Below are 139564 nucleotides of genomic sequence, written 5' to 3' on the forward strand. Positions count from 1 at the left end.
CAGCCCCCCGGAGGGTTACTTTACTTGCTATGAGGCGTTCGTAGTGCGTTGTCGCCTATGGTTCCCCATACCCGAGATTCTCGTCCGAGTGTTGGACCGTTTCGAAGTTGCGGTAAGTCAGTTGACACCCCTTGCCATTCAGCATCTTATTGGGATCCTGATCCTAAGCTACGAGCATGTCCTTTCCCTTTCCGTCGATCATTATGAAGCACTTTTGAGGCTTCAACTTGTCAGGGGTACGGTTAAGCATAGGTTGGTCCCTCGGAAATTTATGTCAGTGGTTAAGAAGTTTATTTCGAACTTCAACTCGTGGAATAAGTTCTTTTTCTTTGTTCGTATAGACGCTGCATCTGTCGAAGAGAGTTGCATTCCACTGTTCCGGAGGTTGCCGAATGATCGTCCCTTCATCAACCCTCTTGCTCCGGTCCCCGAGGACATCATTTCGGTGAGGGATCTTCTCAGAAATGGTCCCTTCTTCTGGACTTCTTTTACACCGAAGAGGGTTCGGAAGGCACTGAGATTCGTGCAACCCGGTCCTGCTTTGGATGCGGACAAGGGAAGCGACTCCGAACCCGACGACCAGAATCCCGTCGAAGCTCCAACAGCTGTGCCGGAGTCGAGTTCTTGGAAGGGAAAAGATGTCGATCTTGGCGACATAGAGTTTTCGATGGATGACTCTATGCTTCCAGGATGGGATCCGAACCTTGCTTACGGCGACGGGAGCGGTTCGAGCAAGGCCCCTATTCAAGATTTCGATGATTTCTTTGCTGGACTGCCATCGGGTTTTGATGCTCCTCCTCCTACGAAAGAATCGGCGAGGCCGAGAGTCGTTGCGGAAGGATCTCGCATCATCAATGGGGTTAGTTTTTTGAGATTTTTTTGGTGATTGTCCTATGTATATATTTATAACATGTCAATCGATTTGCAGGGCCTGAGCTTGCTGGGCTCGGCCATTGAGGCGGGCCACAGAGAAGCCATGGTCTACCGTTTCAAAGCGGAGAAAGCGGAGCGAGATCTTGCTCGTGTTCAAGGCGAGATGTTGGATCGAGAAGCGCAACTTACTCGTGATCATGCACGGGCAATCCGCAAAGCGGAAAGGAAAGGCAAAAGGAAAATCGTCGAGGTGATGAAGACTCGCGCATCTCAATTCCAGGTTGAGTATGGGAACCTTAAGAATGCTTTTACCTCGGTGGGTGACTTTCCCGAGTGCCGCGGTTCGGTCGGAAGTCTTTGGAGGACGCGAGCCGATGACTATGTGTTTAAAGAGGAAATGAGCTTGATGAAGAGTGGGATGCGTGACCGTGCCCATGCTGAGGCGCTTATCCCTCCGATTGACGAGAGGATTCAAGGGTTCTGGGATTCCATCCCGGTTTCCCCTGATACCGAGGAGGTTCCGACCGGGTTTCCCGATGGTGGCGAGGAAGTGGATCGTCCCGCGGATGCGTTCGGTGCTTCGTTGTCCGGGGACTTTGACTTTAAATTATGAGGGATGGATCAGTTATCCTTTTATCTGTTTTCGGCCGAGTGTGGCCCTTTGAATTTGGATTTTGTTTAGGCCTAGATGGCCGTATTTGTATTTACCGGGACTGGCCGTTGGTGGCTTTGATTCCCTTTCTGCTTTACGCGGTTTATTTATATGACGAATGTTTTGTTTCGAGTTTTCCTAAGTTGGGTTGAAGTAAATACGAGTTGTCGACTCGTATTTAGTTCTGATTAGACGTTCAATCTGTTGGTTCGTTCGTGATTTTCGTAAAAATTTACTTATCTTTACGATTTTCGAGAACATTGAGATATGAACGGAGAGACATGGTTTAGGATCTCGTATCTTTTAGATATCATGCCTTGAGATGTTTGAGACCAGAGCGTTGGGTTTAGGGCAAGACCTATGTTTACTTTCGGTTAAGGTTTGTGCGGTGACTAGCCGGCTATCGTTTTTCCTGTTGCGATTTCTTCCTGACTCGCACCGATTTAAAAGTCCGCGATATGTTCTCGGCTTATATGACTTGTATGGTACGAATCGAGCATCTTCTCAGAATCAACTGGAAGTGCTAAACCAAAATTTCGGATTTTTGTTGTAGCGCGCTTTTGTCCTTGTCCCGGACGTTTTTAAAGATCAAAAGAGTGATCGGATTGCGTTTGTTTAAGACGGCTGGCGTGTTCGTCGGGGCCAATCGACGAACGGGGTGTAAGGTTTTGCGACGTCTCGCAGTTATTTCGAGGATTATACGTGTATTTTTGCGTGTTTGAAAGGCGATAATCTTTACGATTTTTGGGCTGGAAGGGGCCGCAGACAAGAGTCTTAACGTTTTCAGGCGTGTCTCGAAAGTTTCTTTTGTGTTTTACTGAAGCGTAAACGTTTTCGATAAAAAAGGACAACATATATTGTAGTAAAAGTTTTTGAAGTTTCTAAAAACTCGATTACAATAATGAAGATTTTTCTAAGTGGGAGTATACGAGTATACACACCCACTCCCCCCCCCCCCCCCCTCTTTTTAGAGAGGGGGATAGCTGAACTCGTCTTTTGACGAGCTGCCTACGTACCCCTTTCGAGGATCAAGCCATCTCGTAGTTCTGTTTCATGCCGCAAGTGTTCTTACTCGGCGGTAGATGTCGCGATGTCCGCCTTGACCGTGTCGATCGTGGCTGGGTCGACGCTATTTTCCGGATGTTCCGGTTGAGTTGTCGCGTGGGCTTCGGATTTATGTCGAGCTTCGACGTCCGATGCGTTTGCGTCGATAGACGATTTTACTTCGTCTTCTCCTGGGGCGCTTTTGGCTGAAGATCGATCTATCTTCGCGCGTTTGCCGTTTGCGGAAGCCGTGATTCGCCTTAACTTATGCTCCGCGAGAAAGCATAGTCGCGACTGTTTTTGGCATCCCCAGATGGCCGCGACTCCGCTCGGCGTTGGGAACTTGAGACCCAGGTGGTAAGTTGACGGAACTGCCTGCATGACGTTGAGCCATGGGGTTCCCATGATCACGTTGTAGATAGCGGGATGATCGACTACCGCGAATTCGATAATTTTCGTGATCTCCTTGGCCATGACTGGCAATTGGATTGATCCGAGAGTCATCGACACTTCGCCTGAAAAACCCGTGAGTGGTTTTGGCGTTGGAATTACTTCTCCGAGTTCGATACTCATCTGCTTGAGAGTGTCGCGGAAGATTACATTGACTGTGCTTCCCGTGTCGACGAGTACCCTTCCGACTTCTAAATCTCGTATGACGAGCGGGTCGCAGTGAGGTTGGTCGATACCGCCGGCTTCTTCCTCTGTGAAGGTGATCGAGCAACTTTGGCCGTCTCGAGGAGGAGACCATGTAGGCCAATTTGCACTTGATTCTGCCTTCCGTTGGTAAGCCTTGATGGCCGACACGGTATCGCCGCAGTATTGTGATCCTCCGATGATCATATTGACTCTGCGACGATTGTTATCGTTCCCTTTGTCATCCGGCCTCCTACCGCGTTTATCCCCAGGTTGGTTTCGTTGAGGGGATTTTTCAGCGGGCAGATTTCTATCCGTCTTTGGAGGCCGATCAGAATCGAGGATGAGATCCTTGACGCTAGTTACTTCCGAAAGCTCTCCAGCGAGTAGCTTCGCGGCCAGTCTTGCTCCCAAGACTTTGCAATTGGTCGTGGAGTGTCGTCGGGATTGGTGGAACTCGCAGAAGGTGTTTTCGTCATACCCTTGATTGCGAGTCCATGTGTTGCCCGTGGTCCGGCCTTGATCCGAATTGATCGCATAGTTATGTGCACCTTGGAGATCTTCCCCCTCGTGATGGACGTACTTGTCGTTACGAGAGTTCTTCTTTTTCCCCTTCGGATCTGCGTCTTTCGAGGATGGTCTTGCCGGCTTATGTTTTTGCGATAAGACTTTAGTTTCTTCCTCGACTATGATGTAATCCGTTGCTTTGTGGAGGGCGTCCTGGATCGTTCGCGGTTTGTCGAGAGTTATCCATTTTCTGAATTTTGACTTGTACCAGAGCGTCTTTCTCAGCGCGTCGATGGCCACTTTGTCGCTTATCCCGCTGACCCTGGACATTATCAGCTTGAACCAACTGATAAACTCGCGGAGGGGTTCGTCTTCCCTCTGGGAGAGACTCCGGAGGTCAACATCTGAGGTTTCTCTGTCTATGAATACAGAGTACTGTTTGAGGAATTCCGATGCGAGCTGTCGAAAACTCCCGGTGGTGTTGCGACGAAGGCGTGCGAACCATTCGAGCGCTGCTCCTTCGAGATTTTCGACGAACAGGCGGCAATAGCCGGCATCTTTTTCGCCGTCCTTCAGTCTTGCTCTTCCCATCGCGATGTGGAAAGCCTGAAGGTGCGCTTTTGGATCGGCCGTACCATCGTACTTTGGTACTTTGATCTTTCCCGGATCGGACACCCTCATGTCCGAAATGCGACTGGTAAAGGGGTCTTTCGAGCTCCTTCCAGCAGTCGATCGATCTCGGGGGCAGCACTAGTAGCATGATGGATTTGAGACTTTACGGCTCTTACTTCTGCCGCAGTCTTAGTGATGTAGTCGCGAAGATCGCGGATATCCGATGTCTCGTCAGTAGATTTCCGAGCCTGTCGGCGTTTACTGCGAGCGAGCTCGGTTTGCCTTTCGGCCAGCTCCTCTTGTTCGTTCCAATAGGCAACTTATTCTTCTTCCGTCATTGGTTTTTCGAACGGGGAGCCTTCCCGAGCGGATCGACTTCTGGTCCTTCTTGGATGTCTGTCAACATCCTCGTCGGTGTCGTTGGAGACATCGCTAGGATCCAGGTCAATGTGTTCGGCTTTGTTATCCTCCGAGTCCTTTGCAGGGGGCGGAAGATTTTCAGGGTTCCCCTTTTCGACGGGAGATTTCTCGCTAGGGTTTTGACCGGAAGGTCGTTCCCGCGCGAGTCCTGCATTATCGAGTGGGGTGGTGAAGTCGAGCCTCTTCCCGCGGATTTTGGTGGTTCCGCGGGGACGGATAGCTTGGGTCCTTGCCGTTAAGGTTTCAACCTGTTTGGTCAAGGTATTCACGAGCTTATCATGTTCTTCCGACCTTTTCTCATAGGTGGCGAACATCTTTTTGAACTCCTCGAGCGTTGCGGCGTTGGCTTGTGCGTTGACCGCGGATACGTCCGATACTGGAGTGTGAAGATCGGTGCCGCTGCCTCCATTAAGAGGAGTTTGCACGTTATCCGCGTCGTTGGTTGATATGTCAGATTGTGTGTGGCTTTTGCGGGTTAGATTGATCCGTAAGTCCTCCTCCTTCTAGCGCCAAACTGTGGGAACCGAAATTCCCACTGTCGATTTCCGTTTAAATAAGGAAACTAGGAAAACCCTAATTTCCCAGAGGACCCGGATATCTGTTAATTACCACACGTCAAGCAATCAGAACACGAGAATAACAACGATAAAAATAAGAAATCGAAAAGAGAGCAAAGTAGAATCTTATTCCGAATCTGCGTATGAGCGTTACAACAAGGTATAAGCCTGGGTTCGAGAGCTGTCGGCGAGATTCCTAGTTCTAGCAACCCTAAGACGGCTAAACCTAATTGAGTCGCAGCTCGAAATAACAAAAACGGAAAATTGCCTAAATTGCTCTAAGTGCTAAGTTTGCTCTCAAAAAGTTCTCTCCTCTTGCTACTCGCCTAGGACTCCTTATATACTAGCTCCTCGCCTAGGACTCCTTATATACTAGCTCCAAGGTCGGTTTACGCTTTTACTCTTCTGCCCTTAAGCCGTCATAGCATAAAAATGGAGATATTCCATTTTTCCCGATCTTCACAATTATCCTCAAAACTTCCGTATTTATCCGCGGAGACTTGACATTTATCCTTCCTCGTGGGCCAAGCGTGAAGCATGCTGTGGTTTACGGGCTTTTGGTTAGGAAAATCGTAGGATGGGCCTCGAGTCGTGTTTTAGGTCCCTTTGGGCCGTTTTTCGACTCGACACGTTTACTACGAGTTTTCCGCGGTTTCTAATTCGCGAAGTTTGATCGATGAATTAGAAAGGCAGGAAACATGGACTGGGCTTGCTACGGTCTTCGGGCGATAGCATTCGAAAGTTTAACGAGAAAGCAAGGACTGGTGTCGTATCGATGTTCGGAAAGGTTCAATCGCTACACAGCGACCGAACTTTGGCTCAAGCCTGGTCGCTACGTAGTGACCGAGCGAGACGAGTGCTCGGTCGCTACGTAGCGACCGAGCTTGGCTGAGCTCGTTCGCTACGTAGCGACTGAGCGGGACGATCGCTCGGTCGCTACGTAGCGACCGAGCTTTGGCTCGAGCTCGGTCGCTACGTTGCGACCGAGCGGGACGAGCGCTCGGTCGCTACGTAGCGACCGAGCGGGACGATCGCTCGGTCGCTACATAGCGACCGAGCTTTGGCTCGAGCTCGGTCGCTACGTAGCGACCGAGCGGGACGAGCGCTCGGTCGCTGCATAGCGACCGAGCTTGGCTCGGGTTTAGTTGCTGCATAGCGACCGGACGGCGTGTATGCGTGGTGACCGAGCTAGGTTTGTTTGGTTTGAATCCCAAAGGATACTTCTTCGTAAAAACTTCGTATTGGTTATTTTTACGAAAATTACATCTCTTCTTTTACTATCTCTTTCGGAAATACGATCTCCGAGGATTTTCGGGTGGTAATTCCGTCGTAACCGTTTTTGACCCCAACAGTTAGGCTCATCAAAAATCTAAACATAATTGCATCCATTACCGAGGAATACTTTTCCTCAAAATCAATTCCCGGTTTCTGAAAAAAATCTTGGGCAACTAATAAGGCTTTATATCGTGTTACTTTTCTCACGAATACCCACTTATACCCGGCAAGATTTATATTCTCAGGCATTATGACTATAGGTCCAAAGACATTCCTTTTATTTAGGGAGAATAATTCAATTCGAATGGCCTTCTACCACTCCTCCCAATCATCTCTTTTAACATTCCTAGATAGACCTTGGATCAGGATCATCATTTTTATGATCGATCTCTTTGGACACAGAAAAGGAGAACATTTCATCAACATCTTTTATCTTACAACTTTTCATCAAGGGTGTAGTTGATGGAAATCTCATACTTTTCTTTTCCCTTTACTTCATCTGGATCATCTTTATTTGGTTCATCTTGAACTTTTTCATCTATGCCTTCTTTCAGGCATTTTTCAGTATCAGGTTCTTCTGGAACCATTCCACTATGCCTTCTTTCAGACATCTTTCAATATCAGGTTCTTTTGGAACCTTTCCACTTATGCCTTCTTTCAGACATTTTATAATATCAGGTTCTTCTCGAACCTTTTTGTTTTCCTAAACAATTTTTTTTTCTTTCGGGGATTTTTATCTTTAGAACCCGCTAGTCTCCCCCTCTTTAACTGAACCCTAGGTTCATTTATTTTGTTACCATCAGTTTGTTCTTTAGGAACATCAACTTTGGATGAAACATTTTCAGCGGGTAGATCATGTCATATCTGTGAACACACTTAGTAACTGGTTTGTCAAATTATGCAAATGCATAATTTCCTGAATTTTCAGCCCTCTTTGATTCGTAGGGGACCAAAGTGTAATAACAACTGTGTACACTATGTAATCTCTGTAGGAATTTCTCAAATTCCTCCTCCAACGCTGGAAATTCATCCTCATTAAAATGGCAATCGGCAAATCGTGCCGTAAACATATCACCAGTTACCGGTTCAAGATACCTTATATACGGCTTGTTTTAACTCTTTCAGAGTTCGATACATTCACGAGAGCATCTTTCACTCTCCAGGGACTACTAAATATCAAGATGCAACTCAAGTCATTTTTGTCCTGTCAGACATTTCAATATATTATATCTATTTTAAATTTTCTCCAGTGACCTTGGAGCAAGCCGTTTTTCATACCTCAAGGTCATCTTTCATTTCATTCTCTGGAGAACTATACCTTGGACTTTTGGTCCAAAAATCTCTCATTTTTCTAACGAGCTTTATATCAAATTGATGGCCAATCAATTCACTCTACCCTCATACATAGAGGTAGATTCATAATCCTTATTTATATAGCGCTTTTTTTATTTTATTGTCGACAATCTATTTTTTCTTTGGTTCCACCTTTTTTACCCGTACTGATATGGTTAATTGAGATCTCTTTATCATCATTGATGATTTACTCAGGTACCTGACTGTAATATTAACCATATCAACGATCTCATCATGAGATTCATCCTCTATTCATATTTTTGCTCCTTTTTGAGGACTCTTTGGAACCAAAGTGGTCTATCACGTCTCCAGCGTGATATAGACTCATATATCGTCCTTTTAGGACACATTTTCTTATTGGAGCATTTTCAGCTGGAATATGAGATATCATTATTTCATCAAAATGTCTGGCATGTATTTTGTAAATGGATTATTCTACTTATCATTGTAATCCATTTCACATATCTCATTCCATCAGCTTATCATATGCTTCTAGCAAACTTTATCCATATACTTTATCCCTCTGGATTGTATATATCTTTATTAACACCCGATCATGGGGATCATCTTACTTGAATTTACTTTATCAAGTTCTTTTTCAAGTGCAAACATAATTTTTCAATGTTACACTCACTAGGATTCTTTAATTTTCTCCCTCAAGATGATGACACTCCATGTCTAAAATCTCGTACTGAATCCCACTCTAGAACCAATAACATATTAGTTTTCCCATTTTAGGATGAATTATGTTTCAAATCCTTTAGAGTGAGATCTTAATTTGGAGTCTACTTAAAGAAATCACATATAATGAACTTGTTTGATGATTCATCACCCATGATGGTTTCCTTTATTTTCTTGACATGCTATATGTGAAAAACTTCTGGTTTTTCAACATTTCACAATAATGTCGATAACATTATTGGAGATGACTATATATCAGTAAACTCCAGGTTTACCACTCATTTATAATTTTGCCATTTTTTCTTATGCATGTCTTTTCATAAGCTCCTCTAGAGCCAATAGTAATTTTTATATTACTAGATACTATACTTATTTATTTTTAGAGAAAAAAAAATATTTGTTACATTTAGTAGTCATGTACGATGACTCAATATCTGCCAGGTTTATCTATCTCCATCATGAATCTCAAAATCTTATTCAGGAAAATAATTCTCATGTCACATCGATATTTTATTTTTATTTTCTGGACCAACCAGAAAATCTGAATCATCGAGATGAGTATTCAAGCTATGAAAGATGGTTCGGGCTCATAAGATACGAAGTTTAATATACTTCCTTTCTCTTTTTCTTTTTGATTCTAAATATAGATCGGCTAAATATTTGGCGTACGACAACTACATACCAAATTTTCTTTCTGGCCGTATCTATAGCAAACCTTTTCTGTTGGCCTTTTGTTACCCAACCGCTTTCATTTTGTGGAAATTTTCATTATTCTCGTAGGGACGGAATCTTCTTCCTCGTCTTCTTTCACGACCACGATAGGGGGTTTCAACCGCATCTATACCCTCGTTCTTTTCTAGTAGGACCGACTTGATGGTTTAGTATCATGATTTCATTTTTTTTTCAGTTTTCAAGGAGGATTTACATCAACTCCAACTATTTATTGAATCATTTCTTTCAAGGATTTAATTATTCAAAGATCTTCCAAATCTTTTTTTTCATGATACACCTCATCTTATAAACCATCATTGAAGTGGTGTGAATTATCATGGCTTTATTCTTTTCTCATCCGATATTGTTTCAACTTATCGATGATTTCTCAAAGCTCATTTTCTCTCAGGTGCATCTTTGCACCCACTGCCCAAGTCTTATAATTATTTCTCGTAATAACAAGGACATTAATTTTGAGTTTTGTCAAATTTGACATGATAACCGTATTCATAGAATAATAATATATTGAAGACGGAAATTTAAATGCATAAATTAAAACCATAAAATAAATGCATAAATTAAATTTCAGAAATTTAAAGAGCAATAAATAAAATTGGAGGCTTAGCCTACCACATGATCCGAGGAGTCTTAGACTACCATATTGATCATTTTTCAAAGTCCGAGGAGACATGGTCTACCATTTTGACTTTTACTTATTTCAAGGTCCGAGGAGACTTACTCTACCATTTATGACATTTTCTTTTTTATTTACGAAGGCAAAGCCTTCCACGTAACCCTTTTTTTTTTTAATTCACGGAGGCAAAACCTACCACGTGTTTCTCTGATCGTGAAGGCATAGCCTACCATAACGATCAGTCGGGAAAGGCAGCGCCTATCATCCCAAACAGAGAAGGTCCAACCTCTCACTCCGAAACAATAATAAAATTTAAATAAATTAAATATATTGAAATACATAAATTTAAACATTACCTCGACTGGTTTAAGAACTTTCGGATTGATAAAACTTAGTTGGTTAGAGAGTCATGCTGATAACGTGTTGTGAAATAGAAAGTGAAGTAGTATTTTATTGTATTTAATAGATAGCTTTATAATTATAATAAAAACAACATATATATGGGAGATGGTGGAACGTGAGAGAGAGAGAGTGGAATTGTGTTTCTTGATTATTATTGTTTACGTTCATAATCGAAAGTACAAAGGGGAGATGAGGTATTTATACTACACAAAAATCAAGACACATATTTTCTCATTTCTTAGTGAAATGACATATGTACAAGTGACAAGAATAACTGACTTTCCAAGTGTTGAAAGCTGGATAATCATTATCTCCATCAGGTGTCACTTATTGTATAAATTAAATCAACCCTGGCCATTGGATTGTATAAATTAAATCAATCCTCACCATTAGATATAATAGTTGTATAGTGGGAAAACAATACTAACTTCAGTTTTATGAAAATGTACAACTCTTATAATGAGAAGATAACTCTTAAAACTAATAAATACATTTGTTAAGATATTATAACTACTTTTTTAAAAAGTTCTAATATATAGTTGCATGTTGAAAAAATGTAGGAATACACTTATTGAATTACTGTAACTACTTCTAAAAAGTTTTTCAATAGTTGCATGTTGGGAAAACAAAATTAATCTCAATTTTTTTAATGAAAAGACACAACTCTTACGTAGAAAAAATACAAATCTTAAAACAAATATTGTACAAATATACTTATTTAGATATTATAACTACTTTATAAAAATTATAATAATTACATGTTGGAAAAACAAAACTAATCAATTTTTTTTTGAAATTACAAAACTCATTAATAATAATCTTAATTAATGTCCAAAGATGCAATTTTCATTTTAACATTGTGTCTTTTGGTTTTACGAGTTGTATTGTTTTTTTTTTTAAGTTGTCAAAATGTAGAAATATGTATTTCTTCATCTTAATGATGCGTTTCTTCATCATAAAAGTTGCATTAATTTATTTATTTGTCAAAATGTCTACAATGTAACTTTCACTCTAACAATGTATCTTTTCATCTGAAGAGGTTGTATTGGTTTAAAATAAACTGTCAAAATGTATAGTATGTAGTTTTTCATATTAATAACTTTTTATCCTAAATTTGCATAAGTTTTTAATGAGTTATCTTTAGATTCATTTTTAGATATATTTAATATATATTTTAAAATATTAAAATTGATTACAAATATCATGTATTTTGATTTTTTGGTTAATTTAGTTATTTTATAATATTACTAGTGGTTGGCCCGCCCTACGGGCGGAGAAGTTTAAGCTAAAACTATTGTACATGAAAATATATATTAATTTTATAAAAAATTAAAAGTTTACTTTAAAATAAAATAAGAAAAATAATATTTTTAAAAAAAAATCAAATTGTATTTATTAATATTTTTTCGTTTGAGATGAAAAGACCTCTACCATTTTTTGGTTATAGAATACAAAATTATGAAATTAAAAAATTAAGAAAATGTAATGATTTATATTTTTTTTTATTTTATTTCTATTTCTCTTTGATATAGTTGAAGAAAATCTAAAGTAAGAATAACATTTTTTAAAAGAATTTCTAATAGTATAATTATAATACTATTACAATTAATTATTGTCTCCCGATTATAAATTAATCCACTTCCAAGCCAAAATCAATTGAAAATATAATGTAATGTAATAAAATTATAAAAAGTAATATTTTAATGTAATATATAAATAGTTTCAATAATTTCACAAATAACAATTAATCTATATTATTTAACAACAAAATGATGTTTTAAAACAAACCAAACCAGAACCAAAGTGGACCCAAAATTTATTAGTCAGTTTCTACTATTGTTGTCCAACAGGAACAAAAACATTAAGAGACAAACCGAAATTCATAAATAGTCAGTTTCATTGTTCATTGTCTAAACACAACATGAAACACTTTGGTTGCCTCTATACCATTTGGTTTTCGGTTTGATTCTGGTTTTTGTTGGTTTTCCGGTTCTAAAGATATAGGTTACCGTTCAGTTATTTATGAATTTCACTTTCGCAATTTTGGTTTTTGTTCCAGTTTGGATATCAATAGTAGAAACTGAGTAATAAATTTTGGGTCCACTTTGGTTCTGGTTTGGTTTTTTTTTTGGATAATTCTAGATAAATCGGGAAATTGGAGATCTTTGTATTTTTCAGATAAAATATCAGATAATTAAAAAATATTCTACATTAATTCTTTTGGGTTATTCAGATATTTTAATTATTTTGGATAAAAAATATTTGATTTTTTCAGAGTAGTTCGAAAAGCATTGGCAAAATGGCTCACCCTTCCTCCCAATCGTATTCATTGTTGTTGCTTTGATTTTTACGTTCGTTATTGCATTCTCTGTAGAAAAATCTGAAGCAAAATCACTATGGGATAAATGTCTTCTTAAAATCAGTCCAAAATGTGCGTTGGATATAATTGGTGTTGTCTTTGAAAATTAAACCATCACTGATGCATGTTGTCATGATCTTGTTCAAGAAGGAAAAATATGTCACGATGCTCTTATCAAATATATTGTTGAGAAGCCACGCTTAGTTGCCCAGAAAACAAACTATTTGAAGAAAAGTGATGATTTGTGGACTCATTATGTCTCAATTTCGCAAACTGCTTAAATATATGTTATGATTGTATTGTTCTGATTAACAATAATTGTATTCAACTATCGTTAAATTTTCTTTGATCAAAAATCGTGGATCAAACAATATACAATATAAACCGACTATCAAGTGAATCTCATTCTAAGTGAATCAATAAAAATATTAACTCAATTGAAAAACAATGCGCGATCCATACAAGATTGTTAAACTTATAACATGACATATATGAATAATTTCAAACAATATTGCTTAATTAGTTTGATTTAACGTATCTTTAATTTTTACAAACACTTAAAATTATCTTGATCATTTAAAACAAGAAGCTAAAAACAGCTAATATTTCACCTTGAAATCTTAGAGTTTAAGTACATGCTAAAATAATGACTTGGAAAAATAATATTTTGAATACTCATGTTCTCGACAATTTTTTAAATACGATCATTTATAAAGAAAATAATGAGACTGGATGTAATCACGCAAAATAACAATATCCTATGACTAGTAAGTAGATAATAACTTATGCCAATGATATTAGGATGGAGCGTATAGATTTGAGTTTTAGATCGATCACAAAAGTTTTGGAAAAAAATTGTGCATATTTTTTAATTTCATTTTTTACAATTTGTAGATTTGGCTTCGAAAAATTTAATAGATTACAACCCTTTAATTTTGGCAAATTAAATGTTTAACTCAAATATTATTTTTTCGTTAGTTCCAATTTCATTTCTATGAAATTATATATATTTAATCTATAAATTATTTTTGGTTCAGCAATTGAATTTTTTTAGTAGTAAATTCTTACAAAATAAGGATATGTGATATAGGCCAATCCATATTCAAATAAATTCACATTTTTAAACCCAAATTTCTGTAAAATGATCGAGCCTATTAGCATTTACAGAAAGTTGAGAATACGTATAAACAATGGTTAAATTCAATTGGCAGGTTATTTCATAACAACAACATAACTTAAAACATTAATAATTTAGAATTATGCTATTTTGATAGTACATATTTTAAACAAATAAGTATATTTATTTTTTCTAAATTTTCTAAATATGTTAGAGAAAACTCATACTAACAGTCACATTTTATTTAACATTAAACTGCATTAATTAATTTCTTATGTTCACTTGAAAATACGTTTAGTTTGGGTTTGAGTGTTTAATCTATTATAAATATGAGACAAAAATTTCATTCTAAAATACCAGATACAAACATTTTAATATATTATATTAATAACATTTGCCACTTATTTCGAAAACATTGGCACAATGGCTCACAGTTCTTCCCAAACTACTATCGTATTCGTTGTTGTTGCTTTGATTTGTGCGTTCGTTCCCTCATTCTCTGTTGAAGAAGCTGAAGCAAAATTACTATGGGATACATGTCTTCTTAAAATCAGTCCAAAATGTGCGTTGGATATAATTGGTGTTGTCTTTGAAAATTTAACCATCACTGATGCATGTTGTCATGATCTTGTTCAAGAAGGAAAAATGTGTCACGATACTCTTATCAAATATATTGCTGAGAAACCGCATTTAGTTGCCCACGAAACAGAGTATTTGAAGAAAAGTGATGATTTGTGGACTCATTGTGTCTCAATTTCGCAAACTGCTTAAAAATTTGTTATGCTTGTATTGATCTGATTAACAGAATTTTTATTTAACTATCGTTAAATTTTATTTGATCAAAAATTGTGGATCAAACAGTATGCAATATAAAGCGACCATCAAGTGAATCTCATTCTAAATGAATCAATACAAATATTAACTCAATTGACAAACAATGCGCTAACCGTACAAGATTGTTAAACTAATAACAAGACATATATGAATAATTTCAAACAATATTGCTTAATTAGTTTGATTTAACTTATCTTTAATTTTAAAAATTAATTTTCAACTACGATGTCAATAATTATTTTTACATAAACTGAAAGTTATCTTGGATAATTTAAAACAAGAAGCTAAGAAAATATCTAATGTTTCACCTTTGAAACCTTTGAGTTTAGTAGTACATGCTAATATAATGGCTTGGAAAAATAAACTATTTCGAATACTCATGTTGTAGACGATTTTGTAAATACGATCAGTTATAAAGAAAACAATGAGACTGGATCTAATCACGCAAAAGAACAATATCCTATGACTAGTAAGTAGATAATAACTTATGCCAATGATATTAGGATGGAGCGTATGGATTTGAATTTTAGATCCATCACAAAAAATGTGGAAACAAAGTTATGCAAATTTTTTGTTTCATTTATTACAATTTGTAGATTTGGCTTCAAGTTTTTTAATAGATTACAACCCTTTAATTTTTGCCCATTAATTGTTTAACTCAATTAGTGTTTTTTCGCCAGTTCCAGTTTCATTTCTATGAAATTATATCTACGTAATGTGTATACTAGTTATGGTTTAGCTATATAATTTATTCTAGTAGTAAATTCTTACAAAATAAAGATACGCGATATATGACAATCCGTACTCGATTAAATTCAAATTTTTAAACCCAAATTTCTGTAAAATGATGGAGCCTATTAGCATTTACAGAAAGTTGAGAATACGTATAAACAATGGTTAAATTCGATTGGCATGTTATTTCATAACAACAACATAACTTAATACATTAATAATTTAGAATTATGCTATTTTGATAGTATTTAGTTTAAACAAATAAGTATATTTATTTTTTCTAAATTTTCTAAATATGTTAGAGAAAACTCATATTAACAGTCATATTTTATTTAATGTTAAACTGCATTAATTAGTTTCTTATGTTCACTTGAAAATACGTTTAGTTTGGGTTTGAGTGTTTAATCTATTATAAATAGGAGACAAAAATTTCATTCTAAAATACCAGATACAAACATTTTAATATATTATATTAATATTATTTACCACTTATTTCGAAAACATTGGCACAATGGCTTACACTTCTTCCCGAACTACTATCATATTCGTTGTTGTTGCTTAGATTTGTGCGTTCGTTCCTGCATTCTCTGTTGAAGAAGCTGAAGCAAAATCACTATGGGATACATGTCTTCTTAAAATCAGTCCAAAATGTGCGTTGGATATAATTGGTGTTGTCTTTGAAAATTTAACCATCACTGATGCATGCTGTCATGATCTTGTTTAAGAAGGAAAAATGTGTCACGATACTCTTATCAAATATATTGCTGAGAAGCCGCATTTAGTTGCCCACGAAACAAAGTATTTGAAGAAAAGTGATGATTTGTGGACTCATTGTGTCTCAATTTCGCAAATTGCTTAAAAATATGTTTTGTATTGATCTGATTAACAGAATTTTTATTTAACTATCGTTAAATTTTATTTGATCAAAAATTGTGGATCAAACAATATGCAATATAAAGCGACCATCAAGTGAATCTCATTCTAAATGAATCAATACAAATATTAACTCAATTGACAAACAATGCGCTAACCATACAAGATTGTTATACTAATAACAAGACATATATGAATAATTTCAAGGAATATTGTTTAATTAGTTTTATTTAACCTATCTTTAATTTTAAAATTTAATTTTCAACTACGATGTCAATCATTATTTTTACATAAACTGAAAATTATCTTGGATAATTTAAAACAAGAAGCTAAGAAAATATCTAATGTTTCACCTTTGAAACCTTTGAGTTTAGTAGTACATGCTCTAATATAATGGCTTGGAAAAAAAAAACAATTTCGAATACTCATGTTGTAGACGATTTTGTAAATACGGTGAGTTATAAAGAAAACAATGAGACAGGATCTAATCACGCAAAAGAACAATATCCTATGACTAGTAAGTAGATAATAACTTATGCCAATGATATTAGGATGGAGCGTATGAATTTGAGTTTTAGATCCATCACAAAAAATTTGGAAACAAATTGTGCACATTTTTTGTTTCATTTATTACAATTTGTAAATTTGGCTTCAAGTTTTTTAATAGATTACAACCCTTTAATTTTTGCCAATTAATTGTTTAACTCAATTAGTGTTTTTCGCATGTTCCAGTTTCATTTTTATGAAATTATATCTACGTAATGTGTATACTAGTTATAGTTTAGGTATATAATTTATTCTAGTAGTAAATTCTTACAAAATAAAGATACGCGATATATGACAATCCGTACTCAATTAAATTCACATTTTTAAACCCAAATTTCTGTAAAATGATAGAGCCTATTAGCATTTACAGAAAGTTGAGAATACGTATAAACAATGGTTAAATTCGATTGACAGGTTATTTCTTAACAACAAAATAACTTAAAACATTAATAATTTAGAAATATGCTATTTTGATAGTATTTAGTTTAAAAAAAATAAGTATATTTATTTTTTTCTAAATTTTCTAAATATGTTAGAGAAAAATCATATTAACAGTCACATTTTATTTAACGTTAAACTGCATTAATTAATTTCTTATGTTCACTTGAAAATACGTTTAGTTTGGGTTTGAGTGTTTAATCTATTATAAATATGAGACAATATTTCATTCTAAAATACCAGATACAAACATTTTAATATATTATATTAATACATTTGCCACTTATTTCGAAAACATTGGCACAATGGCTCACACTTCTTCCCGAACTACTATCGTATTCATTGTTGCTGCTTTGATTTGTGCGTTCGTTCCTGCATTCTCTGTTGAAGAAGCTGAAGCAAAATCACTATGGGATACATGTCTTCTTAAAATCAGTCCAAAATGTGCGTTGGATATAATTGGTGTTGTCTTTGAAAATTTAACCATCACTGATGCATGTTGTCATGATCTTGTTCAAGAAGGAAAAATGTGTCACGATACTCTTATCAAATATATTGCTGAGAAGCCGCATTTAGTTGCCCACGAAACAGAGTATTTGAAGAAAAGTGATGATTTGTGGACTCATTGTGTCTCAAGTTCGCAAACTGCTTAAAAATATGTTATAATTGTATTGATCTGATTAACAGAATTTTTATTTAACTATCGTTAAATTTTATTTGATCAAAAATTGTGGATCAAACAGTATGCAATATAAAGCGACCATCAAGTGAATCTCATTCTAAATGAATCAATACAAATATTAACTCAATTGACAAACAATGCGCTAACCATACAAGATTGTTAAACTAATAACAAGACATATATGAATAATTTCAAACAATATTGCTTAATTAGTTTGATTTAACTATCTTTAATTTTAAAAATTAGTTTTCAACTATGATGTCAATCATTATTTTTACATAAACTGAAAATTATCTTGGATAATTTAAAACAAGAAGCTAAGAAAATATCTAATGTTTCACCTTTGAAACCTTTGAGTTTAGTATTACATGCTAATATAATGGCTTGGAAAAAAAAACTATTTCGAATACTCATGTTGTAGACGATTTTGTAAATACGATCATTTATAAAGAAAACAATGAGACTGGATGTAATCACGCAAAATAACAATATCCTATGACTAGTAAGTAGATAATAACTTTTGCCAATGATATTAGGATGGAGCGTATGGATTTGAGTTTTAGATCCATCACAAAAAATTTGGAAACAAAATTGTGCACATTTGTTTTTTCATTTATTACAATTTGTAGATTTGGCTTCAAGTTTTTTAATAGATTACAACCCTTTAATTTTTGACAATTAATTGTTTAACTCAATTAGTGTTTTTTCGCCAGTTCAAGTTTCATTTCTATGAAATTATATCTACGTAATGTGTATACTAGTTATGGTTTAGCTATATAATTTTTTCTAGTAGTAAATTCTTACAAAATAAAGATACGCGATATATGACAATCCGTATTCGATTAAATTCACATTTTTAAACCCAAATTTCTGTAAAATGATGGAACCTATTAGCATTTACAGAAAGTTGAGAATACGTATAAACAATGGATAAATTCGATTGGCAGGTTATTTCTAACAACAAATTAACTTAAAACATTAATAATTTAGAAATATGCTATTTTGATAGTATTTAGTTTAAAAAAATAAGTATATTTATTTTTTCTAAATTTTCTAAATATGTTAGAGAAAACTCATATTAACAGTCACATTTTATTTAACGTTAAACTGCATTAATTAATTTCTTATGTTCACTTGAAAATACGTTTAGTTTGGGTTTGAGTGTTTAATCTATTATAAATATGAGACAAAATTTCATTCTAAAATACCAGATACAAACATTTTAATATATTATATTAATACATTTGCCACTTATTTCGAAAACATTGGCACAATGGCTCACACTTCTTCCCGAAATACTATCTTATTCATTGTTGTTGCTTTGATTTGTGTGTTCGTTCCTGCATTCTCTGTTGAAGAAGCTGAAGCAAAATCACTATGGGATACATGTCTTCTTAAAATCAGTCCAAAATGTGCGTTGGATATAATTGGTGTTGTCTTTGAAAATCTAACCATCACTGATGCATGTTGTCATGATCTTGTTCAAGAAGGAAAAATGTGTCACGATACTCTTATCAAATATATTGCTGAGAAGCCGCATTTAGTTGCCCACGAAACAGAGTATTTGAAGAAAAGTGATGATTTGTGGAGTCATTGTGTCTCAATTTCGCAAACTGCTTAAAAATATATTATGCTTGTATTGATCTGATTAACAGAATTTTTATTTAACTATCGTTAAATTTTATTTGATCAAAAATTATGGATCAAACAGTGTGCAATATAAAGCGACCATCAAGTGAATCTCATTCTAAATGAATCAATACAAATATTAACTCAATTAACAAACATTGCGCTAACCATACAATAATAACAAGACATATATGAATAATTTCAAACAATATTGCTTAATTAGTTTAATTTAACTTATCTTTAATTTTAAAAATTAATTTTCAACTACGATGTCAATCATTATTTTAACATAAACTGAAAATTATGTTGGATAATTTAAAACAAGAAGCTAAAAAAATATCTAATGTGTCACCTTTGAAACCTTTGAGTTTAGTAGTACAGGCTAATATAATGGCTTGGAAAAAAAAACTATTTCGAATACTCATTTTGTAAATACGATGAGTTACAAAGAAAACAATGAGACTGGATCTAATCACGCAAAAGAACAATATCCTATGACTAGTAAGTAGATAATAACTTATGCCAATGATATTAGGATGGAGCGTATGGATTTGAGTTTTAGATCCACCACAAAAAATTTGGAAATGAAATTTTGCACATTTTTTTTTTCATTTATTACAATTTGTAGATTTGGCTTCAAGTTTTTTAATAGATTACAACCCTTTAATTTTTGCCAATTGATTGTTTAACTCAATTAGTGTTTTTTCGCCAGTTCCAGTTTCATTTCTATGAAATTATATCTACGTAATGTGTATACTAGTTATGGTTAGCTATATAATTTCTTCTAGTAGTAAACTCTTACAAAATAAAGATACGCGATATATGACAATCTGTACTCGATTAAATTCACATTTTAAACCCAAATTTCTGTAAAATGATGGAGCCTATTAGCATTTACAGAAAGTTGAGAATACGTATAAACAATGGTTAAATTCGATTGCCAGGTTATTTCTTAACAACAAAATAACTTAAAACATTAATAGTTTAGAAATATAATATTTTTATAGTATTTTAGTTTAAACAATAAGTATATTTCTTTTTCTAAATTTTCTAAATATGGTACAGAAAACTCATATTAACGATCACATTTTATTTAATGTTAAACTGCATTAATTAATTTGTTATGTTCACTTGACCCCTTATAAATATGAGACAAATTTTCATTTTAAAATACCAGATACAAACATTTTAATATATTATATTAATAACATTTGCCACTTATTTCGATCACAATGGCACAATGGCTCAAAGTTCTTCCCAAACTACAATCGTATTCGTTGTTGTTGCTTTGATTTGTGCGTTCGTTCCTGCATTCTCTGTTGAAGAAGCTGAAGCAAAATCACTATGGGATACATGTCTTCTTAAAATCAGTCCAAAATGTGCGTTGGATATAATTGGTGTTGTCTTTGAAAATTTAACCATCACTGATGCATGTTGTCATGATCTTGTTCAAGAAGGAAAAATGTGTCACGATACTCTTATCAAATATATTGCTGAGAAGACGCATTTAGTTGCCCACGAAACAGAGTATTTGAAGAAAAGTGATGATTTGTGGACTCATTGTGTCTCAATTTCGCAAACTGCTTAAAAACATGTTATGCTTGTGAATTTAACCGAGTATGGATTGTCCAATATCGCGTATCTTTATTTTGTAAGAATTTACCACTAGAAGAAATTATATAGCTAAACCATAACTAGTATACACATTATGTAGATATAATTTCATAGAAATGAAACTGGAACTGGCGAAAAAAAAAATATTTGAGTTAAACAATTAATTTGCAAAAATTAAAGGGTGGTAATCTATTAAAAATTTTGAAGCCAAATCTACAAATTGTAGTAAATGAAACAAAAAATGTGCACAATTTTGTTTCCAAAACTTTTAGGATGGATTTAAAACTCAAATCCATACGTTCCATCCTAATATCATTGGCATAAGTTATTATCTACTTACTAGTCATAGGATATTGTTCATTTTCGTGATTACATCCAGTCTCATTGTTTTCTTTGTAAATGATCGTATTTACAAAATCGTCGACAACATGAGTATTAAAATTTTTTTTTTCCAACCATTATATGAGCATGTCCTACAAAACTCAAAGGTGTCAAAAGTGAAACATTGGATATTTTCTTAGGTTGTTTTAAATTACACAAGATAATTTTCTGTGTATGTAAAAATAATGATTTAAATTGTAGATGAAAATTAATTTTTAAAATTAAAGATAAGTTAAGTCAAAGTAATTAAGCAATATTGTTTGAAATTATTCATATATGTCTTGTTATTAGTTTAACAATCTTGTATGGTTAGCACATTGTTTTTCAATTGAGTTAATATATGTATTGATTCATTTAGAATGAGATTCACTTGATGGTCTCTTTATATTGCATACTGTTTGATCCACGATTTTTGATCAAATAAAATTTAACGATAGTTAAATAAAAATTTTGTAGATCAATACAAGCATAACATATTTTTAAGCAGTTTGCGAAACTGAGACACAATGAGTCCACAAATCATCACTTTTCTTCAAATACTCTGTTTCGTGGGCAACTAAATGCGGCTTCTCAGCAATATATTTGATAAGAGTATCGTGACACATTTTTCCTTCTTGTACAAGATCATGACAACATGCATCAGTGATGGTTAAATTTTCAAAGACAACACCAATTATATCCAACGCACATTTTGGACTGATTTTAAGAAGACAGGTATCCCATAGTGATTTTGCTTCAGCTTCTTCAACAGAGAATGCAGGAACGAACGCACAAATCAAAGCAACAACAATGAATACGATAGTAGTTCGGGAAGAAGTGTGAGCCATTGTGCCAATGTTTTCGAAATAAGTGGCAAATGTTATTAATATAATATATTAAAATGTTTGTATCTGGTATTTTAGAATGAAATTTTGTCTCATATTTATAAGAGATTAAACACTCAAACACAAACATAAACGTATTTTCAAGTGAACATAAGAAATTAATTAATGCAGTTTAACGTTAAATAAAATGTGACCGTTAATATGAGTTTTCTCTAACATATTTAGAAAATTTAGAAAAAATAAATATACTTATTGTTTAAACTAAATACTATCAAAATAGAATATTTCTAAATTATTAATGTTTTAAGTTATTTTGTTGTTAAGAAATAACCTGCCAATCGAATTTAACCATTGTTTATACGTATTCTCAACTTTCTGTAAATGCTAATACGCTCCAACATTTACATAAATTTGGGCTTACAAATGTGAATTTAATCGAGTATGGATTGTCCATTATCGCGTATCTTTATTTTGTAAGAATTTACTACTAGAAGAAATTATATAGCTAAACCATAACTAGTATACACATTATGTAGATATAATTTCATAGAAAAGAAACTGGAACTTGCGAAAAACAATATTAGAGTTAAACAATTAATTTTCAAAAATTAAAGGGTTGTAATGTATTAAAAATTCTGAACCCAAATCTACAAATTGTAATAAATGAAACAAAAAATGTGTATAATTTTGTTTCCAAAACTTTTATGATGGATTTAAAACTCAAATCCATACGCTCCATCCTAATATCATTGGCATAAGTTATTATCTACTTACTAGTCATAGGATATTGTTATTTTTTGTGATTACATCCAGTCTCATTGTTTTCTTTGTAAATAATCGTATTTACAAAATCGTCGACAACATGAGTATTCAAAATAGTTTTTTTTTCCAAGCCATTATATAAGCATGTACTACTAAACTCTCAAGGTTTCAAAGGTGAAACATTAGATATTTTCTTAGCTTCTTGTTTTAAATTACCCAAGATAATTTTCAGTGTATGTAAAAATAATGATTGAAATCGTAGAGGAAAATTAATTTTTAAAATTAAAGATAAGTTAAGTCAAAGTAATTAAGCAATATTGTTTGAAATTATTCATATATGTCTTGTTATTAGTTTAACAATCTTGTATGGTTAGCACATTGTTTTTCAATGGAGTTAATATATGTATTGATTCATTTAGAATGAGATTCACTTGATGGTCGCTTTATATTGCATACTGTTTGATCCACGATTTTTGATCAAATAAAATTTAACGATAGTTAAATAAAATTTTTGTAGATCAATACAAGCATAACATATTTTTAAGCAGTTTGCGAAACTGAGACACAATGAGTCCACAAATCATCACTTTTCTTCAAATACTCTGTTTCGTGGGCAACTAAATGCGGCTTCTCAGCAATATATTTGATAAGAGTATCGTGACACATTTTTCCTTCTTGTACAAGATCATGACAACATGCATCAGTGATGGTTAAATTTTCAAAGACAACACCAATTATATCCAACGCACATTTTGGACTGATTTTAAGAAGACAGGTATCCCATAGTGATTTTGCTTCAGCTTCTTCAACAGAGAATGCAGGAACGAACGCACAAATCAAAGCAACAACAATGAATACGATAGTAGTTCGGGAAGAAGTGTGAGCCATTGTGCCAATGTTTTCGAAATAAGTGGCAAATGTTATTAATATAATATATTAAAATGTTTATATCTGGTATTTTAGAATGAAATTTTGTCTCATATTTATAAGAGATTAAACACTCAAACACAAACATAAACGTATTTTCAAGTGAACATAAGAAATTAATTAATGCAGTTTAACGTTAAATAAAATGTGACCGTTAATATGAGTTTTCTCTAACATATTTAGAAAATTTAGAAAAAATAAATATACTTATTGTTTAAACTAAATACTATCAAAATAGAATATTTCTAAATTATTAATGTTTTAAGTTATTTTGTTGTTAAGAAATAACCTGCCAATCGAATTTAACCATTGTTTATACGTATTCTCAACTTTCTGTAAATGCTAATACGCTCCAACATTTACATAAATTTGGGCTTACAAATGTGAATTTAATCGAGTATGGATTGTCCATTATCGCGTATCTTTATTTTGTAAGAATTTACTACTAGAAGAAATTATATAGCTAAACCATAACTAGTATACACATTATGTAGATATAATTTCATAGAAAAGAAACTGGAACTTGCGAAAAACAATATTAGAGTTAAACAATTAATTTGCAAAAATTAAAGGGTTGTAATGTATTAAAAATTCTGAACCCAAATCTACAAATTGTAATAAATGAAACAAAAAATGTGTATAATTTTGTTTCCAAAACTTTTATGATGGATTTAAAACTCAAATCCATACGCTCCATCCTAATATCATTGGCATAAGTTATTATCTACTTACTAGTCATAGGATATTGTTATTTTTTGTGATTACATCCAGTCTCATTGTTTTCTTTGTAAATAATCGTATTTACAAAATCGTCGACAACATGAGTATTCAAAATAGTTTTTTTTTCCAAGCCATTATATAAGCATGTACTACTAAACTCAAAGGTTTCAAAGGTGAAACATTAGATATTTTCTTAGCTTCTTGTTTTAAATTACCCAAGATAATTTTCAGTGTATGTAAAAATAATGATTGAAATCGTAGAGGAAAATTAATTTTTAAAATTAAAGATAAGTTAAGTCAAAGTAATTAAGCAATATTGTTTGAAATTATTCATATATGTCTTGTTATTAGTTTAACAATCTTGTATGGTTAGCACATTGTTTTTCAATTGAGTTAATATATGTATTGATTCATTTAGAATGAGATTCACTTGATGGTCGCTTTATATTGCATACTGTTTGATCCACGATTTTTGATCAAATAAAATTTAACGATAGTTAAATAAAAATTTTGTAGATCAATACAAGCATAACATATTTTTAAGCAGTTTGCGAAACTGAGACACAATGAGTCCACAAATCATCACTTTTCTTCAAATACTCTGTTTCGTGGGCAACTAAATGCGGCTTCTCAGCAATATATTTGATAAGAGTATCGTGACACATTTTTCCTTCTTGTACAAGATCATGACAACATGCATCAGTGATGGTTAAATTTTCAAAGACAACACCAATTATATCCAACGCACATTTTGGACTGATTTTAAGAAGACAGGTATCCCATAGTGATTTTGCTTCAGCTTCTTCAACAGAGAATGCAGGAACGAACGCACAAATCAAAGCAACAACAATGAATACGATAGTAGTTCGGGAAGAAGTGTGAGCCATTGTGCCAATGTTTTCGAAATAAGTGGCAAATGTTATTAATATAATATATTAAAATGTTTGTATCTGGTATTTTAGAATGAAATTTTGTCTCATATTTATAAGAGATTAAACACTCAAACACAAACATAAACGTATTTTCAAGTGAACATAAGAAATTAATTAATGCAGTTTAACGTTAAATAAAATGTGACCGTTAATATGAGTTTTCTCTAACATATTTAGAAAATTTAGAAAAAATAAATATACTTATTGTTTAAACTAAATACTATCAAAATAGAATATTTCTAAATTATTAATGTTTTAAGTTATTTTGTTGTTAAGAAATAACCTGCCAATCGAATTTAACCATTGTTTATACGTATTCTCAACTTTCTGTAAATGTTAATACGCTCGAACATTTACATAAATTTGGGCTTACAAATGTGAATTTAATCGAGTATGGATTGTCCATTATCGCGTATCTTTATTTTGTAAGAATTTACTACTAGAAGAAATTATATAGCTAAACCATAACTAGTATACACATTATGTAGATATAATTTCATAGAAAAGAAACTGGAACTGGCGAAAAACAATATTAGAGTTAAACAATTAATTTGCAAAAATTAAAGGGTTGTAATGTATTAAAAATTCTGAACCCAAATCTACAAATTGTAATAAATGAAACAAAAAATGTGTATAATTTTGTTTCCAAAACTTTTATGATGGATTTAAAACTCAAATCCATACGCTCCATCCTAATATCATTGGCATAAGTTATTATCTACTTACTAGTCATAGGATATTGTTATTTTTTGTGATTACATCCAGTCTCATTGTTTTCTTTGTAAAAAATCGTATTTACAAAATCGTCGACAACATGAGTATTCAAAATAGTTTTTTTTTCCAAGCCATTATATAAGCATGTACTACTAAACTCAAAGGTTTCAAAGGTGAAACATTAGATATTTTCTTAGCTTCTTGTTTTAAATTACCCAAGATAATTTTCAGTGTATGTAAAAATAATGATTGAAATCGTAGAGGAAAATTAATTTTTAAAATTAAAGATAAGTTAAGTCAAAGTAATTAAGCAATATTGTTTGAAATTATTCATATATGTCTTGTTATTAGTTTAACAATCTTGTATGGTTAGCACATTGTTTTTCAATTGAGTTAATATATGTATTGATTCATTTAGAATGAGATTCACTTGATGGTCGCTTTATATTGCATACTGTTTGATCCACGATTTTTGATCAAATAAAATTTAACGATAGTTAAATAAAAATTTTGTAGATCAATACAAGCATAACATATTTTTAAGCAGTTTGCGAAACTGAGACACAATGAGTCCACAAATCATCACTTTTCTTCAAATACTCTGTTTCGTGGGCAACTAAATGCGGCTTCTCAGCAATATATTTGATAAGAGTATCGTGACACATTTTTCCTTCTTGTACAAGATCATGACAACATGCATCAGTGATGGTTAAATTTTCAAAGACAACACCAATTATATCCAACGCACATTTTGGACTGATTTTAAGAAGACAGGTATCCCATAGTGATTTTGCTTCAGCTTCTTCAACAGAGAATGCAGGAACGAACGCACAAATCAAAGCAACAACAATGAATACGATAGTAGTTCGGGAAGAAGTGTGAGCCATTGTGCCAATGTTTTCGAAATAAGTGGCAAATGTTATTAATATAATATATTAAAATGTTTGTATCTGGTATTTTAGAATGAAATTTTGTCTCATATTTATAAGAGATTAAACACTCAAACACAAACATAAACGTATTTTCAAGTGAACATAAGAAATTAATTAATGCAGTTTAACGTTAAATAAAATGTGACCGTTAATATGAGTTTTCTCTAACATATTTAGAAAATTTAGAAAAAATAAATATACTTATTGTTTAAACTAAATACTATCAAAATAGAATATTTCTAAATTATTAATGTTTTAAGTTATTTTGTTGTTAAGAAATAACCTGCCAATCGAATTTAACCATTGTTTATACGTATTCTCAACTTTCTGTAAATGCTAATACGCTCCAACATTTACATAAATTTGGGCTTACAAATGTGAATTTAATCGAGTATGGATTGTCCATTATCGCGTATCTTTATTTTGTAAGAATTTACTACTAGAAGAAATTATATAGCTAAACCATAACTAGTATACACATTATGTAGATATAATTTCATAGAAGAGAAACTGGAACTTGCGAAAAACAATATTAGAGTTAAACAATTAATTTGCAAAAATTAAAGGGTTGTAATGTATTAAAAATTCTGAACCCAAATCTACAAATTGTAATAAATGAAACAAAAAATGTGTATAATTTTGTTTCCAAAACTTTTATGATGGATTTAAAACTCAAATCCATACGCTCCATCCTAATATCATTGGCATAAGTTATTATCTACTTACTAGTCATAGGATATTGTTATTTTTTGTGATTACATCCAGTCTCATTGTTTTCTTTGTAAATAATCGTATTTACAAAATCGTCGACAACATGAGTATTCAAAATAGTTTTTTTTCCAAGCCATTATATAAGCATGTACTACTAAACTCAAAGGTTTCAAAGGTGAAACATTAGATATTTTCTTAGCTTCTTGTTTTAAATTACCCAAGATAATTTTCAGTGTATGTAAAAATAATGATTGAAATCGTAGAGGAAAATTAATTTTTAAAATTAAAGATAAGTTAAGTCAAAGTAATTAAGCAATATTGTTTGAAATTATTCATATATGTCTTGTTATTAGTTTAACAATCTTGTATGGTTAGCACATTGTTTTTCAATTGAGTTAATATATGTATTGATTCATTTAGAATGAGATTCACTTGATGGTCGCTTTATATTGCATACTGTTTGATCCACGATTTTTGATCAAATAAAATTTAACGATAGTTAAATAAAATTTTTGTAGATCAATACAAGCATAACATATTTTTAAGCAGTTTGCGAAACTGAGACACAATGAGTCCACAAATCATCACTTTTCTTCAAATACTCTGTTTCGTGGGCAACTAAATGCGGCTTCTCAGCAATATATTTGATAAGAGTATCGTGACACATTTTTCCTTCTTGTACAAGATCATGACAACATGCATCAGTGATGGTTAAATTTTCAAAGACAACACCAATTATATCCAACGCACATTTTGGACTGATTTTAAGAAGACAGGTATCCCATAGTGATTTTGCTTCAGCTTCTTCAACAGAGAATGCAGGAACGAACGCACAAATCAAAGCAACAACAATGAATACGATAGTAGTTCGGGAAGAAGTGTGAGCCATTGTGCCAATGTTTTCGAAATAAGTGGCAAATGTTATTAATATAATATATTAAAATGTTTGTATCTGGTATTTTAGAATGAAATTTTGTCTCATATTTATAAGAGATTAAACACTCAAACACAAACATAAACGTATTTTCAAGTGAACATAAGAAATTAATTAATGCAGTTTAACGTTAAATAAAATGTGACCGTTAATATGAGTTTTCTCTAACATATTTAGAAAATTTAGAAAAAATAAATATACTTATTGTTTAAACTAAATACTATCAAAATAGAATATTTCTAAATTATTAATGTTTTAAGTTATTTTGTTGTTAAGAAATAACCTGCCAATCGAATTTAACCATTGTTTATACGTATTCTCAACTTTCTGTAAATGCTAATACGCTCCAACATTTACATAAATTTGGGCTTACAAATGTGAATTTAATCGAGTATGGATTGTCCATTATCGCGTATCTTTATTTTGTAAGAATTTACTACTAGAAGAAATTATATAGCTAAACCATAACTAGTATACACATTATGTAGATATAATTTCATAGAAAAGAAACTGGAACTTGCGAAAAACAATATTAGAGTTAAACAATTAATTTGCAAAAATTAAAGGGTTGTAATGTATTAAAAATTCTGAACCCAAATCTACAAATTGTAATAAATGAAACAAAAAATGTGTATAATTTTGTTTCCAAAACTTTTATGATGGATTTAAAACTCAAATCCATACGCTCCATCCTAATATCATTGGCATAAGTTATTATCTACTTACTAGTCATAGGATATTGTTATTTTTTGTGATTACATCCAGTCTCATTGTTTTCTTTGTAAATAATCGTATTTACAAAATCGTCGACAACATGAGTATTCAAAATAGTTTTTTTTTCCAAGCCATTATATAAGCATGTACTACTAAACTCAAAGGTTTCAAAGGTGAAACATTAGATATTTTCTTAGCTTCTTGTTTTAAATTACCCAAGATAATTTTCAGTGTATGTAAAAATAATGATTGAAATCGTAGAGGAAAATTAATTTTTAAAATTAAAGATAAGTTAAGTCAAAGTAATTAAGCAATATTGTTTGAAATTATTCATATATGTCTTGTTATTAGTTTAACAATCTTGTATGGTTAGCACATTGTTTTTCAATTGAGTTAATATATGTATTGATTCATTTAGAATGAGATTCACTTGATGGTCGCTTTATATTGCATACTGTTTGATCCACGATTTTTGATCAAATAAAATTTAACGATAGTTAAATAAAAATTTTGTAGATCAATACAAGCATAACATATTTTTAAGCAGTTTGCGAAACTGAGACACAATGAGTCCACAAATCATCACTTTTCTTCAAATACTCTGTTTCGTGGGCAACTAAATGCGGCTTCTCAGCAATATATTTGATAAGAGTATCGTGACACATTTTTCCTTCTTGTACAAGATCATGACAACATGCATCAGTGATGGTTAAATTTTCAAAGACAACACCAATTATATCCAACGCACATTTTGGACTGATTTTAAGAAGACAGGTATCCCATAGTGATTTTGCTTCAGCTTCTTCAACAGAGAATGCAGGAACGAACGCACAAATCAAAGCAACAACAATGAATACGATAGTAGTTCGGGAAGAAGTGTGAGCCATTGTGCCAATGTTTTCGAAATAAGTGGCAAATGTTATTAATATAATATATTAAAATGTTTGTATCTGGTATTTTAGAATGAAATTTTGTCTCATATTTATAAGAGATTAAACACTCAAACACAAACATAAACGTATTTTCAAGTGAACATAAGAAATTAATTAATGCAGTTTAACGTTAAATAAAATGTGACCGTTAATATGAGTTTTCTCTAACATATTTAGAAAATTTAGAAAAAATAAATATACTTATTGTTTAAACTAAATACTATCAAAATAGAATATTTCTAAATTATTAATGTTTTAAGTTATTTTGTTGTTAAGAAATAACCTGCCAATCGAATTTAACCATTGTTTATACGTATTCTCAACTTTCTGTAAATGCTAATACGCTCCAACATTTACATAAATTTGGGCTTACAAATGTGAATTTAATCGAGTATGGATTGTCCATTATCGCGTATCTTTATTTTGTAAGAATTTACTACTAGAAGAAATTATATAGCTAAACCATAACTAGTATACACATTATGTAGATATAATTTCATAGAAAAGAAACTGGAACTTGCGAAAAACAATATTAGAGTTAAACAATTAATTTGCAAAAATTAAAGGGTTGTAATGTATTAAAAATTCTGAACCCAAATCTACAAATTGTAATAAATGAAACAAAAAATGTGTATAATTTTGTTTCCAAAACTTTTATGATGGATTTAAAACTCAAATCCATACGCTCCATCCTAATATCATTGGCATAAGTTATTATCTACTTACTAGTCATAGGATATTGTTATTTTTTGTGATTACATCCAGTCTCATTGTTTTCTTTGTAAATAATCGTATTTACAAAATCGTCGACAACATGAGTATTCAAAATAGTTTTTTTTTCCAAGCCATTATATAAGCATGTACTACTAAACTCAAAGGTTTCAAAGGTGAAACATTAGATATTTTCTTAGCTTCTTGTTTTAAATTACCCAAGATAATTTTCAGTGTATGTAAAAATAATGATTGAAATCGTAGAGGAAAATTAATTTTTAAAATTAAAGATAAGTTAAGTCAAAGTAATTAAGCAATATTGTTTGAAATTATTCATATATGTCTTGTTATTAGTTTAACAATCTTGTATGGTTAGCACATTGTTTTTCAATTGAGTTAATATATGTATTGATTCATTTAGAATGAGATTCACTTGATGGTCGCTTTATATTGCATACTGTTTGATCCACGATTTTTGATCAAATAAAATTTAACGATAGTTAAATAAAAATTTTGTAGATCAATACAAGCATAACATATTTTTAAGCAGTTTGCGAAACTGAGACACAATGAGTCCACAAATCATCACTTTTCTTCAAATACTCTGTTTCGTGGGCAACTAAATGCGGCTTCTCAGCAATATATTTGATAAGAGTATCGTGACACATTTTTCCTTCTTGTACAAGATCATGACAACATGCATCAGTGATGGTTAAATTTTCAAAGACAACACCAATTATATCCAACGCACATTTTGGACTGATTTTAAGAAGACAGGTATCCCATAGTGATTTTGCTTCAGCTTCTTCAACAGAGAATGCAGGAACGAACGCACAAATCAAAGCAACAACAATGAATACGATAGTAGTTCGGGAAGAAGTGTGAGCCATTGTGCCAATGTTTTCGAAATAAGTGGCAAATGTTATTAATATAATATATTAAAATGTTTGTATCTGGTATTTTAGAATGAAATTTTGTCTCATATTTATAAGAGATTAAACACTCAAACACAAACATAAACGTATTTTCAAGTGAACATAAGAAATTAATTAATGCAGTTTAACGTTAAATAAAATGTGACCGTTAATATGAGTTTTCTCTAACATATTTAGAAAATTTAGAAAAAATAAATATACTTATTGTTTAAACTAAATACTATCAAAATAGAATATTTCTAAATTATTAATGTTTTAAGTTATTTTGTTGTTAAGAAATAACCTGCCAATCGAATTTAACCATTGTTTATACGTATTCTCAACTTTCTGTAAATGCTAATACGCTCCAACATTTACATAAATTTGGGCTTACAAATGTGAATTTAATCGAGTATGGATTGTCCATTATCGCGTATCTTTATTTTGTAAGAATTTACTACTAGAAGAAATTATATAGCTAAACCATAACTAGTATACACATTATGTAGATATAATTTCATAGAAAGAAACTGGAACTTGCGAAAAACAATATTAGAGTTAAACAATTAATTTGCAAAAATTAAAGGGTTGTAATGTATTAAAAATTCTGAACCCAAATCTACAAATTGTAATAAATGAAACAAAAAATGTGTATAATTTTGTTTCCAAAACTTTTATGATGGATTTAAAACTCAAATCCATACGCTCCATCCTAATATCATTGGCATAAGTTATTATCTACTTACTAGTCATAGGATATTGTTATTTTTTGTGATTACATCCAGTCTCATTGTTTTCTTTGTAAATAATCGTATTTACAAAATCGTCGACAACATGAGTATTCAAAATAGTTTTTTTTTCCAAGCCATTATATAAGCATGTACTACTAAACTCAAAGGTTTCAAAGGTGAAACATTAGATATTTTCTTAGCTTCTTGTTTTAAATTACCCAAGATAATTTTCAGTGTATGTAAAAATAATGATTGAAATCGTAGAGGAAAATTAATTTTTAAAATTAAAGATAAATTAAGTCAAAGTAATTAAGCAATATTGTTTGAAATTATTCATATATGTCTTGTTATTAGTTTAACAATCTTGTATGGTTAGCACATTGTTTTTCAATTGAGTTAATATATGTATTGATTCATTTAGAATGAGATTCACTTGATGGTCGCTTTATATTGCATACTGTTTGATCCACGATTTTTGATCAAATAAAATTTAACGATAGTTAAATAAAATTTTTGTAGATCAATACAAGCATAACATATTTTTAAGCAGTTTGCGAAACTGAGACACAATGAGTCCACAAATCATCACTTTTCTTCAAATACTCTGTTTCGTGGGCAACTAAATGCGGCTTCTCAGCAATATATTTGATAAGAGTATCGTGACACATTTTTCCTTCTTGTACAAGATCATGACAACATGCATCAGTGATGGTTAAATTTTCAAAGACAACACCAATTATATCCAACGCACATTTTGGACTGATTTTAAGAAGACAGGTATCCCATAGTGATTTTGCTTCAGCTTCTTCAACAGAGAATGCAGGAACGAACGCACAAATCAAAGCAACAACAATGAATACGATAGTAGTTCGGGAAGAAGTGTGAGCCATTGTGCCAATGTTTTCGAAATAAGTGGCAAATGTTATTAATATAATATATTAAAATGTTTGTATCTGGTATTTTAGAATGAAATTTTGTCTCATATTTATAAGAGATTAAACACTCAAACACAAACATAAACGTATTTTCAAGTGAACATAAGAAATTAATTAATGCAGTTTAACGTTAAATAAAATGTGACCGTTAATATGAGTTTTCTCTAACATATTTAGAAAATTTAGAAAAAATAAATATACTTATTGTTTAAACTAAATACTATCAAAATAGAATATTTCTAAATTATTAATGTTTTAAGTTATTTTGTTGTTAAGAAATAACCTGCCAATCGAATTTAACCATTGTTTATACGTATTCTCAACTTTCTGTAAATGCTAATACGCTCCAACATTTACAGAAATTTGGGCTTACAAATGTGAATTTAATCGAGTATGGATTGTCCATTATCGCGTATCTTTATTTTGTAAGAATTTACTACTAGAAGAAATTATATAGCTAAACCATAACTAGTATACACATTATGTAGATATAATTTCATAGAAAAGAAACTGGAACTTGCGAAAAACAATATTAGAGTTAAACAATTAATTTGCAAAAATTAAAGGGTTGTAATGTATTAAAAATTCTGAACCCAAATCTACAAATTGTAATAAATGAAACAAAAAATGTGTATAATTTTGTTTCCAAAACTTTTATGATGGATTTAAAACTCAAATCCATACGCTCCATCCTAATATCATTGGCATAAGTTATTATCTACTTACTAGTCATAGGATATTGTTATTTTTTGTGATTACATCCAGTCTCATTGTTTTCTTTGTAAATAATCGTATTTACAAAATCGTCGACAACATGAGTATTCAAAATAGTTTTTTTTTCCAAGCCATTATATAAGCATGTACTACTAAACTCAAAGGTTTCAAAGGTGAAACATTAGATATTTTCTTAGCTTCTTGTTTTAAATTACCCAAGATAATTTTCAGTGTATGTAAAAATAATGATTGAAATCGTAGATGAAAATTAATTTTTAAAATTAAAGATAAGTTAAGTCAAAGTAATTAAGCAATATTGTTTGAAATTATTCATATATGTCTTGTTATTAGTTTAACAATCTTGTATGGTTAGCACATTGTTTTTCAATTGAGTTAATATATGTATTGATTCATTTAGAATGAGATTCACTTGATGGTCGCTTTATATTGCATACTGTTTGATCCACGATTTTTGATCAAATAAAATATAACGATAGTTAAATAAAATTTTTGTAGATCAATACAAGCATAACATATTTTTAAGCAGTTTGCGAAACTGAGACACAATGAGTCCACAAATCATCACTTTTCTCCAAATACTCTGTTTCGTGGGCAACTAAATGCGGCTTCTCAGCAATATATTTGATAAGAGTATCGTGACACATTTTTCCTTCTTGAACAAGATCATGACAACATGCATCAGTGATGGTTAAATTTTCAAAGACAACACCAATTATATCCAACGCACAATTTGGACTCATTTTAAGAAGACAGGTATCCCATAGTGATTTTGCTTCAGCTTCTTCAACAGAGAATGCAGGAACGAACGCACAAATCAAAGCAACAACAATGAATACGATAGTTGTTCGGGAAGAAGTGTGAGCCATTGTGCCAATGTTTTCGAAATAAGTGGCAAATGTTATTAATATAATATATTAAAATGTTTGTATCTGGTATTTTAGAATGAAATTTTGTCTCATATTTATAAGAGATTAAACACTCAAACACAAACATAAACGTATTTTCAAGTGAACATAAGAAATTAATTAATGCAGTTTAACGTTAAATAAAATGTGACCGTTAATATGAGTTTTCTCTAACATATTTAGAAAATTTAGAAAAAATAAATATACTTATTGTTTAAACTAAATACTATCAAAATAGAATATTTCTAAATTATTAATGTTTTAAGTTATTTTGTTGTTAAGAAATAACCTGCCAATCGAATTTAACCATTGTTTATACGTATTCTCAACTTTCTGTATATTCTAATACACTCCAACATTTACAGAAATTTGGGTTTACAAATGTGAATTTAATCGAGTATGGATTGTCCATTATCGCGTATCTTTATTTTGTAAGAATTTACTACTAGAAGAAATTATATAGCTAAACCATAACTAGTATACACATTATGTAGATATAATTTCATAGAAAAGAAACTCGAACTGGCGAAAAAACAATATTTGACTTAAACAATTAATTTGCAAAAATTAAAGGGTTGTAATCTATTAAAAATTTTGAAGCCAAATCTACAAATTGTAGTAAATGAAACAAAAAATGTGCACAATTTTGTTTCCAAAACTTTTATGATGGATTTAAAACTCAAATCCATACGCTCCATCCTAATATCATTGGCATAAGTTATTATCTACTTACTAGTCATAGGATATTGTTCTTTTTCGTGTTACATCCTGTCTCATTGTTTTCTTTGTAAATGATCGTATTTACAAAATCGTCGACAACATGAGTATTCAAAATAGTTTTTTTTTTCCAAGCCATTATATTAGCATGTACTACTAAACTCAAAGGTTTCAAAGGTGAAACATTAGATATTTTCTTAGCTTCTTGTTTTAAATTACCCAAGATAATTTTCAGTGTATGTAAAAATAATGATTGAAATCGTAGATGAAAATTAATTTTTTAAATTAAAGATAACTTAAGTCAAAGTAATTAACCAATATTGTTTGAAATTATTCATATATGTCTTTTTATTAGTTTAACAATCTTGTATGGTTAGCACATTGTTTTTCAATTGAGTTAATATATGTATTGATTCATTTAGAATGAGATTCACTTGATGGTCGCTTTATATTGCATACTGTTTGATCCACGATTTTTGATCAAATAAAATTTAACGATAGTTAAATAAAAATTTTGTAGATCAATACAAGCATAACATATTTTTAAGCAATTTGCGAAATTGAGACACAATGAGTCCACAAATCATCACTTTTCTTCAAATACTCTGTTTCGTGGGCAACTAAATGCGGCTTCTCAGCAATATATTTGATAAGAGTATCGTGACACATTTTTCCTTCTTGTACAAGATCATGACAACATGCATCAGTGATGGTTAAATTTTCAAAGACAACACCAATTATATCCAACGCACATTTTGGACTGATTTTAAGAAGACAGGTATCCCATAGTGATTTTGCTTCAGCTTCTTCAACAGAGAATGCAGGAACGAACGCACAAATCAAAGCAACAACAATGAATACGATAGTAGTTCGGGAAGAAGTGTGAGCCATTGTGCCAATGTTTTCGAAATAAGTGGCAAATGTTATTAATATAATATATTAAAATGTTTGTATCTGGTATTTTAGAATGAAATTTTTTCTCATATTTATAAGAGATTAAACACTCAAACACAAACATAAACGTATTTTCAAGTGAACATAAGAAATTAATTAATGCAGTTTAACGTTAAATAAAATGTGACCGTTAATATGAGTTTTTTCTAACATATTTAGAAAATTTAGAAAAAATAAATATACTTATTGTTTAAACTAAATACTATCAAAATAGAATATTTCTAAATTATTAATGTTTTAAGTTATTCTGTTGTTAAGAAATAACCTGCCAATCGAATTTAACCATTGTTTATACGTATTCTCAACTTTCTGTAAATTCTAATACTCCAATATTTACAGAAATTTGGGTTTACAAATGTGAATTTAATCGAGTATGGATTGTCCATTATCGCGTATCTTTATTTTGTAAGAATTTACTACTAGAAGAAATTATATAGCTAAACCATAACTAGTATACACATTATGTAGATATAATTTCATAGAAAAGAAACTCGAACTGGCGAAAAAACAATATTTGACTTAAACAATTAACTTGCAAAAATTAAAGGGTTGTAATCTATTAAAAATTTTTGAAGCCAAATCTACAAATTGTAGTAAATGAAACAAAAAATGTGCACAATTTTGTTTCCAAAACTTTTATGATGGATTTAAAACTCAAATCCATACGCTCCATCCTAATATCATTGGCATAAGTTATTATCTACTTACTAGTCATAGGATATTGTTCTTTTTCGTGTTACATCCTGTCTCATTGTTTTCTTTGTAAATGATCGTATTTACAAAATCGTCGACAACATGAGTATTCAAAATAGTTTTTTTTCCAAGCCATTGTATTAGCATGTACTACTAAACTCAAAGGTTTCAAAGGTGAAACATTAGATATTTTCTTAGCTTCTTGTTTTAAATTATCCAAGATAATTTTCAGTGTATGTAAAAATAATGATTGAAATCGTAGAGGAAAATTAATTTTTAAAATTAAAGAAATAGTTAAGTCAAAATAATTAAGCAATATTGTTTGAAATTATTCATATATGTCTTGTTATTAGTCTAACAATCTTGTATGGTTAGCACATTGTTTTTCAATTGAGTTAATATATGTATTGATTCATTTAGAATGAGATTCACTTGATGGTCGCTTTATATTGCATACTGTTTGATCCACGATTTTTGATCAAATAAAATTTAACGATAGTTAAATAAAAATTTTGTAGATCAATACAAGCATAACATATTTTTAAGCAGTTTGCGAAATTGAGACACAATGAGTCCACAAATCATCACTTTTCTTCAAATACTCTGTTTCGTGGGCAACTAAATGCGGCTTCTCAGCAATATATTTGATAAGAGTATCGTGACACATTTTTCCTTCTTGTACAAGATCATGACAACATGCATCAGTGATGGTTAAATTTTCAAAGACAACACCAATTATATCCAACGCACATTTTGGACTGATTTTAAGAAGACAGGTATCCCATAGTGATTTTGCTTCAGCTTCTTCAACAGAGAATGCAGGAACGAACGCACAAATCAAAGCAACAACAATGAATACGATAGTAGTTCGGGAAGAAGTGTGAGCCATTGTGCCAATGTTTTCGAAATAAGTGGCAAATGTTATTAATATAATATATTAAAATGTTTGTATCTGGTATTTTAGAATGAAATTTTGTCTCATATTTATAAGAGATTAAACACTCAAACACAAACTAAACGTATTTTCAAGTGAACATAAGAAATTAATTAATGCAGTTTAACGTTAAATAAAATGTGACCGTTAATATGAGTTTTCTCTAACATATTTAGAAAATTTAGAAAAAATAAATATACTTATTGTTTAAACTAAATACTATCAAAATAGAATATTTCTAAATTATTAATGTTTTAAGTTATTTTGTTGTTAAGAAATAACCTGCCAATCGAATTTAACCATTGTTTATACGTATTCTCAACTTTCTGTAAATGCTAATAGGCTCCATCATTTACAGAAATTTGGGTTTAAAATGTGAATTTAATCGAGTATGGATTGTCCATATATCGCGTATCTTTATTTTGTAAGAATTTACTACTAGAAGAAATTATATAGCTAAACCATAACTAGTATACACATTATGTAGATATAATTTCATAATGAAACTGGAACTGGCGAAAAACAATAATTGAGTTAAACAATTAATTGGCAAAATTAAAGGGTTGTAATCTATTAAAAATTTGAAGCCAAATCTTGTAATAAATGAAACAAAAAATGTGCACAATTTTGTTTCCAAAATTTTTGTGATGGATCTAAAACTCAAATCCATACGCTCCATCCTAATATCATTGGCATAAGTTATTATCTACTTACTAGTCATAGGATATTGTTCTTTTGCGTGATTACATCCAGTCTCATTGTTTTCTTTATAAATAATCGTATTTACAAAATCGTCGACAACATGAGTATTCAAAATAGTTTTTTTTTCCAAGCCATTATATTAGCATGTACTACTAAACTCAAAGGTTTCAAAGGTGAAACATTAGATATTTTCTTAGCTTCTTGTTTTAAATTATCCAAGATAATTTTCAGTTATGTAAAAATAATGATTGACATCGTAGTTGAAAATTAATTTTTAAAATTAAAGATAAGTTAAATCAAACTAATTAAGCAATATTGTTTGAAATTATTCATATATGTCTTGTTATTAGTTTAACAATCTTGTATGGTTAGCGCATTGTTTTTCAATTGAGTTAATATTTGTATTGATTCATTTAGAATGAGATTCACTTGATGGTCGCTTTATATTGCATACTGTTTGATCCACATTTTTGATCAAATAAAATTTAACGATAGTTAAATAAAAATTGTTAATCAGATCAATACAAGCATAACATATTTTTAAGCAGTTTGCGAAATTGAGACACAATGAGTCCACAAATCATCACTTTTCTTCAAATACTCTGTTTCGTGGGCAACTAAATGCGGCTTCTCAGCAATATATTTGATAAGAGTATCATGACACATTTTTCCTTCTTGAACAAGATCATGACAACATGCATCAGTGATGGTTAAATTTTCAAAGACAACACCAATTATATCCAACGCACATTTTGGACTGATTTTAAGAAGACATGTATCCCATTGTGATTTTGCTTCAGCTTCTTCAACAGAGAATGCAGGAACGAACGCACAAATCAAATCAACAACAATGAATACGATAGTAGTTCGGGAAGAAGTGTGAGCCATTGTGCCAATGTTTTCGAAATAAGTGGCAAATGTTATTAATATAATATATTAAATTTTTGTATCTGGTATTTTAGAATGAAATTTTGTCTCATATTTATAAGAGATTAAACACTCAAACACAAACTAAACGTATTTTCAAGTGAACATAAGATATTAATTAATGCAGTTTAACGTTAAATAAAATGTGACCGTTAATATGAGTTTTCTCTAACATATTAAAAAATTTAGAAAAATAAATATACTTATTTTAAAAACTAAATACTATAAAAATAGCATATTTCTAAATTATTAATGTTTTAAGTTATTTTGTTGTTAAGAAATAACCTGCCTATCGAATTTAACCATTGTTTATAGGTATTCTCTACTTTTTGTAAATGCTTATAGGCTCCATCATTTTACAGAAATTTGATTTTAAAATGTGAATTTAATCGAGTATATATTGTCCTATATCGCGTATCTTTATTTTGTAACAATTTACTACTAGAAGAAATTATATAGCTAAAATATAACTAGTATACACATTATGTAGATATAATTTCAAAGAAATGAAACTGGAACTGGCGAAAAAGCAATATTTGAGTTAAACAATTAATTTGAAAAATTAAAGGGTTGTAATCTATTAAAAATTTTGAAGCCAAATCTACAAATTGTAATAAATGAAACAAAAAATGTGCACAATTTTGTTTCCAAAACTTTTGTGATGGATCTAAAACTCAAATCCATACGCTCCATCCTAATATCATTGGCATAAGTTATTATCTACTTACTAGTCATAGGATATTGTTCTTTTCGTGATTACATCCAGTCTCATTGTTTTCTTTATAAATGATCGTATTTACAAAATCGTCGACAACATGAGTATTCAAAATAGTTTTTTTTTCAAGCCATTATATTAGCATGTACTACTAAACTCAAAGGTTTCAAAGGTGAAACATTAGATATTTTCTTAGCTTGTTTTAAATTATCAAGATATTTTCAGTGTATGTAAAAATAATGATTGAAATCTTAGATGAAAATTAATTTTTAAAATTAAAGATAAGTTAAATCAAACTAATTAAGCAATATTGTTTGAAATTATTCATATATGTCTTGTTATTAGTTTAACAATCTTGTATGGTTAGCACATTGTTTTTCAATTGAGTTAATATATGTATTGATTCATTTAGAATGAGATTCACTTGATGGTCGCTTTATATTGCATACTGTTTGATCCACGATTTTTGATCAAATAAAATTTAACGATAGTTAAATAAAAATTTGTTAATCAGATCAATACAAGCATAACATATTTTTAAGCAGTTTGCGAAACTGAGACACAATGAGTCCACAAATCATCACTTTTCTCAAATACTCTGTTTCGTGGGCAACTAAATGCGGCTTCTCAGCAATATATTTGATAAGAGTATCGTGACACATTTTTCCTTCTTGAACAAGATCATGACAACATGCATCAGTGATGGTTAAATTTTCAAAGACAACACCAATTATATCCAACGCACATTTTGGACTGATTTTAAGAAGACATGTATCCCATAGTGATTTTGCTTCAGCTTCTTCAACAGAGAATGCAGGAACGAACGCACAAATCAAAGCAACAACAATGAATACGATAGTAGTTCGGGAAGAAGTGTGAGCCATTGTGCCAATGTTTTCGAAATAAGTGGCAAATGTAATTAATATAATATATTAAATTTTTGCATCTGGTATTTTAGAATGCAATTTTGTCTCATATTTATAAGAGATTAAAAACACAAACTAAACGTATTTTCAAGTGAACATAAGAAATTAATTAATGCAGTTTAACGTTAAATAAAATGTGACCGTTAATATGAGTTTTCTCTAACATATTAAAAAAATTTAGAAAATATAAATATACTTATTTTTTAAACTAAATACTATCAAAATAACATACTTCTAAATTATTAATGTTTTAAGTTATTTTGTTGTTAAGAATTAACCTGCCAATCGAATTTAACCATCGTTTATACGTATTATCTACTTCTGTAAATGCTAATAGGCTCCATCATTTTACAGAAATTTGGGTTTAAAATGTGAATTTAATCGAGTATATTGTCCAATATCGCGTATCTTTATTTTGTAAGAATTTACTACTAGAAGAAATTATATAGCCAAACCATAACTAGTATACACATTATGTAGATATAATTTCATAGAAATGAAACTCGAACTGGTGAAAAAACAATATTTGACTTAAACAATTAATTTGCAAAAATTAAAGGGATGTAATCTATTAAAAATTTTGACGCCAAATCTACAAATTGTAGTAAATGAAACAGAAAATGTGCACAATTTTGTTTCCAAAACTTTTATGATGGATTTAAAACTCAAATCCATACGCTCCATCCTAATATCATTGGCATAAGTTATTATCTACTTACTAGTCATAGGATATTGTTCTTTTTCGTGTTACATCCAGTCTCATTGTTTTCTATATAAATGATCGTATTTACAAAATCGTCGACAACATGAGTATTAAAATTAGTTTTTTTTTCAAGCCATTATATTAGCATGTACTACTAAACTCAAAGGTTTCAAAGGTGAAACATTGATATTTTCTTAGGTTGTTTTAAATTACACAAGAATATTTTCAGTGTATGTAAAAATAATGATTTAAATTGTAGAAGAAAATTAATTTTTAAAATTAAAGATAAGTTAAGTCAAAGTAATTAAGCAATATTGTTTGAAATTATTCATATATGTCTTGTTATTAGTTTAACAATCTTGTATGGTTAGCACATTGTTTTTCAATTGAGTTAATATATGTATTGATTCATTTAGAATGAGATTCACTTGATGGTCGCTTTATATTGCATACTGTTTGATCCACGATTTTTGATCAAATAAAATTTAACGATAGTTAAATAAAAATTTGTAGATCAATACAAGCATAACATATTTTTAAGCAGTTTGCGAAACTGAGACACAATGAGTCCACAAATCATCACTTTTCTTCAAATACTCTGTTTCGTGGGCAACTAAATGCGGCTTCTCAGCAATATATTTGATAAGAGTATCGTGACACATTTTTCCTTCTTGTACAAGATCATGACAACATGCATCAGTGATGGTTAAATTTTCAAAGACAACACCAATTATATCCAACGCACATTTTGGACTGATTTTAAGAAGACAGGTATCCCATAGTGATTTTGCTTCAGCTTCTTCAACAGAGAATGCAGGAACGAACGCACAAATCAAAGCAACAACAATGAATACGATAGTAGTTCGGGAAGAAGTGTGAGCCATTGTGCCTATGTTTTCGAAATAAGTGGCAAATGTTATTAATATAATATATTAAAATGTTTGTATCTGGTATTTTAGAATGAAATTTTGTCTCATATTTATAAGAGATTAAACACTCAAATACAAACATAAACGTATTTTCAAGTGAACATAAGAAATTAATTAATGCAGTTTAACGTTAAATAAAATGTGACCGTTAATATGGGTTTTCTCTAATATATTTAGAAAATGTAGAAAAACTAAATATACTTATTGTTTAAACTAAATACTATCAAAATAGAATATTTCTAAATTATTAATATTTTAAGTTATTTTGTTGTTAAGAAATAACCTGCCAATCGAATTTAACCATTGTTTATACGTATTCTCAACTTTTGTAAATGCTAATACGCTCCATCATTTACAGAAATTTGGGTTTACAAATGTGAATTTAATCGAGTATGGATTGTCCATTATCGCGTATCTTTATTTTGTAAGAATTTACTACTAGAAGAAATTATAGAGCTAAACCATAACTAGTATACACATTATGTAGATATAGTTTCATAGAAATAAAACTGGAACTGGCGAAAAACAATATTAGAGTTAAACAATTAATTTGCAAAAATTAAAGGGTTGTAATGTATTAAAAATTCTTAACCCTAATCTACAAATTGTAATAAATGAAACAAAAAATGTGTATAATTTTGTTTCCAAAACTTTTATGATGGATTTAAAAGTCAAATCCATACGCGCCATCCTAATATCATTGGCATAAGTTACTATCTACTTACTAGTCATAGGAAATTGTTCTTTTTTGTGATTACATCCAGTCTCATCGTTTTCTTTGTAAATGATCGTATTTACAAAATCGTCGACAACATGAGTATTCGAAATAGTTTTTTTTCCAAGCCATTATATTAGCATGTACTACTAAACTCAAAGGTTTCGAAGGTGAAACATTAGATATTTTCTTAGCTTCTTGTTTTAAATTATCCAAGATAATTTTCAGAGTATGTAAAAATAATGATTGAAATCGTAGAGGAAAATTAAAATTTAAAATTAAAGATAAGTTAAGTCAAAGTAATTAAGCAATATTGTTTGAAATTATTCATATATGTCTTGTTATTAGTTTAACAATCTTGTATGGTTAGCACATTGTTTTTCAATTGAGTTAATATATGTATTGATTCATTTAGAATGAGATTCACCTGATGGTCGCTTTATATTGCATCCTGTTTGATCCACGATTTTTGATCAAATAAAATTTAACGATAATAAAATAAAAATTTTGTAGATCAATACAAGCATAACATATTTTTAAGCAGTTTGCGAAACTGAGACACAATGAGTCCACAAATCATCACTTTTCTTCAAATACTCTGTTTCGTGGGCAACTAAATGCGGCTTCTCAGCAATATATTTGATAAGAGTATCGTGACACATTTTTCCTTCTTGTACAAGATCATGACAACATGCATCAGTGATGGTTAAATTTTCAAAGACAACACCAATTATATCCAACGCACATTTTGGACTGATTTTAAGAAGACAGGTATCCCATAGTGATTTTGCTTCAGCTTCTTCAACAGAGAATGCAGGAACGAACGCACAAATCAAAGCAACAACAATGAATACTTTAGAAGTTTGGGAAGAAGTGTAAGCCATTGTGCCAATGTTTTCGAGATAAGTGGCAAATGTTATTAATATAATATATTAAAATGTTTGTATCTGGTATTTTAGAATGAATTTTTTTTCTCATATTTATAATAGATTAAACACTCAAACCCAAACTAAACGTATTTTCAAGTGAACATAAGAAATTAATTAATGCAGTTTAACGTTAAATAAAATGTGACTGTTAATATGAGTTTTCTCTAACATATTTAGAAAATTTAGAAAAAATAAATATACTTATTTGTTTAAACTAAATACTATCAAAATAGCATATTTCTAAATTATTAAAGTTTTAAGTTATTTTGTTGTTAAGAAATAACCTGCCAATCGAATTTAACCATTGTTTATACGTATTCTCAGCTTTTTGTAAATGCTAATAGGCTCCATCATTTACAGAAATTTGGGTTTAAAAATGTGAATTTAATCGAGTACGGATTGTCATATATCGCGTATCTTTATTTTGTAAGAGTTTACTACTAGAAGAAATTATATAGCTAAACCATAACTAGTATACACATTATGTAGATATAGTTTCATAGAAATGAAACTGGAACTGGCGAAAAAACACTAATTGAGTTAAAAAATTAATTGGCAAAATTTAAAGGGTTGTAGTTTATTAAAAAACTTGAAGCCAAATCTTGTAATAAATGAAACAAAAAATGTGCACAATTTTGTTTCCAAATTTTTTGTGATGGATCTAAAACTCAAATCCATACGCTCCATCCTAATATCATTGGCATAAGTTATTATCTACTTACTAGTCATAGGATATTGTTCTTTTGCGTGATTAGATTCAGTCTCATTGTTTCCTTTATAACTAAATGTGTTTACAAAATCGTTACAACATGAGTATTCGAAATAGTTTTTTTTCCAAGCCATTATATTAGCATGTACTACTAAACTCAAAGGTTTCAAAGGTGAAACATTAGATATTTTCTTAGCTTCTTGTTTTAAATTATCCAAGATAATTTTCAGTTTATGTTAAAATAATGATTGACATCATAGTTGAAAATTAATTTTTAAAATTAAAGATAAGTTAAATCAAACTAATTAAGCAATATTGTTTGAGATTATTCATATATTCTAGTTATTAGTTTAACAATCTTGTATGGTTAGCGCATTGTTTGTCAATTGAGTTAATATTTGTATTGATTAATTTAGAATGAGATTCACTTGATGGTCGCTTTACATTGCATACTGTTTGATCCACAATTTTTGATCAAATAAAATTTAACGATAGTTAAATAAAAATTCTGTTAATCAGAACAATACAAGCATACATATTTTTAAGCAGTTTGCGAAATTGAGACACAATGAGTCCACAAATCATCACTTTTCTTCAAATACTCTGTTTCGTGGGCAACTAAATGCGGCTTCTCAGCAATATATTTGATAAGAGTATCATGACACATTTTTCCTTCTTGAACAAGATCATGACAACATGCATCAGTGATGGTTAAATTTTCAAAGACAACACCAATTATATCCAACGCACATTTTGGACTGATTTTAAGAAGACATGTATCCCATAGTGATTTTGCTTCAGCTTCTTCAACAGAGAATGCAGGAACGAACACACAAATCAAAGCAACAACAATGAATACGATAGTAGTTCGGGAAGAAGTGTGAGCCATTGTGCCAATGTTTTCGAAATAAGTGGCAAATGTTATTAATATAATATATTAAATTTTTGTATCTGGTATTTGAGAATGCAATTTTGTCTCATATTTATAAGAGATTAAACAATCAAACACAAACTAAACGTATTTTCAAGTGAACATAAGATATTAATTAATGCAGTTTAACGTTAAATAAAATGTGACAGCTAATATGAGTTTTCTCTAACATATTAAAAAAATTTAGAAAATATAAATATACTTATTTTTAAAACTAAATGCTATCAAAATAGCATATTTCTAAATTATTAATGTTTTAAATTATTTTGTTGTTAAGAAATAACCTGCCTATGGGTTTAAAAATGTGAATTTAATCGAGTACGGATTGTCATATATCGCGTATCTTTATTTTGTAAGAATTTACTACTAGAAGAAATTATATAGCTAAACCATAACTAGTATACACATTACGTAGATATAGTTTCATAGAAATGAAACTGGAACTGGCGAAAAAACACTAATTGAGTTAAAAAATTAATTGGCAAAATTTAAAGGGTTGTAGTCTATTAAAAAACTTGAAACCAAATCTTGTAATAAATGAAACAAAAAATGTGCACAATTTTGTTTCCAAAATTTTTGTGATGGATCTAAAACTCAAATCCATACGCTCCATCCTAATATCATTGGCATAAGTTATTATCTACTTACTAGTCATAGGATATTGTTCTTTTGCGTGATTAGATTCAGTCTCATTGTTTTCTTTATAACTAAATGTGTTTACAAAATCGTTACAACATGAGTATTCGAAATAGTTTTTTTTCCAAGCCATTATATTAGCATGTACTACTAAACTCAAAGGTTTCAAAGGTGAAACATTAGATATTTTCTTAGCTTCTTGTTTTAAATTATCCAAGATAATTTTCAGTTTATGTTAAAATAATGATTGACATCGTAGTTGAAAATTAATTTTTAAAATTAAAGATAAGTTAAATCAAACTAATTAAGCAATATTGTTTGAGATTATTCATATAATCTAGTTATTAGTTTAACAATCTTGTATGGTTAGCGCATTGTTTTTCAATTGAGTTAATATTTGTATTGATTAATTTAGAATGAGATTCACTTGATGGTCGCTTTACATTGCATACTGTTTGATCCATAATTTTTGATCAAATAAAATTTAACGATAGTTAATAAAAAATTCTGTTAATCAGATCAATACAAGCATACATATTTTTAAGCAGTTTGCGAAATTGAGACACAATGAGTCCACAAATCATCACTTTTCTTCAAATACTCTGTTTCGTGGGCAACTAAATGCGGCTTCTCAGCAATATATTTGATAAGAGTATCATGACACATTTTTCCTTCTTGAACAAGATCATGACAACATGCATCAGTGATGGTTAAATTTTCAAAGACAACACCAATTATATCCAACGCACATTTTGGACTGATTTTAAGAAGACATGTATCCCATAGTGATTTTGCTTCAGCTTCTTCAACAGAGAATGCAGGAACGAACGCACAAATCAAAGCAACAACAATGAATACGATAGTAGTTCGGGAAGAAGTGTGAGCCATTGTGACAATGTTTTCGAAATAAGTGGCAAATGTTATTAATATAATATATTAAATTTTTGTATCTGGTATTTGAGAATGCAATTTTGTCTCATATTTATAAGAGATTAAACAATCAAACACAAACTATAGTATTTTCAAGTGAACATAAGATATTAATTAATGCAGTTTAACGTTAAACAAAATGTGACAGCTAATATGAGTTTTCTCTGACATATTAAAAAAATTTAGAAAATATAAATATACTTATTTTTAAAACTAAATACTATCAAAATACCATATTTCTAAATTATTAATGTTTTAAATTATGTTGTTGTTAAGAAATAACCTGCCTATCGAATTTAACCATTGTTTATATGTATTCTCAACTTTCTGTAAATGCTAATAGGCTCCATCATTTTACAGAAATTTGATTTTAAAATGTGAATTTAATCGAGTATATATTGTCCTATATCGCGTATCTTTATTTTGTAAGAATTTACTACTAGAAGAAATTATATAGCTAAAATATAACTAGTATACACATTATGTAGATATAATTTCATAGAAATGAAACTGGAACTGGCGAAAAAGCAATATTTGAGTTAAACAATTAATTTGAAAAATTAAAGGGTTATAATCTATTAAAAATTTTGAAGCCAAATATACAAATCGTAGTAAATGAAACAAAAAATGTGCACAATTTTGTTTCCAAAATTTTTGTGATCGATCTAAAACTCAAATCCATATGCTCCATCCTAATATCATTGGCATAAGTTATTATCTACTTACTACTCATCGGATATTGTTCTTTCTTGTGATTACATCCAGTCTCATTGTTTTCCTTATAAATGATCGTATTTACAAAATCTTCGACAACATGAGTATTCAAAATAGTTTTTTTTTCAAACCATTATATTAGCATGTACTACTAAACTCAAAAGTTTCAAAGGTGAAACATTAGATATTGTCTTAGCTTGTTTTAAATTATCAAGATATTTTCCAGTGTATGTAAACATAATGATTGAAATCTTAGATGAAAATTAATTTTTAAAATTAAAGATATGTTAAATCAAACTAATTAAGCAATATTGTTTGAAATTATTCATATATGTCTTGTTATTAGTTTAACAATCTTGTGTGGTTAGCACATTGTTTTTCAGTTGAGTTAATATATGTATTGATTCATTTAGAAGGAGATTCACTTGATGGTCGCATTATATTGCAAACTGTTTGATCCACGATTTTTGATCAAATAAAATTTAACGATAGTTAAATAAAAAATTTGTTAACCAGATCAATATAAGCAAAACATATTTTTAAGCAGTTTGCGAAACTGAGACACAATGAGTCCACAACTCATCACTTTTCTCCAAATACTCTGTTTCGTGGGCAACTAAATGCGGCTTCTCAGCAATATATTTGATAAGAGTATCGTGACACATTTTTCCTTCTTGAACAAGATCATGACAACATGCATCAGTGATGGTTAAATTTTCAAAGACAACACCAATTATATCCAATGCACATTTTGGACTGATTTTAAGAAGACATGTATCCCATAGTGATTTTGCTTCAGCTTCTTCAACAGAGAATGCAGGAACGAACGCACCAATCAAAGCAATAACAATGAATACGATAGTAGTTCGGGAAGAAGTGTGAGCCATTGTGCCAATGTTTTCGAAATAAGTGGCAAATGTAATTAATATAATATATTAAATTTTTGTATCTGGTATTTTAGAATGCAATTTTGTCTCATATTTATAAGAGATTAAAAACACAAACTAAACATATTTTCAAGTGAACATAAGATATTAATTAATGCAGTTTAACGTTAAATAAAATGTGACAGCTAATATGAGTTTTCTCTAACATATTAAAAAAATTTAGAAAATAGAGATATACTTATTTTTTAAACTAAATACTATCAAAATAGCATACTTCTAAATTATTAATGTTTTAAGTTATTTTGTTGTTAAGAATTAACCTGCCAATCGAATTTAACCATTGTTTATACGTATTATCTACTTTCTGTAAATGCTAATAGGCTCCATCATTTTACAGAAATTTGGATTTAAAATGTGAATTTAATCGACTATATATTGTCCAATATCGCGTATCTTTATTTTGTAAGAATTTACTACTAGAAGAAATTATATAGCTAAACCATAACAAGTATACACATTATGTAGATATAATTTCATAGAAATGAAACTCGAACTGGCGAAAAAACAATATTTGAGTTGAACAATTAATTTGCAAAAATTAAAGGGTTGTAATCTATTAAAAATTTTGAAGCCAAATCTACAAATTGTAGTAAATGAAACAAAAAATGTGCACAATTTTGTTTCCAAAACTTTTATGATGGATTAAAAACTCAAATCCATACGCTCCATCCTAATATCATTGGCATAAGTTATTATCTACTTACTAGTCATAGGATATTGTTCTTTTTCGTGTTACATCCAGTCTCATTGTTTTCTTTGTAAATGATCGTATTTACAAAATCGTCGACAACATGAGTATTAAAATTAGTTTTTTTTTCAAGCCATTATATTAGCATGTCCTACAAAACTCAAAGGTCTCAAAGGTGAAACATTGGATATATTCTTAGGTTGTTTTATATTACACAAGAATATTTTCTGTGTATGTAAAAATAATGATTTAAATTGTAGATGAAAATTAATTTTTAAAATTAAAGATAAGTTAAGTCAAAGTAATTAAGCAATATTGTTTGAAATTATTCATATATATCTTGTTATTAGTTTAGCAATCTTGTATGGTTAGCACATTGTTTTTCAATTGAGTTAATATATGTATTGATTCATTTAGAATGAGATTCACTTGATGGTCGCTTTATATTGCATACTGTTTGATCCACGATTTTTTATCAAATAAAATTTAACGATAGTTAAATAAAAATTTTGTAGATCAATACAAGCATAACATATTTTTAAGCAGTTTGCGAAACTGAGACACAATGAGTCCACAAATCATCACTTTTCTTCAAATACTCTGTTTCGTGGGCAACTAAATGCGGCTTCTCAGCAATATATTTGATAAGAGTATCGTGACACATTTTTCCTTCATGTACAAGATCATGACAACATGCATCAGTGATGGTTAAATTTTCAAAGACAACACCAATTATATCCAACGCACAATTTGGACTGATTTTAAGAAGACAGGTATCCCATAGTGATTTTGCTTCAGCTTCTTCAACAGAGAATGCAGGAACGAACGCACAAATCAAAGCAACAACAATGAATACGATAGTAGTTCGGGAAGAAGTGTGAGCCATTGTGCCAATGTTTTCGAAATAAGTGGCAAATGTTATTAATATAATATATTAAAATGTTTGTATCTGGTATTTTAGAATGAAATTTTGTTTCTTATTTATAAGAGATTAAACACTCAAACACAAACATAAACGTATTTTCAAGTGAACATAAAAAATTAATTAATGCAGTTTAACGTTAAATAAAATGTGACCGTTAATATGGGTTTTCTCTAATATATTTAGAAAATTTAGAAAAAATAAGTATACTTATTGTTTAAACTAAATACTATGAAAATAACATATTTGTAAATTATTAATGTTTTAAGTTATTTTGTTGTTAAGAAATAATCTGCCAATCGAATTTAACCATTGTTTATACGTAATCTCAACTTTCTGTAAATGCTAATAGGCTCCATCATTTTACAGAAATTTGGGTTTAAAAATGTGAATTAAATCGAGTACGAATTGTCATATATCGCGTATCTGAATTTTGTAAGAATTTACTACTAGAAGAAATTATATAGCTAAACCATAACTAGTATACACATTACTTAGATATAATTTCATAGAATTGAAACTGGAACTGGCGAAAAAACACTAATTGAGTTAAACAATTAATTGGCAAAAATTAAAGGGTTGTAATCTATTAAAAAACTTGAAGCCAAATCTACAAATTGTAATAAATGAAACAAAAAATGTGCACAATTTGTTTCCAATTTTTTTGTGATGGATCTAAAATTCAAATCCATACACTCCATCCTAATATCATTGGCATAAGTTATTATCTACTTACTAGTCATAGGATATTGTTCTTTTGCGTGATTAGATACAGTCTCATTGTTTTCTTTATAACTGATCGTATTTACAAAATCGTCTACAACATGAGTATTCGAAATAGTTTTTTTTTCCAAGCCATTATATTAGCATGTACTACTAAACTCAAAGGTTTCAAAGGTGAAACATTAGATATTTTCTTAGCTTCTTGTTTTAAATTATCCAAGATAATTTTCAGTTTATGTAAAAATAATAATTGACATCATAGTTGAAAATTAAGTTTTAAAATTAAAGATAAGTTAAATCAAACTAATTAAGCAATATTGTATGGTTAGCGCATTGTTTGTCAATTGAGTTAATATTTGTATTGATTCATTTAGAATGAGATTCACTTGATGGTCGCTTTATATTGCATACTGTTTGATCCACAATTTTTGATCAAATAAAATTTAACAATAGTTAAATAAAAATTCTGTTAATCAGATCAATACAAGCATAACATATTTTTAAGCAGTTTGCGAAATTGAGACACAATGAGTCCACATATCATCACTTTTCTTCAAATACTCTGTTTCGTGGGCAACTAAATGCGGCTTCTCAGCAATATATTTGATAAGAGTATCGTGACACATTTTTCCTTCTTGAACAAGATCATGACAACATGCATCAGTGATGGTTAAATTTTCAAAGACAACACCAATTATATCCAACGCACATTTTGGACTGATTTTAAGAAGACATGTATCCCATAGTGATTTTGCTTCAGCTTCTTCAACAGAGAATGCTGGAACGAACGCACAAATCAAAGCAACAACAATGAATACGATAGTAGTTCGGGAAGAAGTGTGAGCCATTGTGCCAATGTTTTCGAAATAAGTGGCAAATAATATTAATATAATATATTAAAATGTTTGTATCTGGTATTTTAGAATGAAGTTTTGTCTCATATTTATAATAGATTAAACACTCAAACCCAAACTAAACGTATTTTCAAGTGAACATAAGAAATTAATTAATGCAGTTTAACGTTAAATGAAACTTGACAGTTAATATGAGTTTTCTCTAACATATTTAGAAAATTTAGAAAAAATAAATATACTTATTTGTTTAAACTAAATACTATCAAAATAGCATATTTCTAAGATATTAATGTTTTAAGTTATTTTGTTGTTAAGAAATAACCTGCCAATCGAATTTAACTATTGTTTATACGTATTCTCAACTTTCTGTAAATGCTAATAGGGTCCATCATTTTACAGAAATTTGGGTTTAAAAATGTGAATTTAATCGAGTACGGATTGTCATATATCGCGGATCTTTATTTTGTAAGAATTTACTACTAGAAGAAATTATATAGCTAAACCATAACTAGTATATACATTACGTAGATATAATTTCATAGAAATGAAACTGGAAATGGCGAAAAAAACACTAATTGAGTTAAACAATTAATTGGCAAAAATTAAAGGGTTGTAATCTATTCTAAAACTTGAAGGCAAATCTACAAATTGTAATCAATGAAACAAAAAAATTTGAAGCCAAATCTTCTAGTAGTAACATTTTGTAGATTTGGCTTCATCTTTTGAATAGAGTCTTCGATCGATCTTTGAAAATTTGACCATCACTGATGCATGTTGTCATGATCTTGTTCAAGAAGGAAAAGTGTGTCACAATACTCTTATCAAATATATTGCTGATAAGCCGCAGTTAGTTGACCGCCGCAGTTAGTTGCCCACGAAACATAGTATTTGAAGAAAAGTGATGATTTGTGGACTCATTATATCTCAATTTCGAAAACTGCTTAAAATATGTTTTGTTTGTATTATTCTGATTAACAAAAACTTTATTCAACTATCGTTAAATTTTCTTTAATCAAAAATCATGGATCAGACAGTATGCAATATAAACCAACCATCAAGTGAATCTCATTCTAAATGAATCAGTACAAATATTAACTCAATTGAAAAACAATGTGCTATCCTATAAGATTGTTAAAATAATAACAAGGCATATAAGAATAACTTCAAATAATATTGCTTAACGAGTTTGATTTAATGTATCTTTAATTTTTAAACTCAATTTTCATCTAAGATGTCAATCATTATTTCTACATACACTGAAAAAATATCTTGATAATTTAAAACAAGAGGTTAAAAAATATCTAATATTTTACCTTTGGAACCTTAGAGTTTAATAGTACATGATAAACAATGACTTGGAAAAAACAATAGTTTGAATACTCATATTATTGACGATAAATACGATCATTTATACAGAATACAATGAGACTGGATGTAATCATCCTATGACTAGTAAATAGATTAAAAATTATTCTCATAATATTAGGATGGAGCGTATGAATTTGAGTTTTGTATCGATCACTATAGTGTTGGAATCAAAATTGTGAACATTTTCTATTTTATGTTTTTTACAATTTGTAGATTTGGCTTCCAATATTTTAATAGAATATAACCCTTTACTTTTGGAAAATTAATAGTTTAATACAAATATTGTTTTTTCATCAGATCCGGTTTCTTTTCAATGAAATTATATCTATATAATTTATATACTAGTTATGGTTTAGCTATAAAATTTGTTCTAGTAGTAAATTCTTACAAAATTGAGATAAGCGATATAAGACAATTCATACTCGATTAAATTTACATTCTTAAACCCAAATTTCTGTAAGATGATGGAGTCTATTAACATTTACATAAAATAGAGAATACGAATAAACCAGGGTTAAATTTGATTGGTAGGTTATTTCTTAATGATAAATTACTTAAAACATTAGTAATTTAGAAATATTTTGTTTTGATATAATTTATTTTAAATAATAAGTATATCTTTTTCTAAATTTTATAAATATGTTCGAGAAAACTCATATTAACAGTCACATTTTATTTTACAATAAACTGCATTAATTAACTTGTTATGTTCACTTGAAAATATGGTTAGTTTGTGTTTGAGTGTTTAATCTCCTATAAATATGAGATAAAAATTCATTCTAAAAAAAATCAAACATTTTAATATATTATATTAATAAATAATGTTTGCCACTTATTTCGAAAGCATTGGCACAATGGCTTACACTACCTCCCGAACTATTATCGTATTCATTGTTGTTGTTTTGGTTTGTGCGTTCTTTCCTGCATTCTCTGTTGAAGATGCTGAAGCAAAATCACTTTGGAATACATGTCTTTTTTAAATGAGTCAAAAATGTGTGTTTGATATAATTGGTGTTGTCTTTGAAAGTTTAACCATCACTGATGCATGTTGTCATGATCTTGTTCAAGAAGGTAAAGTGTGTCACGATACTCTTATCAAATATATTGCTGATAAACCGCACTTAGTTGCCCACGAAACACAGTTTTATTAAAAAGTAAAAATACATTTATATCCTAAGGTTAACTATTCCAGACTAGGGGTTTAGAGTTAAGGTGGAGTTTTGAGGATATGGTTTCAAATTTTAGAAAAAAATAAAAATTTTAAAATAAAAAGAGGCTATTTTGATCATTTTTTTAATTGAAAGCTATTTTTGTGACAAAAATTTTAAAAGATTATTTGTGACAAAAAAAAATTCATTTCTTTAATGTACATTTAAAAATTAAAATCTACATTAATAAAGTTGAGTTTAGTCTTTCTAATAGTGACAAAAAAAAAGTTTAGTCTCTCTACAATCATCCCCCTCAGCACATAGCATGGGCAATTTGTGACACCTGTCATTTTGTCTTTTAACTATTTATCTTATGTATACTTCTCAAAAACTGAATCGACATCTCATTTAGATCTAGTAATCATCATGAATTTCATCAATTTAAATGTTTCGGACGTTCCTAATTCCCATCTCTTTCTCTTTGTTGTAACAATGATTCATGTCCTTTATATTATTTGGATCATTTATTTGTATTTACCCTTCATATCATTCTCTTTCTCTCTGTAATCTCAGGATATGATTTCTGGGATGGAATTCAGTGATTCCTTTGAGTATCTCCACCATTCCAAAGAGGTACCCTACTACTTATTTATTCTCATCTTTTCGTGTCTTCTTTTAATTGAAGATTGATTTCATGGTGATTGTTAGGTTATGGTGCAAGCCACTGTTTTCGGATTTAAGAAAACGCGAGACCAGACTGATGCATCATGTCTAGATAAGAGACCAGACTGATGAATCATGTCTAGATCAGAGACCAGAGACTGATGAATCATGTCTAGATCAGAGACCATACTGATGAATAATGTATAGATCACGGGGTAATTCCAAAATATGTGTTGGATGTGGCGAAGTTTGTGTCTTGAAAATTCAAATTTTCTCACTTTTAGTTTGAACTTTAATAGAAAACCTGGGAGAGCCGGAGAGGTCAAGGTTCACGTTGGTTATGTGGCTCAGATCTCTTCTCTTTCTGATTCTATACACACAGAAGGTGTTATTGTTGAGACTGAGACCAAGCTATATGACTCTAAATTAATTTGAGGTTAGGTCTTTGGAGAAACGTGTTACACTGTTCCCGGAAGAAAGAGCAAACAGAAGGGACTCATCATCATCCTTCGAAGTGGCAACTCTGGAAGAAGCCACGAAACAATCCTACAAATATGTTTAACCATGAGATCAAGAAAAGATGTTTATGTTTCTTAATGTTTGGTTGCTCTTATAGTGCATGTAGATTTTAACAGAGTAGGAGCTCCTTTTCTAGAGATCGAATCTTAACTTTATATGAGAAGTGGGATTGGATCCATTGAATACACCAGTGAGATGCAATGGATTGTGAGAGAGCAATGGGAATATCCAAGAAGGCCCTCTCCACTGCGATGCTAACATCTCAATCCGTCCAATTGTGCAAGCTAAGTTTGGCACCAAGGTCAACAAGTTTCTTTCTTTCTTTGTCGTTTTGTTATTCTGAGTATAGCCAGTGAAGAGATATGATCAACTCATTCTATTTTCATTCAACTATATCTGGTTGATGATTCAAATTTTTGTTGGTTCATAGGTGGAAATTAAGAGTTTGAGTGCATATCAGTAATTAACAAGCACTACAACAAATATAGGTATTGATAGCAGATTATTATAGCACAATTTACGTAACTGCTATGGAAAGGTAGTTGGAAGTCTGGATAACAAACTTATAGCATTATAGTTATGCTAAGCCCAAAAATCAGTAAACGAAAAATAAAAACTCACTAATCACCCTAGTTTTTACAATTAGCGCCAACACTTAAAAAAAAAAGGGTTTCGCGGCCAATTAGTAAAACCAATACTTTTCATAGCATTAGAAAAAAAAAAGGGTTTCTCGTTTTCTCCGTCTTCTTCGTCTCTACATCGAGCTCTACGCTCTCTCCACTCTCTCCGACTCGATTTTTCTTCGATCACCAATCGTAATCATTGTTTTTCACCGGCGTCTCCCAATTCGATTCAGCCATCCTCATCTCCGATTTCAATCCGAGATTCAAAATTAAAAGTGAGTTCTTACCGTCGGTAGATTCATGTGTAGTATGTAGTTAGGTTTTGGCTCTGCTCAATGTTGTGATTAGTTAGGTTTTCGATGTTCTCTATCACTATCCCATGGGTTCATCTTTCTTTCCAATAATCAAATTTTTATTCCGCAGGTGTGGGTTAGTGTCTTCGCAATCTTACGTCTGCTATACATTGTGAAGGTTAGACACATCTATTTAGTTCTTCTCATTTTGTAATCATTTGTAGACTTTTGTAGACAATGCGTTTGTTCTTTGCGGTTAACACTTTGAAGTGTAATTTGTTCTCATTGCTGCTTGAACCATGTACGCTTGTTTGAACTGTGGAAAGGGTCCTAACTTTATGTAGACAATGTTGGACAAGTCATGGGTGCATTTATGCAGGTATGTACATTGGTTTAAGTGTTCAGTTTATGCATTTCAACATTTCTTCTCATAACTTTCTTTTTATTTTCGTTTGATTTACATGAACTCAAGAGTTGATTCTGCATATGAGAGAGGTGCTTGGGGTTTTGTCAATGCTGTTACTGCTATGTTAGGAGTTAATGGGAAGATTGTATGTCCATGCGCCCGATGCCGCAATCTAGATCGCCATACAAGTGAGGAGGTTGTCTCTCATTTGGTTATAAATGGAATGGATGACGCTTATAAGGTACGCTCAGATTGGTTTCACCATGGAGATGGTAACTCTGTTGCTGTACTGGAAGGTGAAGATAGATGCTGGAATGCTGAGATCCTTAGTTTATATGAAGCAGCAAACTGCTTAGATGAAGATTTAGCCATTAGGGGGTCCCAGTTACGTGAGTCAGTTGAGGGTGAGGACAGGAAAGAAGATGAGTTTTTAGCAAAACTTGCAGAGGCTGAAACCCCCTTGTATCCAACGTGTGCGAGTCATAGCAAGCTATCAGCTGTAGTTTCATTGTTTAGGATTAAGTCTCAAAATGGTTGGTCAGACAAGAGCTTTGATGACTTACTGCAAACATTGCCAAACATGTTACCTGAAGACAATGTGCTGCACACATCAACTTATGATGTCAAGAAGTTTTTGAAATCTTTTGATATGGGATATCAAAAGATTCATGCTTGTGTGAACGACTGCTGTTTATTTAGAAAGAAGCTGAAGACGGCTGAGAGTTGCCCCAAATGCAAGGCGTCTAGATGGAAGACCAATATGCACACTGGTGAATTAAAGAAGGGTGTTCCACAGAAGGTTTTGAGATATTTTCCATTAATACCTCGTCTGAAAAGGATGTTCAGACAGGAGCAACTTGCAATGGATTTAAGATGGCATTTCAATAACAAGAGCACAGATGGGAAACTGCGCCATCCAGTAGACTCTGTTACTTGGCAGTCGATGAATGACAAGTATCCGTCGTTCGCAGCGGAGGAGAGGAACTTGCGACTTGGGCTTTCAACTGATGGGTTTAATCCGTTCAGTATGAAGAGCAGCCGATACAGTTGTTGGCCTGTGTTACTTGTTAATTACAACATGGCTCCTGACCTATGTATGAAGGAGGAGAACATCATGCTCAGTCTGCTGATTCCAGGACCGCATCAACCGGGTAATAGTATAGATGTATACTTAGAACCCCTTATAGAAGATCTAAATCATCTGTGGTGCATAGGCGAGTTAACTTACGATGCAGTTAGTAAGACAACCTTTACGCTTAAGGCAATGCTTCTTTGGACTATTAGTGATTTCCCAGCATATGGGAATCTTGCTGGCTGTAAAGTCAAGGGTAAAATGGGTTGTCCTATATGTGGGAAGCACACAGATAGTTTGTGGCTGAGTAATAGTAGGAAATTTGTATTTATGGGCCACCGGAAAAGTTTGCCTCCCTTACATAGTTTCAGAGGAAAGAAGACTTGGTTTGATGGGAAAACTGAACATGGGACAAAGGGAAGGATACTCATGGGTAGGAATGTCTCATTTGTGCTGAGACATTACAAGAATGTTTTTGGTAATAGAAAGCAGTCTGGGGAAAAGAGAGCTGCTCGAGTTGAGATACCATCTGATAACGAGGACGAAGCAAGTGAATCTGATGAAGATGAAGATTTAGGGGACAAAGACGAAGAAGAATTATCTAGATGGAAGAAACGTTCGATATTTTTTACATTGCCTTATTGGGAGGTATATTTAAACTTCCTATTTACTAAATGTTCAATTGCATATAGTATGTTCTAATTGATTTTTTTATTTGCTTTGACATGAGAAGGAGCTCCCTGTTCGGCATAATCTAGACGTTATGCATGTGGAGAGGAATGTGGCTGCAAGCTTGATTGCGACATTGTTACATTGTGGCAATTCAAAGGATGGTCTAAAGGCTAGAAAGGATCTTGAAAGTCTTGGTATCAGGAAGGATTTGCATCCAAAAGCTCAGGGTAAAAGGACATTACTCCCAGCAGCTCCTTGGTCTTTGTCAAAGTCAGAGAAACACACATTCTGTAAGCGGCTCTTTGATTTTAAAGATCCTGATGGCTACTGTGCTAATATATCTAGTTGTATATCATTAGAGGAGTGTAAGGTGATGGGACTCAAATCTCATGATTACCACGTCCTAATGCAACAACTGCTGCCAGTAGCAATTAGGGGCTTACTACCTAAGGGTCCTAGGGTAGCCATTTTCCGCTTATGCACTTTCTTCAACCTTCTTTGCCAACGAGTAATTGATATGGAACAACTCCAGCTAATGGAAACAGAAATTGTGGAGACTCTATGCATATTTGAAAGATTTTGGCCACCTAGTTTCTTCGACATCATGGTTCACTTGTGTGTGCATCTAGGAAGAGAAGCTCGACTTGGTGGTCCTGTCCATTTCCGATGGATGTATCCATTTGAAAGGTATGTTTCCTTGTTAAATAATATTTTATTTATTTTCCAAATCGAGCTTATTATTCACATTTGATCTTCATCTGAAACAGGTACATGAAAGTATTGAAAGACTATGTAAGAAACACAGCAAGACCAGAGGGGTGTATAGCTGAGTCTTATCTTGCAGAAGAATGCATGAAGTTCTGCTCGGCTTTCTTGAAGACTACAACAAATGTAGAAGAAAAAGGTGACAGAAACACTGAGTACGAGAGCCATTCCATCCTTGAAGGTCGTCCTATATCAGCTGGCCGCTCATTCACTCTCACTGATTCAGATAAGAAAATAGCCCATCTTGCTGTGATACAGAACACGGCTATGGTTGATCCATATGTTGAGTAAGTGTCTCTTAGTACTTAGAATAGTATTCATTCATACTTATTTTATTTGGAAGTTTTGATGTAATTTGAGGTTTGTTTTTTCATATGCAAGTGCTCATTTACAACATCTACAAGACTCAAATGGTAGATGTAAACGGGACGCAACTTATTTATGGCGTATGCACACTGAAAAATTCGCAGCGTGGCTAAAGCAACAGGCATGTTTAACTGTTTATGTTTTTAGTTGATTTTATAACCGTACAGTGTAGCTGACATTTTTTAAATAATTGCTAGATACCGATTGATTCAGTACATGAGGAAGAGACACTGAAGTGGCTGGCTTATGGACCTCGTAGTATAGCCAGATCTTACACAGGCTACATTGTGAATGGCCTACGGTTTCATACAAATTTGGTGCATAGGCTAAGTCAGAATAGTGGGGTTTACTACGAGGCAACAGCAATGTGTAGGTCTAGTGCAAGGGACACATCGCAGGTGGTAGACGTTGTATCCTACTATGGGAGAGTAGTTGATATTATATTACTAGATTACAATGCCTTCTACGTCCCAATATTTAGGTGTCAGTGGGCAGTCAAAGGTAACGGTGTGAAGGTAGAGGATGGCTTTACGCTGGTTAATTTTAATCACAGCCACATATCCTTTGCAAAGGATCCATTCATTTTAGCATCTCAAGCGACACAGATATTTTACTCAAGGAAAAATGATGAATCGAGTTGGTATGTAGTTATGAAGGGTCCAAGTAGAAGATACAGTGATGAGAAAGTGGAAGACCTACATGCAGATGTCGGTCCATTGCCTTCGGATATGGATATGAGTCTAGAAGACATATCAGATGAGGCTGAGAATGTCAGAGATGATTGTGAAGGAATATATGTTTGATTTCGTTGATTAACTATTCTTGATTTGCATGACATTCTTTGGTTGATTTTCTGTTATGGAATATATGTTTGATTTCGTTGATTAACTATTTAGGATTCATGTCTGACTTTGAGTTAATATTTGAGTTTTCCTCGAGGTTTATTGTAGGATTGCCATGGGTAAAGGGAGAAAGCAATCAAAGAAAAGGAAGACCATTGTACAAGATGATGAGCCTGTATTCATTGCCACCATATACCCTGGGGAGACGCAGCATGAGAAGCCTATTGAGGAATCACAGCCTGAAGACACACAGAACCCAACACAGCCACAACTTGATGAATCAGAACATGATAAGGATGGTGGAGAAGAACCCAACAAAGATTCCGAAGGTGCAAATGATGGTGGAGAAGAGCCCAACAAAGATTCTGAAGGTGCTAATGATTGGTGTGGCAAGGAATCCAAAGTAGCAGAGGGTCGTTTTCTGTCTTCTGATGTTATGGAGTTTGTTAACAATGTACCATTGGGTCCTAATTCATCTAAGGTGGTAGTTGAGACGGCTTTTGAAGAAGATGCATTTCTTTGGAGACCGGCGCCGAAGATGTACACTATTGGTCAGGCTGTAGGAGAAACTGTTGCGTGGCCTCAAGATTCAGTTCTTGTTCTTGACGAGGAGTTCTCTCCAGATGACATTCCAAGTAATGTAAGGTTTTCATTCCTCATCTCAAATGATGTTAGTTTTCTGTTTATAAAATCTAGTTATGTGTTTCCTATGTTGGATTTATTGGTTTGACAGAGCCCAGAGACAAAGGAAATGAACAAGTGCAAACTTCTACATTGGCTAACAGATGATGAAGAAGCTGTTGCTGAAGGTCGTTGGGAGAGTCGTGATCCCAAAGCCTTGGTGGATGGCCTTCCTCTTGGACCAAATGCTGTTAAAGTATTTGTGGATGCGGTAACGGTAAGAGAGACATTTCTTTGGCGGCCAACAGAAAAACACTCAAACTTTCGTGACTGTTTGAAGACGTTTATAGCATGGCCAGTGAGCAGAGTTTTATTCGACAATTTAGACACAGAGTCACCAAATACAGCAACTCCTCATACGCACTCACAAGTACTCACTCCACCAGCTCCTGCTAAGATTTCAAAACCATATTCACAATCTCCTTCAAGCTCCCAGAAGGTAAGTCTAAGTGTATTAGAACGTTGTAATCGTATACATGATAAAGTTTCTAACGCTTACATATTACTTACACTATTCGACATCGTTCTCTTATACAGAAGGTGAAGGAGGGTCAGAAGTGCAAACTGTTGGACATTACCGGTCAGAAAGTAGTTGTTGCAGAAGGGCGCTGGTCTTCGAACAACCCTGAGCAGTTAGTGCATTTTGTTCCGTTGGGCAATAATGCAGTTCGTGTGTGGGTTGATGTAGTCAAGGTGAATGATGCCAAGGTTTGGAGGCCTACGTCTGCAATTGAGTGTATGGAGGATGCTATTGGTACCACTATAGCATGGCCTGAAGACAAAGTTGTCATCGTTTGAGGTGGATTTAGATCACTGTATGGTAATCTACTTTCATTGCTTTAGAATTACTAATAAACATATGGTACTTGTTGCAAATGAGAATTGTCTTATACTTTCATTGCTTTGGAACTTAATTATGACACTGTATTTCTATTATGGATAAATGAAAATTTCAGACTTGGTTTATTTTTTTATGAGAATATGATGTATTTATAGTGAACGATTTATTGTACTTGTGATAAGCTATTTTATTGCATGAAATAGCATAGAAAATAAAAACTACAATTCATATATACATAACTCAATATCACTGCTACAACACATTATCAAATAGCACCAATGTAGAGTTACTACAACGTAATTCATGACTACTTTACGTTGCTATTTTTTAAATATATATAGCAACCTAAAAATGATATTACACAATTTTATATAACATGAATTATTTGTTATTAATAAGTTTAATACAGCATAACAGAACAGCTGTTATATAGTTTCCTATAACACGACTAATGTGTAATAAATAACTGTAATACAGCATAATCATAATGCTATTATAGACTGCTATACGATAGCATCATGTTAAAACGCTATCGTATATAGGTACTCTATTATAGCGTCCAATATAATAGCATTTATAAAACCGCTATGAATATCATATAATAGCGTTAACTGTATGCTATGAAAAGCCATATTTGTTGTAGTGAAGGAAGTCGACTATGTGGTATCAAGACAAGAACTTCTCTGCAACCAGGGCCTATCCGGCCATATTTTAATGAGACAAGTGTACGAAGTTTAGTATATACAGAGCAAGAATCGCCAACAAACAACCATATGCTGCTAAATCATAATATTCAAAGAGATGGTCCGAGTTAGCTTATGAGTTGAAGAGAACGAAAGCTGAAAAAAGGTATTGCAAAAAGGGTTAATGGATGAGAAGAAATAATATGCAAATATGGGCAAATGTAAGAAGATTGAATCAGATTTAATGGAAGCGGGTTGCAGAGCCTGAAAAGTGAAATAGAGAAGAAAGTAGAAACACCAAACGCATAAGCCATAGAAGCTGAGCTAAGCAGAGTGAAGGTTCAGTTTGAGAAATGGAGGAAAGAGGCTGAGACGGAAACTTCTCATTACATTCTGCTTTGGTCGGCGACGTGAGACTGCAGTCTAGAAGGGTGAGCCCGATCTTGGGACAATACATTAACAAGTTTGTATATATTGGTAGCTAATTTTAATATAATCCTTATTCAACATATCTTGTGTTCTTTTAAGCAAATTGATTGTTGTTATAGAGCTTGGAAATTAATGACGCATGGACCATTTGATGCAACCATGGTTGAGCTAGAAGATAATTTGAAATGGATGCAATCTCGTGGATGCAACTCTGTGGATGCTTAACTGGTGGATGCAGAAACTCGTGGATACAACTCTATGGATGGATGAATGGAATGCTTAAAGATGAACCAGAGGCTGTAATGGAGCATAATGCGCTTATGTTGGCTATGAAGAACAAGACAAACAAGCTGGAAAAGTTGTGGATCAGATTCAAGGATGAGTTGGGCCTTTTTCAGCCAAAAGGAGATCAAATATCCCAGATATGGATCGATTTTCTCTTGTGATGAACCAGCCACGAAATTAAAGTCTATGAAACAAAGGGAGCAATTGTTTGCTTGGTTTATTCTGAACCAGAGCTAAACCAGTTCGAAAATCAAGTCAAGGATTCAGTCCAACCTAGTTTTCCTAAGTATTTTCTTATTCCTGCAATTTAGGACTTTTCATTTTCCTTCTTCTTCTCTATTTAAACTCTCTTTTGTTTCAGAACAAAATATCACTCTTTTTATTAAAATTGTCTCTCAAATCTATGAATCCTTTTTTGAACACTGATTGCTAAAATGTTCATTCTCTGATTGCAAAACTTGTCTCTGATCACAACAGAGTTCATTCTCTTGATCTTAAACACATCTACACAAGTTCATTCCATAGATCAGATCTGAAGATCATCCCATCAAACCACCTATCATCAACAAAATCACCCATATCTCTCTCAAAACATCAGATCCACTACAAGAATAAATGGATATTGTGACAATGTTTTTAGTCACAATATACATATAATTTGTCACAAATTATCTATTGTGACCAATATGTGACGGTTTCTAAAAGGTCACAATAAAGTCGTCACAAATTCAACTTAGTCATAAAAATGTCACAACTATAGAGACCATTACAATAGTATCAGTTTTGTTACAAACTGTTACTAGATAAAGTAGTCACAAAACTGACACAAAGTGTTACGGATAAATACGTTAGTAAGTACGACACAATCTGTGACAATATTTTTTGTCACACATCTGTTACATTTTGTAACTAAGTAGGCACTTTGTATTTGTGGCAATTAACAAATACTTACCAAATAAATTATGGTTATTGCGTGACTTTTATATGTTTTAATTCTATTTATAAAACTAATCAGTTTAAATAAATTAAATAAAAGCTAATTCATGTTAAAAGAAAATTAAATTAAAATAAAAAGAAATTTGTAATTAGAATATATTTTATTGACAACCCGAACTACATATGGGTTAACTGGTTACAAAAATTAAGCTGGTATTAGAAACCAATTATGATACAGACCAAAGCAAAGCAAATTAGGGTAAACTGGTCTCCTACACCACCACCTCCTTTGCCTCCGTCAAACGACTCAAACCACAGCAACCAAGCGAGATTCTTATACTCCTGGTCTCCTACACCACTACCTCCTTCTCCTTCCGCCCTTGTCTACACCTCCGCCATCATCATTGGCTGTTCATATACTCCCGATGAAAGCCTTTAACACTGGAGTGGTCAGATCTACTACAAAGTAGTGGCTGTATCTGCATCTGAATCCGAAATCTAACATCAAATAAAATCAAATGAACCAAACTAAATCTGAAAAAGTAACATATTAAATCGAAAAAGAAATGGAACTGAGAGAGATACATACATCGACTAGTAAATTCCATTGGCATTACAGATCCTTGGAGTCGTTGAGAGGCAGTAGGGTAAAAGTTTCGACCATTAGTGAGTGAAAAGAGCTTTGAAATCTGAATCCTTAAAATCGCAGAGATATAAAAATAAAGAAAGAGATGTTCAAGGAGAAGAACATAAGAGGGAGTTATAATCAAAAGGATGAACTGAATAAAAAGGAAGAATCTGAAACGATTGTTGATTTGCTAGAGAAAGAGAGAAAATAGTTGATGGAGGCTACACCAAATAAGAGTTTAATAGGGTTATGAGATAGAGTATATTCTCAAAACGTGGGAAACCCTTTTTTTTGACGTGGGAAACCTGAAATATTTAATGTCAATTCCAAATAATTTGGAGCCAAAACCAAAACATGGTTATTTAGTTTGTTTAAGTTTTGGTTTGGTAGTTTTTTTTTTTTTTTTTTTTTTTTTGACGTCAAACGGCCATTCTATTACTCAGACTTGAGGTGGTCTAGGTAACCAGACCGGAATAGAACAACCAATAAAAAATAACTCCCTATGGAAGGATCTAGTAGTTTTCGCTAAAAAGTCTGATAACTGATTGTGTGCTCGTGGAACATGAATGATGTCGAAATCTGGAAAGCATATCAGAAGCGTCTCTATCTTCTCCAATTCTGTCGCAAAGCTTGGCCAAGCCTGCGGATCCTTTAACATTGCAATCAGCTCCTTGCAGTCTGTCCCAAAAGTCTGACATGTTGAATGTTGAAGCATATTCTCCATTGCCCAACGCAGTGCTTCTACCTCCGAGTGCAAAGCTGATTCTCGTCGACAGATATTCTTTGTCCCCATAAGTTGCGTGCTTCCCCTACTGTCCATCCAAGCCCAGCCACATCCGCTAAAGCGAGCTGATGATGTCCAAGATCCATCTAACAGACAGATATTACCCAAGCTTATGACTTGGGGCACCACATTATCACTCTCTTGTGCCACTGTTTGCACCACATCGTTCGCATCAAACCAGGCATGACATTCGCTTTCTGCATGTCGAACTATCTCCAAAGGATCTCTATCAATCCCCCTGAATAGTTTTTCATTCCTAGCCTTCCAGATATACCAGATAATCCAGGGATAAGGATCTCTATCTAATTCTGGCGCGATAATACTGTTCTTCCTCCAGAATAGATAATCCATATTTGTATACACGCTTGATACCGGAAAAATATCTGGACATGTAGGAGTCGATGATAAGGACCAAACTTGCAGCGCTGGCGGACATTCGAATATGGCATGGGTTACAGATTCTTCTGGCTCACCACACCTAGGGCAATAGTTATCACACCTCATATTGCGCCTTGCTAGGTTCCTTGTTACTGCTACATGACCCGTTACCAATTGCCATATAAGATGGCATATTTTTTGCGGCGCCTTTAGCTTCCAAGCAAAGGCTTGGAGCTTAGTGATGCCCGGCTCCAGAATTTCATGTTCCTCCACTGTCTTTAAGAGATTCTGAGCCACCCAGTATCCAGATTTTACCGTGTATTGGCCATTCTTCGTGTAGTTCCAGCAGAAAGTATCACGACGATGAGTCGAGCTTATGGCCAGACTCCTTATGAGCGGTATGTCATCAAGATTGACATATTGTTCCAGTAGATGAACATCCCACTCCTTTGTAACCTGATTAACGAAATCACTAACACGCATATTAGGGTGCATAACTGGCGCTACAGGGACCGCTGGTCTCGCCGGCGTCGTTGGAATCCACGGATCCTCCCACACCTTAACTCCATAACCTGAATGTACTTTATGTCGTATTCCCAGTAGTAACAGCTTCCTTGCAGCAGAGATACTAGTCCACACATATGATGGACTGTTGGCAGATTCTACTCTTAGTGGAGAACTCAATCTATAGTATCTTCCCCTCAAGACCCGGGCTACCAGAGAGTCTGGGAATTGAACTAGCCTCCATAGCTGCTTTGCCAGTAGAGCCAAATTGAATTCGTGGATCAACCGAAACCCAATTCCTCCCTCTTCTCTTGATCGGCAGACCTTTTCCCATTTCGCCCAGTGTATCCCTCTTTTTGGCGGATTTGAACTCCACCAGAATTTAGCGATAGCACTTGCTAAATTTTCACATATCTCCAATGGGAGCAGGAAAGTAGACATAACGTAGGTCGGAAGAGATAGTAGAATTGACTTAATCAACACTTCCTTCCCTCCTTTCGACAGCCATCTTCCTGTCCATCCATTCACTCTGTGCATCAACTTCTCCTTGAGAAAAGCAAAAAGTCTACATTTTGAACCACTTATGTCTTCCGGGATACCTAAGTAGGTTCCCATTCCTCCCTCATTTTGTATTCCAAGTGAATCTTTAATCTCTTGTCTAATCGTTGCGTTAATCCGCTTACCAAAGAGCAATGACGATTTGTTGAAATTGATACATTGACCTGATGCTTTGCCGTACTTCCTGACTACTTTCATCACTTCTTCACATTCACGGGGCTCCGCCTTACAGAAGAAAAGGCTATCATCAGCAAAGAGAAGGTGGGAAACCGAAGGACACGCGCGTGTGACACGCATCCCCGTTATCCTCCCTTGGTTCTCTGCATGACTGAGAAGGCGAGAGAGCGCTTCCGTGCATAGAATAAAGATGAAAGGAGACAAAGGATCTCCTTGGCGTAGGCCTCTACCAGGGACAATATTTCCTCTTGGTTGTCCATTCATGAGCACCTTGTATTTCACCGACGTAATGCAACGCATTATCCAGATAATCCAGGTTTCCGAGAAGCCCATCTTACGCATAACAGCTTCAATAAACGACCATTCCATCCTATCATATGCTTTACTCATGTCTGTCTTAATGGCCATCCTCTTGCTACGACCACTTGGTTTAGTTCGCAGAGCGTGGAACATTTCTTGTGCAATCATAATGTTATCTGAAATCTGCCTTCCAGCAACAAAAGCAGACTGAGTTTCTGAAATCAAGCCTGGTAGCACTTTTTTTAATCTCTGGCATAAGACCTTAGAGATTATCTTGTAACTGACATTGCACAAGCTGATTGGTCTAAATTGAGTCATCTCATTCGGCTTCGTTGTCTTTGGGATGAGACATATATTCATGTCATTCAGTCCATTCGCCACTGTCCCCTCAAAAAGAAATTCATTAACCATAAGAGTTAAATCGTCCTTTACAATATCCCAAAATTTCTGGTAGAAAAGTGCAGTCAAACCATCTGGTCCTGGGGCCTTTTCTGGGTGCATAGCAAAAAGAGCTAATTTGACCTCCCATTCGGAGACCGGTCCTGTAAGGTTATCATTCATCTCCCCGGTAATAGTCGTAGGGACTTGTGCTAGAGCCTCTTCGATCTCCTCCGGGATTGAAGACTCAAAAATCTGTCTAAAATAGCTGGTAGCAATGGCTACCAGTCCTTCGTCATCCTCAACTATATTTCCATTCGCGTCTAGAAGCTGCGTTATCTTGTTCCTCCCTCTTCTTTGCTTTGTTAGGGCGTGGAAAAATTTAGTATTCCTGTCACCTTCTCGCAGCCAAAACACTCGACTTTTCTGTTTCCAGAACAGTTCTTCCGCCTTAAGAGCATCAGAGAGTTCCTTCAAAGCTGCTGCAATTTCCGCAGTTGTGGCGTTGTCATCTGCATATAGACCCTCCACTTTTTCTTTCAACTCCTCCACTAATTTCGCCGAATTAACATTATGTTGTCTTCTCCACTCGCTTAAGGCTTTCCTGCAGCTCGAAATATGTTCCATAATAGTCGCACTGGGAGGGAGATCAGGAGATTTCCATCCCTCAAGAATAACTTGCCTTAGCTCCTCATTATCCAACCATCTTTTATCAAATTTGAAATTTCTTGATCTCCTCATCGGTTTAATGAGTATGTTTGCAAGAATCGGACGATGATCCGATCCCCATAGCCTCATATATTTCACATTCGAGTGGGGAAACTTCTCATGCCAGTCAGCATTTCCTACTGCCCTATCGAGGCGACATCGCACAGTTTGTCCTCCTGCTCGCTTCCCCACCCAGGAGAGCATGTTCCCAGTGAAAGGGAACTCTAGCATCCCACAATCATTCAGCATCTGCTTAAAAGGCAGAAACGAACTATCCGGACGTTGTCTCCCTCCTTCTTTCTCAGTGTGTCCTGTAATTTCATTAAAATCACCTATCATGAACCAAGGTCCATTTCTTGTTGTTGAGAAACGCGTAAGGCGTTCCCAAACTTGATCTCGTCTTTCTAGTACAGGATCCCCATAAACAAACGTCATATAGACTTTTATTCCATCAATGACTGCCTCAATGTCAATCATACGGTTATTCGAAAATAAAACATTAACTTGAAATTCATCCATAAAAAATAAAGCTAAACCTCCGCTGAGTCCAAGTGGCTCAACAGTAAACAAATGGTCAAAACCTAAGTCGGTCTGAATGTTTTGCAACATCAGCCTCCTGTTCTTCGTCTCAGAAAGGAACACAAGTCCTGGGTGATGCTTCTGACACATCTCCGTAAGGCGTCGAACTGTGAGGTCGTTCCCAATCCCTCGACAGTTCCAACTGAGTGTCTTCATGGATGAGTTTTTGGGGTTTTTTTGGACCCCTCCAACTCATTAGCATCGTGATGAAACGTTCGTCCTTTCCTCGAACTGGTGTGACGATTGTGTTTTTTGTGTTCTGGATCCCCCGAGGAGGAGACACCATGCTTCCTTGGAGAACCTCGACGGAGGAACTCCACTTTCCTCATCGGCATTCCACGTGGGGCCAAAGAACGTGAGCTCCCCTTACTTGAACCTTTGCTCTTGTTACTCTTTCCTCCAAAGTGGGAACGTACCGGAGCGTCTTGAGACACAGCATCTTCTTCCATTTCTTCCAGCTCCTCTCCAATTAAATCATCCGCTTGCTCATTCCACACCTCCATATCGTTGTTTTGCTCTTGTTGATGCACCACCACACCGTCGGGCTCGACAATCTCCATATCCTGCAATGCACCTATTATCTGACCTCTTTCCAAATCCTCCTTATAACCATCATTCCCCATAGGAGAGAATGTAATAGCTCGAGGATCACCCCTATCGCGGAAAGTGATGTTGCCATCATTAGAAAGCAATCGGGATGGAGTTACAATAGTACTTGCAATTTTCCTTCCGCTACTCCGAGACGTTCCAACTATCTCGGATGGCTCGGACTCAACTTGCACTATTGACAGCCCCTCAGCATGAGTGACATCATAGCCACCCGACTGCATTATACCACCATGTCGCTGCTCACGTCGGGAGGCCACATCCCTGACGTCTTTTGCTCTCCATGTTTGTGTCTTCTTCACCTCATACGGAGCGTATCTGCGACTATAACGCTGAGGTCCACGTTTGTCCTCTGATCTATGAACCCGGTTATCCCTATCGCTGTCATAGCGAGGCATAAACCGATCGTCCCGCGGTCTGTAAGCAATCTCAGAGCTCGATGATTTGACAGTCTCTGGTCTACGCTCATTACGCAACACAGGTTTGCGATCATTCCAGCTGTGATAACGATCACGCTCTGTTCTATCAGCCAACAAAGATTGGCGATTGTTTGGCTCAAAAGGAAGCTGAACCCGAGAGAAAACCCCAGCCTCCTTAGCCTGTAATCTTTGCTCTTCCATCTTCTTAGGACAATTCTGAGCTTCATGTGTCAGGAATCCACAATGTGAGCAGTGTTTAAAAAGCTTTTCATACTTGAACTGTATGGTGACTTCATCACCTCCTGGAGACTGCACCTTCTTATTGAAAATCAAAGGCTTCCTTGTGTCAACCTCCACCAGCAGCCGTCCCGCAGATAACTCAATTGTGTCAACGTGTCCAAGCTTCTTACCAATATTCTTCAAATTCCTCACCGTCCAGTAGTGCAGAGGTATTCCTGAGACCTCTACCCAGAATGGGATGACCCATGGATACTCATCGTGGACTACGGGTTCCCAACGAACCAGTACAAACATACAAAAATTGTAGTGGAAAGGTCCCTGACTAAGAACATGCTGAATATCCACTTCTGATGTAAAGTTTAGCAAGAACTTTCCATTACCAAGGTCATTTGCCGTAATTCTGTCTTGCAGACCCCATTGAGTAGGCATTGCTTTGATGAGCTTCTCAACGTTCTGTTTCTTAGGGTTCAGAACTTTACCAATGAGGGACATACGAAACTCCCGAATGGTATGAGACCCGTCATCCTCCTCCAACAAAATAGGCTCATCATCATCTTCAGACAAAATTCCTTTCCCTTTAACGTCTGCCATAGGAGCAGAAGAAAACCTATGAGAAGATCCCATAGTTGCGCAAGAGACCACGGATCCAGCGATCCAATGACAAGACGGATTTCTATACAAGCCAAAGAGCTAGTAAAAACCGATCCAGACAAGGGCAACAGCAGAGTTCAAACAGATGTAACAGTCGAGACCGAAAGCAACTTCCTTGGCGGGGAAGCTATGAAGATCCCGATCACCCTGTTGACGGAGCCGTAACACCACACGCACAGAGTCGATGAGATGGCTGATCTAACGTCAATGAACGTCTAGATCAGAGGAAGATCGAAATCCCAAAGAAGATCTCGATCTCAGAAGACGTCGCCTTAGAATCGCCTCAGAGCGCCGCTAGGGTTTTGTTTTTTTGGTAGTTTAATTAATTGATTTGCTTGATAGAGATAGATTAATTTTGTGTACGTATTCAATGGTTATATGTTTTTTTTTAATGAAAATATTCGTAATCAATGGTTATCTGTTGGTGTAATAGTTTAATATTTAAAATTGTATGATAACTTTTTAAAGATTAACACATAATTTATGATTTAGAGTTTAGGGTATATGGTTTCATGTACATGTTTAAAGTTAAGGTTTGCTAAAAGGATTTGTGACTTAATTTATATGACTTAAAGTTATAAGTTCAAGTATATAGAGTTAGGATTTAGAATTTGGAGTTTAGGGTATATGATTTCAAGTTTGTTTTAATGTTTGGTGTTAGGATTTATAAAATATTAAATTTGTTGGTTATTAATATTATACGTAGTGAATTCAATTTAAATTTGTTTAAACTAAATTTATTAAATTGTATATGTAATTTTTTTAAATATTTGTATATATAATTAGTGATTATATTTTGGTTATTATGATTTTAACTTCAATGATTTAAAGTGTCGAAGGTTATCTTTATTATTTAGGGTTTGGAGTTTGGGGAATATATTTTGAAGTTCAAATATTATGAGGTTAAAGTTTAGATTATAATGTTATAATTTTGTATGAGTGTTAGAACGCATATTATAGAAATTGTAATTTATTACTTAAAGTGTAAGGTTTAATCTTTATGATTTAATGATTAGAGCTTGGGGTAGTTGTTTGGGGTTTCAATTATAGATTTGAGAGTAATTTGAGAAGATAAAATTTTGAGTCTGAATTTTAAAGCAATATTGTTTTTATAATAGTGATGGAATATAGTAATATTTTATGTTACAATTATGACTAAATTAAAAGTCATCAACCCGGTAACAAGTTGAGTTGAGATGATATGATTACGAACTCTTGGTCACCCTGGGCGACAGTATGTAAACCATGAAATTGTGTCCAGTAGGGACGACTTCTTGTCTCGATTCCGTAACAATACTTGTGACTAAACATTTCGTCACATTTTTTGTAACTTTTAGCAACGTTTCGTTTGTTACTTTTACATTCGTCACAACCTTGTGACAAAATAATCACGATTTTATGACAAAAAAATTTAGTCACTACCCCGTATGTAAATAGTCGCTATATTGTGACCAAACTTTTTGTCATAATATCTAGTCACAATGTTCACTTTTTCTTGTAGTGATCATTCTTCAAAAGAATCAGGGACAATTGAATCTCCTCATCAGGGATTCATCAAGTGGTATCAGAGCAGATCTGAAGGCTCTTGATCTGGGTTTGATTCTAAAACTTCTCTCTTTGTTTTTGGGAATCTATTTTCTATTCTCTGCAATTTTCTCAGAAATCTCTTATCTTTTTATCTGTATAATCTGCAAGAGGGCCAACCAGATTTTAAAAAAAAAATAGAAAAGTTGAAGAGAAATCCAACTTGGCTGAAGAGAAATCCAGCCCTGGTGGTAATGCCTCTTGCAAACAAAAATCTTGCAATCTGTCTATCTCTTTCTTCTGTTTTGGGGTTGGGGTTTGTTCTCTGAAGCTTGATCTTTGTTTCTTGCTGAGCTACTGGATTCACAGAGAAAATACACAGAAAAATTCAGAGAGAAACACTTGAGAGTTTGTGAGGCTTTGGCTATCTGTTATTGTACTACTTTTTCTTGTTGAGATTGTAACAGGAAACCATGGCTGGGGATGTCAGTAAAAGAAAGGAGGCACCAACTATGAAATAGAATAAATTTCAGATGGAAGCAATGATGTCTGAGATCATGAGAAGAATGAAAAAGTCTGATCTTTTACAAAAGAAACATGCTGATGATTTCTTTGATAATGTTTCTCAGGTTCAGAAGGAAGCTAAGACCAAAAGGAGTAGCCAGGATGTATCCAGTGCTACTAGACGTCCTGAGAGAAAACCACAGCCTGACCAATTCAGTTCCTCCACAAAGAATTTGCTAGAAAAAAAACAGCACTTGTTAAGTAAAGAATAATTGGGTTTTAACAAATCTGATTTGCTGCAGTTAAGGTCACGACCAGGGAGGCTGCTGGACACGCCTATTAGGAGGAGCAGAGGGCAATCTAAACAGTCTAGAGAAGAAACAAAACCTGTCCATAGTCGTGATGATCAGGAGTTGATGTGGGAGCTCTTAAGTGGATGAGTAGTCCCCAAAACATTATTGATATGTGTAACCAGATATTCAAGGATTTAGAGAAGGACGAAAGACAGAGCACACGGCCTTCCTCAAAGGTTACTGAGGCAAGGAGTTGTTGTAGCAAGCAGGAACAGATTATCCAAGATCTGAAAACAGAGCCATCTACGGTAATAAAAGAAACTGAGACAGAAAATGAGTTTTCTCTTTTCTCTTCTCAGTCTGAACTTGTTGTAAATAAAACCTGTGATGAACTAACTTTTTTTGAACCGGTGCATCCGAGTAGCCTTGTTTCAGTGTCTCAGGTCTCAGAATAAAACTCAGCAGAAGAAGCACAAAAGAGTTCACAACCAGAAGAAGTGTTGGAGCAGCCCAACATTGAAGCAGAAACATATGCTAAGTCACTCTCTTTGAACTCTCAAGGGCACTGTAAGAATCTTGATATGGTTAATTCTCTGCCTGAAATGTTTTTTTATGGTTAGTTCCAGTTAGTAATGTCAAATGGGTGGGCTATAAATGGGAGGCCCGTGTCCAAATAGATATGGACCGAAATGGACAAGTCCATATTGAACCATAAATAATTTTTGTCCAAATGGGTGAACCCAACTACATCTATGGCCAAATTTGGGCTTAACCAGTTGGACAATGGGCGGCCCAATAGGATTAAATGTCTAGGGTTTGGGAATTGGGGAAAACACGATTTTTTTTCTCACGAGTCATGAGAGACAGAGAGAGCTCTTCTGCGATTCTTCTTTCTCATCTTCGATTCCTCTTCCTTGTGTTCGATTCGTCTTCCTCTTCTTCGTTCTTCTTCGGTTCTCCTTCGATTACTTCGATTCTCTTTCGACTTCTGAGGCTATCTACGCCAAAAAAAATCCTAATCCCTTCGATGGCCAGAAACAAGCTTTTGTGGTTGTGGGTCGAGTCAGCACTGGCATAGAAGCAAAACTAAAGGTTGAAAATCTTTGATTAGTTCCCTAATTTTGGTTTGTTCTCGCACAAAGCATGAAATGGTTAATTGTGCTCGATGAACTTTTCAGGTGCTTTACGGGTCTGGAGCTAGGAAGTTCGCGAGAAGCTGTTGCAGCTCTTGGTTGACCTCTCACGAAGGTATTGTTTCGTGATCTTCTCTTGAATTTGTTTGCTCGCAATAAACATGACAATAAGTTAATACAATTTTTGAACTGATGTGTAGATACGTTGGTTGTTTAATTAATAGAAAAACCAAAGTTGGTTTAGGTTGATATCTCCTCGTACAACTATAGCTGTGTTATTTAATTAATACATAACTATGTTTGACGTGTTGTTGTTATGTGGATGATGAAGTGTCTACTTATTGTTAACTGATGATTTCTCTTATTTGTTTATTCCAATAACGTGATGAGTCTTGACTTTGCAATCCTTTTTAATTTTAAAATCCTTTTGACTTTGCAATCTAGAGATATTGAATCCTTATAATAATAAAATCAATCAAAGACTTTCTTTTGTTTACTGCTGTCTAGTGTCGTATATAGAACCTGCTCGTATATAGTAACATATGTCATGTGACCTTTCCGTTAAGCTCGTATATAGAACCTGCTCGTAAAGATCTCATTGTTTTAAGCTTTGACTTTGATTAACTGATCACTGATGATTTCTCATCAATAAGTAACTGATCTCAGTGTTGTTAAAGAGTGTATTACAGTCTTACCAAACCCTTTTCATTGATATTTCTAAACGTTGTTAAATAATAAATGTATATGTTCCAATGACTTCAGTGATGTGTCTATCTTGCTTTTTATTAGTGCTGTCTACCAAGAATATTAAAAATTTTCTCTTGTTCTCTTTTGTGTAGATGAATGCAGATACTTTCAACCTGAACGATGATGACTATTTGAGTGTTGAAGATATGATGGCTGAGAATGAAGATGGGCAGAATGCACAAGCTGATTCTGTAACGAGTGCTGCTCAGGCTAGAGGTAACAAACGTAGGCACTCGGTATGTTGGAAGAACTTTACAATTATAGGAGATAAGTTGTCTGATGGTAGTCATAACATTAAGTGCAATCATTGCCATGAGCTCTACAACATAGATCTAGGTAGGAATGGAACTAGTACTTTGCTTAGGCATTCGAGACGGTGTTCAAAGACTCCTGGATCTACACCTGGTAGTAATAGGAAGCTAGATATGATGGTCTTCCGTGAGATGATGGCTATTGCTATAGTAGAGCATAATCTGCCTTATGCATTTGTCGAGTATAGAAGGGTGAGAGATGCTCTTGCTTATGCGAATTCAAGTATTGAATTTTGGAGTAGGAACATACGGCTGTGTCTGATGTGCTTAGGATTTTTGAGAAGGAGAAAGCCAATCTTAGGAAGGTGTTGACTGAAGTTCCTGGTAGGATCAGTTTCACTACTGATCTTTGGAGAGCGATCACGGTAGAGGGATATTTGTGTCTGACAGCTCACCATCTTGACGCAAACTGGAAGCTACACGCGAAGATAGTGTCATTTTGTGTGTTTCCTCCTCCTCACACTGGTGCAAACATTGCTATGAAGTTAATGGAGATTTTGAAAGAGTGGGGCTTAGATAAGAAGGTGTTTACTGTAACGGTGGACAACGCTACTTCAAATGATAATATGCAAGGGTTTTTAAAGAGACAGCTTCGTAAGGATTTGGTTTGTAGTGGTGAGTTTATGCATATAAGATGCGCGGCACACATCTTGAACTTGATTGTTCAAGATGGATTGTCAGTGATTGGTGAAGCTCTAGAGAAGATTAGGGACAGTGTGAAGTTTGTAAAAGGTTCGGAATCTAGGGAGAAGATGTTTGAAGCTTGTGTGGAAACTGTTGGGATTGTGAATAAGAATGATGCTGGTCTTATTTTGGATGTGGCAACGAGGTGGAACTCGACTTTCTTAATGTTGTCTAGAGCTATTAAGTTTAAGGATGCATTGCGTAATCTCTCTGAAGTTGTGCCAATCTACAAGTGTTTTCCTTCAGAATTGGAATGGTCAAGAGGAGCACTAATCAAAGAGTTCTTGTCTCCATTTTCTGAGATGACAAAGCTGATTTCAGGCTCCTCATACCCTACTGCCAACTTATACTTTATGCAAGTGTGGAAAATAGAGAGTTGGTTGAGAGAGCATGCGACTTCAGATGATGAATTTGTCACAGGTTTAACAAGGTTTGTGTACACCAGTAGAAACGTAAGATTTGATCAATTTGTCCATTTTTCATAGGTTAAGAGTTTTAGTTAGTTGTGAGAAATGCTCTGATTTTTTCTTAATGTTGTTGTGAAAAATGCTCTGATTTTTGCTTGCTGTCTTTGCTTAGATTTATATGAAATCTTTGCTTGTTTCTGTTATGTATATATAGTCATTTGGTTTGATTCCAGTCTTGTATCTTTTGCTTGTTAATATGTTAGGTGATTCCGAAGATGAAGATGAGATTGAGGAGAATGAAGATGAAAATAAAGAAGAAGGAGAACAAGAACAAGAAGATGGTGGAAGAAAGAAGAAGAAGAAGGTGGTGACCAAGTGAAGAAATGAAACTCTCTTTGTTATAAAACATTGTTATGAACTTGTGAACTAATGTATTTTCACTTTTCAATGCTGTGTGAACTTGTATTTTTTTTTATCACTTTGAACTTATCTTGTGTTTTTTATAACTTTGAAACATGAAGTTGAAAACATAAATCTTAAGTATATCATATTTATAAATCTTTTGAACTGTATATGACATCTTTAAAATTGAAAAACCTAAGAATTTTTGCATCTTTAGAACTGAAATAAATTGTTTACATTAAGTGGGCACATGGGCCGTCCATGGATAACCCAACAAATCATGGTCCTATTTGGTTATGGTCTCATTTGGACATGGTTCTATTTGGGCTTCGACCAAAAATGTCCAGCAAAAAACTGAAGCCCATTCGGACACACCCAAACCCGTCCAACCCGCCCATTTGACATCTCTAGTTCCAGTGATGTAAAATGTTTTGGTCTTGAAAAAGTGAAAGAATTTTATGTCTTAAACTCTGTTTTTAATAACATGATTCATTCTTTTAAGAAACTTGAACCAGATAAATTTTTTGAAGAAAAACGTTTTTCCTGTGATAGTGAAATCAGTCATGGTCTTGTTTTGAGTTTTGATCAGTTTATGGAACACAACAAAAGCCTGGATTACCCTGAAAAGACATTAGAGCTTATTCTGCAACAACCTGTTTTATGTTCTAGAAAATCTTTTGATTCATTTGTCTTCAAAGAAAATAGCTTTGTTCTGAGTTTTTCTAAGAATAAAATAGCCACTGGTTATTTGTTTTCTTCCTCACATTTCTGGAAAGAGTTTATGGTTAGGAATTTTCAGAAACCAAAATCACTTAGAGCTGAAACCGATTTTATTTTGTGATTCTGTTTTTAAACTTGGAATCTTGTGTTCTGAATCTGATAAACCTTGGCATGTTTTGAGATCATCTCTTGAGAATTGTGTTGTTTCAAGCTTTGATGATATTCTGGTTTACAATACTTTCTTTGATAATCAAGCTGAGCCTTGGTTAAGAGATTCTTGGTTTAAACTTGATCTTTTGTGTTCTGAATATGAGGAACTTGTGCCTGTTCTAACATTGTTCTTTAAGAACCGTGCTATCTTGTGCCTTGATACCATTCTGGTATACAATACTTACTTTTATATGCATTATCAAGGTCTGAAACGTTTGCTGCATGATATAGGGAAAGGAAGTTTGGTTTTTGATCTGAACAAGTGCATGTCTTGCACTGATAATTCTGGATATCTAGTCTCTGTTTTGAGTGTCCAGGATCAACATGTTCAGTCTCAAAGGAGTGTAAGACACAAGAGCAGAGACCATGCTTATCAGCCAGAGATTTGGAGATGGAAGTACTTGAGGAAAATGACTTCAAAACTCCAAGGAAGTTTTTGTCCAAAACCTTACTTTGATGATGTTTCCATGCTTATTTTCTTGATCGTTTATCTCACTTCTTACTTGTTTCCTTTTGATGTAGGAGATACAGATTTGAAGACAAATCTTTTCAAAGGAGGAGGGGATGATGCAACCATGGTTGAGCTAGAAGATAATTTGAAATGGATGCAATCTCGTGGATGCAACTCTGTGGATGCTGAACTGGTGGATGCAGAAACTCGTGGATACAATTCTATGGATGGATGAATGGAAAGCTTAAAGATGAACCAGAGGCTGGAATGGAGCATAATGAGCTTATGTTGGCTATGAAGAACAAGACAAACAAGCTGGAAAAGTTGTGGATCAGAATCAAGGATGAGTTGGGCCTTTTTCAGCCAAAAGGAGATCAAATATCCCATATAAGGATCCATTATCTCTTGTGATGAACCAGCCACGAAATTAAAGTCTATGAAACAAAGGGAGCAATTGTTTGCTTGGTTTATTCTGAACCAGAGCTAAACCAGTTCGAAAATCAAGTCAAGGATTCAGTCCAACCTAGTTTTCCTAAGTATTTTCTTATTCCTGCAATTTAAGACTTTCCGTTTTCCTTCTCCTTCTCTACTTAAACTCTCTTTTGTTTCATGACAAAATATTCACTCTTTTTATTAAAACTTTATCTCAAATCTGTGAATTCCTTGTTCATCTTTGAACACTGATTGCTAAAGAGTTCATTCTCTGATTGCAAAACTTGTCTTTGATCACAACAGAGTTCATTCTCTTAATCATAGACACATCTACACAAGTTATGATCATTCCATAGATCAGATCTGAAGATCATCCCATCAAACCACCTATCATCAACAAAATAACCCATATCTCTCTCAAAATCATCAGATCATCCTTCAAAAGAATCAGGGACAATTTAATCTCCTCATCAGGGATTCATCACCATTGCAGATGGATCAAATATCTTCTTTTTTGTTAACTTGTGATTGTTGAGTCAACAAAATAATTTGTTGTTGTATTTTTTTTTAAATTATGAGTTATCTACAGATGATAGAATGATTGCTGATTACTGTCGTAGATTTGGTGCTGATGTCATCATTGACTTAAGAGTCTTGCAACAATAGTATCATTGGTATGTGTGCTTCTATTTTTTCAAGCGTGAGGCTGATGAAGTCATATGATTTGGCTGATCAGTTTTTTGTTGCTTATTTTGTTGCATTGATTTCTTAGCTTTTGGTATATACCACTAAACTTACATGTTAAATAAATTCCAGAATGATGGTGAAATGTATGATGAGTTTGGCAATCTAAAGAAGTACCCTGTTATAACAAACCAAGCTTACATGCCGTTAGTGCTCATTATGTTGTGTGAGAAGTCAAAAAAAGAAGATAATTTTGTTTTAAGTTCAACTCACACAACTTCTCTATGCAAGGAATCTGCCACAAAAGTGGAGCTTCAGAATAGAACCTTCCCGCTATGAAACAAAATATTTGTCTTGATAGATAGTTAAAATAGTCCTCACATAATGTTCATGGTAATTATCTAGAGGACACTTCGAGGAAATCAACATATTTGCAGAGATTTTGCTAAAAGTTGCACATAAATTTTGAGGCTATATGATTATATATATATATATATATATAAATAAAAGAACAGATCAGATGTTGAAGTTTGTAAATAACGAAAGGAAAGAGAGACGTTCAAGGATTTCATAATACAACTACACTAGAACCACATTGGAACCGTAGATAATTAGATATGGCCTATGCCCAATGTTTTAACTGCCTTAAGGAAGGATCCAGCATGCAAGGAATCTTTACCAGTATTAGCCAACTCCATTTATCACAACCGCTTCTATAAAAAAAATCAACATCAACCTCTTGGCAGACCATCTATTTGCATCACTTACAAACAACTATCACGACTTAACTACCAAATACCTTTCCGCCAGAAACGCTAAGATTCACTATGTAAAAGACAAATAAGAATATTTCTATTAAAACAACACTGCCTAGGAGTCTATTATCTCCAAACAGCCGCAAAAGGTTAATATATCAATGTAGTTCACCTATACCCATTAACAAGCTTTTTTTTGCATTAGCAAGTTATGTATGAGTGAAATGGCACTCGGAAAAATATACTTGGACAAATTAGGAAGAACACAAAGGAAAAACGCATGATATTAATGTTCGAAAGACATCAATAAAGTCAGTGAACTAAGCACATGTAAAAAACACCAGTGTTACTTAACACCACTCACAACAACAAATGTCACAGTAACATATCTCCCCAACAACATAAAAATATGCAACCAATCTTACTATTACACGCAAACAAAAGAAATTATATATTCCATATAAAACCCACTCTATAAAATTTTATATTTTATGCTCCAACTATTAGAAATTCAATTTGTGTATTCAAACAATATAAACATTGTTCGCCTTGCCTTGAAATATTTTACTCACCTCGCGTATGTACATAAAATAGCAAATCCCTCATAAACAAAATAAACATCCAATTGATAAATGCAAATCTGATCCTCAAAATCGTTGAGACTTCCATAATAACGGCTCCACAACTCTGACAAATAGCTACAACATCAGACAGTCTCTATTCAGGGGCAGCTATAACAGTTTTTCCATCAGAATTCATTAAGAGATTTTTATAATGTAGTTAGTCAAAAATATTTCTTACCATTGTAATATAAAAACCTCTGGACATTCAATCAATATACAATTTTTAACTTACCAGACGTCCACCCATAAATTAACAACATCAATAATTATATTTTTCTTACAAATTTGTTTAATAAAAAATTGCTTACAAATATCAGACATTCTACTACACAATTAACAAATATGCATAGTCGGTTTGTGTTAACAGTGGGACCACTGATACAATTTGTGAAGATTATTTGTGTTCTTTTGTTGTCGATGTTTTTTGTCAGGTTAAAGTTAATTTGTTTTTTCCTCCTTTTTTGGTTTTCATTTGGTTTTTAAAGCGAGCTTTGTAGTTTTTTTGTGGAGAGTGTTCTCTATTGAAATAGTTTCTACATGTTTGTAGAACTTTCTTGGAATTTGACATATTTTGTTTAATAAAACCATAATATGAATTATAGATTCATTTAAGAAAATATATACGAAGCCGGAATACCACTTAGGCATGGGCAAATTATCCGGATCCGAATATCCGAACCGGTATTTACCCGAAAAACCGGGTCTCGGATCGGGTTCGGTTCTAGAAAAATACCCGATCAGATGAGAGTTTCAAAGTGGTCGGGTAGTGGTCGGGTAGCGGTTCGGATACGGGTTAAATCCGAGATCAATTCGGGTAACCGAGTAGACCCGAGTAAGGTTTGGTTAATGTAACCACTAACCCTATTCACTAGCCCTAGATAATGCAAATAACCACGCCTCCCTCCACGCCTAATGCAATTTGCGATTTCCAAAATCAAAACTTCTCTTGATTATCGTATAAGGCGTTTCTTCTTCCGAACCTTTGCGATTTCTGAAACCCTACTGTTGCTCCCTTCATATGCGTATAAAAGGAGATGAATATCCGATACCAATCTCAAATTCATTCTCTCTCGTTTGCTTCTGATTCATCGAGAAACATATCTCAAGTAAGAATCTATTTTTTTTTTTGTCTTTGATCATTGTTTCAGTATTTGGTTATAGTCTTGTGATCGATTTAGTCTAGGACTCTAGTTAATTGATTTGCATGCATGAGTTTGTCGATTTTGTCTATTTGTCTTCTCGGATTTGTTTAGTTAAGGTTTGTAATATTTGTGAGTTTTGATTGTAATTGTTATGATATGGTCTGACATTGAATTTGATTTTTTTTCTTCTTGTAGAACTAGAATTGCTGAATTGAGATTGAAATCGATTTGTATTTATATGTTATGTTATGGTCTGACGTTGAATTTGATTTTTTTTTTCTTGTAGAACTAGAATTGTTGAATTGAGATTGAAATCGATTTGTTTTATAGAGTTGAGATTGAAATCATTTATTTTTAAAACGTTATTTATCTTCTTATTGATATGTGCTTGTAATCTTGTCTTCTCTTATTGATGTTCTTTACTCTTTTTTTATTTTATAGATGGATTCTTCACCATTACCGGAGAACATTGACTGACTCTGAGTCAGAGAATGGAGTTGAAGAAACTCAAGAGGAGATAGCACGCCGTGATAGGACAGGCAAGAGGAAGGTTTGTTCAAGAGGTAGCTCTCGTCCAGCTGCAAAGAAGAAGTCAAACACAAGATCAGACGTCTGGGAACACTACACAAGAACAGAGGAAGACCGTGACAGGTGCAGATGCAACCATTGTCAACGTAACTTCGGTTGTGCGTCTTCAAAAGGAACTTCCAACCTTAGGAAGCATCTACTCTCGTGCAAGTCTGGCGTGGAAACAGAGCCAAGCTCTTGGTTCAACTGTGATTACCAATGATGGAGGTCTGACTAATGCAAAAACTTCTGAAGCTGTGTTTAGAGAGGCGAGTAATGACCTGGTAGTGCTGGGTCAATTGCCACTTTCTTTCACTGAAAGTGTTGCTTGGAGACACTTCTGCGACCGGGCTGGTCTCTACAAACCTCATTCCAGAAGGACTGCAACCAAGGACATTGTCCAAATGTATGTGAGAAAGAAGAAGGCTCTGAAGAACTGGTTTAAAGTCAGTAAGCAGAGAGTTTCACTTACCACAGACATTTGGACAACAAATCCTACAGGAGCGAGCTACATGGTGGTTACTGCTCATTTTGTCGATGACAGTTGGCAGCTAAGGAAGCTTATAATCGGGTTTAAGCATGTGTGTGATCACAAAGGCCAGATGATTGCTGATGTTCTTTTAGAGTGTTTGGCTAAATGGGATATAGAGAAGGTGTTCACCATCACGGTTGACAATGCAACAACTAACACATCTGCTCTTCAAAAGTTTCACAGGGAGTTCATCTTGCTTGGCGATGATTTATTGGTGTTGGATGGAAACTTCATGCATATGCGGTGTGCAGCTCACATTATCAACCTGGTTGTGAAAGATGGTTTGCAGGATGTTGATGGGAACGTGGAACCAATACGTAATGCTGTCCAGTATGTGAGGTCTTCTACTCAGAGACAGAAGTCATTTGAGCTTAGAATAGAGACGGAAAAGATGAGTAGAGGCAGTTTACCTTTGGACGTCAAAACAAGGTGGAATTCTACTTATCTCATGCTTCAGAGAGCTATCAAGTTCAAGGTGGCTTTTGATAAAATGGAAAAATAAGACAGGCTCTACAATGACTTTTTTAGCGAAGTTGAGAATGGGAACAAAATGATTGGAGCGCCTGCTAGTATTGGAATGCAATGGAGAGGTTAGTGAAGTTTCTTATCATTTTCTACAACTCTACATTAGTTGTCTCAGCTTCTACATCCGTCTGTGCTCATAAGTGTTATGGTGAGATAGTCACTATAGAGAGGAATCTGGCACGGCTGAGTCAGAGTTTAGATAAGGAGTTGAAAAGCAAGGCTGATGGCATGAAGGGAAAGTTTGATAAGTATTGGGGTGGCATGAAAAATATCAACAAGATGCTTATTGTTGCTACTATCTTTGATCCCACTAAGAAAATGCAGTTTGCGAAGCTGTGTTTTGAGAAGCTCTACGGCAAAGAAGCACCTGAGGCTAAGGCGATGTATCAGTCAGTTTACACTGTCTTGACTGATATGTTCAAAGAGTACAGTCTTCGTTTGAGGAGAGAGTCAACTGGTGGACCATCATCACAGTCTACTCAAACCTCGTCATCAAATGGAGTTGATCAAGATCAGGAGTAAGTGTTACGAGAAGATATTGAAGAAGCAATGGATTTGGTTGATGATCTCGATTATGAAAAGATGGATTTTGCTTATACTGCAATGGTTGCTGAGACAGGAGTTGAAGAAGCAATGGATGAGTTAGAGCTATACTTGAAAGAGAAGGTGGAGAATCCCAAAAACTTTCTTGGAACCGAGTATGATGTATTGTCTTGGTGGAGGCTTAACTGTCAGAAGTATCCGATCTTAGTAGAGATGGCCAAAGATGTATTTGCAATGCAAGTTTCCTCTGTTGCATCTGAGAGTACTTTCAGCACCAATGGTCGACTTATTGATCCATTTAGGAGTTGCTTGACACACTACATGATTGAGGTCTTGATGTGCACAGAGCAATGGATGAAGGATGATATCAATCTAAGTGAGAAACGTGTGACTAATGCTCAAATGCTAGCTGAGGTTGAGCTCCATGACAAGCTAGAGAGAGGTACATTCTCTTCTTCTTTTTTATTGCTTCATGTTTTTATTTTACACTCTCAACCTGTCCTAGAAGAATGTATTCAAGTCGAGGAAGATGGAGATCAAGGGGAAGAAGAAGGTGGTCCGAAAACTGAAGTTATGTTGATGTTGCTTGATGTGTCTTTCTTTAAAGTTTGAACTTGATGTGTTTCTTGTTCTTTGGATGTTATGTTTTTTTTCTTGGATGCTATGTTTTTTCACTTTGGAGTTGATGTTATGCTATGTTCTTTTTTGACTTTGGAGTTTAAACCTTGGTTTGGTTATATTAAAATGTTTATGTTATGTTTTTTTTTTCATTTTGGAGTTTAAAATTTGGTTTGGTTATATTCAGTTTCAAATGCTTATGTTATATATTGTTTTATTGTAACTTTATGTCCTTCTCAGATTTTTCGATATGTTCGGTTCTTTTACAAAATTTTCGGTTCTATTGGATAAAATAGTTTGTTCATACACTAAGAACCGAACTGATTTCGTGATTTTTTGGTTACTTTGGATATAACCGGATCCGACATGTACCGAACCGTAACCGAACCGTAACCGTACCGGATTTTAAAATTATCCGATCGGTACCATTATCTCTAGAACCAAAATAACCGAAATCCAAAAGATCTGACTCGGACTCAGAGCCGAACCGGTAATCCGAATGTGCAGGCCTAATACCACTAGTAAAATATATTTTTGCAATTTTGAACCATCGAAGTCATTTACTATTTTGTATGGCGAGGCTATCTCTACGTGGCGCAATGTCTACCGGGAAATCTGAATCGACGACTTGACTAAGGATTCACATGACTCGTAACTCCTCCTTGGCACCGTTACTAATCTAACATCTCTCTCTCTCTCTCTGGAACTCTCATCACCTTATCATCTCCCGTAACAAAACCAAAATGTTCCTCTTAAAGGTATGTACTTTATTTCCTTGGATTCACTTATCTCTGTTTGTCCGTTTCTTGTCTAGTGTAGGACTAAATTGTAGCACTTCTGTCTGATTATGATCTATAGACATGGAGATCAACCGCTTTCGGGATTTATGGCTATATGAATTTCACCAAGAATGGTTTCCTGTAAGTCCAAGAATTTGTCTATTTAACCTAACTGGAGAAAACCATTTTGAATTTCATGTGATTTTGTTTTATGGCAGAGACCATTCAAAGAAGTTCAAACCTGAAGATATGCAGATACAAATCCAAGGAAAGAACTGTGTGGTCACTGGAGCTAACTCTGGTATTGGTTACGCCGCTGCTGAAGGTCTTGCTTCACGGTAAAGCTTTCTCAGTAATTGAAAATGATTTTTGTCACATTAATGTATATAATAAAGTCTTTCTCTTTTTCTTTTTATAATAGTGGAGCAACTGTTTACATGGTGTGTCGGAACAAGGAAAGAGGAGAAGAGGCTCTTTCTAAGATTCAAAACTCTACAGGAAACCAGAATGTCTACCTTGAAGTATGTTCTGAATACTCTGTTCTATGCATACTGGAAGATAACAACTCATTTTAGCTTTGCTTCTTTTTTCTTGTTAGGTTTGTGATTTGTCTTCTGTTAATGATATAAAGTCATTTGCTTCGAGTTTTGCTTCCAAGGATGTTCCGGTTCATGTGCTGGTAATGTGCCTCTCTTTTCTCTTTATTTTTTTTTTAACTGCTGCTTAGAATGAATATTTAGCTAGAGTTTGCTTAATTCATTTTGGTTCTTAGGTTAATAACGCCGGTTTGCTTGAGAACAAACGAACGACTACACCTGAAGGGTTGGTCTCTATTATCTTTTCTTGAGCATTCCACAGCTTCATTTTTCCCCTTGTTTTATATTCCATATTTGGTCTTCTGTTTGTATCAGATTCGAGTTGAACTTCGCGGTGAATGTACTTGGGACATACACAATGACAGAACTGATGCTTCCACTGTTGGAGAAAGCGTCGCCTGACTCCAAAGTCATCACGGTCTCCTCTGGTGGAATGTACACGTCGCCACTTACAACAGATCTTCAGGTAACCAATCTGACATCCACAACACATTTTGTCTAACAACTGTTTCCATCACTCAACTCTCTCTCTCTCTCTGCGTATGTTTTTTTTCTGCAGTTTAGTGGTGAAAAGTTCGATGGAGTGTTACAATATGCACGGAATAAAAGAATCCAGGTTGGTAAAATCAGAATCCACGTATTAGTGAAAATCTATCGTTTTTTTTTTTGGTCTGGTTTTCTAAGATTGTGGATGTGGAAATGATTTATAGGTGGCTCTGACAGAAAAATGGGCTGAGAAGTACAAGAACAAAGGCATAGGTTTCTACTCAATGCACCCTGGCTGGGCTGAGACGCCTGGTGTCGCCAGGAGTTTGCCCAGTTTCAAAGAATCGTAAGGAAAAAAAATCTCTTAACAAATATTATTTATTTGATATAAAGCAGAACATCTAAGTTTAATAAATATTTTTGAATCAGGTTCTCTGGTAAGCTTAGAACGAGCGAAGAAGGAGCAGACACAGTCGTTTGGCTAGCACTTCAGCCTAAAGAGAAGCTGGTCTCTGGTGCATTCTATTTCGATAGAGCAGAAGCACCAAAACATCTGACGCTTGCAGGTACAAGCAAGTCTCATGACCTTATAGACTCTGTCATTGACACAGTGCATTCCATGGCAGCTCTTGATCCTTAAAATCTATATCTTCTACATGGTTTTTTTTCTCGAGAATAATTTGTGATCGATCTCTGGTAAATATCACAATGGAATAAGATTCAAATATTAAACTTTTCTATTCTTTCCTTGGAAAGTATTATTGTGCTAGATGATTACATAGTATCAGATGAACATAAAAAATACACGTGGTTTTTAACATTGGCATAGTAGCCATGTTATGGTTCCCATCATGATTTTTTTTTGTGTGTAATATTTTACTTATGAGATGAGTTGAAAGGTAAAAGCTGGTGTTTTCGAAGCCAATACTGTTTGAATCTCTGCTTCGAATACTCGAGATAATTGAAGTCAATCTTGTTCACATAGCCCTGCGCATGTACACAATATCATAAGCTTCTGAAATGCTTTGTAGTTTATCCAAAGAGAGAGTGAGAGAATTAGCTTACAGAGATGATTCCCCATAAACCCCAGAAGAGATGGCTCGCCAATGTATACTTCTCGACATCATCCAAAAGCTGTTCTATGTCTTCCTCTCTTGGTTCTTCACCTGTTTTAAAACCAAGTCTTGAGTCATAGGAAGTAACTTTCTTACTAAATTTTTAAAACTAACGGAATAGGCTTTTTAACCTGAAGAGGCAAGGTAGTTGCAGATGAATCTCCTCCTTTCTTCTTCTCCTGCAACTCCAAACCATGAATTCAAAAAGCCTACATCTAGATTATGGAATTACAAAAGATTCGTTAATTGATCACTGTACCTGGATATAAAGTGTAGTCCAAGATATGAGGAGTGTCAGAATGGTAATTTGCTACCATCTCACAGAAGTGATTTGCTATGTCATAAGCAACTGGATTGTAACTTGCATACTCATAATCCTGTCCAAAACCCCCCCATTGATTAGACATAGAAACTAAACGATTCATCTTCATCAATGCATGATGACAATGTTTAGCCTTTGAGTTAATGGTAAGGTTTTTTTTTTGTACCATGCTAGAAAAGAAAATGAAAGTGTTTAAAAGAAAAATGTGTATGTAAGAGTTTACAATGATAGTGATGGCATTGGTGTCTTCATCAATCATGATGTTACCATACTGCAAATCATTGTGAGAAAAACCTATTTCTTGTTGGTGGTACTCATTGTTCACTTCTTGTTCTAGCAAGTTGATTTCATCTTCAATATTGTCTAGACCAAACTCTTCTGAATGTGCAGCTGAACACAGATTCTTGGCTTGTCCTACCCAAGTCCTGTTATGTTTCCAATGAAAATTACTTTTGTGTGATCTAAACATTTATTGGGAAAAAGGACTAATACGAACTGAAGTTTCTTACCTCATCCTGTCCCAGATGTGAACAGTTTGATCTCCAGGAATGTTTATGCTGTGAAATTTTCTTAGCTTAGTTGCCACTAAAGCTGATATGTTGGGATCACGAAGATCGCTTGCTGATAGGGTCTGATCCAAAGTTACAGATGCATGAGTTAGTATCTTAACATTTTTATAGTGGGAAGATCAACAAAGAATTTTGGTTATGCATCTAATGGAAACACTGTGGACAACTTTTAACTCAATCGGTATAAAGCTAAACAGGCCATTACTAATTTACTCGGTTGGATTTTACTACAGTTTAAAACGCAGATTAATATGTAAAACCAATTATAAGAGCGGATAAGGTTTGCTACTTTGCTCAATCTAGTTAACCTGGACCAGAATCAAAGAAAGTATAGACCGATAAGAATAGAGAAATGGGAAACAAGTTACCCGGGCATGGATAAACTCCTCGACTCTGCCGCCGGCGAAGCGGCCAAGTAGTCTTGGACCCTGGCCATGTCGAGCCACGAACTCAAAAGTCCGAATCTCGTCGTCTCTGTTAAAGAAAAGCTCAACGCCTTCACCATAGACACGAACAAGAAGTTTCCTACATCGAAGATTCGTTTCTTTTCTAGGCCAACTCACCATGAACACTTCGTTAGTCATCGCTCCTTTCATCGGCTTCACTTCAAGACTCTCAAGATCCTCAATTACGTCTCCCCATTTTGTCGAAAGTGTTTGCAGAATCTTCCTTAGCTCGTCTGGTGATGAGCTTGGGATCAATCCAAAGATTCCTATTGCCATCTGGAACTTCAAATAAAATAAGTCAGGATTAAGAAGTAAGCTATTTAGTATCAACGGACTGACAAATCAAGAAGTCTGTTTAACTAAATGATCAAAACTTGGGATGAAAAAGAAGCTTACCAAGAGAGTTGCAAGGAATCTTGAAACCAGAGAAAGACTTCGAAATAGAGAGAGTGAAAAAAAAAAGATATTGTTGGAGAGAAGTCTTGGTGTGAAGGAAAGACAAATTGCATGGTGAATGAGAGAGGTGTAGAAAGGGGGTATTTATGGACTTTTGTCTTGACGTTAGAAAGGAAAGATCTATCTCTTTGTCTTGGTGGGTTTGTCTTGAGAAGATCAAGACAAAACCAAAAGAAAAATAAATACTCTCTATTTTATAAAAATATATGCTTTAGAAAATATTGATTTAAAATACATTTTTATATTTTCAAAGTACACTTTATTAACTTATAATGATTAATTGTAAATTTTAAAATATTAATTACATTTCTTAAAAAAAAATTCACGATTTTTTCTTAAATTTATTAGTTTAAAATTATAGAAAATAAATAATCATAAAAACTATACATTTATAACTAAAATTTAATATATTTTATTAATATGTGTCAAAATCATAAAATATGTATTATTTTAAAACAAATGGAGTATTATTTTATGAAATTGTAAGTATTAAATAATGGCATGAAAATCAAGAAAGAAGTCAAGTTCATTGGTTAAATTAAGAGGAAAGATAAACTTGGACCCATGATTTTGATTCATTTAAAAATTAAGAGGAAAGACAACCTTGGACCCATGATTTTGAATCATCACAGTTACATAGTGAGAAGATGATAAGAACAAAATTTATTATGCATTATTTATCCGGAAAATGGCATTCACATTATAGACATTAGTCACATCGTTGTAGAAGTTGGGCCGAGATAAACCATATAATATATTATGTTACCATGATTAGAGAATGACATTTCCAAAGAGTACTCTAAAGAACTTTAGAAGGTTTCGCAAATACTTTCAGAAACAGTCAATTCCTCAATTTAATTTGTAACAAAATTTTCCAAAAAGATAATACTATTAAGAGGTTGGTCATTTTTTTAAATAGGAGTCATACATTCATAATTTTTCTGCCAATGTCATTGTAATTTAACAATATTAACTAGATTCTGACCCGCCCTCCGAGAGGGCGGGTTTATTTTTTGTTTTACATATTTTTTTGTAGAAATGTAATTTTTATATTTATGTCTTTTTTTGTAACTATATTTGTGGTTTTTTATAAACATATTTGTGCTTTTCTTTGTAATCATAGTTGTGTGAATTTTTTTTTAAATTATTACTAAAAATTTTGATAATTGTATTGAATTAGTGATGTTACATAACTATACACGTGTGTCGTAGCTATTTCACACATTAATTTTTTACTTTACTTGTAAATAAATAGATATTATTTTTTTAAAAAATAACAAATTATAGTACAATTTTTTTATTAATAAAATAGTAATTAAATAAATGAAAATTATATGTTTTTCATTGAAGTTTCATGATTTGATTTCATATATAAACATAATAACATTATTATTACACATAATCGTACACATAATATTACATCAAACAAAAAATATTACACATTATAATATGTCATGCAATTTAAAATGGATATTATAAATCAAGGCCCGTGACCCAAATTTGTCTTACTATTATAAAAAACATATAATTTCGATTTGAAATGCAACAAACACGTATGTTATTTAAACTGCATGGTCCTAAATTGTCTTTAAATACATGTTATAAATCAAGGCTCATGCCGATTATTAGGCAATTTAAGGGGTGGTTACATCGATTTATTATATTTCGATGCAGTTATACTAAAGCGTATGTATCACTGAAATTTTAAGTTGGACATAACCTTTATTAACTGGTCATGTTGTTGTTTTAGTATAATAGATTTTTATAAATACATATATAATGGTTTGTAAAGGCATAATATTTTGTGTTGTCTAATGTCAAATAACTTTATATACATGATCTTGATATTAAAGAAAAAGAAAAACTTATTATTTTTTTTTTTCTGAAAAACTTATATACATGATTTCATGATGCTAAAACATATAGTACAAACCTGTTTTCTCGTATATCTATTTTATTAAAAAAATTAAATGCAAACTCTTAGCAGTAGAAGCATTTAGACATTTTAACGAAGCTCCTATATCATCAAATACATCTTGAAAGATTAAAGCCCAAATCTAATTTGTCATCTAATAACAAAAACAAAACCTTTTTTTGTGCAAAAACAAAAAAAAAGACGTGCAAGCGGTGCCCTTCTTCTCACGAACCGTCGCAGCACCACCACCGGACTTCAGCAAAGCAATCCTGCAATCCTGCAATGAAACCTCCCGACTTTCAATAGATAATATCTATGAGGGCAATGAATAGAAAAAGTGAAATTGTGGTTCAACTCAATATTTGTTATAAAGAAAAAAACAGTTTTGCACGCAGGTTATGGAGATATCTGAAATTGAGGCTGTTTTTCATAATATGGGTTTAATAGGATGAGTTGAGGAGAAATCAATCACGATCCTTTGATATAAGAAAAAAGACAAATACATAAACCCAACTGTTTTTAATTAAGAGAAACGTAACTGCTTGTAGTTAGATAGAAGATCGTGGTTTATATTAAATAGATTATATATAATCTATATAATTATATAAAAGTTGAAATTTTTATTTTAATAAAATTCAATGGACACTACTTTTATCAATTGGTCACACTGCTGTTTTAATAGAATAGATATCATGATCTTTCCAAACAGTTTTGCTAGTTTATTTTAGGTTTAAAACTTTAAAACCTCCATTTTGACCAAAACAAAATTTGACCCAAAAAAAACTTTAAATCCTCCATAATACTATAATTCAAGGTTCGATAAACTATTTTGGACAGTGAGACAAAAGAAGGTAACGACTGCATCGGACCTTTTGCTGCTGATTTTCAGACAGATAAGCTTCCTTACTTGTGTCGCAGTTAAAGCGTCTAGTAAACTGCAGAACTCAACTTGTATTCCACTTCCTTAGTAAACAGATCAACATACGACACGTTTTAATATAGAGTTTCTTTAATACAACCACTCGTTTGAACAGGATAACGTTGAGAGTTTTTACATTTCCGTCCTACTCACCTAGACTTCTATATATTTTTCCGTTTATATTTATTTTGATGGAAAAAACGCGGTGCCATATATATACACGAGAAAGGAAACATAATAAATCTAGTTTCCAAATGCGATGGTTGTTGACAGAAAGAAAAAAAACCGTGATCATATAAGATTGTATTTTAAGAGTGATGCTCAGTGGAAATACTCTCTCCGTTTTGTATTAATTGTCGTTTTAAAATTGAAATTTTATTTCATTTCAATAGTCATTTTCTACTTTCATTGCATTTTTATTAACTTTTCCAATTTTACCCTTATTCTCCTATTTCATTAGTTAAAATAATCAAATTAATTAATATACTAATTATGGTAAAATAATAAATTTAATATTTTAAATCTGTATGAAAAACCTTAACTATATATAAACTGAAAATATATAAAAATTAGATTACCAATGCATCTTGTTTTGTATAGTTAACTATTCGCCGTATTTTTAACTAACAAAATTTCAGTACTCTTTCCATTTTATTTTAAAAAATATGTAATAAACTAACATATTTTTATTTAATATGTGATTAATTAAATGAATATGGCTTAAATAAAAGCTTATTGATTATTCAAAAATGCATTAAATGTATAAAGTTATATTAGAATTGTAGAATCATACTTGTTTAAAAAAAATCTAAAATGACACTTATATAAAACTGAGGAAATATAACACAATTACTAAAAAAAAATTTGAAGTTTACGATTGATCTAATCATATATTGAAAATATAAAAATTGAATCTTTTCGAAGCACTTGTTTTTTTTTAACCATGGATATTTTCGGAATATAGGGAATATTTATTTTGTTGAAAAGGAGGATCAACGTCAATAATCCGGAATTTGGAGTTGATATTTTTGTTGGTGGGGTATAAATATAGTTAGCTATACGTCCACGTCATGTGAGAATCAAGTCAAAAGAGTTGAAAAATGGAATTGACGTAAGAATTAACGTCTGGCTGAGAGACAAGATTCGCCTTAATTTATATATTTTGCTCTAAATAATACGTGATGCCTTTGCCTTTTGTTTAACAAAATATTATTCTCCTTCTCCCTCAACCGTTTATTGTGTATATCAGTCGATTTTATTCTTAAAGTTTGTGCTCACTTTTCTATTATATTCTTTAATATCTTCGTTTCGTAATTGTGATTTCCGCTATCATGACTGAAATTTTGAAGATTACCAATTATATTTCGTATGTTTAGAAAGTATTTAAATAATGGCTTGGTTGGCTATCGTGTTAGGGTGGACATCTAGATCGTAGGAAATTTGGTTGATGGTATAGTCCGGAAAGTTTTGATGTTTCAAAACGTTTAGGAATCACTTTTTTTTTGTGTGGAAATATAGATATATATTAGGCCTGGGCATTTTAACCTGGATCCGAAAACCCGAACCGAAACTGACCAAAATATATTCGATCCAAAACCGAACCGAAAATTTACAAGTATCTTTTGGGTCTAAATTTCTTTTATTGAAAGAACCAGAACCAAAAGGAACCAATCCAAATAGATCCGGACCCGAAAAGAACTGACTCGAATAGACCCGACCCGATAAGAACCGATTAGTAGCCATGTAGATCGAATATAAATATGTTTTTTTTTATTTTGGTAATGCCATGAAAACTTATATTTTCATTTTATAAATTAGAAAGAAACTCTTTAAAAATAAAATTAATTAATATAAGAATTTATTTGTTGTTTTAATAAATTTATTGAAGGACATACTTCGACTTATATTCTTTGTTAAAAAAAATATAGAATCTACAAAAAAATATTCTCTTATTACTGGTTTTCTCTTTCAGATAAATCAAAACAGATAAAGATAATTGAACTCACAAATTAAACAGTAGTGTATACATAAATAAAAAGTATATTTATAGGCATTTCTATAACATTTTATTTAAAAAAAAAATCATGTTTTCACGTTTCAAAACATTTTTCTTCCGTATATCCATTTTCAATTTTATGCAACTTAGGTGGAGATGTTTTTTTTGTTTTCAAAATTGAGTATATTTAGATAATACAATTTTTTTAAAAAATATTTACTTATATGTCATCAATTTTATTTTGAAAGAAATATAAAAGCATGGTTTAATGAAAAAAGTGACATAGCTTCCATGATGATTGAAGATGCAAAATTCTAAAGAAAAACTTTATCAGTTGAAAGTGCATCATTATCTGGTACCAATGTACTGATGGAGATAAAACTGAGTGGTTGAATTGGAAACTGGAACAGAAACCGAGATAGAGCTGCTGAAGGTTACTTGGAGGCACAGAAAAATATTTATTTTGAAGAAGGGAAAATTAGTCTGGAAGATTTTCCAAAGACTTAGTAAAATTTTAGGAAATATTCTAATTTGAAATATTTGTGAATATCTCTATGGAAAACTAGGGTTAGTCGGTTTCCTACCTTGTATAAGTAGGAGGATTTTGCAGCAAGAACTAGGTGATCACTCAAAATTGTATTCTTGGCATAAGTGAGTTTTGATAGCTTGTAAAGTGCGTGAAAACACAAAGAGATAAGGAGAGAAGTTCTAAGATATTGTATTCCATCTTAATGAGGCTAGCTTAACAATTCAAGGTGTTCTTAAACTTGTTGATTGTTCTGTTTAGAGAACCATTTGTAAGTTAAAAAATTATTGTAAAAACACATATATTTGTAGTGATAGTCTCTAGTATGCTTTGTGTTATAGTTCTTTACGTAGGGGGTTATTGGTAAATTAATTATTATGAACTTTGAAAATTTTTGAGATTCCAATGTTATTGGTTCTTAGATTTCAAAAATCTTAATAGAATCCATTGTTATTAGTTTAAATTTTTTTAAAATCCATTCAAATCTCTTGTTATTCAAAAAATTTAGTCATTATTGATTCTCTAATTTCACTACAAGAAAAAGCAATTTTAACGATGACGGTTTCCGTAGTTATTTCGTCGTAAAATAGGATTTACGAGGAATTAACTACGAAAGCCGTTTCGTCGTTAAACGTTTGTCGTAACGCAAATTTCCTCGCTAGTTCATCATAACTTTACGAGGAAATATTTTCGTCGTAAACTAGGATCAATACATTCGTCGTAAAAGCGACGTTACACATTTCTTCGTGAAAACCACGTTAAATGTTTCCTCGTAAAAGACATATAAACATTTTCGTCGTAAAGAACACGTAAATCATTTCCTCGTAAAAAAACAAACAAATGTTTGCTTGTAAAGTTACGACGAACTAGCGAGGAATTGAAGTTTATAAAAAACCAATAACAATGATTTTAACATATATTTTACTATCATAGAAGAAATAACACTGAATTTGGATCTCCAATTCCGAAACTCCAAATCCTAAAAGAATAAAACTGGATTTAGTTTGTATTTCCAAACCCATTAGAATGTACAACCCCATGGAATTCGTAGAAAGAAAGAAAGAATCATTGGTCTCTCAATATGATTCATTTTAAACGCTTTTGTATTCATACTGACTTCTAAGTTACAAGAACGCAATCAAGAAGATGGTCTAGCCGCAGAAGACCGACCTCTGAATCCAACAACATTTAGTTTCTTACCTGTTCTTTCTGAAGAACCCTTCTTCCCCCTCGCAGCTATCGATCTGGATCCAACCGTCTTTAATATCTTTCTTTTAGGCTTTGTGGATTTTTCTGGAGGAGACGATGCTCTTCCTGGTTTTGAAACCGAAGTAGACTTTCTCACTGAAGTAGACTTTCTCACAGGTGATCTTGCAGGAGGAGATGATGATGATGTTCCGCCTCTTTCTCTGGAGTTCCGTTGCTTGCTCACTGCTCTGATCTGCTTAACGTTCCTTCCTTTATCTTGAGTGATTTGGGTTAGCATCCCTCCTCACGTTATCGTTGGTGAGTGCTTCTAAGCTCTCGTTGTTTCTCATAGCTTCATCGATTCTCGCTGCTAACATTTGGTCCTTCCTGCTTATAAGACTCGTCACTTTTCCTGTAGAGAGACACACATTAACACTTTGAAGCAAGGATCTCCTTTTTTCTTATTACTCAGCGCATCAAACCATAAACAGCAGCTACTTTGAGAGAAGGAATAAACCAAACTGAAAACCAGATTCGATATCATAGCTGAAATACTAAGTTTTGAAACGTGAAAAATGTAGAGCTACGGAACACAAACCTTTAGCACCCATGCGAGCTGTTCTTCCAGTGCGATGAAGGTAGTCAATCTAAGACATTCAAGTTCGTAAATCAACAAGTTAAGAGAAGAAGACAGGAATTTTGGCTTAATATACTTACAGAGTTCTTTGGAAAATCAAACATGATAACATGATCGACGTCAAGATCGAGGCCCCTTGCAGCCAAATCTGTGCAAACAAGCGTGGGACAGTCTCCTTCTTCATCCTTGAACTTTTTCAAGTTGTCAACCCTGAAATGCAAACCGGTTCCTCAAGAAATGGACTTAGGATTTATGGTAAGACTGTTTTTAATCACACCTCTGTTCTGCTGGAACTTCACCGTGATAATTCACGGTGGAGACCTGGTTCTCTGAAAGATAGTGGTCAACGGCGCAGCTAGGTTCAAGAACCTGCATGCAGTCTCATCAAATTATAACCTCTTCAAATATCAGAATCTTAATGATGCAATTTACCTGGAGAAGTGCTTCTAGCTTATCTTCACTACCTGAAAGCTTGACAAAGTCGTGCCGAGCGTTTGCTATCTTTTTATGCAATGCTGATGTTCGCAAATGCTCTATCCCCTGAAACTCCTCATCCACTAGCTTCTGAACAGCCTGAAAACTCACAGTTTCACTCATTAACAGTGTATTTTTGTTGCTTAACACACAAGACACGGAGAACAACGACGCGCTAATGTTAATAATATTAGACGCAGCGGCAGTTTCCGAACGAGATCTGATCGCTTAAAATTCCAGCGTCAGCCGCATCTTATTCCGGTGACTCTTTTCAATGTTGCGGCGATATTTTTTAAGCTTGTGCCATCCTCCGCATCGTTTAAATTATTGCCGCCCATACTAATCGCCGCGTCCATTATCCGAACAGGGCTATTATCTTATCTTTAAGTTCAGAATGAACAGAGAGAAAATAAGTTATGCATAAATCGTGATAACAGCAAAGATGCACACCGTTGTCATAGTGGCAGTCACCAAAACGGTTTGAAATCCTTGGTCATTTGTTTTTAAAGCACGCTGTTTCAATGGGGCAAGGAACTTGCGAATGTCGGGACCGAAACCACGATCAAACATAGTGTCGGCCTCATCTAGCACCTGCTTTAATATAAAAGATTCTTATTGCCATTTGTTTTCCATAAAATCACAAGAAGCAGCATAATGCCAAGATCCCCATACCAGATATGCAATATCTCCATAGACTATGTTTCCTTCTTCGACATGCTGAAGAAAACTACCAGGGGTTCCAACAACCATGTCTATTGCATTGTTCAAAGAATCCTCATGTGGTCTAATCCGAGAACCACCACTAACCAATATAGATCTGAACCTCGCGTGGTGGCTTACAGACTTCGGCACACGGTAAACCTAATGCAGAATCCTTAGTTAGATTTTCACAATTTCTGCCTAAAAACATTATGAAATTGGCATGAATACTTGTAATAACGGATACGAGAACATAAGAAAAACAAATGAATTAAACAAAAGTGGTTCACCACGTACAAAAAGAGAGTATTATTAACGGATCCCGAAGGTACTTTCAGATACAGTAGGATAGGATTACAAGAACACTATATATATATGGATTATTATTATTCCGGTTTTCAAAAAAAACTAAAGATAACGAACTCACGGATTATGCCCAATAAGTATAACGAGACATAACAGATTCAAGACATGAACGATACTCTTAACCAAATGTCACACTATTGGTCATCCTATAAGATGAAAACTATGGAACATAAATAATCAAAAGTTTCCTTCTTTACAGCGACAAAACACACAAAAAGAAAAGCCACCTGCTCAGACAGTTCTCTGGTCGGACAAAGAGCAATGGTCCTAGGACGCCTTGGCTTTGTTATTTTACCCAGAGATGCCTCATCTTCTCTCATCTTCTCTCATCAGCTGCAACAACTCAACTCAAATCAATACAACTAAAGAAGAAGAACAATCAAATTAGAATATACAAAGAAGAAAAATTGAGAGAGACCTGAACAATAGGAAGCAAGTAGGCAAGAGTCTTGCCGGAGCCAGTGTGGGAGCCCAAGACGACGCTCTTGCGTTCCATAACAGCAGGTACTCCTATACACTGAATATCAGTAGGAACCTCTATGTTCATCTCTTTCAACGCTCCCATCACTTCATCGATTAGATCGGGTTTCAACGCTCCCATCACTTCGGGGTCCCAATCTCTCTCAACGCTCCCATCACTTCATCACTGCATGGGCATTCGGGTCCCAGTCGGGTTTCGGTTTAGTCCAATCGGGTTTTGGTTTTTCGGGTTTATCAAAATCAGCCCTATTCGGGTTATATAAAAATTCGGTTCCGGATCGGTTCAGATTATGTCGGATTCGGGTCGGGATTAGTAAATCTTCAAAGAACCGATATAACTCAATGTACTTTCGGGTTCGGGTCCCAATCGGTTTTTTGGTTTAAATGTACATGATTTATATCTATTTTGTAACCAAAAAGTAAGTAAAATCGGTTCTTCGGTTTTAAAATACTTGATTTGTACATATTTTGTAACCAAAACATAAATAAAATCGGTTCAAAAAAAAAAGGAACATCAAATGTGATTATTCAAAATCAAGTTAAAGGTAAACATAATTATTGATCGAAAGAAAACCAAATAAATGAAAGTATAAAACGAAAACCAAGTTCTCATAAAATGAAAAACATTATTCAATGAAAACAAAACCAAAATCTAAAAACTTCAACCTTCAACTGCCACCTTCAACCATCAATCTTCATATAATAGATAATTATTTTAGATGTTCAATATATTTTGAATACATATTACGAATTGAGATCATATTTGGTACAAGTTCTTTTTGGAAATTTTTGAATGTTTCAGGTTCTATCGGGTATCCATTTAGGTTCGGGTTCGGTTCGGATAATATCCATAACCCGAAATACCATAAAACAAGATCCATTCGGTATTTATGCCAGGTTCGGATCGGTTCGGATTCATTTTTGTCATATCAGGTTTGGTTCGGATTTTCGGGTTCAGTTCAGCCCTACTAATGATGATGATGCCTTGATAATCACGCTCATTCTCTATAAAAGGGAGAATGAGTCATTGTCTCTTTGTTTTTCGCTTTCGATCCTAAATTATTCTTGCTCGCCTCTTTCTACTTTCTCTCTCTTAGTTTTCTCTTCATCTTTTGATCATCCCAATTTTTGGTTCTGACGAGTTTGACACAGTCGTTCATCAAAGATTATCCCGAAATTTACGATCTGATCTTTGTCCTTTTCTGGGTTTGAAGGAGATTATACCTCTAGCTTGAAAGAATTCGCGCAGTGAGAAAGAAATCGCTGAATCTTCTAGTCCAGATCCGGATTTATCTGGCGGATCTCATCCTTTCAACAATCCAATCAAAGAGCATCGCCGAGCTTTGAGGGATATAGCTTCACTGGATTTTTATCAAAAATAGTTGGTCATTTTTGTCGAGAAGTAGGATTGATGCCGGTTCAACGCTAGCGGGAGGTTCTTCCGCGAGGAACGTTAGCACCGAGGACGAACATGCCAAAAATATTCTTGCCAGGAATTCACATGTCAAGAAACCTACAACAAATGGTCGCTCTTCGGCGAAGAAGAATCCTACGGCGAAGGATCCTCTTTATATCTCGGTTTGGTTGGTATGTTTTAGTGAGAACGGAAAATATTTTGGATTGCCTCCATATTCAGAAGATCAACTTCAGTCCGCCAAAGTGGATGGTAAGGATTGGTCCAATATTGTAGTGATTCGTTTCGAAGTGACGTATTTGCTCGAGAGAACAAGCGCCACTCATGGACTCAAATTTATTGTAATTGACTACATATAAAATAGATAAATGATTGTTTTGATTTATTTACTATAAATTATTGTAAATAGTAATGATTGTTTTAGTTTTTGTCCACGTTAATTTAGTTATATAAGTAATAGTTACTGACTTCTAAATTTTAATATATATTTATTATTTTATAATATTAAAAGAATATAAATAGATAATAGTACATAAAAATATTTGTATTTACAATATTTATTTCAGGCAAAGCTGATCTTAACCTAGGGTATTACTGAGGCAGGAACCGCAATAAATCCTTCTTTCCAGTGCCATTTAAAAGTACCATCCTATCCAATAGTTGAGGGATTTTGTAATTCACGTAGCATAATACAAGTGATGTGTGGCGTGATTGGAGGGCAAATGCTAGTTCATGATGAGTCACTTCCGAGACATCTTCTAACAAGTTCTACGGCCTCTATCACGCATTCCCTATCGTGGACGATGCAACCTGGATGGGCCAAGAACGTTGGCCAAGATAATCACTTTCAGAGCCACTTGAGTGTAGGTAGCGAGCGAGCTGGAGCACTATTCAAGTTACATGACCGAGACACTTTTGGAACATTTTGATAGACTTCTATCATTTAAACAAAAGCCATTAACCATGCAAAATGATTAAAGAGCAATAACGGTTCCTCCAATCAATTAATATACGATGGAACGGCGAAAAATTTGCCTCTACAAGCTTATCGTTCTCCAACTCAAGAGTACACCAAACTTTCAATGAATAGTAGGCAAAATGCATGAAAAAAAGAATGTAAATGAAAATGAAAATACACGGTTCAACAAGCGCAACCACCCCCTCTTGGCTCGTTCTCAATAACTGCTTCTGGTATGCCTTGGAAGTATCTGCAACACACGGAATATGTAGACAAATAAATCTCAGATACGATGTCTCTGTGTTGATAAAGTTCTGCCTTTCAGATTTAGATTGAGATTCTGCACTATTCTTAAAGAAGAATCTTAAAAGAGCCCAAGCTCTCACATAAATAAAGCGCTAAAAGGAAAGAGAAAACATACATGTCCTGATCATGCTCGTTGGCAAGAGCGGTTTTGGCAATGGTAAGGAAAGCCTCATCAACATTGTAGTCTTCTTTTGCTGAAGTCTCGAAATAGGGTATGTTTCCATTTGAAGCACACCAGTCAGCCGCTTTCTTCTCCGACACCTGTAAGTTATATAGAGGATGAAACCAGACAGCGTAAGATATGTTTTTCAAGACGATGGACTACTTCTTACCACTCTACTGCGCCCTCCATCTATGTCAACCTTGTTTCCAAGCACTATAAACGGAAATGTCTTTGGATCCGATGGATTAGCCTGGGCAGGACGAGAAAATAAATTGTTACATATAAGCATTGTTACATTACTCAAATCATCTTGTTTTGAATATAACAAAATGAGAGAAGGAACCTGTTTAAGAAACTCCTCGTGCCAGTTATCGAGGGAGTCAAAGGACTTGGAAACGTTGAGATCATAAACAAGGGCACAACAGTCAGCGCCTCTGTAGAAGGCAGCACCGAGACTCTGGAACCTCTCTTGTCCAGCAGTATCCCAAATCTTACAAAAAAAGAAAACCCAAAACAGTCCTGTTTTAATTAAATGGATCTTTGAGAAAGTAAAACAGCCACCACCACCACCACCACCACCTGTAGAGTAACGAGCTTGTCTCCAATCTGAAGCTCCTTGGTTACGAAATCAGCACCAATAGTCGCTTTGTACTGCAGACTAAACTTGTTATGCACATATCTTTAAATCATCCCGTTAATAGAAATACAAATGATTGACTGAATCAAACTCGAATAAACTTGTCGAAAATATTGGAAGGATACTGATTCATCAAGGAAGTCTTACCAACCCTGGAGAGCGACAATCACAATATCAATCATCAAAGAGTGAGGAATTAAAATCGAAGAATCAGCGTTTTATTTTTATATTACCCGCTATCCCCGAGGACAATGACCTTGAGCAATGTACGTCTTCTTGTCGCCATTGGATTCGAAGGTTCTGTAGATCTCGGAGACGGGTTTGCGGAACTTGTGTGAGGATTTTCTAGGGTTGTACTCCTCTCTTCGATTTGAAAAGAATCCGATGGAACAAGGACTTGGAAAATAGTAAAGGAGCGCCAATCTATTGATTTATTATTATTTTCCCTCTTTGCCTTGAATCTGATGAATCCAGTTTACTTCTTTTTCTTTTCCTTTTTGTAAATACATAGCCTTCTTGGGTCTTTTTTTAATAAACGAAAAATAATCTGGAGCAATTTTATTAAATTGAATAGCCTGGGACAGTTGTATACACTAGGGTAAAACCCGTTCTACCGGCAGGAAAATAAATAAACTAATAATACAATACCATTAATGGTCGCTATTGTTTTACAAAAAAAATATTTATATATTGTAAAATTCATTTTATAAATTATTAACTTGTCTAATTATAATAAAATTAAAATAAAATTATTTTATTTCTCTCAATGTTTATTTTAGTTTAACTATACTAATAAGACACATAGATTTCATAGATATTTTTTAAACAATTATGTTAAAATTTAATTAGCTATTTTAATTTTGACAGAATGAATATTTTGATATGTTAATTTTATTTAGAGTTAATTAGCTCAATATACCTAGAATAAGCTCATATTAGCAAAATATACATGAAGTGACAATATCGGTCCACACCATATCTCTTTGGTAATGAACGGACGAATTTGCCATCAACGTGATGGAGCTATGGCAGGTTCGTACTCTGCTGCAGCAGGTAGCCGAAAAGCATGTCCGGCGAGTAACGTGGCGTTCGAGGTCGTAGGTTGCCAGCTGTTCACTTCTCCTCCACTCATTCATACTGAATTTAGATAAATATAACTTATGAAGAGAAACTAATGAAGAAAATAATTAACAATATAGTTATAACAATATAAAAAGAATTACTAGAAATGAGTTAGTCATATATTTTTGGTGAAATATAGTTATAACAATACGTAAAGGTTTCGCTAATGTAATTTATAATCGCTAAGACATAGTGTTATGTATGATCTAACATAGCATGTACCATATAACAAATTATATGTGAGCTAACATAACATGTATCAGGTAACAAAATCATCTATCGGTTTTTTATGTCAAATTATATATCATCTAACAGAACATGTACCATGTAACAAATATTGTATCAGATAAAAACAAGTCTATGTAGTAGGTAACATAACATATACCAGGTAACAAACATTTTATCGGATGACAACAAATCTGCATACCATGTAATAAAATAATTTATCAGATAACAAATAATTTATAAAAAATGTATCAACTAGTAAATCATGTATATACCAATTTATTAAGTAACAAACCATGTATGAAAAAATGTATACTAGAATCAGGACTAATAAACAAACATATTTTGGAATTACTAACATGATTTATTTGCTTAATATTTACATTTTTTCAGAAAAAATAGAAGAGTTAAATCAATTGGTTTATTTGCTGGATAAAAACATGATTTCTGACTCCTAGGCTGACACTTAACAAACAGTGCACATAAATCAAGTTATAGGCTAGAGAGGCAAAATTGTAAACAAAATTATTTTGGTCACCATCATGCTAAATTGCAAATTATGGTTATGAGTGGGTATAAAGACGCCAATTATCTCTTTTATTTAGATCATCTAGTTTTATTTCTACTATTATTGTCATTTTGTACTATGTTATTCACTTCGCGGAATATTCTATTTTTTTTTTTAATTTTACAGCTTAACAATTGTTTTTATATTAATGTGTTTTTCAAAAAATTTCTATCAAACAAATGTTTTTATATTTTCTTATTTTGATTAGTTTAATTAATTAGTATTGTGTTTTTTTTATTAACAAAAATACAACCTTGTTATCATATGTGATTGACCAATTTCTTCAACACGAAAATTGAAACATGAGTAATGTATATTCTGTTTAAATATTTTCATTTGGTATATCTTGTAGTGATGTTCCAAAAAAAAAGATATATCTTGTAGTGTTTTTTTCTTCATGTGATTTATAATCTGTTTGTTGTTTTAAATATGTGAACATTATGTGTTTTTGTTTATGTATTATGGATTATTTTATGTATTTCAATAATTTTGTTGTTATATTTGTTATATCTTGTCTGTTTTTTTTTTTTCTTAAAATTATCTGATTATGTATTAATCATTGGTTGTGGTGTTATCATTTTTAAATTAAATTTTCAAAGGTCAAGTTTTGTGACTAAAAAATGATAAAATTATGTCAGATTCATTCCTTAAATTTAGTTATCCTCTAGTGGAGTTATGTATGTATTTATACAAAATTTCATTAAATCCATGCAATTCGCTCTTTTTATTTTCTTTTGTAAGTCTGGATTCGGTGAAACACAACAAAATTCAATTACTTGCAAGTCAAGCCTGTTGTTACTGCCATTAAGGGACCAGCTTGGCCCTAAACTAAATCAGGTATCTCCCCCTTAATAGCTGGTCTTATGCTTATTTCTTGACTATGGTTGATAAAGGATTAGCACTTATGCTGATGGTATATTGACCTTCATTACAACATTTACACAAAGCTACATATGCAATTTATAAAATACTAGGGTTTGGTCCGCCCTACGGGCGGGTTAGTTTACACTAATACTATTTTAATTTTACAAAACATTTGAAAGTGTACTTTTATCTATGTTTATTCTGAGATCATATCGTAAATTTCATTAAATGGTGTGGTTTGAGTTGAAAAGATCACACTTTTTTTTTTGTTAGACACATACTGAACATCGTTGATAAAAAATGTAATAATTTATATTTTTTATCCCTATTGTACAATATGATATAGCTGAAGAAAATCTAAAGTAAGAGTAACTATTATTTTTATTTCTAAGAGTCAGATTTTAATACTGAACATATAAGCAAATTTTTATTATCAAAAGAAAATATATGTACATGCGGTGCGGTTTTAAATGAACCGCTGTGTTATGTTAATGATCCGCTGTGTTTGATATAAGGATAATGATAGTAATGTTTTCTATGTTTTCTATATAAGGATAATGATAGTAACGTTATCTATGTTTGGCATGTATTAAAAAAAATTGCTTATTTACTTTTTGTTTTGTTTCGTTTCGAAAGTGCGTTATTTTAATCTTAGACTGATGAATGGTAAATAATTTGCGGTTGTTACATATCCACTTTCAAAGTTTTCATCCTCGCCTCTGGCCCTCTCAAATATTGATTCGCTTCACTTCCTTAAAACTGATACATGAGATGAGTTAACACTTCATCTCATAAACCAATAAAAAATTGATTTCATTTGCTTTACGGTTAATGCTCACAATGTCAATCATCAGTATTCCTTTCTTTAGTTTGTGTACAAATTCTTGTTTTTCTCTACTGAAAATCACACCATCTACTTCCCAAAACTATATCTTCACATGTTCAAAATCGAACAGTTAACTACTACCTTATAGATCTATCTCATCTTACTTTTTTCTCAATTATCTCATCCTTACTTTATTAAAAAAAGTTATCACCAGTAACAGATCTGAAGAATAATAACAGACCCAGTTATATATTTGAGAATTCATAGTGATTTAATGGTTGATACAGTCATACAACAAAGAGTAATGCAACTTAATTACATAGTCAAAGCAAAAAATTTCTTGATGCTCATTCTTTTAGACGATTTCTCACTTGATGTTTCCTGTTAAATTCTTCAGAAAACACTTGCTGCTAGTGTAATATAAATAGAAAAAGTCATAGGTGATGGGAACTACAATCTAAATAAAGACCTGCACTAAATAAAAAAAATATTGTCAAATCTCATATCTTTACATTGTTTTTTTTTTTACTTCTTCATTTTCTTAACAACACCGTTGAGTAGATAAAGAATCATGCAATGTGGATTTCATCTCCGTCATCCAAGATTTCAAAGAAATATATTAAAGTCAATTGACTAGACAAGATAAATATATCATCGCATTACATATAAAATTTCAAAACACAAGTCTTAATATTTATAGAAAAAGTTAAAACATATCATATCGTTGCTATTTACGTCAGCATTTTCATTAACGTTAGAATTTGCATAATTTTTTCTCTCATCAGCTACAATATTTCTTTCATCCTTTGAAAGTCCTTCTCCATTGTTTCCAACTTCTCATTCATAGGAGCAAGAAGAGCACTAACATTCGCTTCAATCGATGTACATGTTATCAATTTTTCCTGTCAACGTCTTCCTCATGTTGTAAATCTGGCTCACACAAATTTTTTCTTTAATTAATCAAATAAATTATATTATAATAAAATATTTTAATTTTAATTAAAACATATAAGTAAAAGTATAACTTACATTTGTACTATAATGTCTTTCTCAACCTCAACAGCTTTTATCATTAGCTTGTTCATTTTAGAACTCTCAGCATCTGCTGCGGGGTAAGATTTAGGACGCTTCATCCTTTTTGTAACTGGGAGGTTCATCAATAACATCCCAAAATCCTCTATTTACACAATCATGACGGATGTCATGAACTAATCCTCTCTTACACTGTTATCATCAATTTCATCACTCCACTTTAGTGTTAACTCTCCATTTGTTTGTTTAAGAAAATGCCTAACACGCACCTATAAAAGAAATGTAATTCATTACAAATTGTCTCAATAAAAACAACTAACAAGGACAACACAAATGTTAAGAAGTTATATCTTATATTCATGATGCTCTTTATCTTGTCAAATAACGTTTTCAAACTTGAATCGCTTCAGGAGCTTCTCCGCGGAAGAGAAGTATTTTTCAACCATCAATTTTGTTCTTACAAAGCTGTCATAAGCCCGTAGCTGACTCATATGCCCATATCTGTAAGATAAAAATGAACTTTTCCATTGTATAAAATTATTTGGTGCTGTGAATGACACACTTAACAGAGTGTGTCAAACCCCTATGTCAAACTCCAAAACCATACACGGCCCCACAAATATCTCTGGAAAACTTCCAAATCAAATATCTTCTTCGCACACTCCAAATGAATTCAATGTGAGAGAGCCATTCCATAGACGACAAGATAAAGAACGCATAACAATCCAACCATGTCCTCTTCTCGAGACTCCAACATGTGCATATTTCCAATACTAACCACAGATCAATCAAGTTATGACCATAAGCTGTAGAAACTCCAATTTCTATTCAGAACTCTGTATGATCAACATCACAAATGTCCTCATCTTTGCACGGTTTGCAATTCATTCAAGTGATCACACTAAATACAATCAAAGAGAAAAGAGTAGGATGCCAGTCAATCAACGACCACATCCCATAATTTATCTTGACTAGCAGCTCATGCGTTAATAGGTGATAGACAATTTATGTACAACAATGTGAATTTGAGCTCATAAACCTAGGAAATACACCAATTGCAGACATCTTTACCTCACCCATATATAAAATGCTAGTCCTACGTTAACTATCTGAAAATTTGAAAAATATCTATAATAACTCATACTCATCTGCTGGCTAGAAGCTTTGCCTTTCTTGTAAAGTAGACACGGATAGTTGCTCTTACTCTTACTGGTAGAAGACACCATATCTATCATTGAAACAATCAAACAATAAAAAAAATTAAGAACACGAATAATCAAACGATCGATCAAATTTGGAACTTGAACAATCAAACGATCAATCAAATTAAAGAACCTTCTCATCACAACATGAAATAATCAAACGATCAATTAAATCTCAACAAAAAATAACAAGAATGTTGAGAAATAAGCGAATAAGGAAAAATGCAATCAAATCAGAGAAGGAACTAATCTTTAAATTAGGAACATCAACTAAACAAAGAAAACAAATAATCAATGAACACATAAAGTAAGAGGCGTAAAAGAGAATCAAACAATCACAAAATAGAGGAGCAAAAAAAGAAGAAGAAACAATTCCTAAACATAGGAACCATCAAAACAAGTAACTATAACTATAAGAAAACAATGAAGTAACAAGAAGGCTACTAGGGTAAAAAGCTTATCAAAGAGTTCAAAAGTGGATATAATAAGAAAGCTACTCGAGGAAGAAGATTATCGGATAAAGCTTTGCAGACACTCGTCGAAGAAATTAAATCTCGTTTCACCTTTGATTTCAAAGTTACTGGGAATACGCTTAAATGGTCAGGAAAATCGAACGTGACATCTCCTTCTAAGAACACTAACTTCTTTTCTGAACTGTTTGTTGTTTGGTTTCATCACGATGAAAGTTAAAGAGCTTTTTCTGTCTTTTTCAATTAATTTTCATTCAACTGAAAATGGCAGAGTTGTAATAAAGAAGAACTATTGAGATTATTTGGCTCTTTTATAGATATACTAACACACGTTGACTATAAGTAGTTAAACTAGTAATTAACTTAAAAATTAGAGTTAATCTTTTTTTTTAGCATCTGAATTTATCATGGAGAGGACATAAGCCTAAACTAGAAAACGAGAACCTTAGATAGCTAGGAAAATAAAAAAAAATGAGAAAATTCTAAATAAGAATCAAAACGTTATCTCTGGCTGTTTCTCTTTGAATCTGATCATGCAACCACGAAGGACCTCATGGTGGCAAGTAAAAATTGAAGCGCCCATCACACATCATTCTTTTGGCAAAATCTATTGCAATTGAGTTTCCAGTAAGTTTTTCTACGTCGAAAGATATGCTTCCAAAGTTACCTTTAAGCAAAGTAATTTGTTCCAAAAATGCTCTGAGGCCATTGTTCTGACTTAGCAGTAGCTTCTATTATCCCATGGTAACCTGAAGCAATTATTACATATATATGTAGATCATATAAAATATGCATCACCCAAATTACTCCTCAAAGTTTTGCCACCATTCGATTGGACAATCGAGTAAAGGCGTCTGTGTCATGGTGATTTACTTGTCCATATACCATCGTCCATGCCTACACAAACCAGAATTTGTGCATGAATTGGGTTCTTGAGTCGTATTCAACAGGAACCACTGATCCACCTCACTTTTCACAAGTACAAGCAGTCTGTCCATCGATTCTTGTTTATTTTCATAGAGACTGGAGTTCCTACTTTTCAAATCGTCCATAGTACCCAAGTTAATTCTCGAATTCATACCATTAAGGTGGTGACGCTCTTCCTACATGTGAAACATATGGGATAAGTTAAGTTCAAGAGAGTGCTGCATTACCATTGTTGGAAGTGAAATGCATACTGCTGAAAATTTTATTGAATTGTTGAACATTGAAAGAAAACATGGTTGATTGTCTATGTGTCCTCATCACCCAATTTTCATCTTGAATCAACTAATATACCTCTGGAGTTCAAACGATCGGCCACTGCCAAAGCACTTGCACTGCTCTTCATAGGAACATTCAAATCTTCAATAATGTCTGAATTTTCCAAACTTGTTTCTTTAGCTTAGTATGTTCCCGTTCCAAGGGACTGGGAGGCGCTTCCATTTCTGCTTTTTATTTTGCCACCATTTTATATCCACTTCTTACATAGTAAGAATCATGTTTTGATTTTGCCCAGATAAAGCTATCTTTTGTTCCTTCCGAAGATATTTCTATGATACTGTTGACCTCATTTATTGGAAATAACTCTGTCAGGACCTCGAGATTCCAGTTACCTGCATCATCAAAACGAGAGGATACCTTCTAGTTGAAATACATAAGTATTTGACGATTTATTGGACAACATGAGACAAAATACATGTTCCATTTGTCTAGGCATATCATAGTAGAGCATCCATCACCGATATACTTGATTAAACCATAAGCAACAATTCACGGATGAAGATTATACTCCTCTATGCATAGGAGGGACGATGGCCTATCCCACACTCTAAAAACTCTTTGTTGGCATAATACCACCTTTTATAGACACAAGCTAGCAGATTATCAGGTTCATTGAGTAATTTCCAAGCTTGTTTAACCAACAGAGCTTGGTTGAATCTTCTATATCTCTGAAACCCAATTAGCAGTGCAGAATTTTTTTTTTATATAATATCAAATGTATTTTATGTTTCTCACCGCATTCATTCCACCAAAAATCAGACATTGCCCTCATGATCTTTTTGATAATGATGCTTTGTTAATCTGGAGCAGGACATGGTATACAGAGAAAGAGCCATAACCACAGACTTAAGGAGTGCCTCCTTTCTTCCAAGAGAAAGTGTTTTGACATACCATCCATTAAGTTGTCTGCTTAGTTTTTCTCCTATGAATTTTAAGATCTAATGTTTAGAACCACTAAAACACTATGGTAGTCCCAAATAGGAACTTGCACCACCCTTATTCTCAATGTCGAGTAACTCTGCAATCAGTCTTCTCATCACCGGATCCACATATGCACTAAAGGATATGGAGGACTTCTGAAAAAGGATTTCTTTTTCGATGCCTTACCATAGAGCTTTAGGTAATGGATAAACATTGAACACTTTTGTAACGTAGCTTGACATAAGAAGAAACTACTGTCCACAAACAAAAGATGATATATTGGCGGCAATTGCATGTCAGCCTCATTCCGGTAATATCCCCTTGCACCTCAGTTTTGTTCATCACATGAATTAGTGCCTCCACACATAAAATGAATAGGAAAGGAAATAGTGAATCACCCTGATGTATACCGCTTACTGCGTATAATTTCTTCTCTCATTGCGTTATCAAACAATAAGTCTGTCGATTTAGCAAACAATGTATGTGACAATAAGTATGTGACTGATCACAAAGACAAGATGATCAAAGAAAAAATAAATGAATTAAACCATAAAAACTAAAATAAAAGAATTAATTTCGGGCTGATTCATTGTCCTGAAAAAATGACGATCACGTAATTAGCAAACCTTGGAGTAAGCTCCAAGCTCGGACCAACGTATCCACTTGACATATTTCATTGCCCCAAACGTTCCGACGTGTAAGCCCTGAAGCTTCCATCTCCACACACTGTTCTCTCTCCACATGTTGAATCATTTTCATGTCCATTGAGCTCGCCGTAACATCCTGCGTTAACCAGAATAATGAAGATAGGAGAGGAAATAAACAATCTCCGACCTGAGAGAAACTTCGACCATGAAAACACAATCAAATCAAGGAGCTCGAACGTACCCACATGGGGCCGCTAGTGGCATTTAGTATCAACCACTTGAGGAAATTATCCTCAGACTCGGCGAGAAGTTGTTGTGAAGCAACATCAATGGTGAGGTTTTGAAAAAGGGCATCATTTTGTGATCCATTGACCTTAATCACTATTCTCTTGTGAACCCAAACTATTTTCTCAAGATGGTAAGCTGTTGCGCTCCGGCTGCTGTCGCTTCTGATCCACTGGTCCACATCAATGGCTTCTTCAGGCAATTCTTCGTGCAGCCTAAGAAATGTAAATGCTCTTTCCCCACTCGTCCAGCAAAGATAAGTTGATGATCCGTCATCTAAATAAGGAAGAGTGAAACTCGTGAAAAAGGAGAAACAATGGGTATTATTAAGCAATTTATCAATTGACACGTTCTCAAGTTTCAAACCGGCTATTCAGGAGCGTTAAATGAGTCTAAAGTATCCTTTCAGTAAGACAGAAGATGATGCAAGCATAAATGTATAGTCTCGTACACAACTTTGTGTTTCTGCCCTTCAGTATTACACACATACATAGGGCTTATTAAGAAGCTCGTAGAAAAATGTTATACACATACTGAACGTAAGTTATGTTCTACATGTTAAAGACTGAATAAGAGAAATTCTAAGAAATATCAGTTGTTTCAATGATCAGTCATATAAGTAGGATAATTTAATAAGATGATGATTTAAGAATGTAAATGAAAACAAAACGCGAATGTTCCAGTAAATTACGCTCAATGTTCTCTTTCTGGCAATAGCAAGTTTGACTTACCTACCACAAATCCTGCAAGCGGTATATCTATATTTTCCCCACATTTGTTTTCTGAAGGATCATCAGATTCCACTTGGAGAACCAGAAGATGAACTGAAAGAACCTGTTGCATCAAATAATATATAAAGAAGAATACAAGCAAGGAGGCCTTTAAGACAATACACATGAATGGAACTAGAAAGCAACATTGCTAATCCACCACAAGATTACCTTGCAGACAAAGTTAATTTGCAGATTATCCTTGTGTTCTGAGGATTCTTGAGGTCTAATTTTAGGTAGACCAATAGCAGTTTGATGAGTCGGTTTGTCTAAAGCTGGACCATTCAATGCCTTTCGTGAGTTTATTTTGACAAAAGATGCTGATGACAAGAGAAACCTGCTTTCCTCTCTACAGAAACAATAATGCAAGAGACTAAAGATGAGTTCGTTGCTTATTGAAAAACCAATTTATCAAAGGCTGTTATTTATGTATAATACCTAGTTCCAAGAATCCGGTAGAATGTTGCATTCACCCCAGGGCCAAATCCAGTGAGGTATGAGTGCCTTCTAAGTGGACCAAAAATCTTCACCTGAAACACATCGTCAAGGAGAGCTTCAAGAATGCAGACAGCACAGAGAAAAGAGTATGATATGCACTCACAATTTGATAATCGACTCGAACATGAATGCAATAGCTGCTGATGACACTCGAGCCAACAGCGTCAACTGCTACTACATCACCCGTGAAAGTCGCTAGGTTTCCCTCAGGAAACAAGCTGTTGGAAATAGGTGGTTGAGACGGCTCTGCATGCATGATAATCTCTCCCTGAGTATTATCTCCATCCTTTTCAACTGCGACTGGCTTGTTCAGTTCGTCCAAGTCCTTAAGATATACTGAGAAGAGAGCTTTTGCATCATAAGGGAGAAGAAGCGAAACATCTGAAAAACGTTGTGGACAAGAAACATCTCGTTTTTCCACCGCAGGAGATGGTTGAGAAGACACCAGAGGATATACATCCATAGATCCATCATGGGTTGAAACTTCATCAAAAGAAAATTCCAGACTCCATAAACGTGATTCGGGTCTGATATTGATTTTATCATTGTTAGATATGCTGGACCGTCCAAAACAAAAAGAATCGTCAATGTCATGCTTCATCAAATAGAAACCGCCAATCTGCAACCCCTGCCGTAACAATGCGAAAGCATCATTTAATTTAAATAATCAGTTATTTGTGCAGCATGCATGTTTTACGAGGATCAATGTTATTGTTAAAAACAAAGCAATACTTACATTATAGTTTTTGCATTCAGGTAAGAATTCTAACAGCAAACGCTTCACACTTCGCATGTTACCACTTTTCTTTTCCTTTAAATTAGACAGAGTTGCTGCTACGGCCGACCACTGACTGCTTGCACATCGAACGGTCATGTCGCAGGAAATTTCATGCGGTACAGACAATACTCTTTCACTCCCTAATGAATTATTAGTTTTACATCTCTTACGTGGATGTTCTTCTTGGGAGGTCTTGCTTTCATCAAATTGGGGAGCAGCTGCGTCTTCTTCGGTCACAGTGCAAACGAGTTCCCATGGAATGATTACAGCTTCGATGAAAACACTGGTGCAGTCAGGCATTCCTGGAAGACCCTGGTGCAAGTTCAATAATTATAAAGGTTAAGGTCTTTATTTAAAATTAGTAGCATAAACAACAGCTTCTCTTTGTCGAACCAAACAAATAAACAATAGTGACAATATGGAGATTGCTTTTTGAGATATAAGAGCATACCTTTTTGAGAATTGGAAATTTATGTGTCACCCTAAATACGTGAAACCTGCCCCCTTTGAACTCATTGAGATCATGCCTCCAGTCAATAGACTGATCCACGAGAGCAGTTCTACAGCTTGCAGCACCAAACGATAGAGAAAATGGCACTGTCAAGGCGTTGTCGCTATCCATTGATGTGGGATCAAGCAAAATTTTACAGTGAAGTGGCTTTTGAAGAAACGGGATGTGGCGCATTGATTCAGGTATTTCCATAATGAGATTGTAATCAGAAACCTATAATTAGAAAAAGATAAGAAATTGAATATAACGAGTTCGGTATTTTCAAATGCAGTTTGGAGTATATAACTAACCTCATATATCCTGCACGAATTTCTATCACTTAGAAAGTCTGGCATCAGAACATTAATGCTGCTAGTTCTGTCTTGCAACTGTAGTATTCCAGAAGCTGAAACCTATATAAAGGAGTAATGTCAAAGCTAAACAAGTGTACAAATAGAGGAAAACAGAAACCTTGTTATGTAGATACTAAGTAAAGATATTCACCATATCAAGGTGACAAGTTGAAATCGACATCTCAATAGATTAAAAACAACCTTTCAAACGAGTTAACGGATGGCACAATATATGCATATTACGAGTGTCGAGTAGTATACCTTCAATCTTCCAAGCAAGATAACACCAATATCTTCACTTTTTAGAATCTTCACATTTGTATGACAGTATCTTTTCTGAATTAAGCAATTACTAGCAATAAACTGGGTGTCATCTTTCTTAATCCGAGAAAGCAATTCATCCAGCAAGACCTTGTAATGGTGGACAAAACTTGAGATAGGCATGACCTGTTTGTCGAAAAAGGGTGGAACTAATATTATAAGATCTGAAAATAATCATGCAACTAAACCTGTTCCGGTCTGACCATGGTCTACAAATGAGTAGTCTTACCAGTTTTAGGTTGCAATCACGAGCTTCACTATTGCATCCGCAAGATTCATGCATGCAGAATTCAGTAAAAAGCCCGCACTGAAAATTTCAAAGTTTTGGATATAATCAAACTGATGAGCATATGATTAATACCCTAAGAAGAGCATAAAAAGCTATACATATTGTCAAATTTTCAATATACCAATTTACCCTAGGTTGAAACATGGATGGTGGTATTCGCGACTCTGCATACATCTTTGTCAGTTCATCCTCCTGATAACACCTCATAAAAATGAGAAAGGCCATAGATAATAGGGAGAAAGGCCACAATAAAAACACAGAACCAAGCCTGTTTTCAGTTAGTTACCTGGCATGATCTCAAGCTTTCCTTGTCTGATGGCATTCGGCCAAAGTTCTGGAAGCATGAACTAACAAGTAGTGTCCTGTGAAGTATCGTTTTGCAGCTATATCAGTCATGAGTCATAAATTAGAATGAAATCGCTTAAATATTGCTCTAACCACCAGAGAGAAAAAAAGTACCAAAATCTTGCAGGAAAGGACAAAGACTCAACGAATCGACTAAGAGATGTCTGCAAACATGAATCTACAAGACAACTGAAGGACCAGCTGAATAAATCTCCAGACATGAGAAAGCATCCATGATTCAGTGATTTATAACAAAACCATACCTTGTTTCAAAAGGTGAAAATTTCTCAACTGTGATGCTGGTCTTACAACATGCCCCAAGTATAAGCACTTTTCCCCAAGAAAATTTGGTATTCACAAAATGAACATTTCTGACAAAAATCTGCACTAAGCAAGTCAAACATTCAAAGATCTCAAACAGCACAGATAAACCAACTTCTAAGATGCTTACAGTCAAACAATAAGAACCACAAACACTAAACTGAGAGAAAGAAGGAAGTATCTTACAAGGGAACCAGTCCGGATACTGTGTGATCTGTTATGTATCTGATCCGTCAATAAAAGCCAGACATCTTCATCCAGCTCAACAAGCTTCCCTTTCATGTACAAGCCGTTGACAAATCCAAGGTAGGAACCGCAGTTACCTCGCCCATCAACAACACTTTTCAAAGATTCATCTTTCTTAGAAATCCAAGGTGAATGAAGAAGAGAGTTCTCAGTGGTCACAAACACTAACAGAGAATCACATTTGCTTATATATACCAACTTCTTCTTCATCCCCGATAGAGCAATGTTTCTTCCAACTAGCTTCACAATAGCAGGGTGCCAACTCGCAGCAACTGAACCACAGAAGTAAACGAAGACTGCCTTGTCAAAACAGTGACTACAGTCAACCGAATCCAACACATCCTTCCGTCTACATTCTTTACACTCACAAGCCATTACCTTTACTAAAAACCCCTTCACAGGAACGTTTACGGAACCATCAGAACCCAAAGGAACAAGAGACACAGGGCTAACAGACTCCAACACACCACGGACGCTATACCGTGACTTACCACCACCATTCTCTACTGAGATCCGAGGAGGAGGAGGAACCAATGGAAACGAACACCGAGAAAGCATCTCCTCCACGAATCTCCACTTGATAATCTCCAAAACCCCCCCACCGTGATGATTCGTGGGAATGAAATTCCAAGAGAGAACACGTATGGTACTCCCAATCGCGCGAATTTCGAAACCGATGATATCGCAGCAGATCGTCGAGACGCCGTCGGTGAACCGAAAGCAGTAGCGATTCGGACATTTTAGGGTTTCGGAAGGGAGAGCTAGCGTCCCGACGATGACCGCCGGGTAGTTCAACGGTGCGAGAAATTTACGGCTTGATTGAGGGTGAGGAGACGATGAATAGAATAGGGAAGATGCACCGGTGATGGGACGGCCTTCGTTAACTAGGTCTAAAATTGTGATGAGTGTGGCGTTCTCCATTTATCAGGAGCTCTTCCGATTAGACTCGCAGCTACAACGAGTCGGTCTTTTCAAGGGATCGACTGTGGAGTTAACGAAGAAGAAGAATTGGTCTGGAAACAGAGCGGGAACCCGACGACGGTGACCCGGTTTGAGATTTGAGAAGATCAAACCTTCTTTTATTTTTTTTTTTATTTTTTTTTTTTGATCAAAGAGAAGATCAAACTTATAGAGTTGTAGGGAAAACGGCTTATTCATACCCGAACTAAAAGTAGCTAAGAAAATACATACCCCAACTTTTAATGCATGTCAAAACATACTTTCACTAATCAAAATTTTGAAATTCATGCCTGAACTAGGGGTCGATAAAGAATTACATACCCCAACTCTTATTGCATGCTAAAACATACCTTAACTAATCAAAAAATTGAAATTTATACCTAGTCTTTAGAAATCAACCCTAATCTGAATCTGTACTATTATTTGCGAAATAATTTTTCGCAACGTAGTTCTTACGTTAAAAATTAGAGTGGCTAAAGTCTATGTTACCGCTAATGATTTTTATATATATTGTATTATATAATAAAATGAATTTTATTTGTGAAGTAATTTTTCACAACGGAGCTCTCACGTTAAAAATTAGAGTGGCTAAAGTCTATGCTACCCTTAATGAATTTATATATATATATATATATATTCTATTATATAATAAAATGAATTTTACTTAAAAATCTTATATATTTTTTAAAAATAATTATGATGATTCTTATATATTATGTTGTTATCTTAAAATAATATTTTTCTATTATAACAGTAAAACAAAATTGATTTTTTACAATATTATATTTTTTTATAAAAATAAGATAATTCTTATATATTGTGTTGTTATCTTGATGTAAATATTATTTACTTATAATATTTACTTATACAAATATATCTTAAAATCACTTCTTAGAAAATATCCTTATACAAATATATTGCTTCATTAATATTTACTTAGATATTATTTTTATCTTAAAATTTAACTTTCATAATAGTAAAATATTATTTCAAGATAACAATACAATATATAAGAGTTATCTTATATTTTTTAAAAAAATATAATATTGCAAAAAATCACTTCTCTTCATTTGTTTACTTTTATAATAGTAAACTATTATTTTAAGATAACAACACAATATATAAGAATCATCATAATTATTTTTTAAAAAAATATATAAGATTTTTAATATAAATTTTTTTTATTATCTAATAGAATATATATACAAATTCATTAAGGATAACATAGACTTTAGCCACTCAATTTTTAACGTGAGAGCTCCGTTGCCAAAAAGTTATTTCACAAATAATAGTATAGATTGGGATTAGCGTTGACTTCTAAAGACTAGGCATAAATTTCAAATTTTTGATTAGTTAGGTATATTTTGGCATGCAATAAGAGTTGGGGTATGTATCTTTTTATCGACCCCTAGTTCAGACATGAATTTTAAATTTTTGATTAGGGAAGGTATGTTTTGACTTGCAGTAAAAGTTGGGGTATGTATTTTCTCAGTGACCCCTAGTTTGGGCATGAATAAGCCATTTCCCAGCGTTTTTATTCGGTGTATATTCGGTCTAGGTTTTGGTATAAAGTGCCCTCGGAATAAGAAATTACAAATTTAATTCCAACTAGATTTTGATCCGTGTACCCGCGCATATGTATTTCTTTTAAATATGACTAGATATTAACCCGCAAAATATATTTATATTTTTAAATTAATATTTAAAATATAAAATATGTTATAAAGATATATATCTAATATCAATTTTATGTATATAATTTTATTTCGAAAATTTATATTTGATGAAATATGTTTGATGATATTGTACAAATCATATATTAATGAAGTACAAATCATATATTAAAATGCAACATCAATATTAATAGTTTAATTTAAAACATTTTTTTATATGAATTAATAAAAAACAATTATTAGCTTCTTTGTTTAGAAATTTTTATTCTCAAAATGTTTTTATGTGAATAAATTAAATTATTTTTTTATATTTTAAAATATTATTTTATTTAATATATTATATTTCAGTTTATTGTTTTTATTTTTACTTAAAATATCAACATAAAATGTTACAACCAATAAAATATTATTTATTTTGTTTTGTATACAAATTTAATTTAATAAGTTAAAAAGAATTGGGTTATACTATTTAATTTCAAAATTAGTTACTCGAATATATAAAATATGTTCTATATGAAATATGATAAACAGTCAAATGATAATTACCTAATAACAATATATTTATCTTTTCTTATAAATGTTATTGTTCAGATGTATATTGTTTTTTGACCAAAAAAAAAGATGTATATTGTTTTTGTTAGGAGAATATCATATATGAGTAATTTTAGGATATTTAGTTAAATTTCTAATGACTGGTCTAACATAGACTTTTGTATAGTAGATAAAAAAACATGACTCTATTTTAATAGAGTAGATGCTATTTGTTTTTTATATCATTATTTAGGGTGGACAAAAAAACTCGAATTCGAAGAATCGAACTGATCCCAATCCGAATAAGTAGTACCAAATCTGAACAGGAAGTGATTAAATATCCGAATTATTCAAAATTATGGTATTTGAAAAACTGAAGTCTAATTCGATCTGAACCAAAGTATTTTGGGTATCCAAAATAGATTTATATACTTATATATATATATATATATATATATATATTAATTATTTTTAGATTTAATATATATATAAACATCTAGAATATATACGATACTTTTATGTTCGTTTAAATACATGAAAATATATACAAATAAGAAAACGTAAATATCTAAAATAGTTAAAATATACTAAAAAATCCAAAAATACTAAAATAATTATTAATTCTCTATCCAAATATTTAAACCAAACCAATTTAAATTGGTTATCCAAATCCGAACTGAATCCTCAAAGATCTGAACCGAACATGAAATCCCAAACAGACCTGAAAATGAACCCCAACGCCCACCCCTAATCAGTATTATATATCATATATGTGTCATCGTAGGTTACAAAAATATATGTTATCATATAATTAATTGTATTTTATATGTACCATCAAATAAGTTTTCTTATAATTAATAATATTTTATATGTACCATCATATAAATAATCACATAAATTATATTTTTAAATTTCAATGTGAAATATAAAAACCATAGTTTAAGTTGGTGTTTAAAATTGGGCTTTCTTATGTATTTTTCTTATATATATTGAAAATATTTTTATAATGGTTATTGGAATATATGTTTATAAAAATTAAATTTTGAATATATGTATATTTTTGAATGAATTTTTGATATAAATCAATTTTAAATTATTATTTTTATTTGAATATATCAGGAGTGGGCGTTCGGGTACCCATTTGGGTTCGGTTCGGGTTTATTCGGGTTTCGGGTGTTCGGGATTAAATATTTCAGCCTCATTCGGGTATTTCTAAATTTCGGTTCGGATTCGGTTCGGATCTTTCGGTTTCGGATAACCCATTTAAATGATTTTTAAAATTCAATCTATAGTTTAAAGTTCTCAAAATCTGTAAATAAAATATTATATTACATAAAAATTAAATAACATATGTTAGAATACCTAACTTAACATATAAATTGGTTTGGTTTGAATATTTTGATAGAGAATCTGTAGATATTATAAATATTTTTGGTGTTTTGAGGATATTTTAGCTATTTTAGACATTTACTTTTGACAATTTTTATATATTTTCGAGTTTTTTAGACAACTTAAAAGTATCTTATATATTTTGCATGTTTTTAATATACATTAAATCTAAAAATAATTAATATATTTAGATATATAAATCTATTTCGGATACATTCGGGTACCTAAAATACTTCGGTTTGGGTTGAGTTCGGTTTCGGTTCTCTGGATACCAAAATTTTGAACCCGTTCGGATATTTAATCTATTTCAGTTCGGGTTCGGACTACTTTTTTGGATCAGGTTCGGTTCGGTTCTTCGGATTCGGGTTTTTTGCCCAGCCCTAGAATATATATATCAAGTAACATAAACCCACTACTTTTTAATATAATGTAATGTAATGGATTTCTAATTTTTTTAATAACATAAGCCCATTACTTTTTTTTTTCTCCTAATTTACTGTTATCCATATTTCTAAACAGCACTATTTTTTTTAACCGATGTTTATATTGTCAAACAAAAGCTTAAAGTACTTTTAGTTTAATAAGATAGATATACGACCAACCTCTGAGATCAAATATCACCTAATAACACTTAAAAGGATCCATGCTACTCGATCTACATGTCGCTGTATTTTCACAACACCAAAACGATTTCATCCCACGATCGGAGATGAACCATCTCTTGACCCTAATTAGACCACATGATAAAAAGAAATCTATTATATAATAGGAGAGTTTCTCTCCTCCTGATGCGACACGTCAGCGGTCTGTGGGTCCCACTTTTTAAAAGTGTGAAAAAATGTCAAATATGTGGTTCGAACCCGGGTTATTAAGATATAAGCACCCACAACTATACCATTGCACTAAAGGATACTTTGTACATTGATGGTCGAAACTAATATATATTATAAAGGTCGGAAACTAATATTACATTGTTGACCCCACTTCTTTTTTTTTCCTAATTGATGGGTAACAAATGTACTTCGACAAAAAGTGGGCTTTGGGCTTATTAATTTTCTGTTTATTAGGCTTTGTATCTGCTCAAAGTGGTGATACGGACAAAGCTAAGAAGATTAGGGAAGCCGCCATCTTCACCATCTCCTTCGTCGCTTGCGATTTCCCTTCCGGCAATCAGCAATTATGGTCGATCTTTAAGGCTCTACGCACGTTTTGCGCCTACCAAACGCTTAGTTTCTCCTCTAACGCCTTCAGAGCTCTTATATATATAGAATCCCTCGAGGTAAAAGCTCCATCTTGTCTCGAACTTTTCTTTCTCAGTTTTTCGATCGCTTTACTTTCTCACATCTGTCACGAAAATGACTTATCCAGCTGCTACAGCCGCTTCAGCCGCCGTTACCTACTCTACCTTCAACTCTCTCCGCTTTGGAAGGTCCACTCAGTCCATTGTTAGTCGGCTCATCCGATTCTAGGATTCCAGAAACATTAACAAGAATGGAGAGTTTATGGGCATCACCATTCTCCTCCTTGATGAACTGGTGATGATTGTTTCTAACTTATTTTTTTATCACTTTAACTCTGCTTTGCTTATTCTTTGTTCATATATGAAACGTGTCTTTATCTTTTTGTTTTGGTTTTGTCTATGGGTTTTTTTATGAGCAACTAATGATTTTTCTCTGTTTTTCTTACAGGATTCTGTGATCTACGGTTTCATCCCTGCAATCTCCAAACAAAACAGGAAAACTGAATGAATTATGTTTTTAGCAACCGAATCTAAAAGAAATAAAAGACATCTCACTTAACAAATTAAAACCTTTTCTTTTGCAGATTCCGACGACAACGAAGCACCCGAGGACCAACGACAATGGAATTATGCGGAAGAAGCCTAACTGATGTAAGTAAACTCCTCTTCAATAACGCATTACACTATTATCGCTCCCCAATCTCACAAACTTAAGCTCTAATCATACCAGAGATCCCACAGGTGATGCTGTCCCGACGAAGGAGAAAAAAAAAAGAAAGATAACCTAACGTTTTTTTTTCCAGTTTTTAAGTTCAAATCATGTTTTAGACATAGAGCCCAACATAATTTGAGCCCAAACATTTTAAACCCACAATTACTTTTTCATAATGAAAAAACGTCAACCTTCGTTTATGTTTTGTTAAACTACTTTAATCTTTATGATTTGTTAAACTATTTCACACAGGGGGCAGATCTCCTTAGAAGGGGAGCCACTCGCCACGATGCTTCCAGTTTCACCACTTTTGAAACTCTTATGAACCACAAAGCCAATATAAGAGCTCTGTTTCAATCCAACGGCTGGATTTTGTCACAGACCACCGCTAAGCCTGAAGAGGGAAGAGAAGTGGAGTGCTGCGTTTTGGAAGATGGTTACTTGGAGTTTACAAGATGAAGATGGAACCCGTGACGAGGAAGACGAGGAGAAGTGTTACTTGGAATATCCTAACGTTGAGGATGTAGACAATGTGTGATCTTAGCGATGAAGATTAGTGTAGCTTTAATATATGCTACTACGGTCCTTGAGCTCCCTAACAAGTACTAGCAAACAATGTGTATTTTGAAAAAATAAAATAATTTTGTAATGCAAGTAGTTTGAAACTTTGAGTATTTATTCAAACAACGGGTATATACAGAGTTGATAACTTGATATGGACCCCCAAATAAGTTGGTGTTGCGCTGTCACAATATCTGTCTTTTTAATTTCATATACCTGACGTAAGCTTCTTCATCTTCTCTATTTCCCTTTCTGTTGTTCCACGCTCTTTGTTTCATGTTTAGGCATTTTTTATATTCTCTATATTTTATCTTAATTATACTTTTTGAATTTTCCTTCCGTTTTGGGAGATGTCTCTAACTTGAGTTAATCGTCAAAAGCTAGGATAAATTTTATTGTCTTATTTCCGATAAATTTTATTCTTTAATTTGCACAAATCTTAAACAACACCGACATCCCGTAAATCATACCGCCCCACCGATATCCAAAGTAACCAGCCCCGCGCTTGCGCGGGGTCTCAGAACCTAGTAATATAAACAAGCGGGCCATGAAACTAAACCAATTTCTAATTTCCAAACAAGTAATTGATTCCAACGATTCGAGTTTCGTCCATGTGCCAACAGTTTCATCACCAAAAAGGCACATTCTAGTTTTATCTTATAATTATCATCAACCATTGCCTCCATCCATACCAAAAACTGAACAATTATTTTCAGACTGAAAGTTGGACCCTGACTTTAACACCCCTGATCCGATCTAACTCAAAGCTGATTAGTTAGTCGTGTAACAATCAAACAAGAACATCCAAGTCCAACTAAAGAACTTTAACCTGAAGCAAAAGTGCTTCCCAAACATTCGACCCGAGGTTCCAAATCAAATATGAAATCCCAAGGTCGAATGCCAGAGAATGGGTTTCCTACCGGTTCCAAATTAAGGCTTTCCAACCCGAGTTTTAAACCGTTAGTTGGTTCGACCTGGACTAGAACTAATATCATATGGAAGCCAAACATTTTCAAAACCATTTATTATTCATATATAGCTTAGGTTCAAAAATATAAAACATGTATACATGCTCGAGCATCATTTAAAACTATAACATACTTATTACAAAATATATGTGTTTGCGAAAAGGTAGCCAACAGCTATTGCTCTTTTAACCCGATCAACAAACTAAGGGTTACTTGCAAAACAAAGATTTTAATAAGCAACTAATTTGCTTAGTGAGTCAAGACAATAATAATATTAATCCCCCAACAAGAAAATCAGTAATCATATCATAAATAAACGGAGATTAACTCCATATACCCCATACCCCACCCCCCCCCCCCCCCAAAAAAAAATTCTCGTTTATCCTTTTATTATAATATAATATGTTTTTTCATTTTTTTAAATAGAAAAAGTGGCTAAAGACGGATTACCCCTAAGAGAATTTAGATATTTACAAGATCCAACCTGAAAGATCCAACCCACACAAAGCAAATTCTAAAATCCGACCCGACAATACCTAAACGATGTCGTTTTGAATAACTCAACTCCTTCTCCAAAATTTCTCTCATTCCGTCGTCTCCTCTCACCTCTCGACACTCTTTCTTGCGAAATCTCCAATTAAAACCCTAGAGTATCCATTTTCGTTCTCCATCTAAATCGAAAATCCATTAAACTATCCCTATCATTTCTCGTGTCTCAATTATATCTTTGTCTCTCTTGTCTGAAACCCTAAAATCGAGACCGCTTCGTTTCTTGTTTCTTCTTTGTCGAAATTGAGGCTCCATCTTTGTTCCTTGTGGTAAGTGATTAGTTTCCCTTTAATTGGTTGTTATTTGGTGGAATTTGTATGTAGATTTGAAAACAAATTTGGGGAAAACTTGTTAGTTACTGGGGAAACTTTGTTGATGTTGTGTTGTTGTTTTGTGGTTTGAATTTAGAGTGATTGAGTGTTGTAATGTCTTGTACATAAAAGTTATTAGGGGTGGGCGTTCGGGTACCCGTTCGGGTTCGGGTCGGGTATTTCGGATTTTCGGGTATTTCGGTATAGAGGTGTAGAACCCGTTCGGATATTTCTGTACTTCGGGTCGGGTTCGGATATTTAGATTTTGAAAAAAAAAATTTCAAATTTTCATTTCTCATGTTTCTTGTATTTAAAAATATAACTTTCATTTAACTAATTTTTTATTTTTAATAGATTAAATGGTTAATAGATTTGAACATAACATTTTAAAACTAAAAAGGCATTAATTTAGTTATTTAAAAAAAAATTGGATGTAACTTTTTGTTAATTTTTGAAATAAAAAACTTGACATGCATTTTAAGTGAGTAGCAAATCATTTTTTCCGTAATTGTATGTATATCATATGAACCTAAAGTATGTGTAGTATCAACATAAATATTTTATATAAAATGAAAGATGTAAACTAGAAATATAAGGTTAATTAACATATGTTCGATTATCTTCGGATATCCATTCGGGTTCGGGTATTATCCGTTCGGGTTCGGGTATCCAATCTCTCCGTATTCAATACCCGTTCGGGTATTTTGCTACTTCGATTCAGATTTCGGTTCGGGTTTTTCGGATCGGGTTCGGATGCCACTTCGGATATCAGGTAAAGTGCACACCCCTAAAAGTTATGAAGGAAAAGGAAAATGGAGTCGCCAATGATAGGCTTCGTCAATCTCTTAGAATCAGAAAACCGGACTCAATTGTAAAAAAGCCCGTTCTTGTATTACTAACATTTTATATATGTATTTTGATTGCATGAAATGCAACCCCTTGAGTTCTACTTCAAAAGCAGTGAGTTCCCCAAGAGTTCCAAGATACAAACTAAGTGCTTTGTGACCAAGACAGTAAATGTCATCAAGGATAAGCCTGAGGCTCAATGGTTCACAAGCCATCCTCAGTTTTGACATTTATTCCACATGCCAGACGAAGATAAACTGAAGTTCCAAGGGATGTGAATGTTACTCATGCACACCATTTGTATTCCAGAAGATGATGTTGCATGGTTTGTGGTTAATGGTGTACCCATCCACTATTATATGAGGGAGCATGCCCTCATCTCTGGCTTAGACTGCGGTAATTATCCACCAAACTACGAGAATTTGGGGGGTTATAAGTTTGTGGATTATTACTTCCATGATACAAAGAAGATCACGATCAGTTATGTGGAGCAGAAGATGTTGTCTATGCCGCCGTGTCCAGATAGATTGAAGATGACTGTATTGTTTTTTTTTGGTCGGGTTATTAGAGGAAAGCCAAAGGATTCAGGACATTTAGACCTCTTCATATTAAGCATGATGGACGATTTAGATGCTTGCAGATCATTTCCATGGGGTCGTCTAACATTTGAGGATGCAATAAAGGAGAATAAGCACGTGATGAACCATCTGAAGGGTGAAGTGAAAGAGGCATGCACCTTTCCTGGTTTCATAATCCTTTTAGAGGTAAAGCATATAGTTTAGTAAATTTTTAGTTGTTATATAATTGAAATCTGACACTGTAACACTGGATGTACTAGGTTCTGGCTTTTGAGTGTATTCCAGATCTGGGGAAAACCGCTTAGAATCTATTCAGACGACGCTAGTGAAGACTGTCCAAGGATGTGCAAGAGCCGGTTTACAAAGTCTAGTCTTAAGGATTATCCTTTGGAAGACATATATGTTGTGGTTGGAGAAACAAAGGTACATGTATATAGTTATAGTAGAAGCTAGTAGAACAGAAAATTTAATTGAACTAACTTATTGTTTTATTTTCAGGTTATTAACAGTGTGTTAATCCAAACTATTGGTGAGCAAATTATGCTGGTTCGTATCATTGATGAGGAGTGAGAGTATGACCGTCAGGGCAGCCCAAGTGATACTTGGAACAACTGGTTAAATGTGAAGCAGAATACTATTTGGTGGAAAGAGCTATATGAGTTAGATCAAGCTGCACGAGTGTTTCCAAAAAGAAAGACAAAGAATAGGTGACGTTTGCAGAAGGATCATCCTCTAATTCTGGTTTAGATTCGAGGTTGCAAGGTCTGGAAGAGAGGATTTTGGAGTTCATGGGAGAATTTGTTGGACTTAACTTAACGGTGGAGACAAAGTTGGAGTCTATTGGCTCAAGGATGAGTGATATTGAAAAGAACCAGCAACTTTTGAGAAGAAGGGCTAAGAAAATAGAAGAAAGGCTAACTTCTATTGAGAGTAAGGTGGAGCAGAGTCATGGCGAAGACATGGATTTTCGACAGTGGGATCATATGGACAAAGGTACACATGAAGGGAAGGAATGTTGAGCAAGAGGTTGGGAAAGAGAAGGATAACGTCGATAACTGAGCAAGAGGCTGATGACAATGCTCAGAAAGAGAATGAAAAAGAAAAAGAAAATAACGAGGCTGATAAGCAAGAGAAGGAAGACAGTGAGAGTGAGACTGAGATTGATGAGTTGAACCAATTGAAGGAGAGAAGTAGAGCAGATGCTAATAAACTGTGGAAGGAACTTGAAGCTGAAGAGAAAGATGATGAAGAAGAGGTTGGAGGGAAACAAGATGAAGAAGAAGGTGAAGAGAAAGAGTCTGAAACCAGTGAGGAAGAAAAGGAGAACAGTGAGGATGATGAGAAAGTTGAAGAAAAAGTGGTGGAATCTGAGGCTGAAGGGGAAGATGATCAAGAAGAGATTGGAGGGAAAGAGGATCAAGAAGAAGAAGTTGAAGGAAAAGAGTCTGAAACCAGTGAGGAAGAAAAGGAGAAAATTGAGAATGATGAAGCAGAGATAGAAAAAGTGGTGGAATCTGAGGCTGGGGATCAAGAAGTTGAAGGAAAAGAGGATCAAGCAGAAATTAATAAACCTCGGATTAAGGTAGAGATCAATGAGTTTGGGGTTGAGGAAGAGATTAATGAGCCTCAGGTTGAGACGAATAGATCCAATGAAACTCCAACACCACCACGTGGGAATCGGACATAGGGTACTCCCACACCACCACATGGTAGGACTAAGACAATGGCTGCGAGAAGACTAGTGACCAAGGCGTTTGGTGTGGAAACAGAGAAAAAAAGCAGTGAGAAAGTTGTGGAAGAAGAGAAAAAAGAGGAAGAGGCTGTGAAAGTTGTTGAAGAACAGACTGGAGAAGTTGTCGAGGAATAGGTTGGGGAAGTTGTTGAGGAATATACTGAGGAAGAAAAGCAAAGGTGGATCATGGTCGTTTACAAGGAAGCACCGAGTCTTTGGATCATGCATAGGTGCAAGGATAAAACATTGATGTATGGCAAACCGAGAGGCAGGCCAAGGAAGAATGTCAATGTTGCTGCACCTAAGAGTGGCAGACCAAAGAGGAAATGTGAACCATCACAGTGGGTGCAGATTCCTTTCACAGAGGGGAAGAAGCACAAAACAAAGCCTTAGTCTTATGTATTTAGGATTTTATGTATTTGGGATGTTAAGTATTTTGGATGTTTAAAAAACTTGGTAGTAGAATGCTTTTATGTATTTGGGATGTTAAGTATTTTATGCTTTTGAATGTTTAAATTTTGGTGTGTTGCAACAAGTTTGGAAAACTAAATTTACAGGCGTTACTATGCCCAATATGAGTTAGATGAATAACTAGATTTACTAGGTTTATTACGCCCAAAAAAACACTAAAAAGATATACCAAAAACTAGTAAACACATGTAAAACACTATATATATATTTATATATATTATTATTAAAAATGCATTTCACTTGTAAAACGTGTAGCCGTTATAAATCTATTTAATATTATTTTTAACACTTAGTAATACCCCCTGTTCAAAACTACGTTAGGCTCTAGTCGGACAGTAACCCCGGGCCTAGCGCCTAGCAAAAAAATCAGAGATTCAGCGGAGATTAATCGGGGCCTAGTTTTAAAGTTTTTATCTATATATATTAATATCTGTAAGTAAGACCATGAGATCCGTTATAGCCCAGGGGTTAGCGCTCTTTATATCCGTCTAATACATCCGAATTCGAACCTGGCAAGCACATTTTTTTTTGCTTTTAACTTAAACATTAGTAAGGGTAGAACAGACATTTCGTATTCATCTTCTTCCTCATATGTGTTCCGACTAAACCCTAACAATGGCGGCCACCTCTTTTTTGTCCTTTTTTCATTTTTTTCTTCCATTTTCCTTTGTATTTAAGGTTAGTATTGATTAATCTACTAGAGAACCTTCAATTTTTAAGTTTATATGAACAAAATCATGAGTTTTCTAAAATCCCGATTTTTTGTCCGATTAGTACCAAATCATGGCGGCCGGAGCCCGACTAGCAACTTTTCGGCGACTAAGCGGCCTTCGGCGCCACCTTTTCGAACAGGGGTAATAGTAATACCTATATAATATTATTTTTAACACTTAGTAATATCTATGGTATTCTTCAAGGTAGTAGTAATACTACCAGCCACATAGTAATACTTTGGCAATTTTTACGTTTATATAGTAAAATCATCTTAAAAATGAAGGTTTGGTAGTAGAACCAATGATTTTACCCTATTATTTATCATCGTCAAAGAATACATTTATATAAATAATTTACAAGAAATATGTATTTTGTAAAATTCTCCTTACTATATTGTTAACCATTCACATACTAACAATGAAAGTTGAGGAAGTTTTTCGGGAAACCGTTAAGATTTTCTTAAGCTATTAAAAATAATTAACAAAAATAGTCTAATCTATATATTTATTATAAACCTTGCCTACGAATTGAAAATAATCATATAAAATAGTCTAAATTACACATAACCTAGTGATATATATTGGTTTCAAATTGCACATAATAATACCAGTAAAACCTAGTATTCGAAATGACACATAATAATGCTAGTAAACAATAGTAGTCTAAATTTCACATAATAATCCTAGTAAAATCCAATATTCCAAATTACACATAATAATACCAGTAAAACCTAGGTAGTACCTGAACCACTTCCACATTCAAAATACGATGTCATATCTCCTCCTATGGCTATGCCTCTTCCTCTGGCTCCTCTAGCTCCCCTTCTGCCTCTTTTTCCTCTTCCACGGGATTCTCCTACTGATGGAAATCTTGTTTGTTGTGGTTTTCCTTTCTTCTTTTCAAAATCTGGAGGAAGTATTTTATTTTCTCTAACATCTTCTGGTACAACCCAATCAAACATATGAGGAACATGATATATGGTCCTGTGATAAGCTAAAGCCCATTGCTCCACCAAATAGTATTTTGAACAATACTCAGAAAGATGGAGTTCCCTTCCCGCTGCCGCAGTCATGAATGTGGCAGCAGCCACTCCATGCACACAAAGATATTTGTCTTTATCAAATTGCTCACAACTGCAAGTATTCATAGCCATATCAACAGTATAAACCTTTCCGTCAGTACCATGCACACTGTACTCAAGATGGAAGATGTTTAATTCATCAACCGTAAGAAACCCCGCTTCAACAAATATTTTAGACATTTCGGTTTCCAAAATAGGCACAAGCTTCAGTGTGTATGGTATTTCAGCTGCCTCCTTCCTATGGTTGTTAAACAATTCAGATATTTTTGCAATCATAACATCAAACATTGGTAGTAAGGTGTACTTTCTCGCTTCCTAATAACACCATTAAAAGATTCTAGTGAACTGGTGGTGTCAACATTGTACCTATCTCCTCTGAAGTAACGTCTAGCCAATTTCTTCTCTTCAACACTTTTGTCAAGATACACTGATGCACTAGGATACTTCATGCGAAAAGCATGATAAAGGTACCTTAACTCAGCCTCCGTATAAGCGTGTGTGCATTCTCTAAACTTGAACGCACAAGTATCTTTGTTGTTATGGACGTGGCTTTTAACATTCTGAGACAAATGCCATATACAATACCCATGTTCGACCTCAGGGAACACTAGACGCATTGACTTGATCAAGCTTTTGTTTCTATCTGAAAGAAATACCAATCTCAGGACATTGGATATCACTGATTTTAACTATTCCATAAACCATATCCAGCTTTCATCACTCTCACCATCTGCTACACCAAACGCAATTGGGTAGTGGTGATGCTCTAGGATCCTGAGCATTCACAACAAGGAGAACTCCACCATGAACATTCTTGACGTGTGTTCCATCCACGATGAGGACTTTCCTCATTGTACTGAACCCTTCTATGCTAGCTCCGAGGGCAAAAAACAGATACTTAATTTTTTTGGCCTCATCCACTATCACACGAGTTCTTGTGCCAATATTTTTCTGCTCCAGCATGTGCATATAACAGTATAATAAAGTAAAACTCTTTTCTGGACTTCCTCGCACTTCATTAGCAACTTCTCTTTTTCCTCTCCATGCTGAGGTGTATGATACATGCACACCAACCCTTCGATGAACCAAATCGATCAGAACTTTGGGAACTGGTGTGTCAAATGTACCAGGATAATCTTGAGCCAAAACAGATGCAACGATTTATGATGTGCCTTTCCTTCTATCAGACAGTGTTCTTGTAGTAACAACAGAACATGTATGCTGCTTGATGTAACTTCTAACCGTCCAAAGATCTGTATTCTTTGACTTTGCAACTCGCACAAACCACTTGCAGCCGTCTTTAGCTCCTCGGCATTTAAGCACAAATCTCTTAGTATCCAACTTAATTATATCAAACTCAAAACATTTTTGATGTGAAGTCGTCTGAATATGGACTTTTGCTTCCTCCTTGGTTCTAAATTCTTGACCTAAAACCAAACATGTATCATCATCCCGTGGCTGATAGACAACTGTGGTCTTACTTCTGTATCTTCAAACATATGCTCATCTCTTTCCGTGACATTCTCATGCATCTCAGTGTCTCCGTGAAAATTGAGCACACGACCAATACCTTCATTACAAGTTGCATCATTCTCAGTACCATCTTCATCACCAGCCTCTCTATCAGGCAGTGTTCTTGTAACGACAAAACATGTATGCTGCTTGATGTAACTTTTAACCGTCCAAATATCTGAATTCTTTAACATTGCAACTCGCACAAACCACTCCCACCCATCTTTGGCTCCTCGACATTTAACCACAAATTTCTTAGTATCCGACTTAATTATATCAAATCCAAAAGATTTTTGATATGACGCCGTTTGAATAAGAACTTTTGCTGCCTCCTTGGTTATAAATTCTTGACCTATAACCAAATCCATACCATCATCCCCTCTCTGATTAACACCATCATGCATCTCAATGTCTTCGTGAGAAGTGAGCACGCCACCATTACCATCTTCATCACCAGCCTCTATAGTCTCTTTATCAGATATACCGACATAGACATCAGTTTCATCATTCTCAGTACCATCCTCATCACCAGCCTCTATAGCCTCTCTATCAGATAGACCGACATAGCCGTCAGTTTCATCATCCTCTTCTGAAAGTTGCACTTCTTCATTGATGAACTCCACATGTAGAACACTTATACACTTCTCATGATTTACTTGCAGTAGATAACCAAAAATGTCGTCATCATTCCAGATGTATGATGGCTTGTACGAATATAATACCATTGGAAAGTAAATAATCTTCACTTGCACCTTAGATTCATCTACCTTTACCTTTCTGCAAATACGCTCAACCAAACCCAGAGTAAGTGATCTCCTCCATTGATTTCCTCAACACAATCGTGTGCATTTCATCTTCTCCATCACCATCTCCCGAGATCCATTTTATTTCAGCCCCATCTTTCATATTATATCTCCCATAATCAAAACAAATGATTGTGCAATGCAGATTTTGCATTTTCCTAAAATAAAATAGAATATCATTATTAAGATGCTTAGAATTAATTCTCACACCGTACAATCTTCTCTTACTAATACTAATTTAATTCAGTACTATACATAGTAATACTATAAATACTAGTAAGAATTCTAAATATAGTAATCCTAGTAATTCCAGTAAAACTATTTTGCCTTAGTAAAACTAGTTATACCAGTTAACTTATCCTTGTACTAGCTAATCCGCTTTTAGGACGATATTGTTAGGATTTTACATTACCCATGATGTATAATTCATCTTACATGAAATTACACACAAAAAATCATCAAAACACACATAAAATATACCCAAAATCTATAAACAGAGTTTTCAAAATCTTTTTTAATCTCTCATAATTTTTATTCAATCTTCTTTTTTTTACACTATCTCAGATATACACTTGTTTTTAATAACATTTCAACAAAAAATTCATCAAAAACAGACGTAAAAATACCCGAAAGCCCTAAACACAATTTTTGAAATCGTTTTAAATCTCTCAAATTTTCATCAGATCGTATATTTTAAACACTTCCCATGATATACATGACATTGTAATGTTATTTTACAAAAAAAAATCATCTCAGAAGAACAAGAATTACCTGGTTTTCGAGCTTCAAAATCGCCAATGGAGGGTGAAGAGGAGGAGAGTGTATGGGGAAGAAGAAGGACATGTGGGCCAACTGAGCTCTTATTGGTTATTTGTCTTGTGGGCCATGTAGGTAGTTGAATTGTGGTTGGTTTATTTAATTGAAGAAATAAATGGAGAAAGACTACTTTGAGGAGTTCAAAGATAAAAGGGTAGGGAGAATAAAGAGGGGCAGTAAAAATGAATTTAGGAGGGCATGAACTATATGAAATTAATCTCCCAAATAAACACAGCTCATAAAAACCCTTTTTGTTAAAAAAAAAAAATACATAAAAGATAAAATTCTCACAACATCATTGACTAAAGTTTTAAAAGTGTTTTTATTAAATTTATATTTCCAGTAAACAAGCAACGACTGCATCACTCCCACAGAGATTATAACATACATGTGCAGGCGACATCACATAGCCTTGATACAAAAAGATATAAAACCCAAATATAAAGAAGAGTGATGGTCGAGGGAAGATTCTTATGAACTCTTGATAATATATCCAACTTGCTCCTAAGCAATAGCTGTATTTCTGCTCGGACTTGGCATTTTGGGTATCGGTTCGGTTTGATACATATATTTCGGGTATCCAGCAGTTCGGATTGGGGACTAGAGGATCTATTTACTGCCTGAATCATTATCGGTTCAGATATTTTTGGGCCCGGTTCTGATAATAAAACTAGGAACCAAAAACTAATCGAAAAATCTGGTTCTCATTTGGTTTTGGTTCAGTAAATTCGGGTAATTCGGGGTAAATCTCATGTATTTTGAGTAAAATATTAAATAATTCTGATGACTAGGATAAAAAATTCTAGATATTTCGGATTACTCTGGATATTTTGGATAAAAGTATTCATATATTTTTGAGTAGTTCGGATACTTTGTAATAATTTAGGTTTCTTCAAATACTTTCTGATAATTTTAACTAATTTTTAAATTATAAATATATATTTAGTTATGTTATATGTATATATAACTAATATTTTTATATATTCGGGTACTCATTCGGTTATCAGTTCAGAACAATGGCCCTAATGAAGTCAAGTTATCAAACCATAACTTAGTGCAGATACTTGAGCCTAATTCATAAATTAAAAACAGCTAGTAGAGGCCTAAACTTCATAAAGCTTTCCAAATCCAACTGCCGACAGTGGATGCATCAAGATGCCAAAAAAAATTACTCACCAATTAATTGCAAACATATCCAGGAAACCCCTAATGAGTAATAAACGACAAAGATCAGCCAGATTAGTTTAAGGCTTAATACCTTGTTCCAAACTGTGAGCCTTCTTTAGCCTAGTCCTCCACAACGCTTATGAGTGCATACAAATTTTCAACTAATTTTTGCCCTTTTACCATTACGGGATTCCTATCCACAAGAAGTTGTTGCACATCTGTTATATCTTCTTCAGGCATTGGTTGGGCGGTAAGAAGATAGAACACCAAAACATCACATGTCGGGTAAATAACCGAGCTAAGGAGCTGTAGACGGCCTGCAAGATGAGAACCAGCTGTAGAGCTTATTGAGGAGGGGCGGATAGTCTTATGTCCAAAGTTTCCTAGTAGTTAGGGAAACCCCAAGATAGGACATTGGGTAAAGAAAACTGCTACATGAATGAAGATTGTGACATGGAGGTAAATGAAGTATTCATCATTATGCACTGAAGCATCTTGGAAAAAAAGAAGGATTTTCCTTTTTGCACAAAAAGGAGATTAACTTATTTTTTAAAGAGAGAAAATGAAATTTTAAATTTGTAGATCTTGTTGTCCAAACACATTTTTTGGTAGATCTTTAACTTTATGGTTACATCTGAGTATAGCAGAATGGACAAAGCATTGTACGTGTTTAACACATTATGAGAGCTTTTAGCAACATAGACTTTTGTAAGATCTTGTAAGACGAAACATTGAGGGGTTCAAGGGCTTTGTACGAGTTGGTAAACAAGATAAAACTAGTGCAACAAATCAAAGAGTGTTTTGATTTTGTTGAAGAATCGATTTAGACAAACTTGTAAGTGCCTTTAAAAAGATAAATCTAATTATATTCTTTTTTGTAAAGATAATCTATGTGTTATCTTGCGTTATAGTTCATGTACTAGATTAGCTTTAACACTTTCAAAAAGCTCACAACTCTATGTAGCTTGCTCCTTAACCAACCTTAAACTAGAACATTGTTTCAGTGGACAGTAAGAACTCATGATGTTTGTTCTTCTGCTATAATGAGAGATTGTAATCATAACTCGATAGTGAATTTCACCTTAGAACCTACAGAATTAAATGAAAATAACCTGAAATTATTATAACTATTATAACTGTATACATATCATGTTGATGATCGATGGAGAAAAAGAACAAAGAAGAGAGAAAGAATTAAGTTGCACAACAAAAAGCGATTCTCAATGCAATTGTTTTCAAGCAGCTAACTGAATCTCGCCGAGTTCTAGCTGAGCGGCAATATCCTCAAGCTGCTTCTTCACACTCATATCAATAAGCTTCGACCCGGAATCGCCATACCGAATCGTGAACCCAGCGACAAGGCTGGGATCAAGAATCGTCTTAACCCTCACGTTCTTCGCTCCGGTTAACTTCTGAACCTGTTTGGCGATCTGAGCAAGTTGCGGCGGCTCCAGTTTCACCACCGATCTAACCTCCGCCAATTGCGTATCAGTTATCTTGTTGTACACCATCTCGAACTCCTTCACGATGTCCGTCACTATGTTGATCCGATTCGCATCGACCAAGATGTTGAGGAAATTCGAGGTGTGGCTCTGGAGAGACGAAGATTTCACGATCTCGTCGATCACGAGACGCTTCTTCTCGACCTCGACGGTGGGATTGGCGAAGAAATTGAGTACCTGTGGATCTGAGAATACCTTCTCTAGCTTTTCTACGTCTGCACTCGTTAGTTCAAGAGTATCGTTCCTCTTCGCAACATCTGCGAGAGCCATAGCGTAACTTCCGGCTGCTGTAGCTGACATTCTCGCTCCCGCCGCGTTTCCCCCACCGATTCGGAGTGGTAAGTTTGTTCTTCGAATAGGAAGAGATTTCGCGATTTGAAAGGAAGATGGTGGAAGTTTCGATTGCAGAGATAACATGGTTTGCTGAAGAGACGCCATTCCAGAGGGTAGAGATAGAGAGAGAGGAGAGAAGAGAGTGATTTTGCAGTTTCTCAAAAGACGAGAGGAGAAGAAGAAGAAGGTAAGATTTTGGGAATAACAAACGGACGGTGGAGATTTCTTGTTGAGGAAAGATCGAGGGTAGAGAATAGAAGGATTATCTTGTGTTGAGGTTTCAGAAGGATTACAAGAGAACAGAGGAGTCGCCACGTGGACTTATATGATAAGTAGGATATCTGTGTTCCATAATGAGTAAAAGAATCGAGTTATCCAAATTTTTTTTATGCCACAAATTATAATGTCAAACCTAAAATCGGTAATCACGTTCAGAAACAAATCAAACGATAATAAAAGATATGGGTCCAGAGTTTCCGTTTATTGAAGTGTACCAGTCGAACGTATAAACTTTTGAGAAATAAGAGCATGTCGACAATAGTTTAAGAGTTCATAGTCAGTTTTTCTCACTCCCTCTTCTCCCTTGTTCCCCCCTTTTATAAGCCATCTCCTCTTTTTTTTGTCTCAACCCATCTTCGAAATTGCATTAGGCGTGAATCAGGTGGTTGAGCTGGGCCTAGCGAATTGCTAAAAATCGGAGATTAATCGACGATTAATCATAGATTAATTATGGGGTTTATTTCATTATTTTTGAAAATTGTATATATAATTAAGTGAATTATGTATCGAACATTGATTGGTGCTGTGGTCCGGTGGTTATTGGCTTAATAAATTGTCCTCCAATTTCCAAGTTCAAAGCCGAGAACCGGTTTTTTGTTTTTTTTTTACTTTTTATTCATTAATGGTAATATGGTATAACTGTAATATTTTCATCTTCTTCCTCAAGATTTTTAGGGTTACCCAGAAAATTTTCCACGGCCGCCATCCTTCATTTTACAGATTTCATATGTTTCCTTTGCGATTTTCTTGCTGT

General features: G+C 33.6%; 32 protein-coding genes, 2 long non-coding RNA genes and 2 pseudogenes across 39 annotated transcripts; 11 read left to right on the forward strand and 25 right to left on the reverse strand.

Moving 5' to 3' along the window:
- Positions 1–13451: 13451 nt before the first annotated feature.
- Positions 13452–14610, forward strand: LOC106359701. The gene has a single exon (XM_048740866.1). It carries the CDS (start codon positions 14254–14256, stop codon positions 14599–14601), a length of 348 nt encoding a protein of 115 aa, XP_048596823.1. The 5' UTR covers positions 13452–14253; the 3' UTR covers positions 14602–14610.
- A 2883-nt stretch (positions 14611–17493) lies between these two features.
- LOC106358902 lies at positions 17494–18332 on the forward strand. Its single transcript, XM_013798694.3, has one exon. The coding sequence runs from the start codon at positions 17559–17561 to the stop codon at positions 17904–17906; it is 348 nt and encodes a 115-aa protein (XP_013654148.2). The 5' UTR covers positions 17494–17558; the 3' UTR covers positions 17907–18332.
- A 25-nt stretch (positions 18333–18357) lies between these two features.
- LOC106359702 lies at positions 18358–20694 on the forward strand. The gene has a single exon (XM_048740867.1). It carries the CDS (start codon positions 19209–19211, stop codon positions 19554–19556), a length of 348 nt encoding a protein of 115 aa, XP_048596824.1. The 5' UTR covers positions 18358–19208; the 3' UTR covers positions 19557–20694.
- Positions 20695–20804: 110 nt separating this feature from the next.
- LOC106359703 lies at positions 20805–21152 on the forward strand. Its single transcript, XM_013799353.2, has one exon. The coding sequence runs from the start codon at positions 20805–20807 to the stop codon at positions 21150–21152; it is 348 nt and encodes a 115-aa protein (XP_013654807.2).
- A 696-nt stretch (positions 21153–21848) lies between these two features.
- On the reverse strand, positions 21849–23266 carry LOC106359704. The gene has a single exon (XM_048740873.1). It carries the CDS (start codon positions 22384–22386, stop codon positions 22039–22041), a length of 348 nt encoding a protein of 115 aa, XP_048596830.1. The 5' UTR covers positions 22387–23266; the 3' UTR covers positions 21849–22038.
- Positions 23267–23344: 78 nt separating this feature from the next.
- On the reverse strand, positions 23345–24040 carry LOC106359706. The gene has a single exon (XM_013799355.2). It carries the CDS (start codon positions 24031–24033, stop codon positions 23686–23688), a length of 348 nt encoding a protein of 115 aa, XP_013654809.1. The 5' UTR covers positions 24034–24040; the 3' UTR covers positions 23345–23685.
- A 1291-nt stretch (positions 24041–25331) lies between these two features.
- On the reverse strand, positions 25332–26034 carry LOC106359707. Its single transcript, XM_048740870.1, has one exon. The coding sequence runs from the start codon at positions 25677–25679 to the stop codon at positions 25332–25334; it is 348 nt and encodes a 115-aa protein (XP_048596827.1). The 5' UTR covers positions 25680–26034.
- A 529-nt stretch (positions 26035–26563) lies between these two features.
- LOC125578355 lies at positions 26564–27838 on the reverse strand. The gene has a single exon (XM_048740871.1). It carries the CDS (start codon positions 27323–27325, stop codon positions 26978–26980), a length of 348 nt encoding a protein of 115 aa, XP_048596828.1. The 5' UTR covers positions 27326–27838; the 3' UTR covers positions 26564–26977.
- A 68-nt stretch (positions 27839–27906) lies between these two features.
- LOC106359709 lies at positions 27907–28978 on the reverse strand. Its single transcript, XM_048740869.1, has one exon. The coding sequence runs from the start codon at positions 28968–28970 to the stop codon at positions 28623–28625; it is 348 nt and encodes a 115-aa protein (XP_048596826.1). The 5' UTR covers positions 28971–28978; the 3' UTR covers positions 27907–28622.
- Positions 28979–30268: 1290 nt separating this feature from the next.
- On the reverse strand, positions 30269–30624 carry LOC106358903. The gene has a single exon (XM_013798695.2). The coding sequence runs from the start codon at positions 30614–30616 to the stop codon at positions 30269–30271; it is 348 nt and encodes a 115-aa protein (XP_013654149.2). The 5' UTR covers positions 30617–30624.
- Positions 30625–31914: 1290 nt separating this feature from the next.
- Positions 31915–32750, reverse strand: LOC125578354. Its single transcript, XM_048740868.1, has one exon. The coding sequence runs from the start codon at positions 32260–32262 to the stop codon at positions 31915–31917; it is 348 nt and encodes a 115-aa protein (XP_048596825.1). The 5' UTR covers positions 32263–32750.
- Positions 32751–32853: 103 nt separating this feature from the next.
- Positions 32854–34862, reverse strand: LOC106359711. Its single transcript, XM_048740872.1, has one exon. The coding sequence runs from the start codon at positions 33905–33907 to the stop codon at positions 33560–33562; it is 348 nt and encodes a 115-aa protein (XP_048596829.1). The 5' UTR covers positions 33908–34862; the 3' UTR covers positions 32854–33559.
- A 255-nt stretch (positions 34863–35117) lies between these two features.
- On the reverse strand, positions 35118–36478 carry LOC125578356. The gene has a single exon (XM_048740874.1). It carries the CDS (start codon positions 35551–35553, stop codon positions 35206–35208), a length of 348 nt encoding a protein of 115 aa, XP_048596831.1. The 5' UTR covers positions 35554–36478; the 3' UTR covers positions 35118–35205.
- A 359-nt stretch (positions 36479–36837) lies between these two features.
- LOC125578357 lies at positions 36838–37736 on the reverse strand. Its single transcript, XM_048740875.1, has one exon. It carries the CDS (start codon positions 37198–37200, stop codon positions 36853–36855), a length of 348 nt encoding a protein of 115 aa, XP_048596832.1. The 5' UTR covers positions 37201–37736; the 3' UTR covers positions 36838–36852.
- A 725-nt stretch (positions 37737–38461) lies between these two features.
- LOC125578358 lies at positions 38462–39220 on the reverse strand. The gene has a single exon (XM_048740876.1). The coding sequence runs from the start codon at positions 38843–38845 to the stop codon at positions 38498–38500; it is 348 nt and encodes a 115-aa protein (XP_048596833.1). The 5' UTR covers positions 38846–39220; the 3' UTR covers positions 38462–38497.
- A 912-nt stretch (positions 39221–40132) lies between these two features.
- LOC125578359 lies at positions 40133–40480 on the reverse strand. Its single transcript, XM_048740877.1, has one exon. It carries the CDS (start codon positions 40478–40480, stop codon positions 40133–40135), a length of 348 nt encoding a protein of 115 aa, XP_048596834.1.
- A 1291-nt stretch (positions 40481–41771) lies between these two features.
- On the reverse strand, positions 41772–42118 carry LOC106359708 (annotated as a pseudogene).
- A 1260-nt stretch (positions 42119–43378) lies between these two features.
- Positions 43379–44883, reverse strand: LOC125578360. The gene has a single exon (XM_048740878.1). The coding sequence runs from the start codon at positions 43745–43747 to the stop codon at positions 43400–43402; it is 348 nt and encodes a 115-aa protein (XP_048596835.1). The 5' UTR covers positions 43748–44883; the 3' UTR covers positions 43379–43399.
- Positions 44884–45019: 136 nt separating this feature from the next.
- Positions 45020–45408, reverse strand: LOC125578362. Its single transcript, XM_048740880.1, has one exon. It carries the CDS (start codon positions 45389–45391, stop codon positions 45044–45046), a length of 348 nt encoding a protein of 115 aa, XP_048596837.1. The 5' UTR covers positions 45392–45408; the 3' UTR covers positions 45020–45043.
- Positions 45409–46668: 1260 nt separating this feature from the next.
- LOC106359710 lies at positions 46669–47058 on the reverse strand. Its single transcript, XM_013799360.2, has one exon. The coding sequence runs from the start codon at positions 47032–47034 to the stop codon at positions 46687–46689; it is 348 nt and encodes a 115-aa protein (XP_013654814.2). The 5' UTR covers positions 47035–47058; the 3' UTR covers positions 46669–46686.
- Positions 47059–48237: 1179 nt separating this feature from the next.
- Positions 48238–48767, reverse strand: LOC125578361. Its single transcript, XM_048740879.1, has one exon. It carries the CDS (start codon positions 48598–48600, stop codon positions 48253–48255), a length of 348 nt encoding a protein of 115 aa, XP_048596836.1. The 5' UTR covers positions 48601–48767; the 3' UTR covers positions 48238–48252.
- LOC125578363 lies at positions 48768–51954 on the reverse strand. Its single transcript, XM_048740881.1, has one exon. It carries the CDS (start codon positions 51875–51877, stop codon positions 51530–51532), a length of 348 nt encoding a protein of 115 aa, XP_048596838.1. The 5' UTR covers positions 51878–51954; the 3' UTR covers positions 48768–51529.
- A 786-nt stretch (positions 51955–52740) lies between these two features.
- On the reverse strand, positions 52741–54208 carry LOC106359713. Its single transcript, XM_048740882.1, has one exon. It carries the CDS (start codon positions 53482–53484, stop codon positions 53137–53139), a length of 348 nt encoding a protein of 115 aa, XP_048596839.1. The 5' UTR covers positions 53485–54208; the 3' UTR covers positions 52741–53136.
- Positions 54209–56384: 2176 nt separating this feature from the next.
- LOC106360961 lies at positions 56385–57662 on the forward strand. Its single transcript, XR_001272852.3, has 4 exons — positions 56385–56639; positions 56715–56884; positions 56969–57489; positions 57619–57662. It is a non-coding gene; the product is annotated as an uncharacterized LOC106360961 (long non-coding RNA).
- Positions 57663–58451: 789 nt separating this feature from the next.
- On the forward strand, positions 58452–62188 carry LOC125578118. The gene is made up of 6 exons (XM_048740414.1): positions 58452–58483; positions 58577–60230; positions 60316–60941; positions 61022–61306; positions 61401–61506; positions 61583–62188. The coding sequence occupies exons 1-6, from the start codon at positions 58452–58454 to the stop codon at positions 62186–62188; spliced, it is 3309 nt and encodes a 1102-aa protein (XP_048596371.1).
- LOC111215309 lies at positions 61037–63936 on the forward strand. Its single transcript, XM_022718760.2, has 3 exons — positions 61037–62867; positions 62961–63347; positions 63446–63936. Exons 1-3 carry the CDS (start codon positions 62343–62345, stop codon positions 63704–63706), a joined length of 1173 nt encoding a protein of 390 aa, XP_022574481.2. The 5' UTR covers positions 61037–62342; the 3' UTR covers positions 63707–63936.
- Positions 63937–64400: 464 nt separating this feature from the next.
- On the forward strand, positions 64401–65572 carry LOC125578364. Its single transcript, XR_007316452.1, has 2 exons — positions 64401–64863; positions 64981–65572. It is a non-coding gene; the product is annotated as an uncharacterized LOC125578364 (long non-coding RNA).
- Positions 65573–71271: 5699 nt separating this feature from the next.
- LOC125578119 lies at positions 71272–72965 on the reverse strand. The gene is made up of 2 exons (XM_048740415.1): positions 71493–72965; positions 71272–71400 (listed from the first exon to the last, which is right to left on the reverse strand). Exons 1-2 carry the CDS (start codon positions 72963–72965, stop codon positions 71272–71274), a joined length of 1602 nt encoding a protein of 533 aa, XP_048596372.1.
- A 1529-nt stretch (positions 72966–74494) lies between these two features.
- LOC106360960 lies at positions 74495–81029 on the forward strand. The gene is made up of 5 exons (XM_048740885.1): positions 74495–75880; positions 76349–76405; positions 76492–76561; positions 77286–77409; positions 80159–81029. The coding sequence occupies exons 4-5, from the start codon at positions 77286–77288 to the stop codon at positions 80611–80613; spliced, it is 579 nt and encodes a 192-aa protein (XP_048596842.1). The 5' UTR covers positions 74495–75880; positions 76349–76405; positions 76492–76561; the 3' UTR covers positions 80614–81029.
- Positions 81030–87343: 6314 nt separating this feature from the next.
- Positions 87344–89407, forward strand: LOC106360959 (dehydrogenase/reductase SDR family member 12-like). Its single transcript, XM_013800644.3, has 10 exons — positions 87344–87557; positions 87658–87719; positions 87797–87916; positions 88000–88099; positions 88177–88257; positions 88351–88400; positions 88490–88640; positions 88734–88790; positions 88885–89006; positions 89090–89407. Exons 1-10 carry the CDS (start codon positions 87543–87545, stop codon positions 89298–89300), a joined length of 969 nt encoding a protein of 322 aa, XP_013656098.2. The 5' UTR covers positions 87344–87542; the 3' UTR covers positions 89301–89407.
- On the reverse strand, positions 89375–91747 carry LOC106358615 (probable choline kinase 3). Of its 2 annotated transcripts, none has more exons than XM_048740884.1 (8): positions 91509–91747; positions 91035–91388; positions 90607–90728; positions 90321–90522; positions 90035–90152; positions 89907–89954; positions 89726–89826; positions 89375–89647 (listed from the first exon to the last, which is right to left on the reverse strand). In XM_048740884.1, the coding sequence occupies exons 2-8, from the start codon at positions 91386–91388 to the stop codon at positions 89537–89539; spliced, it is 1056 nt and encodes a 351-aa protein (XP_048596841.1). In that variant the 5' UTR covers positions 91509–91747; the 3' UTR covers positions 89375–89536. The 2 variants fall into 2 exon arrangements, with proteins under 2 accessions (XP_048596841.1, XP_048596840.1); XM_048740883.1 differs by having other exon boundaries at positions 91035–91394; positions 91509–91725.
- A 6081-nt stretch (positions 91748–97828) lies between these two features.
- Positions 97829–102979, reverse strand: LOC125578365 (annotated as a pseudogene).
- Positions 102980–103156: 177 nt separating this feature from the next.
- Positions 103157–104730, reverse strand: LOC106359714 (ras-related protein RABG3a). Of its 2 annotated transcripts, XM_013799363.3 has the most exons (7): positions 104480–104728; positions 104372–104398; positions 104189–104288; positions 103953–104099; positions 103779–103859; positions 103562–103707; positions 103157–103390 (listed from the first exon to the last, which is right to left on the reverse strand). In XM_013799363.3, the coding sequence occupies exons 1-7, from the start codon at positions 104530–104532 to the stop codon at positions 103324–103326; spliced, it is 621 nt and encodes a 206-aa protein (XP_013654817.3). In that variant the 5' UTR covers positions 104533–104728; the 3' UTR covers positions 103157–103323. The 2 variants fall into 2 exon arrangements, with proteins under 2 accessions (XP_013654817.3, XP_048596843.1); XM_048740886.1 differs by having other exon boundaries at positions 103779–104099; positions 104480–104730.
- Positions 104731–113112: 8382 nt separating this feature from the next.
- LOC106360966 (CST complex subunit CTC1) lies at positions 113113–119389 on the reverse strand. 4 transcript variants are annotated; one of them, XM_048740888.1, is made up of 16 exons: positions 118023–119310; positions 117779–117897; positions 117630–117704; positions 117457–117532; positions 117300–117362; positions 117111–117188; positions 116822–117007; positions 116519–116620; positions 116169–116441; positions 115676–116029; positions 115043–115558; positions 114880–114971; positions 114613–114790; positions 114403–114505; positions 113628–113947; positions 113113–113522 (listed from the first exon to the last, which is right to left on the reverse strand). In XM_048740888.1, the coding sequence occupies exons 1-16, from the start codon at positions 119001–119003 to the stop codon at positions 113349–113351; spliced, it is 3690 nt and encodes a 1229-aa protein (XP_048596845.1). In that variant the 5' UTR covers positions 119004–119310; the 3' UTR covers positions 113113–113348. The 4 variants fall into 4 exon arrangements, 2 of the variants coding, with proteins under 2 accessions (XP_048596845.1, XP_048596844.1); XM_048740887.1 differs by having other exon boundaries at positions 115043–115567; positions 118023–119306; XR_007316453.1 differs by having other exon boundaries at positions 113289–113522; positions 114407–114505; positions 115043–115567.
- A 10023-nt stretch (positions 119390–129412) lies between these two features.
- Positions 129413–130087, forward strand: LOC125578120 (cilia- and flagella-associated protein 251-like). Its single transcript, XM_048740416.1, has one exon. It carries the CDS (start codon positions 129413–129415, stop codon positions 130085–130087), a length of 675 nt encoding a protein of 224 aa, XP_048596373.1.
- A 7706-nt stretch (positions 130088–137793) lies between these two features.
- LOC106360967 (ATP synthase subunit delta, chloroplastic) lies at positions 137794–138940 on the reverse strand. Its single transcript, XM_013800653.3, has one exon. The coding sequence runs from the start codon at positions 138634–138636 to the stop codon at positions 137932–137934; it is 705 nt and encodes a 234-aa protein (XP_013656107.2). The 5' UTR covers positions 138637–138940; the 3' UTR covers positions 137794–137931.
- Positions 138941–139564: the final 624 nt, after the last annotated feature.

This window comes from Brassica napus, chromosome A9, assembly GCF_020379485.1.
Source record: "Brassica napus cultivar Da-Ae chromosome A9, Da-Ae, whole genome shotgun sequence".
Classification (NCBI taxonomy): Eukaryota; Viridiplantae; Streptophyta; class Magnoliopsida; order Brassicales; family Brassicaceae; genus Brassica; species Brassica napus.

Coding starts and splice junctions, on each gene's coding strand:
- LOC125578363 (XM_048740881.1), bottom strand. CDS start 51,877: ATGGCTCACACTTCTTCCCGAACTACTATCGTATTCATTGTTGTTGCT.
- LOC125578356 (XM_048740874.1), bottom strand. CDS start 35,553: ATGGCTCACACTTCTTCCCGAACAACTATCGTATTCATTGTTGTTGCT.
- LOC106360967 (XM_013800653.3), bottom strand. CDS start 138,636: ATGGCGTCTCTTCAGCAAACCATGTTATCTCTGCAATCGAAACTTCCA.
- LOC106360966 (XM_048740887.1), bottom strand. CDS start 119,003: ATGGAGAACGCCACACTCATCACAATTTTAGACCTAGTTAACGAAGGC. Junction 117,363..117,456: donor AAAGCTTGAGATCATGCCAG/GTAACTAACTGA, acceptor AGGTGTTATCAG/GAGGATGAACTGACAAAGAT. Junction 116,030..116,168: donor AATTTCCAATTCTCAAAAAG/GTATGCTCTTAT, acceptor AACTTGCACCAG/GGTCTTCCAGGAATGCCTGA.
- LOC125578118 (XM_048740414.1), top strand. CDS start 58,452: ATGTTGGACAAGTCATGGGTGCATTTATGCAG. Junction 58,484..58,576: donor TCATGGGTGCATTTATGCAG/GTATGTACATTG, acceptor CATGAACTCAAG/AGTTGATTCTGCATATGAGA. Junction 61,507..61,582: donor CAGCGTGGCTAAAGCAACAG/GCATGTTTAACT, acceptor AATAATTGCTAG/ATACCGATTGATTCAGTACA.
- LOC106359714 (XM_048740886.1), bottom strand. CDS start 104,532: ATGGCGACAAGAAGACGTACATTGCTCAAGGTCATTGTCCTCGGGGAT. Junction 104,399..104,479: donor ATTGTCCTCGGGGATAGCGG/GTAATATAAAAA, acceptor GTCGCTCTCCAG/GGTTGGTAAGACTTCCTTGA. Junction 103,391..103,561: donor AACGAGCATGATCAGGACAT/GTATGTTTTCTC, acceptor CGTGTGTTGCAG/ATACTTCCAAGGCATACCAG.
- LOC125578360 (XM_048740878.1), bottom strand. CDS start 43,747: ATGGCTCACACTTCTTCCCGAACTACTATCGTATTCATTGTTGTTGCT.
- LOC125578355 (XM_048740871.1), bottom strand. CDS start 27,325: ATGGCTCACACTTCTTCCCGAACTACTATCGTATTCATTGTTGTTGCT.
- LOC125578357 (XM_048740875.1), bottom strand. CDS start 37,200: ATGGCTCACACTTCTTCCCGAACTACTATCGTATTCATTGTTGTTGCT.
- LOC106358903 (XM_013798695.2), bottom strand. CDS start 30,616: ATGGCTCACACTTCTTCCCGAACTACTATCGTATTCATTGTTGTTGCT.
- LOC125578119 (XM_048740415.1), bottom strand. CDS start 72,965: ATGGGATCTTCTCATAGGTTTTCTTCTGCTCCTATGGCAGACGTTAAA. Junction 71,401..71,492: donor CTGTGTCTCAAGACGCTCCG/GTACGTTCCCAC, acceptor AATGCCGATGAG/GAAAGTGGAGTTCCTCCGTC.
- LOC125578361 (XM_048740879.1), bottom strand. CDS start 48,600: ATGGCTCACACTTCTTCCCGAACTACTATCGTATTCATTGTTGTTGCT.
- LOC125578120 (XM_048740416.1), top strand. CDS start 129,413: ATGTTGAGCAAGAGGTTGGGAAAGAGAAGGATAACGTCGATAACTGAG.
- LOC106359709 (XM_048740869.1), bottom strand. CDS start 28,970: ATGGCTCACACTTCTTCCCGAACTACTATCGTATTCATTGTTGTTGCT.
- LOC125578354 (XM_048740868.1), bottom strand. CDS start 32,262: ATGGCTCACACTTCTTCCCGAACTACTATCGTATTCATTGTTGTTGCT.
- LOC106359710 (XM_013799360.2), bottom strand. CDS start 47,034: ATGGCTCACACTTCTTCCCGAACTACTATCGTATTCATTGTTGTTGCT.
- LOC106359707 (XM_048740870.1), bottom strand. CDS start 25,679: ATGGCTCACACTTCTTCCCGAACTACTATCGTATTCATTGTTGTTGCT.
- LOC106360960 (XM_048740885.1), top strand. CDS start 77,286: ATGAATGCAGATACTTTCAACCTGAACGATGATGACTATTTGAGTGTT. Junction 77,410..80,158: donor GAGTGCTGCTCAGGCTAGAG/GTAACAAACGTA, acceptor TGCATGATATAG/GGAAAGGAAGTTTGGTTTTT.
- LOC106359706 (XM_013799355.2), bottom strand. CDS start 24,033: ATGGCTCACACTTCTTCCCGAACTACTATCGTATTCATTGTTGTTGCT.
- LOC125578358 (XM_048740876.1), bottom strand. CDS start 38,845: ATGGCTCACACTTCTTCCCGAACTACTATCGTATTCATTGTTGTTGCT.
- LOC106360959 (XM_013800644.3), top strand. Junction 88,258..88,350: donor ATGTTCCGGTTCATGTGCTG/GTAATGTGCCTC, acceptor TTTGGTTCTTAG/GTTAATAACGCCGGTTTGCT. Junction 88,641..88,733: donor CACTTACAACAGATCTTCAG/GTAACCAATCTG, acceptor TTTTTTCTGCAG/TTTAGTGGTGAAAAGTTCGA.
- LOC106359713 (XM_048740882.1), bottom strand. CDS start 53,484: ATGGCTCACACTTCTTCCCGAACTACTATCGTATTCATTGTTGTTGCT.
- LOC125578362 (XM_048740880.1), bottom strand. CDS start 45,391: ATGGCTTACACTTCTTCCCAAACTTCTAAAGTATTCATTGTTGTTGCT.
- LOC106359702 (XM_048740867.1), top strand. CDS start 19,209: ATGGCTCACACTTCTTCCCGAAATACTATCTTATTCATTGTTGTTGCT.
- LOC125578359 (XM_048740877.1), bottom strand. CDS start 40,480: ATGGCTCACACTTCTTCCCGAACTACTATCGTATTCATTGTTGTTGAT.
- LOC106358902 (XM_013798694.3), top strand. CDS start 17,559: ATGGCTCACACTTCTTCCCGAACTACTATCGTATTCATTGTTGCTGCT.
- LOC106359704 (XM_048740873.1), bottom strand. CDS start 22,386: ATGGCTCACACTTCTTCCCGAACTACTATCGTATTCATTGTTGTTGCT.
- LOC106359711 (XM_048740872.1), bottom strand. CDS start 33,907: ATGGCTCACACTTCTTCCCGAACTACTATCGTATTCATTGTTGTTGCT.
- LOC111215309 (XM_022718760.2), top strand. CDS start 62,343: ATGGGTAAAGGGAGAAAGCAATCAAAGAAAAGGAAGACCATTGTACAA. Junction 62,868..62,960: donor CAGATGACATTCCAAGTAAT/GTAAGGTTTTCA, acceptor TTGGTTTGACAG/AGCCCAGAGACAAAGGAAAT. Junction 63,348..63,445: donor CTCCTTCAAGCTCCCAGAAG/GTAAGTCTAAGT, acceptor TCTCTTATACAG/AAGGTGAAGGAGGGTCAGAA.
- LOC106358615 (XM_048740884.1), bottom strand. CDS start 91,388: ATGGCAATAGGAATCTTTGGATTGATCCCAAGCTCATCACCAGACGAG. Junction 90,153..90,320: donor CCAATGCCATCACTATCATT/GTAAACTCTTAC, acceptor GGTTTTGGACAG/GATTATGAGTATGCAAGTTA. Junction 89,648..89,725: donor GTTTATGGGGAATCATCTCT/GTAAGCTAATTC, acceptor GTACATGCGCAG/GGCTATGTGAACAAGATTGA.
- LOC106359701 (XM_048740866.1), top strand. CDS start 14,254: ATGGCTCACAGTTCTTCCCAAACTACTATCGTATTCGTTGTTGTTGCT.
- LOC106359703 (XM_013799353.2), top strand. CDS start 20,805: ATGGCTCAAAGTTCTTCCCAAACTACAATCGTATTCGTTGTTGTTGCT.